The sequence below is a fragment of the Pavona decussata genome, unplaced genomic scaffold, assembly GCF_977016875.1.
Source record: "Pavona decussata unplaced genomic scaffold, jaPavDecu1.1 SCAFFOLD_114, whole genome shotgun sequence".
In the NCBI taxonomy this organism is placed as follows: domain Eukaryota; kingdom Metazoa; phylum Cnidaria; class Anthozoa; order Scleractinia; family Agariciidae; genus Pavona; species Pavona decussata.
In genome coordinates, this window is record NW_028145528.1 from 2,170,792 (window position 1) to 2,276,835 (window position 106,044).

The window sequence follows — 106,044 nt, forward strand, 5'->3', positions numbered from 1 at the left end:
GGATATTTTCGCTGCCAGATGACCAAGATAGAGAGGGGTTCAAATTTGAAAACGTCTGGCAGACGTTTTCAAATTTCGCTGTTGTAACGCACTAAAAATCGCCGGTTGTACTATATTTTGGTTCAACCTTTCGTCTCAGAAACACTATTAATATTTCTTTAAATTAGCGATTGAGAAATTAATTAACACAGTGTTCAAAGTTTAAATTTAGTTAATTTTGGCCAAAAATAATGGTATCTCCCATCGATCTCCCATGATACTGCCCCTTTAATTACAAGACTTGGTTGCTGTTTTTAATCAAATGCGATGTTTAACTGTTTTTTTTTTATTCACCTCTTACTTTTTTTGTACATATTGTAGTAGTCATAAATTACACAGGGCCTGTATTGATACCAGCCTATCCTTTGTCAACTTGTTTCCTTCGGGATGTCAACTCAGAAAATTTAATTGAAGGTGTGTTTATATCACTCAACCATCGGCCGACATTACATGTAACGGCCGACATTGCCAATGGGAACCAATGGGTAGATTGGGCACTAGCAACCAGTCCATCGCGTCGGGTAAGAACGCCTTGTTGATGTCCACTGCCACGAAAACAGGTTCTCTGTTGTCCACTTGAATTGATAAAACTGCGTGATGGTCTTTTGAATTTATATTTTTTACCGTAAGATACTGTCTTCCCAGCTTCCGTCGACATTCGCAATAGTTTATGGCGACTTTGGTCTGAATGGAAAATGGAAGCTCCTGCTGAACGTCCGTTTATCATCCGACATTTCACTTCAATTACTCGAATCGTAGGCCTTTTCACCAGTGCAGGTAAAGCTGAGTTTTGTATCTTACTTGACTTGTTTAAGGAAACTAGAATATGTGTGTATTCTTCATTCTTAACGCTCGTAGAGTAAACTTGAAAGCTCTGTAAGTCAATTCAATGCTGTTATAAAGGTTGAAGATTATAACAGTTGTAACTGGGCTAAGGTTACTTTATTTAATCTATCGTCCGTGGATGAGATTGGTTAGAGCTCTAGCGGTACAAAGGGAAAGATCTCCGCACAGCCCAATGCATGAATTATGTTTTGACATTTTGCAACTCAAGCTTTATTCATGCTCGCCATTTTTGGAAGAGGGTTAGTATAACAGTCGTACATCTATAATTAACGTATGGGGCTAATAATGATGATGATAATGATAATAACAATGATAATAATAATGATAATGATGATGATGATGATGATGATGACTTTTATTACCTTTATTTACTCTCAGTAGTGTATTTAGGTCAAGTGCTAGTAGGGCCGAGCATTAAACTTCAGGAAGAAATAATGTACATGTAAATTGAACATATGAACATGGTTAAAAATCCCAACTGGCAGGAGGCAGACCGGCTGGCTATTTACAAACATGGCCAAGGAGTAATAACTTGGGCTACTGAAAAATTCCAGTCAGTAGTGATAGCAATTTGAAGTGAGGCACCCTAACCATGGCTGTGTAGAAATCTTTTTGTTTCTTTCATTGATGAACCTTCATGGCTATACTTGTAGGTCAGTTTACACTGAGTGATTTCTATACATAGACATCTCTGTGATGCTGATACATTTAACTTAGTTTAAACATACACCTGTGCAACCAATTTTTAACTGGTGTGAAAAAAAAAAAAATTTCCATGCTGTGGATGGGTAGAAGTGAATAGCCAAGCTTCTGCTGAAATATGTTGAGACAAAATAAAATTGATAAGGTGAAGTTGAAAAGGTGGTGACTAGCCAGATATCCCAGTGGAGGTACCCAGGTACATTACTGATAGGGAAGTGTGAATGATTGTGGCCAAGATATTGGACACAAAAGAGGTCCAACCAAGTTCAGTAGACCTACACCTTTCAAAAGCTCTATTTTCACTGGACCCTGATATCCTGCAGCTGCATTGTTTTTTAGGGCTGGGAGCATTGTTCCGTTGTTGTTCTTTTGTGCTCTCGACCAACCATGTAAAATGTTGTAAATGGTGTAGGTCACCTCAATAGATTAACAATGGGATCAAAAACTTCATACCAGAATCGTTCCACCCAAAAGAAGTCTACCAGAATCATTAAAACTCCCAAACAGTTTCAGGTGACTAATTTAAAACCCAAACAGGTCTTCACACCTTTCCATCACTAATATACATGAGTACCCTCCCCCCACTTCCCCTGAGCCAGACATTATTATGTGCAAACAGAGTTGTATAAAACTGGGTTTCTAACATTTCCAACAAGCAAGATGAAAACCTTGGTTAACTTTTAATCGTGGATTAGCGTTAATCATCTCTTGAACAACTGGGTCCTCTACATGTAGTATTAAGAACCGGAACATACTTGGACTAATGAGTTTTTTTTTTTGAGCAATTATACACATGATTATTAATTATATTAATGAAATTTTTTCCAAGCACTATGGTGGACGGGAGTTTATATGGCTGACAGTGATGATAAGAGAATAGCAGCATACCTTATGTAAGTGCATCAAGACTTTAATTATAATATTTTCATTCAGCATCATTAATGTCAAGGTATTATCTTTAAATTATAAAAGTAATTTATATTACATTTGTTACATAATTTTATACATTCAAATCTTTATTCTTTGTCTTGCATAGCTGGCTACATGAAACTGTTCAAAACATCAACATGCTTTTAGTTTATATCCATTTCTGATGTTTAGCAAAAATTCAGATAATAGGTGCTCAATCAAGTACACTTTGAGAAATTATTCTGTTTCATTTTGCATACAAGAAAGCCAGAAAGGCTTAATGCAATTGCACTAATTGAATAGTTTTTATCAGAAAGATAGCATTGACATTGGTTTGCCAATCTTCAGTTATGCTACTTGACATCATACCAGAAGTTGATAATGTAATAACCGATGCACCACAGAGACCTCAAATATGGCTACTTTGATCCGTCTAAGTTTACTATTTAACCATTGCTTTAACAGCCGATTGACTTTGCGGCACCCCAAAAAAATAAGCGAATGAGCTCTGAACTCCCTCAGACGTTTCTCCATTATATTTTCTCCTCTTATTTTGCCTGACATCCCTGCTCACTTGAATCACAATCTCAATCTATTCAAGTCTATTAGCACATCTCTTCAAAAACAAATTTTTGAAGAAGTCTATGGTATACATTGTTTTCACGCTAAAGTTAATGGATATTGAGCTTGGGCTGCCAGTGTATTTAAGTGTAATAGTATTCAGTTCTGTAGAAAAAAGAATTTTCTCTGCACCCTCGATGGTACTGTTTGACCGAGCTACACCTGGAAGTCTAGGATGGGTGATGATCCTGTGGGAAAAAAAAAGGCGAAAGAAAAAAAATTCCCAGGAATTTCTAGAAGTTGTGGTCAAACTACTGCGTGACAGTCACCTAATAAAGTGAAAGTATGTTAAAACCTAACACAATTTTTGGTTTGCTATTTTACAGGATCTGTGGTTTAGCTGTCACATTTTTCGAGATCACTTTCATTTTGGATAAATGCTTTTGTTGCAGGTGATGTAGATACTTAACATGCAGTAAATTACAATCATTTCATCTCTTGCATTCTCAGGAGTACCCAAGCTTAACACAAGGAAGAAAATTCTAGACAAATATTCAAGACTGAACAGTAGTGATACAGTAAAGTTCTACATACTGTAGAAACTTTCATTTTAACAGTCAAAGTTAAGAATGTCATGCATACTGGCTTCCAGGAAGTTTGGATTACCTTGTTCAACATTAGGAAATAATAAACAACACCACAGGGAAGTACTGCCCAACAGATGGATATGCTTTAGAATTTCATCCACAGACTGAGAAGAATGACCTTGTGCAAGATACATGATGTAATAAGTCGCTCCACAGAGAAGCCCTGCTTGGTTGCTTTCAGTTGAATGTTACAGTAAATCCACGTCATGTGTGACTAGTATTTTTGAAATTTGAATGAAGTTTTGAAATTTATGTGTCAGTCTTGAACATTGGCAACAAGATTTTAGAGTTCTCATAGAAATGTCCCTGACGGTATAAAGCTATGAATTTTTCTTTACATCACAGCATTAAGTACACTGTATTTCCAGAATAACAATTTTTTCCCAAGTATTTTGAATCCTTCTTTTTTTTCAGTTACTGTAATGTGTCTTTTTCAGAAAGATTTCCAGAGAAATGATCAACATTCAATTCAAATGCCAGACATCACAAAGAGGAATTTGAATGTTCATTTCATTCTTGGAAATACTGGTCATGCGTGACATGGATTGACTGTAATAAGGACAGCCTTGTAAAACGTTATGGTAGTGGTCAGTACCATTGGTACAATAGCTTTCATTTTTTAAGGTCACGTGGACCTGGAGATTTTATCTCCAAACAAGGTTGGAATCTTGGCGTAAAACAGTTAACATATTGATAGTTAGCTATTTTTAATTACAGTCTATAGCTAGTGGTAGATCCACAACTTTATGTAAGTTGGAATGCTGCGTCCCTTGCACTAGATTTACCAGTTGCAAGTAGATTAAAGGAGCCACTTGAACAGAGTGTTGTTTGGGCTGTCATTCAAGTTTTGAGTCACATATTGCATTGAGCCTTGTACCCATAACAAACTGGTTCATTTGTAACTAAGATGAACCTGATCAACAGTCTAGATCACTTGTGACGTCAATGTCCCATTGATGTTACATGTACAAGTTCAGCCTTAATAGAGGTTATGGGTTGTTGTCCTTAATGAGAGCTGTGGATACAACATACAGGTGTACCTTGATCTAATAGTTTGTTTGTCGTACATTGCAAGAGCAGAGAAATTGTTAACATTCAAGGGAGATAGATTGGAACCTTTAATGAAATTCAGCTTCAGAGAAACACTGCATGTATTATGAATTAGGAAAATAATTGTAAAAATTTAGGAGGCAATTTACACTGTAGTGCTATTGTTGATAAGCACTAACTTGTTTTCGCAAAAGAAAAAGTTAAGCATTGAATATGTAAGCTTCAGCGCTGATCTTATCATTAAGAGTTGACAAGTCACAAATTAAAAAGTTAGTTTTCTCATGGAGTCAGGGACAGTCACTGGCTGTCAACAATGTAGAAAAAAAAAATTAGAGAAAATTTTCATTTTCTTAGGGGTAGAAAACTGAATCTTGATATGGTACCATCTGTGATGAAACACCTCAGTCTTTAACTTGAATCATTTAAGTCAATGTGTACACATACATGTAATATTATGGTTTGTCTTAAAAAAGGTTGTTGGTTAGCATGAACCCTGGAAAGCTCTTTAGATGTTTCCTTTATAAAAGTGTCAAATACATACAATGACATGCATTAAAGAGGGGGTGAATTTGTTCATTACCTTGTGGAAAAATTGGTCATGTTCTCCAATTTGATTGGTCAATAAGAATGGCTCAATACTACTTGCATCAACATTTTTCCATGTGCTTTCAAGACCTTGTTTTTCATGCATTTATTTCTAAGCTTTAAAAACTATATCTTGACACTTTTGTGAGAGTGGCTTCTTGTACTGATTTGAACTTAGCTGTTAATGAGTTATTGTTTTTGTGTACGATATGTTGTCTCAGATGCTATCGTTCTATCTGAGTTTATTCTTTTTGTTTTTCTTTGTTTTACACCACTTTGTGAGTTTGGCAGGGCTTTACGCCAAGGATGAGTCCCTTGCCTCGTAGTTTTTATGAAGTCTTGACTACCCTCCTAAAATTTCACTGAGAGCTAAAATTTTTTCCCTCAGGGAGGAGAGCTGTGCTCACACACTGTGGAAGTACCTGCTGGCTGTGGATAACTGGAAGAAATCATTGTTGTATGCTTGTTTGTCTGTTATGTGTTACCTGCATCCTAAAGAGTATTGGCAAGCCTTAATTGCTGGAGTTTTGTTGGATGTCACTGCATTGATGTACCTCATAAGAACATTCAGAACTAGGAATGAGCGGGAACCCTACAAATACAAGCAGCTAGAAGTCAAGTGAAGGATTCGTTTGTACCTGGATAGGTGATACGCACAAGTTTGTGTTTCAGCTTTAAGGGGAAGTATCACGGAAATTTGCCGTCATTTCAAAACCCAAAAACGTTTGTCTGTCGGCAGAAACAAAGGAATAATTGTCAAGTTTGTTATAAATTATCACCCCAGTGCAATAAAACTGTCGATTAGTGCCTCTGGCCAGAGACAGAGTAGACCGATTTGGATTGAAACTTGAAAAATGTTAGGACACTTTTGTTTCCAAAATGCGCTAGAACAGATCACGAGTTGTTCCTTTCAAGAATTGAGTTGATTTCTCTCCTCTCGTCATTCTAGAATTATTTGGCAGCTGATTGAAGGTCTTATTTTATCATTTTTAACAAAAGATATTAAAAACCCCATGATACTTCCCCTTTAAGGCTACATTTAATAAACAGATTCCATCTTGCCGTGCATCTGTTCAGTAATAGATCACAGATGACGTCAAACAAGTGGCACACCAGGCGCAGCCGAGTGTGTCACTGATGTTCTTACCACATTTTCACGTCTTCTGTGATCTATTACTGAACAGATGCAGAGCAACATGGAATCTTTTTGTTTCATATAATAAAGAACCAAAATTTATTAATGGTGACGTTATCTACGCGTCTGTCCTCCAATAGATCATAAGTAAGAACCAATCAAAATGCGTGTAGAATTCAGCATATTATAATTATAAACATCTACGACTTGCTTATTCTCAGCATATTTTTTTGCTGTTACCAACACACAGCATTTTAAACAAAGGTTATTGGTTTTGTGGCCAGCTTCAAGCTGGTAGAACTGACAAGACTCCAAAATTGTTGCTAAAGCCTCCACTGTCATCTTAATACATGTATAAACTCTCCAAATAATCTGATTTACTGGGCCAAGGTCTTAAAATGGGTTTGAATTTTATTCAGACCAAGTCTGAAAAAGGTTACATGTACCTGAAAATAAAATGTTTTGGTGTGAAATAGGGCCAGGGTTTGGAGAACTGAGTCGTACACTCCCACCAAAAATTCTGAGGATTACCCCCACCATGCATCCCCCTCCTCTCAGGAGTATACACTCGATTGCAAAAACGTTGACACCTAAAAAGCATAAACCGTGAACGATGAGACCCAATGGCTTTATGGGTATAAGTGTTCTAAATTTATTTGCATAATATTCTATTCTCCTGCGACGGTTGATAACCAAAATATGTTGGACGTGGTCATTGATGGCAACTGTCCAAGCTTTCCTTAAAGGGTCAAGTTGGCCAACAAGAGCCAATTTTTAAACACTATCCACAAATCCGTTGGGTCCCATCGTTCATGGTTTATGCTTTTTAGGTGTCAACGTTTTTGCAATCGAGTGTATGTCCAGCACCAAACAATGGAACAGTTTATAGGCTCTTAAAGCGGCACTGTCACGGCGATCTTGCTGTTTTTTGGTCAAAACTGCTCAATTTTTTTTCAAAGAACATGTTTTGTAACGTGAAATTGTTCTTACAAGACTGGGAAGAAAATATTAAGGGGTTTTCTCCTAAAGTATAATGAGTTTTAAGCGACTTGTCTAAAGTACACAAGTAGAACTTGAAAATAGTTGGCCAATTTTTTCAAGTTGCAATTCACTTCCATCCTAGCCATCCGCAGTCAAACATAGTAAATACTACCTGTAGTTTCTTTGAACTTGTAGGGTTATTGTTCACAAAACTCAACCATTATTCCGTTGAAACAATACGTTTTTTGGCTATTCGTAGTGACAGGTTTTTTACCAGGCATAATTAGTTCCTAGTTGTGAAATCTGTACGGTGCAGTCAGGAATATAAATTTTCAACAGCAGATTTTATAGTCTTGTGACATTAAATAACAATGTAGCTATTTTCTTTTTAATAGCATGTTTTACAATAATCCATTGTGTCATTAAGAAGCACACTAATCGCTTTGCTTTTAAATTATGACTAGTCTATTTAGAGTGAATAAGTATAGTACTTCATCGAGAAGTACAAAAAGATCATACAAACTATTTACAAATATCAGATTATTAAATAAATATAATTGTTAACTTATAAATTCATGTAATATATTTATCTTAATTATCATAGGGAGTAGAGCAGGATTAGAATGTTAACCCAGCAGGTTATTAGTCCACTATTTGACGATTTTGTGGAAAGTATAAGAATTTGCAGAGCAATATTAGAATGTGCAAAATGGAGGCAATTGTATGTTGTCATACGTTCTGCTATTAAAAAGATGGCGCCTTCTAATTTGATATTTATGGTTTTCTATTTCTAGGTGTGTGTTACAAATCTATTTTTATTAGTAGTTTAGGCAGAAAATTTAACGAATTACTGAAGTAATGCTTGTACAAAAGAAGCTCGTTGTTGGTCAGCTCTTTACACTTTAGGCGCACGATAAGCACACTGTACACGATTAGCTCTAAACCAAAAAATTGTAAAAAATGTTTTAGTTTCACCTGTTCAAAGGCGTTTTCAGTGTTAGTTTTTAGTTCAAGTTTGAAAGTAAAGTTAAAACTCGAGACGAGGTAAAGAGACAATTTACAGAGATTTCAAGGAGGCTTGCAACAGTTTTTCTGGCCTTTTCCTTGGCCTCGTTTGTGCTTTATTCTAGCTGTTTATCGTAAAATCGCAGCGACCTAAGAAGCTCATTGTACGTTTAAATGATTTTGCTATGATAAAAGACCTTTGGACAGAGTGAGAACGTCATAAGTTTAATTTTTCTTGAGTTGAGAAATGTACTATTGAGCATTTTATATTTGAATGGTCCCACTTTAAGATTTCACCCTCAGAGTCAAAAGTGAGAACAAAACACTGCACCTTCTACAACGTAATATAAACACTCGTTTGTCATTCCGAGAGTTACCACATTGCATCAAAGGAGGCTTGATTATGTAAGGTGAAGGGAGGGTCATGATCTGATAAAGTTTTAGATCATGGATACCATATTGTTTTAAAACATAGCGCGCGTACTTCCCAATCTAATTCCTGTTGGCGTCATCATAGTACATTTCTCAACATACGTACGGCGGTGCGTCTATAACTGAGATGACGTGTGCAAATCAGACAAACTCGGGTTTCCGTCGCTTACCTGGCGCTTAGTGTCTACGAAGTTTCTCCAGAAATGGACGTAAATAGTGAGGAACCACCCAATGTTTTCTTGGAACTGAGTCTTCTCCAACTGTACCGTGCCCAACGTAAACATCGCGATGAATCGAAACCCTAGTTCAAGCTTTTAACTTTGATTTGAACATTTGGGTACTTATAATAAACATTCTGTGGGCTTGGAAACTCGATTGTCTACATTTTCACTGACTTTAAACTAATTCAAAGCAGCAAATTTTCATTGACAATTTCAGATGAAACATTCTCGTTCAGACCAGCCATTAAGAACCTTTGTATTTCTGAACAGACATTGAGAGAATTTTCCGCGGACTACTTTGTTGTCACTGCATGTTATAAAAGAATAGGTGCATGCTTTTAGCTGTGCGTATATGGAGTTATGGGAAGTTTGGAGAGCACTCAGGAAGCTAGAGTTGATCACGGCTACGTCTCAGTCGAGCAACTCTCACGCTTCTCTCGTGCTCTCCAAACCAAGTCAGAACGACTTGGAGGTGGCCGTATAAAACCGTTCTGTGGAAAAGCAGCTCCGTTGTCAGACGTGAGTACTCTATAAAACATCAGCATAGCTCATTCAGGCACAAGTTGTTCTAAGAGCGAATATCCACCGGGGAGCAAATGTACTTCACTGATAACATGTCGCACGATTTTCAAATAGCCCTTGAGTTAATTATTATAAGCTAAATTCGATTTTGAGACGGCAATACGACTTTATATTGACGGCTAGTTGGGAGAAAATATATTCCGTATTGGGCGGAGTCGCGAAGCGACGGAGCCCAATACGGAATATATTTTCTCCCAACGCCGTCAATATAAAGTCGTATTGCCGTCTCAAAATCGAATTTAGTTTTTTATCGCGATACTGACATTTTGTTGGAGAAAGTAAACGGATAAAGTACAAATCGTGCGCTGATTGAAAGAGAAATTCTTACTTCAGTTAAACTGTAGTCATGGTAATATCCGTACGCGAAATGTTTTCTCGGGGCGGGTTATTTGAATTTTTGGCTTTAATTTTTACGTCAAAACAAAGAAAATGCAAAAATTTACAGTCCATAAAGCACCTACCATTGATGAAATAGACGAACTAGTAGGTTTGAACATTTTACCGGTAAATTTTCTTGAAAATTTGTTACCGCCGAGATATAAACAAGAACATGAAAACAGTGATGAATAAACCTCACAACCAGAAGCAAAAATAAAAAAGAGCAACCATACTAGTACCCAAAAACGAAAACAGAGCGCTGTTATCCTAGCTTAGATGCCGTGGAGATTCAGAAATTTGAAAGAGACCAAGCGGCGAAGAATACTGTAAAAATTACCGAGTCTGCCGTTCGGCGCTACGACAAGAAGATCAAATTGACAGACCTGAGCCATGAAAGAGAACGCAACAGAGCTCTTGGAGCAAATTTTTCTAGAGATAAGAGACATCAGGAAAGAAACAGATCCTTTTGCTTTGAAAAAGCCATAATTTATTGGAATTTAAGCTCATTGTTATTTACCGTGGCCGCTTTCACACTCGAGAAAGCCTTTTAAGTAAATTTCTCTTCATCGAATTTTCACTTACCTTCAAGAAAAAAGTTGTATCCGCTGTATCATGGTACATGTTCGCCACAAAAAAATATTATAAGTGGTCCTTGAACAGTGTCAGAAGCTTTGTAAACTCAAATGAAAAGAAATAAACAACACCATCCAACGTCGCATGTTCATTCAAAGAAGTAAAATTTTGATCTGTGCGCGCCGAACCCATTTAAGGTGGCTTACTACAGTTTTCAGTAGATAAAATAAGATATCATTCCATTGCGAAGGAAACAGAAAGGAGGAACTATTTTTGGTGTTGTTTGTTACTACAACAGTGAGAAAAGATGATTTTCATCTCGAAACGATTTTGACAAGCTCTAAAACAACAAAAATAGCAGGCCGATTTCTCGGAGAAGGACTGGAAACTAGATGTTTTGGGCGTTTCCACCTCCAAAACTAGCCGTACGACCCTAGCTCAAAATCTCAGGATTTGAAGAGTATCCATGAATAAACATTTCTGCAAAAGAAAACAAAAACCCGTAACACAGAATTTTCACCACAGAGGAAAATGCCGTAATTTAGCCATATTTTAAATTACTAAAAATCTGTCTTACAGATTTCTACAAAAAACTGCCTGAGGTTAATACTTGGTGAGTTTTGCCAGTTCTTAAAATTTGGGCATGGGTTGTACGACTACTTTTTGAGAATTTGGGGCCTAAATGTCTCTTTTTGCGACCTCAATGAAAGTTGTATCGCGCATGCGCTAATTTCGGGGGAAACCCGCACGCGCAACAGCAGTGAAATCACCGCGAGCCATTCAGGGGACGAGAATGATCATTCTGCGAACTCATGTGAAACCAAGCAAGTGAACTTTGCGAGTGCTGGCTTTGGGTTTGTTTTATGGAGCCCAGAAAGCGGTTGAAACAGCTGCTACCTTAAATTTTACAGTCAATTCATTCAACGTTTCTCAGGAATCGTTTTGTTTATAATTATGTGGAGCACTGCACTAGCTTGATAACTTCGTTCACGGGGCAAAACAATCTTTTTCGAAAGCCTAGACTCCAACATCTGTTAAAGGGAAGCCCAGTTATGCGAACTCTTCGGCCGGGGGAACAACCGTTCACAAGCAGTGCCGTGCTGTCATGCTTACATGACAGTTTTTGAGCCAATCAGAAACCGTCATTTTGAGACGGCAATACGACTTTATATTGACGTCTGAGCGTAATGGGAAGATCCCCCAGGATCGCGATAAACCAGGAGCTCATAATCCGGAGACTCTATATCCCATACTAAGCCTTGGAGTCAACCTTTTCCGGAGTAGATTTATTTTAGAACGGATTATTTCAGGGGACCTTGGAAACTCTAACAGTTTAAATAAGCAATCAAAGGACAACAATAAAGTCCTAAAGTGATTTCAAAGCTGTTTATGTTAGGGAAGTTATGCGATTTGTTGAGACAGGACGATCATGTTGTTTGCAAATACCTCAGAAAATTTACGTCATATCTTTTCGTGGGAAAAGAAGTTCTTGCCCTTGTCATGGGCTGTTGCAAGATGAAATGGCTTTGATAATACTGTTGAACACTTGCTTGGCTTTAAGCGGTGGAAGTACCGAGACTCTGATAAGACTCTAATTACATTTTCAGGTTTCTCTTTACTCGGCTTGGTACAACTGAGAACTGACAACTGACAACCTTTAACTAACTCTAACAAAAAGCTCGAGTGTTCGCAATTAAATACTCTAATTTGAAGACATGTTTGGGTTAACTGTCTGTGAAATATTTCACTAGAAACTCATTTACCACTCAACTACGAAAACGCAAATAAACATACTCAACCACACATTAAATTCACAGGTAGCCAACGAAAATCGTGGAAAGAACGACAGTTCCAAAACAACAGACAAAGGACCAAAATTTACACGGTGGTCCAACCCAAGGTCAGCAAGAACCATGTGCCAAGCGTGTCTCTCTCGTGAGCTATTGTTAACACACCAAATTAATCCATCATTAGACGAAAACACTTTTAATTGTTTTAAAAAAAACTACTTAAACATTTTTGTCGGATAACGTAGACCTTGAATCATAAGATTAACATGACGGTCACAAGTTCTTACGTCAAGCAACTAAAATAACTCAACTCTCTAAAGTACTAAATAATGAAATTCCACTTCATGAAATTATGTCAGGCAGCCTTGACTTCTTGGGTACGATATCATGGTCCACACCGATTCAGGATTCATACAGAAAATTTTCTACTTATTTTATTTGCCTGATAGTGATATACTGAGTGGATAACGATACCCGGCACTCTTTGAAAAGCAATGGTCAGATATGGCCAGCACACGACAACCGAGTGCTGTCGGATCAGCACCAACTAAAATGCGTGAACGGCACGCACTGAAAAGAAAACCAAAGGAAACGACAAAAAGTTGATAATTTTAATTTCATTCGCCATTTATCGTAGCAGTTATCGACGGTGTATTCAATTTGTTTGTGCCTGTTCGATTATATTAAAAACCTAATGAACAAATTGTCAATCCTCCTGATTTGAAGCTATTTAAAAAAGTGTCTCACTCGTGACTTTTCAACACTTATATTCCCTGAAGCCGGAAGAGGCAGTGGTGAAGACATCTTTTGTTGGTAGGCATTTCCCAAACTTGACTCGTGAAGTGGGTAAACTCTCACTAGAAACTCATTTACCACTCAACTCAGAAAACCCAACCACACGTTAAACCCAACCACACGTTAAGTTCACAAGTATCCAATAAAAATCATGAAAAGATCGACAGTTAAAAACAACAGACTAAGGAGCAAAATTAACACGGTGGTCCAAGCCAAGGTCAGCAAGAATTGTCAGAACTTGTGACCGTAATGTTAATCTTATTATATTCAATTTGTACGTTATCCGACAGAAACGTTTTTTACGTCAAGCAATTAAAATAACTCAACTCAGGCTCTAAATCACTAAACAATGAAATTCCAATTCATAAAAATACATCAGTACAGTTTTGACTTCTCGGGTACGATTCACGGTCCACACCGATTCAGGATTCAGTCAGAAAACTTTCTACTTATTTTATTTGCCTGATAGTGATTTACTGATTGGATAACGATACCCGGCACTCTTTGAAAAGCAATGGTCAGATACGTCCAGCACACGGCAACCAAGTGCTGTCGGATCAGCACCAACTAAGATGCATGAACGGCACGCGCTGAAACGAAAACCAAAGGAAACGATAAACAGTTGATAATTTAAATCCCATTCGCCATTTATTTTAGCAGTTATCGACGGTTACAGTATTCAATTTGTTTGTCCCTGTTCGATTATATTAAAAAAGTTCGGAAATTTACATAAAAATCAATGAACAAATTGTCAATCCTCCTGATTTGATGCTATTTAAAAGAGTGCCTCAGTCGTGACTCATCAACACCCAAATGCCATGGAGCCGGAAGAGGCAGAACGACACCCTTTGTTGGCAGGCATTTGTGTCTTCTCCAACATCGCAAAGGCAGCAGGCAAATCTGAAGGATGAAGCGAGAGAATGAGTGTGCTGCTTTCTATTTCAACTTTAACATGTCGTGTTATAAAAGCAAGAGATAAAAGTAAACGTCATTGATACTTAACGTCATGAAGGCTTAAAGGGGTCATGTTTTGGATAGTTTTAAACAGTTATATTTTTATTAGGCCATCCCAATAAAATGTTTCGTTTCCCGTCGCCCGACCGACCCATTTTTTCGCTAACTTAAAAAAAAAAAATTCCAGATTCACTAGTCAAAGAAGCAAATACTTTAATTTACAAGCACACGATCTTGTTTTATTAACAACAATTGGTATGATGTGATGTCCTTGTCTTTAATTAACATCGATACCACGTTTTATTGTAGATAACGAATAACGAACGAAAAGGCCACGTTTTCGTGATGACTTTGTAACCAGGCTTTCGTACTTAGCAGCCCAGCCTTCTCTAAAACCCACACCCCTTTAACTGTCCATTCTTTTTTTTTTTTTTTTTTTTGCCCGACCGACCGACCCACCATCACAAGAGACGGGGCGATGGGAAATGAAACATTTTATAGGGATGGCCTTACAAAACGTTTCTTCATTGTAACGACGGGTTCTATGAGAATCCGAATGGCAACACTCAATTTAAGGCTTTTAAAAACGAATGGACAGGGAACCCGGGGGGGGGGGGGGTACTTGGGTTCAGTTTTGCTGGGTATGTGCCGCTGGCCTCTCAGAGCCCCTGCCCCATTATAGTCTTTTTTGTAGCCAGTTATAGACCCCATCTTAGTCACTTTTGGGAAAATGTAATTTTCGCGATCCTAACTGAGTCACTTTCTATTTATGCATCTACTTCGTTCTGGACCGGTGGTTTTGTGCTATTGTGTAACTTGTTAATATTGAAGTTGTGGTTTCAAGAACGGAATGTAAAGCGAGGTGATTGTTACATTTAATAAACAACAACTTTCTGAATTTTTTAACCGAGACCATTTTGAATCCCTACTTAATAGAATTTTCTTACCCCAAAAATCCGAAAATGTGCGACCCCATTCTAGTAACTCTATTGAAAATTCAACCCCATTATAGTCAATCCATTCGTGAAAATGCGACCCCATCCAGTGGCACATCCCCATTAGCCTCTTATAAGGAAGTACCCCCCCGGGACAGGGAATGACAATTTTTTCTAAAGTTTTCCTAAGCTTGTTATAAATGTTTCCTTCAGTTACCTTTGCGAGCAGTTGTTTTTGAGTGCTCAGGCTCCACCGTCTTGAGTGAGTAATCGTCCTCCAGCACAATCTGTGTAAAAAATATTGAGTGGCAAACATTTATCATTTATTTAGCAGAAACAAGTTATGATTAAATAATTTCATTAAATAGTCACCTAAAATACAAAGAAAACTGACTAAATAGATTTCGATAAATAGCCTACAGGTACCTCGCCTTTTGCAGACATTCTTGCGTAAAGATATTGTGAGAACGTCTGTCCTTGTGGTTTGAAAGTACATGTCTTTGCTGATGCGGCCTTGGCCCTGATGGCATGTGGGAGGCTACGTAGTTGGACTTTAATCCGGAAGTCTTGGTTTCAAGTCACGCTCTGACCACTATATTGGAGTCGTTTCTTGGTAGCCCCAAGTTCAACTCCTCAACCGCGCTTGTAAATAGCCAGCTGGTCTGCCTCCTGCTAGCTGGGATCCTTGTCCGTCTTAACCATGATATGTCGCATTTAAAATATTTGTTTCTCCCTCTCAACATCGTTTCCAGGGCTTTTCCCTTATAAATTAGGCGCCAATCCCGGGGGGGGGGGGGGGGGGGGAATCCCCAAAAAACTGGGTTGGGGTGTCACCAAAAATTCTTCAGTTTATAGTGTCTGCTCGACTTCAGTTCATAAAACCCCTGGAGCCCGGAGCGTGACCAGAGCGCGTGACAGGCCATTGCGGCACGTACACAGTTGCCGTAAACATCATGATGAAGAAGTAGTTTCTTCCAAATAAAAAAAATCGAATTGAGAGTGCAAAAATCTATACCCTATTTATTACCAAAAAGTTGGCGAAACGGATAAAAATCGATACCCTATTTATGACCAAAACGCTGAAAAACCATACTCTTTGGGGCCGCACATATCTATATAGCCCATATAAGGGAGTATCCCCGGGGCGCCAACCTACTAATGCCCTGGGAACGTGGTTGTCTTCCGGTTTGTTTCATTATCCCTGGAAAGCTCCCCATTTGTTTTTTTTTTTTTTGGGGGGGGGGGGGGGGAGGGAAATAATTTTAATTTACTGATATTTTTTATTATTATAACTGGCATAACACACGAGATCAACAAGTACTGTGAAACGTGGAGCCTGGGTTCCAACCGAAGCCCCTTGAAGCACGGATAAAAAATGCTGGTTCTGGATAATTGGATATTACTACTGTGCTTTACGAGTTTCCCTGCCTCCCCGTGAGATTTTAAACAGGGCCGTAGCCAGGCTTACAGGAGACGTTTTCTCTTGGTCTTCCTACCAATTTGTTCTTTTTGTTTAGCTAGTTTACCAGGAATTGGAAGATTGATACTAAAGAAAAAGATCCCCGTGGTTAACGTCGACTGCTTCAAATTAGATGAGTTAAAAGGTCATTCCCTCTGTATATCTGATCAGTTGCCGGGAATGCGTTTGGGAGTTGCTCTAACTCAACGTCGTGTTTCTTGCGGCCTAAGAAGCATTGTTGGAAAACAAACAAAACAAGAGGCCAAATTCAAAATGAAGAGAAGCCGAAATATTTCATGGTATGTATTATTTCCACATGGAGTGACATCCTCATGGGTATCTCAAGTCGACAAAGTTATTGTTCAGGTGGAAGTGATTCTGGGAAGGTTCTTATTATAATTACATATTACTTTAGTAGTCGTTATTATTACTCATTGGCGTCCTCGGGTTAAACGATAGAGCCCTAAAGCCCTTATTGTTGCGTCTTGGAGCTCTAAAACCTTTTTTGGAGAGAAGGCGAGATTTTTCATAGAGTTGCTATACGAGAAGGCTTCACCTAAGGGAGTGTCATATTTCCGTGGGTCGCGTAGGAAGGAAAAAAAGATTCTGATAGTGATCGGCTCATGAAGACCAGCGGTACATGTATATTGGTCGAAACGTCGCGCTCCACATCCATGTGACACAATCGTGAGGCTAACGATTTATTTTGAGTTATCATTCTAAACCACATTGGCTAACATCTTTCATGACATTAGACTCTGATACTAAGAATATGAATACAATAAAATCTGCAATTCCACAGCGACAAACCAATGAGTGGTGCCGGATCACTTGTAGACCTGGATCAGCAAATTATCTCAAATACAAAATATTAACGGCAGACTGATCCCAACGGCGGAGGTGACGAGCTTGATAGAACAAACAACAAAAGCTAGAATAACTGAAATATATTTGTTTTTAAAAAAAAAAAAAAAATTTTTGCCCGATATTTCGGTTTGCAATACAAACCTTCCTCGGGGGCTGAACAAAAAAGCTTTTTTGTTCGGCCCCCGAGGAAGGTTTGTATTGCAAACCGAAATATCGGGCAAAAATTTGTTTTTTTTAAAAAAAACAAATATATTTCAGTTATTCTAGCTTTTGTTGTTTGTTCTATCAAGCTCGTCACCTCCGCCGTTGGGATCAGTCTGCCGTTAATATTTTATACTAAGAATATACCACCACATTGCACAAACTGATTGGTCGTTGCTGAGAGCTAATAAAAGGTCATCAAACTTAGATAATAAACGTCATTCATAAAAGATAGATCACAAAAGTCAATTAATGTCCCCATAAAATTAAATAACAAGACAATCGCGTTCACGATCTTGATTATACTAACGCGGCCTCTGACAAAAAATTAAAAAAAAAATTATTGGTTTGGATAATGACTGCTGCAAGGGTTATACTGTTAAACAGTCCGGCACAGTTATCAAATTTGATAACCGCGTGACAAGGAAAAGCTATAACGGGAAAATGTAGTTACCTGATAGAATTGGTACCTCTTAGGCGTGAAAGTGAATTTAAATCGCACCCCCAAAAATATTTCTGAAACTTTTAAGCGGCTCCTTTCAGAATTTCCGATGAGCAATGTAGTAACTTTTATTATAGGAGTTGCTCCCTCCCCTCCCGTAGCAAAATGCTAGCATAATGGGCAAACGCTTAGTCCCATAGTATCTCAATGCAGTGTTATTTAATGTATCCAAGAAGTCTTACTCCTAGACCAAGGAGACCTAAGAACACAGAAAACCAAGTCCCACTCGATCCAAAAGTTATACTTCCAACCTTAAATCCACACATACTCCTCTCGGCGTAGAAAATAAATTCGTTCACATTGGCGAGTTCACGAAAAGGATGTCCCTCTTTCGGCCAGTCTCCGGAGCCCATATTGTTAATTTTAGACAGCAAATCCTGACACTTCCACGTTACTCGTGAAGCATAAACACATGGTATCAGCAAGAATGTGAAGTTTAGGACAAAAGCGATGACCATGAACACTGCTGGTGCTCTGCTTAACTGTCGAGACAACAAAGAAAAATGTGTTGAGTCGAAAGCAAATAGAGCAAGACAGTTACCGCCAAACAGACACCAATGAGCGATAAACCATGGCTTTAACGCTTGTGAAAATGCACAAAGTTTTGTGTATTGCAGTGACGTCATTAATGTTCCCTTGATCCATGTTACAAATTTCTTGAAAACACACGTCAGCCAAACTGCATAGTGCGCATGTCAATACCGCAAACACACAGCAACACGTCAAAGCCGTCAAGTAGGTGATAGAAATTCCCAATCCGTACATAATGTAAAATTTCATTTTGTGGTATTGAACAACTGATATTCTAAATCCACATCCAACAGTTATGGTAAGCGAACAAAGAATCAACATCATGTTGATCAACAGCCAGTTCCAAGAATTTACCTTAGTTTGCGCAGATGCGAGAGAGAGCAAAGGCAAATGTCGTTGCGCGCGCCATAAGGTGTAGATTAGGAGAATACAAGTCACTGTATCGGAGAACGAAAAGGCTGATAAGTAGCTCTGGGTAAAAATCGCCACAGTTTTCCGTCCATTTGTGACATTTGTCACGGACCGTGTATGTGTCACGCAACCATCCACAAAGGGACCACAAATGCTTAAAATTGAAACTTCTGCGAGTATCGACAAGATGTTCAAGGCGACAAAAATAGCGCAAAGCAGAGCATAGTGCGTTTTCCTTGGGTTCCAAAGCCCTGTGGATTTAGTTATCAACCTGAATAGTTTCCCCGAAACGAAAATGTCGGAGCAACAACTTCCGCTTCGACATGAAGGCTTTGTTTCTTCGACACGTGGATGTGAAATGAGTCCAGATTCCTCGTCACCAGCTGGAATAGCTCACTTTGTATATTTGCGATATTTTCCTTGCCATCAACTGAATACAGTGGCTGGGCTGTGGCCAAATGTGCATTGTAAGCCATTACAACTTCCGGTCCGCTCGTAATCATAAGGAATCTCCAGCTCACCAGCTTATTATCAAAGCAGTTGAGCTTAGCAGTCCACTGGAATCATTTTAAGCATTTTAGGTTATTTTGTTTTGAACCCACAGTCCTACTGAAACATAGCAGATTCGATTGGAAAACGAAAGTCTAATATATATATTTAGCCAAGCCTAAAAGCGGAGCTCCAATTTTTTTCATAGCATTTATAGAAATCTGCTTAGCGTATGAACGTAATAACGTTACCACTTCCTCATCCTTTCTGCAATTATATATATATTTAGTGCATATGCAGCAAAAACTGTTCATCAACAATAACAACAACAATGTAATACAGAGGGCAAAATTACATACTCCTGATAGGTCGAACGGCGAAAATACTCGCTCCAGATTGGCTGAGCAAGCCAGTTCTACATTTCGTTGGTTTCTTTATTTTGTGTCCAAAAACAACGAGTTCTTTCAAGTTCTTTGGAGTTCGACTGTTTAAGCCGAGTCGTTTAATTCCTAAACGTTAAGTTTTCGCCGGTCTTACAAGAAACAGCAAAATATCATTTGCGTCAAAGCTAAAAACTTTTATCGGATTGACATTTGTTTAGCTGAGAAACTGAAATCAGTCATGGCGAACAAGTGCTTTCACCTCGCTACCTCTTCTTACAACGAATGATAACCGAGCATAACAGTGTCCTTTTGATGGGAAGAAGGAGCAGGTCAAATTCAGTGGAAGAAATTACTCCGTAAGTTCCTTCTTTAGATCCACCGTTTTTCTATTTTTATCGATCTATTTTCGTGGATTTTCAAGCAGTAGGAAGCTTCACAGCGCAGGTGAACAATAACCTGACATTAAGTTTTATCGTAGTTTACTCCTGAATTAAACTTATATTCTCTCTTCATTACATGTGTAAAATTTACAACTCAGTCAATATTGCTCCTACTGAAATCCAAATAAACGTCAAGAAAAGGAGAACACGGGGAAATCACTCTTGGTGGCTTAGCACAGATCTTTAGTGTGTTTACAACTGAATGAGAACCGTACGGTGCGAACGAAACTGCCCCGAAACAAAATGTTCAAAAATTAGTTTCTCTACGAATATTTATCCTATCGAAGCGATTGAAGTATATTTGTTGATCAGAAACGCATTAGACTAGTAAACAGCTAGCAAGTTGCCTAAATTGGTAGGAGTTGCGTTCACGTTTACAGAGAAAGAAAAATTCACTGTCGTTTGCTCATGTTCTCCACAAATTCCTTAAATAAGGTCATTTCACGATATTGTTTTGCGGAGGATGGCAAAGAAATGTATCAAAATTTAATTGCGGAGTGATTTTATATTGTTTTTGTTCAAATGTTGTTGCTACCGTCGTCGTTGCTTAACAGGGTTCCCAGACTTATTTGGCGCTCGGATAAAATGTTTGAAAAATCATAACTTTTTAAATAGTCAATATTGCTCCTACTAAAATAATTCTGGACCTTACAAAAATCTTAACACTTTAACGCTTGGTTGTAGAGCGAAATATCAGAGCGTTTTTAAAAAAAACTTGTGCGTGTTTATACAGTCCAAGCGCATGAAGACAGAGCGGCGCAAATGCATTGCATGTACACAGCTCAAAAACAAAATGTTCAAAAAATAATTTTTCTGCGAATATTGGTGGTATCACGGGTAAAATGTGTAAAGCTTGAAGCAAATAACATAAAGAAAAAATATCGATTGTTAACCTGGAAGAAAGCATTTTCGTTTACAAATGATTTGTAAACGACCGTCGAATTACGCGTCATGATAATATTTTTGGTGTACTGAGCAACTGAGCGACCCGGGGAAAATGTTAGGAAATTCAAAACTGTGTCAATTTTGCTTCTATAGCAATAATTCTAGTCTCTATATAAACGGTAACGAATGGAAAATATTGGAAAATAGTCTTTGGCGTTTGGTAGAATTATTTTAGAGCTTTTAAACTTGCGTGCGTTTACAAACACATGAGAGCCGTGTGGTGCCATGAAAACAACACGACCACGAAAAAATATTTTTCAAACCTGATTTATAACTTCTACACAAATTCGATGGTATCGAGAATTTACATCGCCCCGCTTTGTAATTGACGATTGAAGCATCTGTCAGTTAAGCCTTAAACACGTAACATAAAGAAAAATTATCGATCAGTGTTGCCTGGAAGAAAGCATTTTCGTTTACAAATGACCTGTAAACGGCCGTCGAATCACGTAAACATGATATTTTCTGGGAGAGCAAAGTAGCTCCCGGGGAGAAATGTTTGGAAATTCATAACTGTGTCAATTCTTCTCCTATACTATTAGTTGTAGTATCTAAATAAACGTTAACAAATTGAGAATACGGGAAAATAGTCTTTGGCTTTTGGTACAATTATTTCAGAGCTTGAGTGTGTTTACAAACACATGAGAGTCGGCGGAGCGAATGAAAAAAAAAGAAAAGAAAAAACGGTCATGAAACAAAATGTTCAAAAATTAATTTCTATACGAATATCAAAGGTATCGGGAATTTAATAAACGATTAAAGTATCTGTCGAAAGCTTGAAACACGTAACATAATAAATTATCGATTTCTTCCTGGAAGAAATTATTTTAATTTACAAATGATCTGTTTAAACGGCCGTCGGAATTACGTAAACATGGTATTTTTTGTGAGAGCAAGTTATTAAAATAGCTCCCGAGGAAAAATGTTTGGAAATTCAAAACTGTGTCCATTCTGCTCCTAATTATTAATAATTCTAGTCTCTAAATAAACGTTAACAAAAGGAGAATACAGAAGAATACTCTTTGGTGTTTGGTAGAATTATTTAAGAACTTTGAAACTTGCGTGTGTTTACAATCACATGAGAGCTGTGCGGTGCAAATGAAAAACACGGCCACGAAATATATTTTTCAAACATTAACTTCTCGAATATTAGTGATATCGAAAGCGATTTAAGTGTCTTTGTAAAGCTCTTTTAGAGTTCTGAAAGTTGCCATAACTGATCACAAACGGGTGATATAGACAAATGTGAGGCTTCTTTAAACTTACTTTTCCGGCCGGCCCGCTCTAACTTGCTATCTATCGCTCGCTTTCACGTTGATCTTTGCTTAATCGTCCCCGCTTTTCTGATTTCTGTTACTCTCTCTTTCTCTTCTTTCTACGTTTGTCAACCTATCCAACAAAAACGTATAAATTGACTTTGTATTTTGTGTTCTTTATCATTTCTGTTGTAAACGCACCTCGCCATGCAACTTCCCGCCTAACAAACACGGGCGCATTAGCATTGTGGGATTGCGTACGGTCGGACGGACGGTCGTACGGGTGGACGAGTGACGTCATGACCAAACCAAAATTTTTCGCTTTCACGGGTTACCAAATTCTCTTAGGTATGGGGCTCCGCACCGCGCCTCCTGCGCGTGGAGCTCCGCTATAAATATATACGGGTGATGCCGCTGACAGGTGGTCGAAGACTTTAGCGAAACTTGTTAATCATTACGTAGGTAAGGATTGTTAACTTAAGCTTTAATTGTTGAACGACGTATAAGCTCAGCGATCCATAGGATAATTTTTAAGCTGTAATCTCGTGTCGATCTATGCGTTGTCCTTTTGACTTTTAGTACAAGTGCTCTGGTCTGCCAGTGAACGTCTGGTGTTATTTATAATTTCGCACGCACGCATGAGAACGCGTTATGTTATGTTTATCAATCTTGAGGAGATATTTTTACGCGGATAAAACGTGGGAAAAACCTAATGCTAGCACGAGATTTGAAGGCTGGATATTGCTCGGCAAGTTTCAGATCACACAGAAGTTGAATTCGCAAGACATGAAACGTGTTCTGTCCACTGTTGACCTAGGTTTGCGTGACCAAATAATTACTGGCATCTTCTCCGGAAAACGTCCAATTAACCTAAAAAAGGGCAAGACTTTCTGCAATGGATTTAAGCTCAGTAACTACTAAAAATAGTGAGCCGCGGTCTTAGTTTTCGTAGTACGAAAACTAAGACCCCTTCATGGTTATAGCCACTGAAAGCATGTCATCTTGGAAAAATCTGTGCGAAATTCATACTGAAATGAAATGTTTTTGCTTTCGTTTTTCCTCGCCGCAGCGCTGTAATAAGGTAATCTACGTCGTAAGTTTTTTTCTCCCTCCTCCATTTCACAAGTTATTCTTATTCCTTTTGTTTATCTGTGGCATCAAACACCAACCATCTCGTACACGCATGCGCGGCCTCGTCCGGAACGGCCACATGTTTATTGCCTGAGCAAACGGTGGCCCTCCTTCCGTTTAAAATAGTTGATAAATGACGTTCGCCTAAAGTAAATGTAATAAGGTTCTCCTACAAGAATGGAATCATCGAAAAAGAATAAAAGAGGCGACCGAGGCTTCGTTGAACAAGGAGCAAGTACAGCTAAAAAATCCAACATGACGGAATCCGAAAGTGCGATAAAAAGTCTGTGCACCGAGAAAGAACCTACCCTTCTTAAAATCAAAGAGCTGTTAAGGTTATCGTATCCCTCGAGGTATCTCACGTCCAAGCGATGTAGCACGTCCGCTTTAAACTGTAGATACCTAAAACCCCTATATCAAATTAGAGCTTATAGAGTTTCAAACATACCCTGAAGAAGAAAGGCCGTGCCTTTCGAAATATTGGAAAATATACTTCCCTGACCGTGAAATCAGCCTTGCTCTTTTTTTTTTAGATTATTTGCTTTATAGAGTTGGCTATCAAATACCGCGACTCGGTTCTTTAAACCCTGACCCTATTTAAGACCAAAATATGTCATTTTCCAGACCTGTCTGTTAACGATTACATTGAGTGCAATTTTTAAAATCTCATCAAATGCAGTATGCTGCCGATGCTTAATCTCGTACCTTGATCTCAGTCGGTTCGGGAATGTCGAAATGTGGGTACGAGATTAGCCGATGCTTAATCTCGTACCCACTTCGATCTCCCACGGTCAACATTCCCGAACCGACTGAGATCTGGCTACGAGATTGGCCGGTGCTGCAACAAACAGTAGAAAGGCGAGAAAAAACGATGACCTTTCCTTTGGAAAAACTACAGTTTTAGGCCATTTTCTTTTGGGCGATCCAGTTCATACCCATACCGGAATATTATTCATTCCATTAGAACTGATGCATTCATCTCGTAACGCAGTACGACGCAAAGCTAGCGATGCGCACCTAGCTTCCTACCTACCACTGCATGCAAATTAACATAAGGAGAGAGATGTCTGGGTACGAGACAGGGTCAAATCCTCGGTTCCAGGGCCAGGGCGACGGTGCCCCCTTTTGGTACTGTGCATGTGTTCTGCGCATCTTGGAATGATTTGAGAAACTCTTTAAGATATTTTGCGCAGTTTATGGCTCTATGGGTGAAGAAGATATTGTAACCACGGTTTTGTCAGAGATAATTAGCTCAAAGAGTAAGTTTCAGTTGAATAGCCACACTGGTTTTTCATCTACAGTCTCATACAATAACGAACAGAACAAGGGGAAAGTACTGCTCAGTTGATTCATTTCAGTGGTCACAATAGACACAAAGGTTACAACCACCGTGTACAGTATAATAAACAATACCCCAGGAAAACCTTTACAACAGCATTGTAGGATTTCATCTAAGGACTCAAAAAGTGTTCTACGTAAAAGGCACTCGTCAAGCATTTCCCGGCAAAATTTCGCTACGATAAAGCCACATTCATTTTTAATGAAGAGATCTAAACTGCAGAATTCGTTTTGACTCTGCACTCATCAAAATCTACTATTGAAACCCTGTGAGTACATAAAGACAAAAATTGCTACCGTTTCTACTATGCGAATGATCCAGCCAACGACAAAACTCATTTTTTTTTTTAATTTAGAGGAATTTGAGACTAGAAAAGATGAACTCGTTGTTCTCTCGTTTGACTATTTCATGAACTTGAGACCAGAAAAGACTAACCTTATAGTTTGATTTTTTGTTATTTTCATGAAATTAAGAACAGAATGAGATGAACTTATTGCTCGATATTTGGCCATTTTGACGAATTTGAGCCTAGTAAGGAGTGAACTTATTGCTCGATTTTAGACTATTTTCAGGAATTTGAGACGAGACGCGGGAATTTGGGAACTTTCTTTAAAAGTGACAATCTTAGCTGTGTTCTTTGAGCCCTATTCTCCCGTAAATTGAATCAAAAATCATGAAATTTTACATCGTTGTCATTTTGACAACGGCGCCCTCGAGGGCGGAAATGGGGCCACGGATCCGAAGTGTTTCATGCCGTGTGTCATGATCATGACATGCCACCTGCAGGCTAGCAGCATACAAAATATAGGTCTATTTATAAACTGTTTTTAGCTACGTGCGCTCATTAACAAATAGGGATCCACTCTGAAATTCAAATAGATGAAATTGACATATTTGAACTGCCGATGAAAGAGTAAACTAACGCGCTGCTTGGTATAGCATGCAGGTTCCTTCCCTCTCAGAGGCAGTAGAGAGAGAGAAATTTCTGGCACGAGGAAACTCCTCTTTCGTGTCTAGTAGGCAATCTGCACTAACCTCTATTGGTCGCTCGAATGTAATGGATTCTACTTTCTGAGAAATAAGGCTGTACGTAGCTTTATGGACTAGCTTTATGTCGCCTGATTCTTGAAAGTTACCGACAACGGCTATTAAATAATAAATACCATCACCATTCAAGAATCCGCCAACAGAAGCGAAAATTCGAATTTCTTTTTATTTGCCCTAAAAGACCCTTTTGGTGAACTATTTTCAAAAATGATATTCCAAATTTCCAGCGAATTTTTATTTTGGCAAAAATTGGGAAAGTTCGAAATCGTCCTATTCGTGCCCGATGGCCCGACTGATTATGCAAATTCGTAGATTTTCAAAACTCTCGTTCAAGACAAGGAAACGTTTTCTCGAGTTGATGTTTTCACAATCGTTTTCACATCCCTTGCGCTTGCTTCCAAACTATATTTCATCTCGATCTGAAAATTCGTTCCTTTGAAGTTGCCCACGTAAAGAATACAATGTTTGCTATTCCTTAGTTAGAGTGATTTTTGCCATATTGCAGATGACCATATCATCGGGGGTATACGAATATGCTGCTAATAGAAGAACGTTTTTGAACGTGCAATTTTTCTTATTTATCGTGTTGAAATATTTAGTTTAGCCCGTGAAAAGGTCGAGATGTGTGGAATGCTCTTTGACACAATACGCTATTTCAGCACTTCATGTTACTCCTGTTACTTTGCATGCGTCATTACAGTTCTCGGAAGCTTTTAGATAAAAGCCAAGGTCTCTGATTTCATCTTATGCTTTTATGCATGTAAATAACTAGCTTTGAACTTAAGTGCTCCCCATAACAGCATTAAGTTATCAAATGATTCTTTTCAGGTGAAATTTTCGAGTTTATATTGAGACGTTTAAGCGAGATGAAAGAGCCTTCCCACGGAAATAACTTGAAATCAGTGAAATTTATACCGTCTCTCCTATCATGCTACACTACCAAACTACCGTTATTTTTAAGCTAGAAAATGTAAATGCTCCCTTTTAACGCGACCTAAAAGCAGAATTTGCTTAAAATATTACGAATGAAGTCCACCGCAAGAAAAAAACTGACAAAATCGCGCACTGACGTAAATGTAATCATCAGCCGTTTCTCGACTTGCCACATGGATGAAACGCGTCCGTTGTTTTACCTTTGTATACATTTATCACAAGAAAGTAGAATAAAAAAAAGCTTCTTGATGCCCATCTATATAAATATACTTGCCTAACAAGCTTAGTTTTTCTGTGTGTTTGTCGAAAATACTGAAGAAATAGTGCAACATTGTTACTGACTACTTGACTCATTTAATCACAACCGGATAACACGACTGAAAACTAAATATAAGAAATGCTTTTACTTGTCTGCAATCGTTACTCACATTATATCTGGCGATATTGCATCCCAGGGACAAGGCTGAAAATTGTCTGAAATTCCTCATATTAGAGATTCAAAGTTTTGAACGACGCGAATAACTTTCATTGCGTGACAAGTGAAATTCGCGCGAAAAACACAGGAATAAACTTTGTCAATAGTTGCACTGGTGATGACAGTGTGAAAATAATTTTTCAAATTACAACAAGAAGAAATTGAGGCAAGTCAAGGTATTTGATTGCTGGACTGAAACGAAAATCATGTAGTCCATAAAGCTACGTAGAGCCTTATTTCTCAGAAAGTAGATACCATTACATTCGAGCGACTAATAGAGGTTAGTGCAGATTGCCTAGGAACCTATCTCTCTTGTGCGTTCGTGATATTTTAAGCAAATTATGCTTTTAGGTCACGTAAAAAGGGAGCATTTACATATTCTAGCTTAAAAATAACGGTAGTTTGGAAGTGTAGCATGATATGAGAGACAGGGTATTAATTTCACTGATTTCAAGTTATTTCCGTGGGAAGGCTCTTTCATCTCGCTTGAACGTCTCAATATAAACTCGAAAATTTCACCTGAAAAGAACAATTTGATAACTTAATGCAATTATAGGGAGCACTTAAGTTCAAAGCTAGTTATTTACATGTATAAAAGGATGAGATGAAACCAGAGACCTTGGCTTTTATCTAAAAGCTTCCGTGAACTGTATTGACGTATGCAAAGTAACAGGAGTAACATGAAGTGCTGAAATGGCGTATTGTGTCAAAGTGCATTCCACACATCTCGACCTTTTTACGGACCAAACTAAATATTTTACCACGATAAATAAGAAAAAATTGCACGTTCAAAAACGTTCTTCTATTAGCAGCATATTCGTATACCCCCGATGATATGGTCATCTAAAATAGGGCAAAAATCACTCTAACTAAGGAATAGCAAACATTGTATTCATTACGTGGCCAACTTCAAATTAAAGAATTTTCAGGTCGAGATAAAATATAGTTTGGAAGCAAGCACAAGGGATGTAAAAACGATTGTGAAAACATCAACTCGAGAAAACGTTTCCTTGTCTTGAACGAGAGTTTTGAAACTCTACTAATTTGCATAATTTTAATCGGGCCATCGGGCACGAATAGGCCGATATTGAACTTTCCCAATTTTTGCCAAAATAAAAATTCGCAGGAACTTTTGAATATTGTTTTTGAAAATAATTCACCAAAAGGGTCTTTTAGGGCAAATAAAAAGAAATTGGAATTTTCGCTTCTGTCGCCGGATTCTTGAAAGTTACTGACTAACGAGAAACCATCACGGTTTTAAAGAAAGCCTAAAAAATTCCATTCAAGCTTGTTTTTTGTTTTTGTTTTCAGGCTTTCTTTTCGTAACTACTTAGCTTGCAGTGCGTAGGTAACTGCGATGCTCTCTAATTTAATGTAAATAAAATTTTTATTCCTGTTGATTGACGTTTATTAATAACGCGCACAAAAAACAAACCTCCCTTCGAAAAATACGCGTGTTTTTTTAACTCTCGCATTCGAGCTTTGTACCGTCAGACAGGAGCCCATTACCTGCGTGAGGACATGTTTTTGCTTCTGATTTTGGCTGCGTTTCTCTCTCAGATTAACGGACAATTCTGCACTTCAAAAGGTTGGTTTCCTCTCTCGATGCATGGCTAGCTCTTAGTGTTCTTTAAAACACCAAATTAAAGTCTTAATTTAATAACAATATCATTTAGCTAATAATTTAAGAGCGGCTGACTGAGAATATCGAGAACTCGCGGTCAAAACTGAAATTTCGGATTTCCTCATATTTTGTCAGAAGAATGCCTTAAGAGAACTATTTACGAAAATAACAATAAAACTTTCCAAAGGTTTTTCGTTTTCGAGAATTCCGGCATAATGTGAAATGCCGTGATCGCGTCGCAGCCGGCGTTAAATTTTGATGAGATTTGGTGCATTTTCAAATCGCTCGGGAAGGAAGACGGCTTAGCGTATTAAAACGATCTTTTGAGGTTAAGTTAGGCATCCTTCTAAGAATACGGTCTTATGAAAATATTGCTGGAGGATTCTTATTTACATGCAGTTTTCAAAGTCCGAAGAATCCTATTTTCAGCATTTTTGTTGACACTTGAAATTGTGGAAACTTTGCGGACAAAATACCTTTCCTGGTACATCGAAATTTACAATGAAAGTTACACTAATATGCCGGAATTCTCGAAAACGACAAATCTTTGGAACGTTTTATTGTTATTTTCGTAAATAGTTCTCTAAAGGCATTCTTCTGACAAAATATGAGGAATTCCGAAATTTCAGTTTTGACCGCGAGTTCTCGATATTCTCAGTCAGCCGCTCTTAAACACTAGCTAAATTAGATCTGGATTAACAACATTGAGCTAAAATTTTAAAACACCATATTAACGTCTTACCAGTAATGTTAATAACATTGAGCTACACCCAAAAAAAAAAAAAAAGAAAAAAAAAAACCACTAAATTAAAGTCCTACTTGACAATAACATTGAACTTAAATATTTTTACGGCAAACGGCAAACGTGAGATTCGCGTTTATGTTTTCTAAAAAGAAAAGAGAAAGAAATGGGCATATAGATGAGAATAGTGCAAAATAATTCTGGTCTTAGATGCTAACGTAAAACAGTTTACTAACAAACTTTAAGCAGCAAGGGACAGACAGGATAAACATGGTCACGTGGTTATTTCTGCCGTTTGCTGTTTGCCGTAAACGCAATTCTCAATCTCTCTAATGTTAGAAGTTCCCTCGAAATAAAATTTCTCGTAAGAAAAAACAACTTACAATACAATAAAAACATAGGCCATCGTGTTCACGAAAGAGCTACGATCCCCTGAAGTTAATCCATAATTGCTTACGATATTCACTTAGTTTAAAATTGGCAGAAATTAAAGTGCCTTGTGATGCAACGACAGTGAAACTATATCGAGATGTGATTCAAATACATACGAGTTCATTCTACAGTAAACATGGGGAAAAACTTTATAGACTCAAACTGGGGTCCACTTAATATTGGGTCCGCTTAATACAGGTTACAAGCAATCGCTACTGCAATGCGTTCAGAACTCCGATGCACGCTTACTGACTTTTTCTACAAAATATGGGCGTATGTATAACTCCAGTACTTATCACTGTTAAGGACTTTAAACGTGACCTCAAAACTTATTTATTTAAGAGGCTGTCTGCGTTAGAACGGATAAGGCAAATTTCGTCTTTTCACTGATTTCGCTGATTTTTTCTATGAACATCAATCATTATATCCCATTAACAAATATCGCATTTACTGAGCTCAATACACTTTTTTTTCGTTCTTGGCGAGACGGTTTACAAGGTGACCTCAAAACTACCAAATTTACCATTGGGGACTCTACAATTCATCTATACATTGCTGGTGCTGCCAAAACGTCATTCCTTGCTCAAACAGGTTGAATATTTTACCCATTGAAGTTCCATTTGTTAATAACAATTTAATTGTTTAACTTTTGTTTTCTGTGAAATTTTGACTGAGAGTTACAATTTTTTTAAAATACCTCCTCCTAAACTTCAGAATGCCATAACAAAAGGATAGATCTTCTCTAAAATATGGCTAAATGGCCAGAAATATTTACCTAGTGATTATTATTATATTTCTAAAAGAGTTCGGTTCAGAAATGTGTCTATCGGTCTGACTGCTTTATGTTTAGTTTGGATTAAACTCCGTGAATATTAGGGAAATCGCGGAGCTCTGTACTGCACGCAGCGTAAAGTGCCCACAAATTTTATTCCATACATTAGTAGATTGGTGTTACAGTGTAGTGCTTTTGGGTTAAAATAGACTTGACCATTAGTCAGGTCCGCTTTTGTGAAAATAGGCTTTAACTAAATGTAAGTCACGTTTAATGCATTCTGAAGTTTAAGAAGGGGTATCAGCAAAATCGGCAAAAAGCGAAATTTGCCTTATGTGTTCTTACGCGGACAGCCTCTTAAAGCTTCTTTTTGTTGATTTTTTTTGGCGAATTTTTTAATGTTATCCTCTGTAGTTATTGTAAATTTTGACATTATACAGAATTGCAAATATTTAGGTATGATTTTTTGTAACTTAGCTTTTAGAAAAATTGCAAAGCGCTTAGAGACTTGGTGATAAGCTGTAGATAAGTTCTGTTTATTATTATATTGTTCTTTCTCAGATGATTGCCGCCAATTGGAGTTCAAACCCTCGCACACATTTGATGGTAAACGCCTGAAAAACCACGTGATTCGCACCACTGACGTCATGGATGGCGATTTCTGTGAGATGGCATGCTACATGGAGCCCAATTGTGTTAGCTACAACTTGGAAAAAGCGCCGCAAAGTAATGGCAAATATAACTGTGAGCTGAACAATTCAACATTCGAAGGACAAAAGGACAAACTGGAGACAAATTATGCGTATATATACCGTGGAGCAAAGGTACATGATCTACCTGTAAGCATTCTCGAAGAGTTGAGACAATCTGGGTTAAAAGTGTGTCATTTAGGGGGATTTCCATTTCAGAACTTTTCCACTCCCCCAACGACCCCCCCTCCTCCCCCTGTTGTGTGATCTTCGTGATTATGTTTAAACCTAGCAGCATCAATATTGAAAGGGGAAAGGGGCAGGCGGGGGGGGGGGGGGGGTATGGTTGAGGGATAGAATCACGATGAAGTGCAAATGTTTTCAAAAAGACGAGGTAATATAGTGAAAATGCTTATTCAGGAGAGGGTGTCTCAACCTTTTTCAAAAAGGTTGAGACAGGAACTACTTGCAGTTTTAAACCGGTAAAGAAAACACCAACACTCAAGTTTGAAGCAAGCTGCCTATTTCAATGAGGTCGTTCAAATGAGGCAGAAATTAGAGATACGGGAACTCCTCAATGCTAAAAGTCTGATCTAGTTATTCTGTTAATGTTGCCGACTTTTGGTCGTAGTAAAATAGATACTAAACACTCTAAAACAACGACACAACTATTATAATTCGCTGTTTTCTTGTATCCCTTAATTAGTATTATGTAATATTTTCACAGATTTGTATTCGCATTACGTTATTCACAATTAGCTATTATTCGGTTCGATTTAGAGCGGTTTCAATTGAGTGACGAAAGTAATTGCATTTTTGCTTTGGTTTTGCATTACTACGCTCTGTGATTGGTTGATAAAATTCGCGCCACTTTTTCAACCAATAAGATGTAAAACCAAAGCCAATTGTGCCTCGCTCGCCCGTGTTTTCCCGCGCTTGGCGCCGGTTACATGTATTTACTGCAGAAAATTGCGACTTATCGTTGAGATTTACATGAAGTGTATTCTGGCCGGAAGATGCGTAAAGACTTTAATTCTGACTCAAAACACGTGCGGAGATATTCTGAACGATTCTGACAAAATTACAGTCCTTTGAGATAGAACTTTGAATTCTTTATATGGTCCTTTTGAGCCGGATAAGAAATGTCTGAATTGTCGAAGACAAAGCAGAAACAGATCCAAGATGAACTCTCTAAGAAGCGACGTATCCGCGAGGCGAACCGAAGCTACGTCAGCAAAATCCTCCACACAACTGAAGGAGTCTTGGAAACCTCTGATCCATCGTCGATGGAAATTCTTCAATAAACCGTTGCACTGCTAAAAGAGAAATCTGATAGCCTCAAGAATCTTGACAGGCGTATTTTATGACGGGTCTTCCGATTTGGAAAAGGAAATCGAGGAAACGAGCGAATTTACACGTCGTATTACGGATACCGTCCGCAAGGCAGCCGTTTTGGGACTCCTTCAGTTCTGCCGTTCATACGAATGCATCGTTGAACGAAATTGATAAGTTCAATTATTTGCGAAGTTTATTGGAAGATGCAGCTCTAGCTTCAGTATCTGGTCTATCACCGACTGAGTCGAATTATAAAAGTGCCGTGGAAATTCTGACTGAACGATTTGGAAACAAGCAGCTAATTATTAGTTCACACATGGAAGCCCTTCTACAACTGCCAGCTGTAACAGTGATCACTGACATTAAGCGAATAAGAATGATTTATGATAAGGTTGAAGCTAATGTTAGTGGACTGGAGGCTCTTGGTATAGCCTTTGACACGTATGGCAGTTTATTGGTGCCTGTGACGATGAACAAGTTGCCTGAGGAACAGACTCATTATAACTCGATCGGCACTTTGAAGGTGGAATCTGACATCTGGACAAATTACTAAAATAGTTCAAGGAAAAGGTTGAGGTCAGGGAAGAGTGTAGTTTCATGAGCAGACCAAACGAAAGGGGGAGTGAGTCTAAGAAAGCTCGAGGTCAGGGTCTTCCGATTGCTGCCACACTAGTGTCTTCAACTGATGGGCCTAACCAGGGGCCCCCAACATCCTCTTTCTTTCTTTCTTTTCCCTCAGTTGACCGTCCAGTGGCAGTAGATGTGCCTACACGGTTGAGAATTTTGAGAAAGAAAAGAAAGTGCTATGTATTCCTGAGGGCACATCATTTAAGCAGAAACTGTCAGTCAAAGTTGAGATTCAAGGAGTATGGAGGTCGACACCATGTTAGCATTTGCTGCAGAGCAACACCTACTGCGGCCAGTCAGCCAGGCATGCCGCAGACCACATTCTCTGACACCTACTATTCAAGTGATGATCAAGGGGCTAGTCATCAGACATCAACCCTGTACATTGATGCGAAAACGTCAGTATTGTTGCCGACTGCTCAAGCTGAAGTCCCAGGAACAGGTCTTGACAAATCTGTAAAGGCGAGAGTAATTCTAGACAGCTGCCGCCAGAGGTCATACGTGTCATGTAGACTGAAGGAATCCCTTAATCTGGCAGTTATTCTCCCTGAGAAGTTGATGATCAAGACCTTTGGTAATGAGGAGGGCCAGATACAAGAATGTGAAGTGGTGCAGCTTTGCCTGAAGGGAATTAGCAGTGATCTTAATGTCTATCTGACAGCTTACGCAGCACCTGTGATATGTGCACCCTTGCGGAAGCATGCTATTGAAGTTGCCTATCAGTCTTATCCTCATTTGCAGGAACTGAAGCTTGCTGATAATTCTGTAGACATCCTTGACTTTGACATGGATATCTTGGTGGGATCACAGTTATTGGAACCTAGTCACTGGGGAGGTGAGACGAGGACGCTCTGGACCCGTAGCCTTAAATACAAGATTGGGATGGGTGCTGTCAGTTCCTGTGGATCGGCCAAGTAGCCCTCCGTCCATTACAGTCACCTATGTAAGCACCCACACCCTGAGGACAGACACACAGTATGTGAACCTTGATGACCAGTTGTCAAATTTCTGGGAGTTTGAGTCTATTAGAATTAAGCAGAAATGTGACTCTGTTCATGACAAGTTTTTGGAGGGCTTGACCTTCAATGGTGAGAGATATGAAGCGCGGCTACATTGGAAGAGTTCATACCCTATCTTGCGAAGACAACAATGAGCTGAGTTTGAGCAGGCTTGGAGGCACCTTGAGACGACTTAGACAGCAGCCTGAGATTCTCTGTGAGTACGACAACGTGATTAAGGACCAAATGCAGAGGGAAATTGTTGAGGACATCCCACAAATGAATCAGGCCTCTCTGGGAAAAGTCCATTACCTGCCCCATAGTGGTCTATGACACCTCAGCATCAACTGATGGTGTTTCATTGCTGAGTCTTCCGGAGCAGCACCGTCTAGAGGCAAGGAAGCAGCAGCAAGCCAGCACCATCAAGGTGGGAGATGTTGTAATTGTGCATGAAGACAATGTGCGGAGAAGCTTCTGGAGATTGGGCAGAGTCGAAAGGCTGATCACGGGGAGTGCTGGAGTAGTGCGTGGAGATGCAGTGAAGGTCGGAGAACGAAGAAAACCGAGCACGGTCATTTAGAGGCCTGTAAAGAAGCTCTACCCATTGGAGACACATGAGCCTACATCATGCAATCAAGAGGAACTGAGTATTTCCCATCGTTTGCCAAGCCGAAGGGCAGCGGCAAAGGCAGGACAGAACATTTAAGTAGATCCTAGTCGTTTAGGAACTGTTTGGTTTTCAATGGCCAGAGTTGAACTTATTACTTGTTGTGTTGCACTCTGGGCCATTGCGGGGGAGTGTAGGAAATTGCGACTTATCGTTGAGATTTACATGAAGTGTATTCTGGCGCGCGAGCATGCGTAAAGACTTTGATTCTGACTGAAAACACGTGCGGAGATATTCTGAACGATTCTGACAAAATTACAGTCCTTTGAGATAGAACTTTGAATTCTGATTGGTTCAATGCGTTATTTGCACCCGTTGTGATTGGCCAGAGTAATTACTTTGGTTTTGTTTTGTTTTACGACACTCGATTGAAAACCGCTCTATAATCAGCACTAACTTGTAATCTACTTTATATATAGTCACAATTTTTTTAACATTCTTAAACTGCTGATGGATATTGAAGTATCCGAAACATGTCTTCTGAACTCAAACTCTTTGTGTCGTTGTTTTGAGCTAGCCTGTTTAATATCTATTCTTTTTAATATTTTGCAAAGCTTTGTAAATTATAACTGTTGCGGCTGCTAAACGCTAAAATGGCCATTTTTGTGAAAGATTTATAAGCTTGATAGGGTTGGCTGTAATGATATCAACATAGACCACACTATCATTTTAAACTTTGATGAAAAGAAACCAAAACTTTCATAACCGACAATTCACGGTTTGTCCGCAGGAACGACAGTCAGTTCGTTGACATACCCACAGGACGGTATACCAACTCCTGCATGTCCTGTAGACGTTGTTTCGTCTGGTGCTTTGCATCTCACAATCAGTGCGGCCTCCGCTAAGAAAACAGGTCCTTAGTTCTGTCTCGAAACAATTTTTCAAGAAAAAGTTGACTAAATATAATTTTGTAGTACTGAATTTTAGCTGCCCACACTATTTCGTTAATCTCTAAACAAAAATTCGTAAAATAACATATTAACCGATTTGATAGCTGTTCACAGCGAATGCTTTACGTGCAATCGAAAGGGACCAGCTATCAGTAAATCCCTTTGTACCAAGCTTTCTTTTTTCTCCTTGTCTAAGAATGCATGCTTGAAAAACTCTTGCAAGAACAACGCAACCTGTCAAACCGGTTTTACAGACAAGGGATACCGCTGTTTGTGCACTGCTGGATTCACGGGCTGTCATTGCAAGAAAGGTATGATAATAAGCCTTATATACAAACGGCTCAGGTCAAGTTCGGCGTTTGAAGCAGATCGAAAAGTTTGGCTGATTGTATTTGGATCGGCTGAGGAATTCTTCACGCCTTGTGCAGCCGAAAATAATGGCTGTGGACCGATCCGAATCTGAACACACGTTCTCTTCCTCAAGTAGAACGTCATTGGTTCATTGGTAGCAGTCTAGTTCCTTGATAATTCGCTCACATTCAACAAGTTGAACGACTTCGAATCAATCGCGAAGTTGTTCAAGTAACATGAAAATATATTTTCAAGTGACATTTTGATTGACGTGTCGACTATCAACAAAGAATCTCGAAACTACCTTAAGGCCCTCGTGATATTTTTCACTCTGTTCTTTAAATCATCGTTTGTTCAAATGAAATTAGAAAAAAATAGATTGCATTCAACGGCCCCACTAACTACGCCCTAACATTAGTTTGAGATTCCTATAACGTAACGCATTTGGAGATTAACCCTATAACCCATTATATCAAAGGGCAAATTCTCTTATCTTGTCCCCATACTTTTCTGATAAAAGTACCTGGGAGAAGTTATTAAAATATCAAGTAAATTCTCCTTGGGTGATCTTATCCTTAATTCTCATGACCTCAGGGGTTGAATAAGCATTGGTATTACAAGAAGAAAATTGGGGCTGATCACTTTTAGGGATTAAAGGGTTTAAAAAGGGTAATTTACATTTTCATGGGCTAATGTACATATTATAATAACCCAGGGTGTGAATCAGCACCATTAGAAACATCTGTAGCACTGCCACAGACCAATTTCGCCAGCTTAGGCATGGTGTTTGTCAAATTGGGCCAGATTGGTCCGATTAACCAGTACGTTTAAAGTAGCCTTAAGCATGACTAGATCAGAAAGCAATCACTCTAAGAAGGAGTTAAGACTTGCATACATCTTCAAATTATGATTTGGGAATTCGATATGATTTCCTTTATTTAAGAAGCAATCCAGACTCAAAATAGCCTTAATCCACTTGACGTCGAGTTTGTGGGTTAATTTTACTCAATATTCCTTTGATATAAGTAGTTTTTAATGAACTAAAGATTTACGGCGTTTTCTTACAGATATCAACGAGTGTTCTACTAGAAAACACAAATGCAGTGCTCATGCTGTGTGCAATAATACCAGGGGATCATACAACTGTTCTTGTAAACCGGGATATTACGGAAATGGAACGGATTGTGAACCAGGTAAGGTTAAAAGGGTATCTTAAAGGAACGTTTAAGAAAAAAAGGCACATGTCGATTGTGCTTACGGACATGAAAATTGTGCATGGAGACGTGCCTTGCAATAAGGTCGATGCAGTAAAAATGATGTGGCTTCTGGACGCAGCTTTTCATGCAGTGTTTGACACAAAAACCTTTCGATTTTCGTTGGACATGGTTAACTAATTTAGGTCTTGAGGGATAGCTGAGACTTAAAAGGAGTTTAAGCAGCGCACGCGTGCGTAATTTATAAACAACATAGCTAGGAAGGATGGAGGCGTCAGCTGGATGAACCGAATTTCTATCAAAATCGCGTGCACAACACACTGAAGGTGAAAATGCGAAGTAAAATCGCGCGAGCACGAAATAAAACACGCAGCAAACATTTTTTGTCTCAAAAATTTTGCGTCGTGATCTGCCTTGGAATTTGCATTTATTCTGTCTTTCTGGAGATATCACCGTGGTGATCGCCATGACGTCACAACTGGCCTTCAAGAATTTCCTGATGGCAAAGATGTAAACATATCCATACATTGCCTACATTATCAGAAATGCCTTTTTGCAGTTTTTTATCGTGCTTCATCCACTAAAAGGAAAGAAACCCTTGGCGACACTGCCCGTTAAGAGCCCTTGCTGTGTTTAATAGCATGCATTTAACAAAGTGAAAGTTGTATGTTTTGTTTTTTACTTTGTGTTGCAGTTTCGTCATGCAAGGAAATTTATGACAAAAAGTTGTGAGTAACAGTACGCCATCTTAAATACCTTACCAGCGCAAGCATTAATTTAAGACCACGGGGTGACACTAATTGGTATTCTTATCATTAAGAGAAGGAGCTTTGTTCTGATTCGCGTTGCAAAAGTCACATCAATTTGTAAAGATTGGATTTTGAACCATTATATTTTTGTTATGTTTGTGTTTCATATGGGCTTCGTGGCCATCTAAAATTTAGCGGTTGGCTGATTAACTTGTTGGGATCTTTCGATATTTTGAACAGCACTATCAAGCACGGGAATGTCACAAAAAAACTAAATAAAAATTAGTGTTCAAGTCACATTATTTTGATCTCCATTTAAGACATTTGCAATGGGTGCTAACTTATGTCAATAGATTAATTGTTCGTTCAAAGTCGGCTTCCGTTCACTGCAACAAAGGAACTCGTGAATGAGGAAGTTAACAAATGGCAAACGACCCAACGCGCACTATTCAGTTATGGATGAACGCGGGAGGTTGCAGCACGTAAGAAGCGTAAGAGTTGTTCGAGGCTTAGCCGACCCCAGCTTACTTGTGTGCACGCAGAGGAACCAATCAAAGTGCGTTCTTTACGATAGTTATATTATAATTATTAATGATAATAATAATAATAATAATAACAAGTTAAAAGTATATAAAAAAAGAGCTATTAAAAACCTATTCAGATTTCTTTTCGATTAAAAAAAGATAACATTTTTAAGCAACAATGTTTTTGTAAAGTAAAAGAAAAAAAGAACAACTGTCATGAAGTTTTCTTTAAAAAAAATAAATTCGGCATTTTAAAATCGGTCTACTTGATAATAATAATAATAATAATAATAATAAATAAAAATATAAAGATCTTTATTAAAATATTCCAAGAAAAAGTGACATTTACAAGTTAAATGTAGAAAAAAGAACTATTAAAAAACTTATTTACAATTCAGTTGTGATTAAAAAAGAGAGTATTTCGAAGCACAACAGAGCTATTTTCAAGCACAATTTTTTTTGAAAAATAATAATAATAATAATAATAATAATAATAATAATAATAATAATAGATTTAAAAAAAGAATAAAAGTCATTTATATGACCAATCATACGCTAAACTGAGAAAAATTCAGAAACCCCTACTAATCCTAAATGTGAAGAATATTAAACGTTCTAATCCTAAAATCTCGCTAGTTGCTTATTATTATTATTGTTGTTATCATGGCCCAGTTGTTCTTTGTTATTATTATTATTATTATTATTATTATTATTATTATTATTATTATTATTATTATTATTATTATTATTATTTGTTTTCTGTTTATCATGATTGACGTCGAAATATACCTCAGTGGCATCAGAACTCTGGGCCCAGTTGTTCAAAGCCCGATTAAACTAATCCTGGATTAACGTGAACTTTGATTCGAGTTTAATTACTAATCATTTAAGATTCTTCCAAAGATTTTTGTCCCTCAATTTTTGACTCGGGCTTGTCTCTAACATTAGCTTAAAATAAGCTTTCAAAAACCACTGTAATGAGCGAGATGAATACCTCGCTTAACTTTTAATCATGAACTAGCGTTAACCGGCTTTCGAACAATAGGGCCCCGTTGTTTAAAGACTGATTAGCTTACCCTAGGCCTGGGATGTCAACTTTGATAACATACATACAACTTATATACCTTATTCGCCCCATGTGGGCTTTTTAGGATAAAGTTCAAGTTCAATCACTAAGAACAAGTTTAAACACTAATCAATGAAAATTCTTTCAAATGATTTTTGTCCCTCAGTGTTTTTTAAGGCTTTCTTTTCGCAACTGCTTAAGTTGCGTACTAACTGCGAGGATCTTTCTTCTATTTGATCTTTTATCCGCAGTTCAAAATATATGTTTCATATATTTACATTCAGTGTTGACTTAGTTCGTTTCGTTACCTTTAGCTCAAAATTGGTTTTCAAAAGCATTTTAGACGAGCACGATGAAAACCTCGGTCTATTTTTAATTGTGGATTAGAGTTAATAGGCTCTCTAACAACTGACGCGGTTTATAAGCAGCCATTTTCAAGTTATTTGCGACATATGACCATATGTCTTATCTGCTACATCTGTTTTACAGCGGCAATGAGAGCAAAGCCTACAAAATGATAGTGGGGAGTCAAATCATTAGCGTTTACTGCCATATGGTTGATGCTCACTCTGCAAATGGAAGCTGCACAAAGGGTGGATGGACGCTGGTCATGAAGATTGACGGAAAAAAGGTACAGCCAGAGTAGTTAACATCACGACTTTATTTTAATTAGTTTTGTAATATCTGGTTTCTGGTCATGTGATCATACGGAAGCCAAATTATGCGAAGCTCTAATCTGCGGGAACAGTAGATTGTATGCATGTAAGTTATTTCCACGTCATTGTGAGAAAGTAAGACTGGCCTTATGCCTTTAGATTCGCAACGCGCTTCACATAGAAAAAATTACAACCAAAACATGCCTACGGTCGCAAATGCGCCTTTATAACTGCAGTAAATTCCTGGGACACCCAACGACAACATTTAAGTAAAACATTTAAACGTTACCGTTGTCTCCTGTGTTTTAAAGACTTATTTGTGTTAGTTAATACAGTTTGATCTGTTTGGATGCTTCAGGTGAAAATTTAATTTACAGAAAGTTGTACGAAGCCGAATCTGATACAGTCGAACCTGTATATAACGGGACTTGGGGAACTGGCCGCTTAATACAGGTGGCCGCTTAATACAGGATCACTAAAAATACTCACTGGGCGTTGTCTAATGTCAATATTAATGGCGTGCCATAGAAAAACAGTTCATGCAAGGAAACAATAGGACAATCAACAATCTTTCAAGCGACCACTACTTTAAACAAAGTTCAGTGACAACTTGTAACTTAACGGTATAATATACGTAACATTGTGTAAAAGTACTATGCAATAAATTGTCCTCTAATCTTCTACGGTATACAGTGCTCTATTTCTATGACTTAAAGTTCACAACAAAATATCTCATTCACTCATTTCATAGTTGTCAGTTACGCTCAATGTTCAATGTCACATGGCTGCAGAACAAGCTAATTGAAGAGGAATTTCTTGCTTAAGAGAACCATATTCAAAACAAATTTCTTTTAGCGTTCGTGATATGTTACTGTACTTCAGCACATTGAGGACATCTGAAAAGCGTTAAGGTTACTCCAAACCTTCGCGGGTGCCTTCCCGAAAAAAATTCGTACGCGCGTTGTTTTTTAGGAAACCGACACAATCTATATATCGATAAAAAGCTTATTTAATGCAGAATTCGATAAAATTATAAGCTATTTTGGTTATTCCTCTGCTAAGGCGAAGGAAGCCGGTAAACAGTAAAATGACAGAGCGCCATTCCGTCGAATTAATCGGGTATCAAACGTGCATGATCTCTGACGAAATGTAGCTGCACAGTGTTAATCACAAATCATCAATCTCTCAAAGGGTTTGAGCATTTCCCCGTATTCCTATTGGTTTTCTTTTAATATATCTGTCAAGTTCCAGTAAAAAAGAATTTGCAAACGTGTTGTGTTCCGAGGCCGCCAGGAGGGAAGTTTTTGATTTAAAAAAAAATGCCCCCGACACCCTTTTGTTCCTCGTTTTTCAGTTAACTTTTGGGCCAAATTTCACAAAATTCCGTCGATTCTACATACCCTATTAATTCATTTGAAGAGGAGGCATCTTGCAGAAATCGTATTGCGAGTTTTCGCCTTCTAAAGATTTAGAAGCATGTCACGCCTTCTCGGAGAATTATGTCAACACCGGGCTCACACTGTGAGCCGCCAGCCAATAACATAGTAGAGCCCCTGACGTTCACAGGAAGCAAAATGGTGCTTCGCGGGAAAGTTATAGTTTTTCAGTCATGTTTTTCCCAGTCAGCTTCTGCGAGCACGTTTTCGGTATTACCTAGGGGAAAAAACGTTTAACAAAAAAGAAACGAAAAAAAAAGAAGATAAACCGACAAGCAAGCGCCAATGCAGCATCATAGGGAGGCACTAGTGACCGACATGAAAGCTATCGGGTAAGTTTTGTTTGTGTTCAGTAACATTGCAAGTCTTCGAATTGATGAGCGTATTTTGGCCGGCAAGTCTTCGAATTGATGAGCGTATTTTGGTTTATAAACCAAGATGTGCAAGCACACTAGAACCCCCAAAGGCAATCTCCTACACTTAACCAGGCTCGACGATGTAATAAATGAGGTTTAAAGGCATGGTTTTATTTTTTTTATTTGTTGAATATGTTGAGAGATACGACTTTTCAAACCGTTTTGCCGGGTTACACGTTAATGAGTGACGCATAATTTCATACGCGTTCCACATGATAAAAACTTGCTTCCATTTTTCAATTGAAAATGAAGTTCTTATGAACAGTCTTTTATAGAATATTGAAACTACAATATATAAGGTTTTTAAATTTAATGAAAGTACATTTACAGCAATAACAACATAAGAGTTGCACAGTTTCAAGGTGAAATCAGTAAAAAGTACAAGTGCGCAGCGTGAATCGTGAACTTGTAAACAAAACCGGAAACGAAAGTTTATGCGAATATTTTTCAATAAAAGGCAAACGCGCATAATAATATCTCAATGCATCTCATAGCACATTTCAATAGCTTTATTTTGGTGCAAGAACGAGAATTTTACGATGATTTAAACCCGAGCTATAGATTTTTGAACATTTTGCATCTCAAGTATCACGTAACACGCATCATTGAAAGGCAGTTACGCGCACTGGAGATGCAAGAAAAACTAAACGTGAAGCTTCTTTCGATAGTACGTTTTCAAATAGTTTACTAAATAACGTTTTAAAGCATGGTTTTCTTCCGTTCAATAGTTCAAAAGATATGAATTTTCAAACTTTTGGTTACACGTTAATGACTGACGCATAATTTCCATGCGTGCAAGATAATAAAAAACTCGGTTGAATTTTTCAAATGAAAATGAAGTTCAAATCGACACTCTATTATACAAGATTCAAAATAGAATATATAAGGCTTTCAATATCAATTAAACTACATTTATAGCATTAAAAGGGTAGGAGTTTCCCACTTTTCAAGTTGAATCAGTGAACAGAAGAAGTACGCCTGTGTCTTTTCACTTGTAGCATCGCGTTTTTGAGTTCTCTTTCGAGGAGCTCGTGACGAGCTTTCTAAGGAGCCTTCATATATGCAGTCCACGAAACATTGCTCACTGGTCTAGGAAAATTCAAGATACTTAGCACCTTCTGTGCTGCAAAGTGATGAGAAATTGACTTGCCTATTTCCAAAACCACAGCACTCAAACTCGAGTGTAAACAAAAAATTCTAATAAGTTGAAATGAAGCCGTTGCCGCGAAAAGTCCACGCCTTACAGAGATTATGTCACCTTGAAAACTTATTAACTTTTTTACGAAAATACCTTTTTCTCAATGTTCTCGCGCGTGTTTTAAGATTTTAAATAATTTGTTTTTGAAAATGTAAGTTTAAGTTATTAACTTTAATTTGATCGAAAAATAAACATTCCGCAAAAAGTAGCCCCTCAAAGGTTTGGAGTAACCTTGACGATATTAAACGCCCGAGTTTCAGCTTGCAGCAGCTTTGTACATGTTATTTCTTTATAGTGATGCTGGATCGCATTTTAAACACAATAAAATACCGCATAAAATAACATATGGCTTAGTTTTTATTCAAGGGTGGCCGCTTAATACAGGTAAAAATAACAAAAAAAGACAAACATTCTTGGTTTTCACGTGACGTCACCAAATTCTAGAATTCAAAACTGGGAGGCCTACAAAATTTTTACCTCCATTCAAGGAAAGATTACCTAAAAATATGTCTGTTCACAATTTCTTAGCTCGATGTCGTGCTTCCTTTTGAAAATAGAACAGTTTCAATTTCCGAGTTTCCATCGTGCGTGACATCAGGAGGACGGCCGTGACAGTGCTTTTCCGTATCTTAAAAATGACTCTTCGAGTGATTTTCAGCATTCTAAACAATTTAAGTTTGAGGAGAAATATTAATCTAAACATTCGAAAATTCACAAGGGCAAACAAACATCTTTTCTGGCAAAAGTGAACTCCAGATGTTTTTTCCTATTTCCGGCCGCCATGTTTGTGCCCCTCAGAGGGACACAAACATGGCGTCTCCATACTAAGCTCTATAAATTTATGTGGAACATTTTGTCAAATAACTCGAGTACGGAATGCCGCACAGATCTGACACTTGGACAGATGCCTCATTTATTTATCCTCTATACCATGTCAATTTCTTGACTTCATTCATAGAATGGTTTCGATTTTTTTTTCAATGGCGTGACAGTGAAAACCGAGAATAGGACTGCTACAGGGTGGCCGCGGCCGCTTAATAGAGGTGGCCGCCTAATACAGGTAACAAATGCAGCGTTTATATGAGCGAACAATCGGGACTTTGAAATCTGGCCGCTTAATAGAGGGTGGCCGCTTAATACAGGGCCTTTATATACAGGTTCGACTGTATCTCAAAGTTTACGAACTGTTACTGGTTTTAGGAAATTGTTAGTTAACCTTTTTGTTTCGCATTTTTAACGAGATATTTGCCACCCGAAAACTAAAAAAATTTAGTTTACCAGTGTTACAAAATTTTGAGAACTTTCAGATGTTCTTTTAAAATCAAATCCGAATTTCTGTGGTGATTAACTGCCTCCAAATAGATATCCACCTGATATTCTGGTTAATCTTCGGTTGAGAGCGTTTGAGCCCCCCTCCCTTCCACTCTCCAAAAGCCACCCCTTGATAAAATACAAACAAATATAGCGGATCAATTCGTGGGATAATGTATAAAAGTGTTTCAGTGTTTCAGGAAAAGGCGCCCCCTGGGAGGAATTGAAGTCCAAGGGACTAATTAAAACAAATTAAAGCAAAGCATTAAATTCTCGCCTGAAAATACACGGAAATTGCTAAAGAAATGTTACGGACCACATTCCGATTGGCTCTTCAATTTGTGACCACGATTTTCCCCATGCGATCCTGGTTGGGTCAAGCTATTGTTACTTTCTATTGTTTTTGGTTCAAGAACAAAAACATCCTGAATATAGTTGGAGCAAACAGAGAAGCAGTCATATCACCAAAATAGTCATCGTTGTCTTGCCTATAGTTCTTATACTCATTAATAATTCCTGAAGTGAGAACAAAGAAAATCACTACCGTGAAGGAAGTTTGAAACTGTGATCTCAATTAACATAAAATTTTGGTGAGCTTTTTCTTTTAGTTTTGCCAATAATTATTTATGTTTTGAGAAGCTATATCAAACACTCGAAATGGTGTTTCATCCGACTTCCAAACACCTCGAAGTTCGGTTTTCAGAACTCGGATGAAACAATCTTCCTCGTGTTTAATATATTACATAATAACCATGATGCGACAACTACCAATATGACTATGGAAAGTCTTATTTTTGTCCATAGGATGACCATCACGTTATATATAATGGTACTTGAACTGAGTGGAGTGCAATTTGGTTTGAAATCATACATATGATTTCAAAATCGAAGAAGCGCGCAGCGCGAGTTCGATTTTGTTTGGTTATCGTCCGTTGGAAGAAGCCGTAAAGAGGTGAAAGTACTTGGACGCGGCCATGAATGTTTTCAGTTTTTCAACCAAACAAATCCGACCAAGGTTTTAGTTTTTGACACAAGTAATCTCTTGCTGTTTCTTGTAAGAAACGAAAGTTCACCTTTAGGAATTTCCTTTGTAGCTGTAGCACTTGATTTCCAATTTTTTTTGGCACAAACAATCCGGCTTAAAAAGTCAAACTCCAAAGAACCTAAAAGAAGTCGTTGTTGTCGCGGCACAAAATGAAGAAACCAACAAAATGTACAAATGGCGTGCTCAACCAATCAGGAGCAAGTATTTTCGCCGCCCGACCAATTAGGAGTGAGTTATTTTGCCCTCCATGTTATAAAAAAATCACAAGTATGATTTCAGACAAAAACTGCACAACACAAAGTTCAATTACCACTTTGTTACACCCATTTTGAAATCATACAGTTTTTTTTGTAATAAATTAATATTTAATTTATTCACTTCATGCAGGAAACTCGGTTTTTTCTGGAAAAGGGGGAAGTAGTTGGGGGACAGAAATTTCAAAATTTCTCCCAAAGTGACTTTTTTCCCAATATTTTTTTGCAATCTGATTGGCTAGTGCAGGTGAGCCATGAAATTTGATTGATAACTATTATTATTATTATTATCATTATTATTATTATTATTATTATTATTATTATTATTATTATTTCATATTAATTTTGAAGGGCTAAAAAAGGGATGCAATTTTGGAGCAAAAAATGGTGCGATTCGTGAATAAATCGCACCGTTGAGAACCAATCAGATTGCAAAGATCACCAGTGATTTCAAAATGGGTGAAATAAAACGGTTAATCAAGATAAGGCGGGTAAAAATTCTTTAACCTGTTTCACCATTTAGACGGTTGCCAATTCTCGGACTCTCTTGGGATCATCGCTTATGCTCTGTAAAATTCCAATGAACCTTTTCTTCGTGTAGCCTCACTCAGCGCTGAACATGAAAGTATGTTTAGCACTTTTATTAACAGTAATAGCTCTTTCATCAAATTTCTCAAATGAAGTTTAAACTTTCATACACGCTAAACATTTCTAATACATGCGTAAATCTCTGTTTTACTGAGCAGGTCTCCAGCACTACAGAATTTAACGTTCAGTGCACTGATTATCAAACACGCAAAATGATTTCATTAATTTTTTTAGGAATGTACTTCTCGTTATATATGTTTTCAGGAGGTATACAACTACATGATTTGGAAACAAACTAAAATTATCTTAATAACCATACTTGTGTTGCGCAAATTATTCTATAATAATCTGATCTTTTATTTGTAGCAAACCTTTCACTACAATTCCAGCCTTTGGACGAACAAAACGACCTTCAACCTTATTGGAGGGGAGACTGGGCTCGACACACGAGAAACAAAGCTACCAACCTACTGGAACACATCCTTCTCAAAGGTCTGCCTCGGTATGAAGGTCGGCCAGCAAACCAACTTTGTTGTCGTAGACAAGAAGGCCAGCTCGTTGTTCTCGCTGATCGCTGATGGGCAATACCGCAACACATCATTAGGTCGTGACAAGTGGAAGGGCCTTATTAGGAATGCATCTTTGCAAACAGATTGTAACAAGGAAGGCTTCAATGCTGTGTGTGCTGGTTACAAAGAATTCTATTCCAAGGCAAGAATCGGTATCGTTGCTAATCAGGAGTCTAACTGCAATTCCTGTGACTCCAGAATGGGGTTTGGTACCGCAGGTCATTTTGGTGGTAACAACACGTGTGGAAACGAGGCAAAAGCCGGCGAAAATCTTAACCCGGATAACGGGGAAAAGCACATCCCGGCCATGGGATTTGTATTTGTGCAGTAACAAGGGAGTTGTTAATATGCTATGTTTAATGAAAAATGCAGTTGAAAAAAAACAAAAAAACAAAACATAGACACGAATAGTGTGCATGACCTCTGTTGAGGTGAGAACCCATTTAGTGTCATAAGTAGCTTTTTGTTGCCAACAAGGTAGCTTGCAGAGAACATTTCCTTTTCTACTGCCTACTATGGAACTGCTGCGTGGAATTGTTCATTTACGATTGTACCCACTTCACGTACTAGTTGGGTCTCAGTCTTGGGACTAGCTTATATATTTCGCTCATGAAGAAATGCCTAGGCATGTACGCTTCTTCGGCGGCTACCAAATTTGCCACAAATTAAATCTTGAGAGAAGTGATTTATGTTCATTAAAACTTTCTTTTTACTCGCTGTAAATTGTAATATTTATTGTAATATTTGGCCGTCGATAATTGAGTTGCAAATTATTAATCGATTAAGTTGACAATAATGGAGGATAACTGCTTACTACAAGAACTACCGGTGTCCTCTTTTTGTATTACAGCAATACCTAAGGAATGTAGCCCACTTGCTTTCACCTCATGCTCAGCATAGCTTGTCTGATAAAGATATAATTGTTATTTGTCTAACAGTCTTACAAACAAACAACGTTATGAAAACACAATCGGTCTTCATTAGTTCTGTTTTGATAATTGCTTAATTCTGACAAATAAACACTACAATTTTATTCGTTTAGCGCAAAACAACGAGTTTATTATATTCTATACTTTGCCAGGCCTACGTAACGTAACACGGACATAAAGAAGTCGGGAAGGGGGGGGGGGGGGGGGGGGGGAGAGGGTGCCTTAAGTATTATAATCAAAGGGCCACTACGGAACGAACAATCCTTTGATATAATTTATCCGACGTTTTAATAGCGAATGTCAATAAAAGTCAAAGAAAATGTTTATTTTCGCCGATTTGTCTTATTTGGCGAATTCGAAATTATGCACTTTTTTGGTAGTTCGCATGCGAACTACATTGCCAGAGCGTAAGCCAAGCGTTCATAGCTATAGATATGTACATTAGCTATTTTAGAATAAAGATATAGTTATCTTGATTGTCTGATCTTGTATTTGAAAGAGTGAGACACGGATTACGAGGTAACAGTGACGGGATTTGAATAATAATTATTCACATGCACTTTTCGGAGCTAATTTTGCAATGTTTTCAGTGACTGAAAACGTGGGCAAAAATAGCTCCAAAAAGTGCATGTGGTAGTGCCTCAAAATCTCCTACTTTTGGTGCAGTGATTATTCAAACAAAGCTCTTTGTTATACGGGCTTTTTTGTTTGGAACCTTTTAATTTTCCAAAGTCACCACAAACCGAAATTCGACAAAATTACAAATGGCGCAATATTCAGTTGACACTAAATAATAAAACTGTCAACTTGTGGTAAAAAGAACACACCTCTTCCCTAAAATATAGCAAAACAACAGCTTGAAAGCATGGCACGAAGTTCGAGATTTGCATTTAAATCGACTCTGCATCCCTCAGATAAGTTTTTGTACGAATTTTGAGTCGTCTTTTTAGTTTACGAAAATTAGGAAAGCGAGCACAATGTTAAACTCCAGAATGGGTGTGATTTATCGTGACCCTTGCAAGATTTACAACACACTCTAATCGTGTCATGGAACGATTGTAAGCTGAAAAGAAGATTTTTACCTGGGAAAAGACATTTTTGTCCCCAATAAAAAAAAACCTTGGCAAATAGGAAAAGAGACAGACGGATAATAGGGAAAGTAAATTCGACTAATGTCAAATCGAAGTGGGAGAGTTTATATGAATTCTTATAACAGGAGTGTAGTAGCGGAGAGTTCACCATTTAATGGTTGGGGTGTGTTCATTTTTCCTTAACGTGGAAATACTCATTTTAGAAAGAACGTGGAACAAAACGCTGATGGGTTTTTGGGCATTAATGCGTGATGACTGACAATTACCAGGGGCGGGGAAGGGGGTATCAAAACACAAGGTCCTATACTGCTGTGTTTCAAAAGATTCATCTACGCTAGCTCTCGGATCTACAATGATATATAGTGTCCATAAGTCGACGGACTGCCATCGCAAGGCCAAGTATACTAAAAAACGACTGCTTATATCACGTGGGGGTTCGTCAAAATGAAGTCCCTAATTTCGATATTTTAATCAGTAACCGTGAATTGGTATCTTGCTTGTAAAAACACCGTTCTTTTTAACACGTTTTACATTCGTTGAAGCTACATTGAAAGATTCCGGCCCATTTCTCCCCTTGGGATCACGGGAATAAGTCAAGTAAGTCACATAGTAAGATTGCCAGTCATTTAATGGACAAGAATCAGTACAATTCCAAACATCTATTTTCGTTTGTGTTATAAAAACTTTACCAACTTGTTTATTCTGCAGATACTTCCTCTATTTTTTTGTCGCCGCTATTGTTTCACTGGTCAAGTTTTTGAATAAAACTAACCACGTTCAATACTAAAAAAAGAGAAGAACTGGCGGAATCCGTTGCACTATCATCATCATCATTATCATCATCATCATCATTATCGTTATCATCATCATCCTCACAATCATAGAAGTAGAAAGAACGCACTCCTTATTCAGATTGGAGTCGTCGAGATTGTATGGGACATTGAATGAATGGAACCTAGCTCATCCTCTCTTGATGGAACTTGAACGCGTATCTGGCCGCGTATCAGTCTGGCCATTCTGAGAAACACATAATGCACGCGCATTATTAAAGGGAGGGTTCGTCTGTAAAGGAATCTTTCGGTATTCCTAACATTCCCTTAAAACGGTCACAGATTTATGTATGTGGGAAGACTGTGGTGTGTCTAGCTTCCGTTCATGCTAATATATGCGACTGAGAACTGTTTTCTTTGACCTGCGAAAACCAGTTTTCTTCAGGAGAAAAAATATTCAGCAAATACAAATTGTAATTTTCAAAGACACAAATGATTTTTCACATTTAGCGCAAGTTAATGTGGTTCTTCACAATTTCTATTGAACTAAATTTTTCAGAACGATGTAATATCCATCATTTCACGAGCGTGGCAAGAACGTGGGAGCCTCCGAGGGGAATAGAGGAGATTTACAGCAGGCAAGGTCACTAACGACTTAGGGGGCCGTTTGCATGTGTCAGGCTGACCCGATTACCTAAGCGGGCTCACTTGGTTGAACTGACTTGGTTACCAGCACTGGCCATTTATCCGGGTAGGCCTGGGGTCAGTTGAATTAAACGTTTACACTTGCAAGCGAGTTTAATGACCCTCGTTAACCCTGTCTAGACCGCGAGAGGGCGAAGGTATATTCTGCCCGCGACCATTTTGAATTAAACTCAAAACCTTTTTGAATATTTGAGTAATATCTGGAAAATTTGATGTGGTCGATTAGTGTACATTGTGTACATGTTACCATGGCAAATGAATTTTGACAGGCAGCTTTTTCAGGAAAAGCTGTGTTAGCCAGCGGAGGTGGCCCGGCTAGCTGGGAGAGTCTAGTTAGATGTGCCGGCCGGTGCTGGCCAAGTTAGCTGGACTGGTCCATTTTTTTTAATTGTTTGCCAAAAATGTAATTTACAAAATCGTAAGGGGAAACGGCGAGGAAGTCCAACGAAACCATGCATGAGCCTCATGCAACATGAGCTCAAGTACCTGGTGCCAGCCGGTTAGCTTTACTGGCCCGGTTAGCTGGGCTTGCCCTGTTAGCTGCCCTGGCGACTGAGGTTAGCTAGGCTTGCCTGGTTAGCTGTGCTGGTCCGGTTAACTATGTTGGCTCGGTTAGCTGCCCTGGCACCGACGGTTAGCTAGGCTGGCCTGGTTAGCTGCCCTGGCGACTGAGGTTAGCTAGGCTTGCCTGGTTAGCTGTGCTGGTCCGGTTAACTATGTTGGCTCGGTTAGCTGCCCTGGTACCGACGGTTAGCTAGGCTTGCCTGGTTAGCTGCCCTGGCACCGACGGTTAGCTAGGCTGGCCTGGTTAGCTGTGCTGGTCCGGTTACTTCCGCTGCACTCTGCTAATCCCTCTTGTTATGCTGCAGTTAAAGTTGGATCTGACGTTTCCTTAGATCAAACCTCAAATAATGATTATTCGAGTCAAGGTCTCTAAGTAGTAGTTCCTTTACTGCAGTTTATTGTTGTTCATGGTTTCAACAGTCGTTAAAAAATAGCGAAAACTCGAGGGAAACCTTCACTCCTCTAATGCCTCAATTTAGTAAAAGATAGCCATAACTCGAGAAAAATTTTCACTTCTGTTATGTCCCAAATTTATCAAAATAGGCATAAATCGAGAAAAATCTTCACTCCTGTGATGTTTCAAATTCGACAAAATAGACAAAAATCTGGAAAAATGTTCACTCCTGTTGTCTCAAATTGGTCAAAACAGAAACAAATCGAGAAAAATTTTTACTCCAGTTATGTCCCAAATTCGTCAAAATAACCAAAAATCAGGAACAATCTTCGCTCTTGTAATGGTTCAAATTCCTGAAAATAGCAAAAAATCCTCAGTCAATCTCCTGTTATTTCACAAGTTGGTCAAATTAGGAAAATGTCGAGCAAAACCTTTACTCCTGTTATGTCTCAAATTCGTCAAAATAACCAACAATCTTGCAAAATCTTCACTCCTATTATGTCTCAAATTCGTCATAATACAAAAAAATTGAGAGCTATCTTCACTTCTGATATGTCTCAAATTCCTAAAAAGAGCCTAAAATGGAAAAAAAACCTTCACTCCTGTTATGTTCCGAATGCTTCAAAATAGCTAAAAAGAGCGAAAAATATTCACTCCTGTTGTCTTAAATTTGTAAAAATAGAAAGACAATAGTAAAAAATTTTCAGTCCTGTCAACTCATGAATTCGTCAAAAAGCCAAAATCGAGCAAAACCATCTCTCATTTTATATCTCAAATTCCTCACAATACACTAAAATTGAGAAAAATCTTCGCTTCTGTTGTCTCAAATTCGTCAAAAGAGCGTAAAGTCGATAAAAACCTTTCTACGGTTGTGTCAAATTCCTCAGAATACAAAATTTGAGAAAAAATCTTCACTTCTGTTTTGTCTCAAATTCGTCAAAAGAGCAAAACATAATGAAATAGCTTCACTTCTATTATCTCAAATTCGTCAAAAGAGACAAAAATGGAGAAAAATCTTCACTGTCGTTGTCTCAAATTCCTAAAAATAAACAAAAATGGAGGAAAACCTTTCTCTCAAATTGGTGAAAAATGTTCACTTGATATGTCTCAAATGCGTGAAAATAGCCAAAAATGGAGGAAAACCTTCACTTCTATTATGCCTCCAATACGACAAAATAGCCAATTATTATTCTTAGTTGCTCTTAACATAATTCTATTTTAATAAATATTGTGCAGCGCAACTGAATATATCCATATAGAGGTTTGTGCTATACAAATGTAAATTATCATTATTATTATTATTATTATTATTAATTAATAATGCTTTCGAAATACACAGGCAAGTGAAAACTAACGGTATTGAACTCGCTTATATTATTCATTCCTTGAAAATGGCGTCATGACGTCGCCGAAACGTCAGAACCTTATCTCGTTAGTTTTCACTTGCCTGTGTATTATTATTATTATTATTATTTCTGTTATGTCTCAAATTCGTAAAAATTGTAAAAACTCGAGAAAAAAAAGTTAACATCTGGTTTGTCTATATTTCATAAAATAGCCGAAATCATGAAAAATCTTCACTACTTCTGGTCTCAATTTTTAGCAATAGACAAAAAATAAGCAATAACTTTACGGGCAATAAGTTAATTTCTTTCTGGTCTAAAATTCGTGAAAATGGCAGGAAACTGATGTCGTAAAAATGGCCAATAATTTAGTTCTTTGGTAGTCTTCAATTAGTGAAAATAGCCACGCATCAAGCAATAAATTTATTCCTTTTTTCTCTCAAAGTGGTGAAAAAAGCTAAGAAACGAGCAATAGGTTTGTTGCTTTCTCCAATCAAATTAATGACAAACAAATATTTCTTTTGGAAACAAATTTCTTGCGAGGAAACAAAAATTGTTTCGAAATTCTTTAGAAAACTTTCATATCAAAATCAGTTTCAAAAGCAGCGGCCGGATTTAAAGTTGAGTATGGCCTCGCATGTGTTCTGTTGTGTTTTTTTTTTTCTTGCCTTCTGTTCTATATTACTGCATTATTTTGTATATGTCTGGTGTTGTGTTCCGTTTTGTTCATTTCTTCTTTGCAACTACGGGTTCTATGAGAATCCGAATGTCAAAACTCAATTTAAGGCTATTAAAAACGAATGGACAGGGAATAAAAAATTTTCTAAAGTTTTTCTAAGCTTGTTATAACTGTTTCCTTTACCTTTGCGAGAAGTTGTTTCTGAGTGCTCAGGCTCCTCCGTCTTGAGTGAGTAATCGTCCTCTAACACAATCTGTGTAAAAATATCGAATTGCAAACATTTATCATCTATTTAGCAGGAACAAATTATGAATAAACAATTTCATAAAATAGTCACCTAAAATACAAAGAAAACTGACTAAATATATTTTGATAAATAGCCTACAGGTACCTCGCCTATTGCAGACATTCTTGCGCAAAGATATTGTGAGAACGTCTGTCCTAGTGGTTTGAAAGTACATGTCTTTGCTGATGCGGCCTTGGCTGGGTAGTTGGACTTTAATCCGGAAGTCTTGGTTTCAAGTCCTGCTCTGACCACTATATTGGAGTTGTTTCTCGGTAGCCCTAAGTTCAACTCCTCAACCGCGCTTGTAAATATGCAGCTAGTCTGCCTCCTGCCAGTTGGGATCCTTGACCGTCTTAACCATGATATGTCGCATTTAAAATTATTTGTTTCTTCCTCTCAACATCGTTCCCAGGGCTTTTCCCTTATAAATTAGGCGCCAATCCCGGGGGTTGAAGGGGGGGGGGGGGGACTCCCCCAAAAATTGATTAGGGGTGTGACCAAAAATCTTCAGTTCATAGTATCTGATCAACTTCAGTTCAAAAACCCCTGGAGCCCGGCGCGTGATCAGAGCGCGTGACAAGCCATTGCGGCACGTACACAGTTGCGGTAAAAAATAAAGAACGAATTCAAGACTAGAGTGCAAAAATCTATACCCTATTTATTATCAAAATGGTTTCGAAACGGATAAAAATCGATACCCTATAAAGACAAAACGCTGAAAAACCATATCCTTTGGGGCCGCACATACCTATATAGCCCATAGAGGGGAGTATCCCCCGGGGCGCCAACCTGCAAATGCCCTGGGATGGGAATGTGGTTGTCGTCCGGTTTGTTTCATTATCCCTGGAAAGCCCCCTTTTCTGGGGGGAGGGAGGGGGGGGGGAGGGAAATAATTTAGTATATTACCGACATTTTTTATTATTATAACTGGCATAAGACACGAGATCAATATCAACGGGTACTCTGAAACGTGGAGCCTGGGTTCCAACCGAGCACGGATAAAAAATGCTGGTTCTGGATAATTGGATATTACTGCTGTGGTTTACGAGTTTCCCTGCCTCTCCGTGAGATTTTAAACAGGGCCGTAGCCAGGCTTACAGGAGACGTGTTCTCTTGGTCTTCCAACCAATTTGTTATTTTTGTTTAGCTAGTTTGCCAGGAATTGGAAGATTGATACTAAAGAAAAAGATCCCCGTGGTTAACGTCGACTGCTTCAAATTAGATGAGTTAAAAGGTCATTCCCACTGTATATCTCATCAGTTGCCGGGAATGCGTTTGGGAGTTGCTCTAACTCAACGCCGTGTTTCTTGCGGCTTAAGAAGCATTGATGGAAAACAAACAAAACAAGAGGCCAAATTCAAAATGAAGAGAAGCCGAGATATTTCATGGTATGTATTATTTCCACATGGAGTGACATCCTCATGGGTATCTTAAGTCGACAAAGTTATTTTTCAGGTGGAAGGGATTCTGGGAAGGTTCTTATTATAATTACATATTGCTTTAGTAGTCATTGTTATTATTACTCATTGGCGTCCTCGGGTTAAACGATAGAGCCCTAAAGCCCTTATTGTTTCGTCTTGGAGCTCTAAAACCTTTTTGGGAGAGAAGGCGAGATTTTTCATAGAGTTGCTAAACGAGAAGGCTTCACCTAAGGGAGTGTCATATTTCCGTGGGTCGCGTAGGAAGGAAAAAAAGATTCTGATAGTGATCAGCTCATGAAGACCAGCGGTACATGTATATTGGTCGAAACGTCGCCCTCCACATCCATGTGACACAATCGTGAGACTAACGATTTATTTTGAGTTATCATTCTAAACCACCATGGCTAACATCTTTCATGACATTAGACTCTGATACTAAGAATATACCACCACATTGTACAAACTGATTGGTCGTTGCTGAGAGCTAATAAAAGGTCATCAAACTTAGATAAGAAACGTCATTCATAAAAGATAGACCATAAAAGTCAATTAATGTCCCCATAAAATTAAATAACAAGACAATCGCGTTCACGATCTTGCATGATTAAACCAATAAAGCCTCTGACAAAAAATTAAAATAAAATTATTGGTTTGGATACTGACTGTTGCAAGAGTTATACTGCTAAAGTTTATGGTGCACAAGGAAATTAAAGCAATAACGGCAAAAGCTAGCTGATAGAATTGGTACTTCTTAGGCGTGAAAGTGAATTTAAATCGCACCCCCAAAAATATTTCTGAAACCTTTAAGCAGCTCCTTTCAGAATTTCCGTTGAGCAATGTAGTAACTTCTATTATAGGAGTTGCTCCCTCCCCTCCCCTAGCAAAGTGCTAGCATAATGGGCAAACGCCTAGTCCCATAGTGATCTCAATGCAGTGTTATTTAATGTATCCAAGAAATCTTACTCCTAGACCAAGGAGACCTAAGAACACAGAAAACCAAGGCCCACTCGATCCAAAAGTTATACTTCCAATCTTAAATCCACACATACTCCTCTCGGCGTAGAAAATAAATTCGTTCACATTGGCGAGTTCACGAAAAGGATGTCCCTCTTTCCAGTTTCCTGAGCCCATATTGTTTATTTTAGACAGCAAATCCTGACACTTCCACGTTACTCGTGAAGCATAAACACATGGTATCAGGAAGAATGTGAAGTTTAGGACAAAAGCGATGACCATGAACACTGCTGGTGCTCTGCTTAACTGTCGAGACAACAAAGAAAAATGTGACGAGTCGAAAGCAAATAGAGCAAGACAGTTACCACCAAACAGACACCAATGAGCGATAAACCATGGTTTTAACGCTTGTGAAAATGCAGATAACTGTTTGCACAAAGTTTTGTGTATTGCAGTGACGTCATTAATGTTCCCGTGATCCATGCTACAAATTTCTTGAAAACACACGTCAGCCAAACTGCATAGTGCGCATGTCAATACCGCAAACACACAGCAACACGTCAAAGCCGTCAAGTAGGTGATAGAAATTCCCAATCCGTACATAATGTAAAATTTCATTTTGTGGTATTGAACAACTGATATTCTAAATCCACATCCAACAGTTATGGCAAGCGAACAAAGAATCAACATCATGTTGATCAACAGCCAGTTCCAAGAGTTTACCTTAGTTTGCGCAGAAGCAAGAGAGAGCAAAGGCAAATGTCGTTGCGCGCGCCATAAGGTGTAGATTAGGAGAATACAAGTCACTGTATCGGAGAACGAAAAGGCTGATAAGTAGGTCTGGGTAAAAATCGCCACAGTTTTCCGTCCATTTGTGACACTTGTCACGGACCGTGTATGTGTCACGCAACCATCCACAAAGGGACCACAAATGCTTAAAATTGAAACTTCTGCGAGTATCGATAAGATGTTCAAGGCGACAAAAATAGCGCAAAGCAGAGCATAGTGCGTTTTCCTCGGGTTCCAAAGCCCTGTGGATTTAGTTATCAACCTGAATAGTTTCCCCGAAACGAAAATGTCGGAGCAACAACTTCCGCTTCGACATGAAGGCTTTGTTTCTTCGACACGTGGATGTGAAATGAGTCCAGATTCCTCGTCAAAATTTGCGTCTTCTGTCTGATTTCCAACAACCGGCTGGAAGAGCTCACTTTGTATTTTTGCGATATTTTCCTTGCCATCAACTGAGTACAGTGGCTGGGATGTGGCCAAATGTGCATTGTAAGCCATTACAACTTCCGGTCCGCTCGTAATCATAAGGAATAGCTTATTATCAAAGCAGTTGAGCTTAGCAGTCCACTGGAATCATTTTAAGCATTTTAGGTTATTTTGTTTTGAGCCCACAGTCCTACTGAAACATAGCAGATTCGATTGGAAAACGAAAGTCTAATATATACGGGTGATGCCGCTGACAGGTGATCGAAGCCCGGCTTTTGCGAAACTTGTTAATCATTACGTAGGTAAGGATTGTTAACTAGCTTTAATTGTTGAACGACGTATAAGCTCAGCGATCCATAGGATAGTATTTCAGCTGTAATCTCGTGTCGATCTATGCGTTGTCGTTTTGACTTTTAGTACAAGTGCTCTGGTCTGCCAGTGAACGTCTGGTGTTATTTATAATTTCGCACAGCACGCATTAGAACGCGTTTTGTTATGTTTATCAATCTTGAGGAGATATTTTTACGCGGATAAAACGTGGGAAAAACCTAATGCTAGCACGAGATTTGAAGGCTGGATATTGCTCGGCAAGTTTCAGATCACACAGAAGTTGAATTCGCAAGACATGAAACGTGTTCTGTCCACTGTTGACCTAGGTTTGCGTGACCAAATAATTATCAACCGAATAAGCTTTAGCCAAACTGGCATCTTCTCCAGAAAACGTCCAATTAACGTAAAAAAAGGGCAAGACCTTCTGCAATGGATTTAAGCTTAGTAACTACTGAAAATAGTGAGCCGCGGTCTTAGTTTTCGTAGTACGAAAACTAAGACCCCACTGAAAGCATGTCATCTTGGAAAAATCTGTGCGAAATTCATACTGAAATGAAATGTTTTTGCTTTCGTTTTTGCTCGCCGCAGCGCTGTAATAAGGTAATCTACGTCGTAAGTTTTTTTTTCTCCCTCCCCCATTTCACAAGTTATTCTTATTCCTTTTGTTTATCCGTACATCAAACACCAACCATCTCGTACACGCATGCGCGACCTCGTCCGGAACGGCCACATGTTTATTGCCTGAGCAAACGGTGGCCCTCCTTCCGTTTAAAATAGTTGATAAATGACGTTCGCCTAAAGTAAATGTAACAAGGTTCCCCTACAAGAATGGAATCATCGAAAAAGAATAAAAGAGACGACCGAGGCTTCGTTGAACAAGAAGCAAGTACAGCTAAAAAAATCCAACATGACGGAATCCGAGAGTGCGATAAAAAGTCTGTACACCGAGAAAGAACCTACCCTTCTTAAAATCAAAGAGCTGTTAAGGTTATCGTATCCCTCGAGGTATCTCACGTCCAAGCGATGTAGCGCGTCCGCTTTAAACCGTAGATACCTAAACCCCTATATCAAATTAGAGCTTATAGAGTCTCAAACATACCCTGAAGAAGAAAGGCCGTGCCTTTCGAAATATTGGAAAATATACTTCCCTGACCGTGAAATCAGCCTTGTTCTTTTTTTTTTTAGATTATTTGCTTTATAGAGTTGGCTCTCAAATACTGCGACTCGGTTCTTTAAACCCTGACCCTATTGAAAACCAAAATATGCCATTTTCCAGACCTGTCTGTTAACGATTACATTGAGTGCAATTTTTAAAATCTCATCAAATGCAGTATGCTGCCGATGCTTAATCTCGTACCCTGATCTCAGTCGGTTTGGGAATGTCGAAATGTGGGTACGAGATTAGCCGATGCTTAACTCTGTGGGACGTTAAAGAACCCACTCACTGTTCGCAAAGAGTAGGGGACGTAGTTCCCGGTGTTGTGGTCTGGTCTTTGTGCGTATATTCCGTATATCCCGGGTCCGCAGTAATTGGCCTTAGCTGTTGCGGTATCCCTGTCCATATTGGACAAAGCTAAATAAATAAATAAAGAACTCATCTCGTACCCAGATCGATCTCCCACGGTCAACATTTCCGAACCGACTGAGATCTGGCTGCGAGATTAGCCGATGCTGCAACAAACAGTAGAAAGGCGAGAAAAAACGATGACCTTTCCTTTGGAAATACTACAGTTTTTAACCATTTTCTTTTGGGCGATCCAGTTAATACCCATACCGGAATATTATTCATTCCATTAGAACTCATAATGATGCATTCATCTCGTAACGCAGTACGACGCAAAGCTAGCGATGCGCACCTAGCTTCCTACCTACCACTGCATGCAAATTAACACAAGAGAGAGATGTCTGGGTACGAGACAGGGTCAAACCCTCGGCGGTTCCAGGGCCAGGGCGATGGTGCCCCCTTTTGGTACTGTGCATGTGTTCTGCGCATCTTGGAATGATTTGAGAAACTCTTTAAGATATTTTGCGCGGTTTATGGCTCTATGGGTGAAGAAGATATTGTAACCACGGTTTTGTCAGAGATAATTAGCTCAAAGAGTATGTTTCATTTGAATAGCCACACTGGTTTTTCATCTACAGGCTCATACAATAACGAACAGAACAAGGGGAAAGTACTGCTCAGTAGATTCATTTCAGTGGTCACAATCGTACACAAAGGTTACAACCACCATGTACAGTATCATAAACAATACCCCAGGAAAACCCTTCACAACAGCATTGTAGGATTTCATCTAAGGACTCAAAAAGTGTTCTCCGTAAAAGGCACTCGTCAAGCATTTCCCGGCAAAATTTCGCTACGATAAAGCCACATTCATTTTCAATGAAGAGATCTAAACTGCAGAATTCGTTTTGACTCCGCACTCATCAAAATCTACTACTGAAAACCTGTGAGTACATAAAGACAAAAATTGCTACCGTTTCTACTATGCGAATGATCCAGCCAACGACAAAACTCGATTTTTTTTAATTTAGAGGAATTTGAGACTAGAAAAGATGAACTCGTTGTTCTCTTTTTGACTATTTCATGAACTTGAGACCAGAAAAGACTAACCTTATAGTTTGATTTTTTTGTTATTTTCATGAAATTAAGAACAGAATGAGATGAACTTATTGCTCAATATTTGGCCATTTTGACGAATTTGAGCCTAGTAAGGAGTGAACTTATTGCTCGATTTTAGACTATTTTCAGGAATTTGAAACGAGACGCGGGAATTTGGGAACTTTCTTTAAAAGTAACAATCTTAGCTGTGTTCTTTGAGCCCTATTCTCCCGTGAATTGAATCAAAAATCATGAAATTTTACATCGTCATTTTGACAACGGCTCCCTCGAGGGCGGAAATGGGGCCACGGATCCGAAGTGTGTCATGCCGTGTGCCATGATCATGACATGCCACCTGCAGGCTAGCAGCATACAAAATATAGGTCTATTTATAAACTGTTTTTAGCTACGTGCACTCATTAACAAATAGGGATCCACTCTGAAATTCAAATATATGAAATTGATATATTTGAACTGCCGATGTAAGGGTAAACTAACGCGCTGCTTGGTATGGCATGCAGGTTCCTTCTCTCTCAGAAGCAGTAGAGAGAGATAAATTTCTGGCTCGAGGAAACTCCTCTTTCGTGTCTAGTAGGCAATCTGCACTAACCTCTATTGGTCGCTCGAATGTAATGGATCCTACTTTCCGAGAAATAAGGCTGTACGTAGCTTTATGGACTAGCTTTATGTCGCCGGATTCTTGAAAGTTACCGACAACGGCTATTAAATAATAAATACCATTACCATTCAAGAATCCGCCAACAGAAGCGAAAATTCGAATTTCTTTTTATTTGCCCTAAAAGACCCTTTTGGTGAACTATTTTCAAAAATTAAATTCCAAATTTCCAGCGAATTTTTATTTTGGCAAAAATTGGGAAAGTTCGAAATCGTCTGATTATGCAAATTCGTAGAGTTTCAAAACTCTCGTTCAAGACAAGGAAACGTTTTCTCGAGTTGATGTTTTCACAATCGTTTTCACATCCCTTGTGCTTGCTTCCAAACTATATTTCATCTCGATCTGAAAATTCGTTCCTTTGAAGTTGCCCACGTAAAGAATACAATGTTTGCTATTCCTTATATATTTAGTTAGAGTGATTTTTGCCATATTTCAGATGACCATATCATCGGGGGTATACGAATATGCTGCTAATAGAAGAACGTTTTTGAACGTGCAATTTTTCTTATTTATCGTGTTGAAATATTTAGTTTAGCCCGTGAAAAGGTCGAGATGTGTGGAATGCTCTTTGACACAATACGCCATTACAGCACTTCATGTTACTCCTGTTACTTTGCATGCGTCATTACAGTTCTCGGAAGCTTTTAGATAAATGCCAAGGTCTCTGGTTTCATCTCATGCTTTTATACATGTAAATAACTAGCTTTGAACTTAAGTGCTCCCCATAACAGCATTAAGTTATCAAATGATTCTTTTCAGGTGAAATTTTCGAGTTTATATTGAGTCCCACGGAAATAACTTGAAATCAGTGAAATTAATACCGTCTCTCCTATCATGCTACACTACCAAACTACCGTTATGAAATGGCGTATTGTGTCAAAGTGCATTCCACACATCTCGACCTTTTTACGGACCAAACTAAATATTTTACCACGATAAATAAGAAAAAATTGCACGTTCAAAAAGGTTCTTCTATTAGCAGCATATTCGTATACCCCCGATGATATGGTCATCTAAAATAGGACAAAAATCACTCTAACTAAGGAATAGCAAACATTGTATTCATTACGTGGCCAACTTCAAATTAAAGAATTTTCAGATCGAGATAAAATATAGTTTGGAAGCAAGCACAAGGGATGTAAAAACGATTGTGAAAACATCAACTCGAGAAAACGTTTCCTTGTCTTGAACGAAAGTTTTGAAAATCTACTAATTTGCATAATTTTAATCGGGCCATCGGGCACGAATAGGCCGATTTTGAACTTTCCCAATTTTGGCCAAAATAAAAATTCGCTGGAACTTTTGAATATTGTTTTTGAAAATAATTCACCAAAAGGGTCTTTTAGGGCAAATAAAAAGAAATTGGAATTTTCGCTTTTGTCGCCGGATTCTCGAAAGTTACTGACAACGATTCTTAACTAACGAGAAACCATCACGGTTTTAAAGAAAACCTAAAAAATCCCATTCAAGCTTGTTTTTTTTGTTTTCAGGCTTTCTTTTCGTAATTACTTAGCTTGCAGTGCGTAGGTAACTACGATGCTCTCTAATTTAATGTAAATAAAATTTTTATGCCTGTTGATTGACGGTTATTAATAACGCGCACAAAAAAACAAACCTCCCTTCGAAAAATACGCGTGTTTTTTTAACTCTCGCATTCGAGCTTTGTACCGTCAGACAGGGGCCCATCACCTGCGTGAGGACATGTTTTTGCTTGTTCTGATTTTGGCTGCGTTTCTCTCTCAGATTAACGGGCAATTCTGCACTTCAAAAGGTTGGTTTCCTCTCTTGATGCATTACCAACGGTAAAGTCTTAATTAACAATTGTTACGAGACAGATTTTAGAAGTCCAAAGGTTTGGTCCAACTGATTTTATTTCGTGAAGAAAGTTGAGGTTCCTACAGCACAGGCTCAGAAGATCAGGACTACAGCGTGTCTACAGTGTTTCCACAGAATGCGTTCAAAGTCTAACTACAGAGTTCTGCAGTATATCTACAGTGAATCTACAGAGTTTAAAGCAGCTATACTCATGTGAAATGCTAAAGTTAATTGGTTTTTCTAAAGATAAACGTTATTGTTATGCGAAAACTAGGTGTTCGCAGCTGCGATGAGTCGGATCGTGAAAGGAATAAGAAATTAGATAGGGTTTCTTTGTTCGTGCAAAAATTTGGAAAACCTAAGGCCCGGTTCAGACGCCGAACTTTTCATGAGCCGAACCTAATACCTTGAATTGAGTACATGAAAAGTTCGGCGTCTGAATCAGTTGAGAACGGCTGTTTCAATTTGGAACGGCTCAGCCGTTCTTCCCGCCTGGCTCAGCCGGGAATTTCGGCTTTGGAACGGCTTTGATTCAGACGCCGAACTTTTCATGAGTCGAACCTAATGCATAAATTATTATAACGTATTTCAAATAAAAAAATTAAAAATAAAAATAAAAAAGACGCTGACATTTCGATTCGTTTTGCTTCAAGTAAATTAAGTTCGCCTAATTAAGTTCGGCGTCTGAATCAAAAGGCGGGATTTTCGTGATTTGGGCCGACCTTAATTTGAATTAAGTTCGGCTCATGAAAAGTTCGGCGTCTGAACTGGGCCTTAGATGTCTGAAAGGCTGAATTCCAGTCCAGCAATTCAAACCGCTAACCTGAAAGCAATCGAGTTTTACTTAGATCCTGTCGAAACAGATTTTGGTTTAAGGCTAAAAGAAAAGTGAAAATTCAACTGAAAATGATTGAGTTGGCATCAAAGAACCTTGAGGTGTGAAAGTGTGCGAGCGGAGCTAGATTTTAATGAAGTTCACTAAACTAATCATTATGCGAACTCCGGCTCAAAAGGTGTGCTTAAAACAAACGTTCATTAAAGAAAGGCTATATCACTTTCCAATTTCACAGCTGAAAACACCTTCCAAAGGAAATAATAACTTTTTAAAGACAAGTTTCCAGAGGCGGTGTGTTCCCTAATTGAAAAGTTAATTTGCCGAAAATACTAAGAACTCAGTTTCCATGAAGCAAAAATGTAATACAAGAAAGTGAAAAAATATTTAGGCTTGAGCGAAGAATGAAAATAATGGAGTAAAATAAAGCTAAATGTTATCGTACGTCTACACAATATCATTTAGCTAAAATATTTAAACACTAGCTAAATTAAGATCTGGAGTCACAACATTGAGCTAAAATTGTAAAACACCATATTAACGTCTTACCAGTAATGTTAATAACATTGAGCTACAACAAAAAACCCCACTAAATTAAAGTCTTACTTTACAATAACATTGAACTTAAATATTTTTACGGCAAACGTGAGACTCGCCTTTAAAAAAAAAAAAAAAAAAAAAAAATGGGTACGGTATATAGATGAGAATAGTGCAAAATAATTCTGGCCTTAGATGCTAACGTAAAACAGTTTACTAACAAACAATACAATAAAAACATAGGCCATCGTGTTCACGAAAGAGTTACGATCAATCCATAATTGCTTACGATATTCACTTAGTTTAAAATTGGCAGAAATTAAAGTGCCTTGTGATGCAACGACAGTGAAACTATATCGAGATGTGATTCAAATACGTACAAGTTCATTCTACAGTAAACATGGGGAAAAACTTTATAGACTCAAACTGGGGTCCACTTAATATTGGGTCCGTAATACAGGATTAACAAGCAATCGCTACTACAATGCGTTCAGAACTCTGCCGCTCGCTTACTGACTTTTTCTAGAAAATATGGGCGTATATATAACTCCAGTACTTATCACTGTTAAGGACTTTAAACGTGACCTCAAGACTTATTTTAAGAGGCTGTCTGCGTTAGAGCGGATAAGGCAAATTTCGTCTTTTCACCGATTTCGCTGATTTTTTTTATGATCATCAATCATTATATCCCATAAACAAATCACATTTACTGAGCTCAATGCAATTTTTTTTTCGTTCTTGGGGAGACGGTTTACAAGGTGACCTCAAAACTACCAAATTTACCATTGGGGACTCTACAATTTATCTATACATTGCCGGTGCTGCCAAAACGTCATTCCTTGCTCAAACAGCTTGAATATTTTACACATTGAAGTTCCATTTGTCAATAACAATTTAATTGTTTAACTTTTGTTTTCTGTGAAATTTTGACTGAGTTGCAATTTTTTCAAAATACCTCCTAAACTTCAGAATGCAATAACAAAAAGATAGATCTTCTCTAAAATATGGCTAAATGGCCAGAAATATTTACCTAGTGATATGACGGCTTTATGTTTAGTTTCGATTAAAATCCGTAAATATTAGGGAAATCGCGGAGCTCTGTACGGCACGCAGCGTAAAGTGCCCACAAATTTTATTCCATACATTAGTAGATCAAATGAATATTAAAGAAATCGCGGAGCTCTGTACGGCACGCAGCGTAAAGTGCCCACAAATTTTATTCCATACATTAGTAGGTTGGTGTTACAGTGTAGTGCTTTTGAGTTAAAATAGACTTGACCATTAGTCAGGTCCGCTTTTGTGAAAATAGGCTTTAGCTAAATGTACGTCACGTTTAATGCATTCTGAAGTTTAAGAGGAGGTATCAGCAAAATCGGTAAAAGGCGAAATTTGCCTTATGTGTTCTTACGCGGACAGCCTCTTAAAGCTTCTTTTTGTTGATTGTTTTGGAGAATTTTTTAATGTTATTATTTTTATTACTATCCTCTATAATTATCGTAAATTTTGACATTATACAGGATTGCAAATATTTAGGTATGATTTTTTGTAACTTAGCTTTTAGAAAAATTGCAAAGCGCATAGAGACTTGGTGATAAGCTGTAGATAAGTTCTGTTTATTATTATATTGTTCTTTCTCAGATGATTGCCGCCAATTGGAGTTCAAACCCTCGCACACATTTGATGATAAACGCCTGGAAAAACACGTGATTCGCACCACTGACGTCATGGATGGCGATTTCTGTGAGATGGCATGCTACATGGAGCCCAATTGTGTTAGCTACAACTTGAAAAAAGAGCCGCAAAGTAATGGCAAATATAACTGTGAGCTGAACAATTCAACATTCGAAGGACAAAATGGCAAACTGAAGACAAATTATGCGTATATATACCGTGGAGCAAAGGTACATGATCTACCTGTAAGCATTCTCGAAGAGTTGAGACAATCTGGGTTAAAAGTGTGTCATTTAGGGGAATTTTCATTTCAGAACTTTTCCGCTCCCCCAACGACCCCCCCCTCCTCCCCCTGTTGTATGATCTTTGTGATTATGTTTAAACCTAGCAGCATCAATATTGAAAGGGGAAAGGGGCGGGAGGGAGGGGGGGGGTTGGTTGAGTGATAGAATTGCGATGAACTGCAAATGTTTTCAAAAAGACGAGGTAATATAGTGAAAATACTTATTCAGGAGAGGGTGTCTCAACCTTTTTCAAAAAGGTTGAGACAGGAACTACTTGCAGTTTTAAACCGGTAAAGAAAACACCAACACTCCCGTTTGCAGCAAGCTGCCTAATTCAACGAGGTCGTTCAAATGAGGCAGAAATTAGAGATACGGGAACTCCTCAATGCTAAAAGTCTGCTCTAGTTATTCTGTTAATGTTGCCGACTTTTGGTCGAAGTAAAATAGATACTAAACACTCTAAAACAACGACACAACTATTGTAATTCGCTGTTTTGTTGTATCCCTTAATTAGTATTATGTAATATTTTCACAGATTTGTATCCGCATTACGTTATTCACAATTAGCTATTATTCGGTTTGATTTCGAGCGGTTTCAATTGAGTGACGAAAGTAATTGCATTTTTGCTTTGGTTTTGCATTACTACGCTCTGTGATTGGTTGATAAAACTCGCGCTACTTTCTCAACCAATAAGAGGTAAAACCAAAACCAATCGTGCCTCGCTCGCCCGTGTTTTCCCGCGCTTGGCGCTGGTTACATGTATTTACTGCAGGAAATTGCGACTTATCGTTGAGATTTACATGAAGTGTATTCTGGCGCGCGAGTTCTGACTCAAAACAAGATCGGAGATATTCAAAACGATTCTGACAAAATTACAGTCCTTTGAGATAGAACTTTGAATTCTTTATATGGTCCTTTTTCTAAGAAGCGACGTATCCGCGAGGCGAACCGAAGCTACGTCAGCAAAATCCTCCACATAACTGAAGGAATCTTGGAAACCTCAGATCCATCGTCGATGGAAATTCTGCAATCAAATGTTGCACTGCTAAAAGAGAAATCTGATAGCCTCAAGAACCTTGACAGGCGTATTTTATGACGGGTCTTCCGATTTGGAAAAGGAAATCGAGGAAACGAGCGAATTTGCACGTCGTATTACGGATACCGTCTGCAAGGCCGAAAAAATTCTGAAGCCCGAAGGAGCCAAAGCAAAGGAACAGCAACAGGGATCTTCAGATGGGTCCGTTCCATTACTTTCCAGTGCGAAATTGCCCAAACTGTTTACTAAAAGGTACTCTGGTGATCCTAGGGGGTGGCAGTCGTTTTGGGACTCCTTCAGTTCTGCCGTTCATACGAATGCATCGTTGAACGAAGTTAATAAGTTCAATTATCTGCGAAGTTTATTGGAAGGTGCAGCTCTAGCTTCATTATCTGGTCTATCACTGACTGAGTCGAATTATAAAAGTGCCGTGGAAATTCTGACTGAACGATTTGGAAACAAGCAGCTAATTATTAGCTCACACATGGAAGCCCTTCTACAACTGCCAGCTGTAACAGTGATCAATGACATTAAGCGAATAAGAATGATTTATGATAAGGTTGAAGCTAATGTTAGAGGACTGGAGGCTCTTGGTACAGCCTCTGACACGTATGGCAGTTTATTGGTGCCTGTGACGATGAACAAATTGCTTGAGGAACAGAGAGTCATTATAACTCGATCGGCACTTTGAAAGTGGAATCTGGCATCTGGACAAATTGCTAAAATCGTTCAAGGAAAAGGTTAAGTTGAGGCCAGGGAAGAGTGTAGTTTCATGAGCAGACCAAGCGAAAGGGGGAGTGAGTCTAAGAAAGCTCGAGGTCAGGGTCTTCCAACTGCTACCACACTAGTGTCTTCAACTGATGGGCCTAACCAGGGGCCCCCAGCATCCTCTTTCTTTCTTGTCCCTCAGTTGACCGTCCAGTAGCAGTAGATGTGCCTACACGGTTTAGCATTTTGAGAAAGAAAGGAAAGTGATATGTATTCCTGAGGGCACATCATTTAAGCAGAAACTGTCAGTCAAAGTTGAGATGCAAAGAGTATGGAGGTCGACACCATGTTAGCATTTGTGGCAGAGCAACACCTACTGCGGCATGTCAGCCAGGAACGCCGCAGACCACATTCTCTGACACCTACTATTCTCCAAGTCATGATCAAGGGACTAGTCATCAGACATCAACCCTGTACATTGATGCGAAAACGTCAGTATTGTTGCCGACTGCTCAAGCTGAAGTCCCAGAAACAGGTCGTGACAAATCTGTAAAGGCGAGAGTAATTCTAGACAGCTGCCGCCAGAGGTCATACGTGTCATGTAGACTGAAGGAATCCCATAATCTGGCAGTTCTTCTCCCTGAGAAGTTGATGATCAAGACCTTTGGTAATGAGGATGGCCAGATACAAGAATGTGAAGTGGTACAGCTTTGCCTGAAGGGAATTAGCAGTGATCTTAATGTCTATCTGACAGCTTACGCAACACCTATGATATGTGCACCCTTGCGGAAGCATGCTATTGAAGTTGCCTATCAGTCTTATCCTCATTTGCAGGAACTGAAGCTTGCTGATAATTCTGTAGACATCCTTGACTTTGACATGGATATCTTGGTGGGATCACAGTTATTGGAACCTAGTCACTGGGGAGGTGAGACGAGGACGCTCTGGACCCGTAGTTTTAAATACAAGATTGGGATGGGTGCTGTCAGGTCCTGTGGATCGGCCAAGTAGCTCTCCGTCCATTACAGTCAACTATGTAAGCACCCACACCCTGAGGACAGACACAGAGTATGTGAACTTTGATGACCAGTTGTCAAATTTCTGGGAGCTTGAGTCTATTAGAATTAAGCAGAAATGTGACTCTGCTCATGACAAGTTTTTGGAGGGCTTGACCTTCAATGGTGAGAGATATGAAGCGCGGCTACATTGGAAGAGTTCATACCCTATCTTGCGAAGACAACAATGAGCTGAGTTTGAGCAGGCTTGGAGGCACCTTGAGACGACTTAGACAGCAGCCTGAGATTCTCTATGAGTACGACAACGTGATTAAGGACCAAATGCAGAGGGAAATTGTTGAGGACATCCCACAAATGAATCAGGCCTCTCTGGGAAAAGTCCATTACCTGCCCCATAGTGGTCTGTGACACCTCAGCATCAACTGATGGTGTTTCATTGCTGAGTCTTCCGGAGCAGCACCGTCTAGAGGCAAGGAAGCAGCAGCAAGCCAGCACCATCAAGGTGGGAGATGTTGTAATTGTGCATGAAGACAATGTGCGGAGAAGCTTCTGGAGATTGGGCAGAGTCGAAAGGCTGATCACGGGGAGTGCTGGAGTAGTGCGTGGAGTTGCAGTGAAGGTCGGAGAACGAAGCAAACCGAGCACGGTCATTGAGAGGCCTGTACAGAAGCTCTACCCATTGGAGACACATGAGCCTACATCATGCAATCAAGAGGAACTGAGTATTGCCTGATCGTTTGCCAAGCCGAAGGGCAGCGGCAAAGGCAGGACAGAACATTTTTAAAACTAAACAATTCCTAAACGACTAGGATCTACTTAAAAGTAGATCCTAGTCGTTTAGGAATTGTTTAGTTTTCAATTGCCAGAGTTGAACTTATTACTTGTTGTGTTGCACTCTGGGCCATTGCGGGAGAGTGTATCGTTGAGATTTAAATGAAGTGTATTCTGGCGCGCGAGCATGCGTAAAGACTTTGATTCTGACTCAAAACACGTGCGGAGATATTCTGAACGATTCTGACAAAATTACAGTCCTTTGAGATAGAACTTTGAATTCTGATTGGTTCAATGCGTTGTTTGCACCCGTTGTGATTGGCCAGAGTAATTACTTTGGTTTTGTTTTGTTTTACGACACTCGATTGAAAACCGCTCTGTAATCAGCGCTTACTTGCATTGTAATCTACTTTATATATAGTCACAATTTTTTTAACATTCTTAAACTGCTGATGGATACTGAAGTATCTGAAACATGTCTTCTGAACTCAAACTCTTTGTGTCGTTGTTTTGAGCTAGCCTGTTTAATATCTATTCTTTTTAATATTTTGCAAAGCTTTGTAAATTATAACTGTTGCGGCTGCTAAACGCTAAAATGGCCATTTTTGTGAAAGATTTATAAGCTTGATAGAGTTGGCTGTAATGATATCAACATAGACCACACTATCATTTTAAACTTTGATGAAAAGAAACCACAACTTTCATAACCGACAATTCACGGTTTGTCCGCAGGAACGACAGTTAGTTCGTTGACATACCCACAGGTATACCAACTCCTACATGTCCTGTGGACGTTGTTTCGTCTGGTGCTTTGCATCTCACAATCAGTGCGGCCTCCGCTAAGAAAACAGGTCCTTAGTTCTGTCTCGAAACAATTTTTCAAGAAAAGTTGACTAAACATAATTTTGTAGTACCGTGAATTTTAGCTGCCCACACAATTTCGTTAGTCTCTAAACAAAAATTCGTAAAATAACATATTAACCGATTTGATAGCTGTTCTCAGCGAATTCTGTACGTGCAACCGAAAGGGACCAGCTATCAGTATATCCCTTTGTACCAAGCTTTCTTTTTTCTCCTTGTCTAAGAATGCATGTTTGAAAAACTCTTGCAAGAACAACGCAACCTGTCAAACTGGTTTTACAGACAAGGGATATCGCTGTTTGTGCACTGCTGGATTCACGGGCTGTCATTGCAAGAAAGGTATGATAATAAGCCTTATATACAAACGGCTCAGGTCAAGTTCGGCGTTTGAAGCAGATCGAAAAGTTTGGCTGATTGTATTTGGATCGGCTGAGGAATTCTTCACGCCTTGTGCAGCCGAAAATAATGGCTGTGGGCCGACACACGACAGTGAACGTTTCGTTCTCTTCCTCAAGTAGAACGTCATTGGTTCATTGGTAGCAGTCTAGTTCCTTGATAATTCGCTCACATTCAACAAGTTGAACGACTTCGAATGAATCGCGAAGTGTTTCAAGTAACATGAATATATATTTTCAAGTGACGTTTTGATTGGCGTGTCGACTATCAACAAAGAATCTCGAAACTACCTTAAGGCCCTCGTGATATTTATCACTCTGTTTTTTAAATCATCGTTTGTTCAAATGAAATTAGATAAAAATAGATTGCATTCAACGGCCCCACTAACTACGCCCTAACATTAGTTTAAGATTCCCATAACGTAACGCATTTGGAGATTAACCCTATAACCCATAATATCAAAGGGCAAATTCTCTTATCTTGTCCCCATACTTTTCTGAGAAAAGTACCTGGGAGAAGTTTGTAAAATATCAAGTAAATTCTCCTTGGGTGATCTTATCCTTAATTCTCATGACCTCAGGGGTTGAATAAGCATTGGTATTACAAGAAGAAAATTGAGGCTGATCACTTTTAGGGATTAAAGGGTTAAAGGCTAATTTACACTTTCATGGGCTAATGTACATATTACAATAGTGCAGGGTGAGAATCAGCACCATTAGAAACATCTGTAGCACTGCCACAGATCAATTTCGCCAGCTTAGGTATTGTCTTTGTCAAATTAGGCCAGATTGGCCCCATTAATCAGTACGTTTAAAATAGCCTTAAGCTTGACAAGATCAGAAAGCAATCACTCTAAGAAGGCCGGCCCTTGCATACACTACTATCTTCAAATTATGATTTGCGAATTGGATCAGATTTCCTTTATTTAAGAAGCAATCCAGACTCAAAATAGCCTTAATCTACTTGTGGGTTAATTTTACTCAATATTCCTTTGATCTAAGTAGTTTTTAATGAACTAAAGACTTACGGCGTTTTCTTACAGATATCAACGAGTGTTCTACTAGAAAACACAAATGCAGTGCTCATGCTGTGTGCAATAATACCAGCGGATCATACAACTGTTCTTGTAAACCGGGATATTACGGAGATGGAAGGGTTTGTGAACCAGGTAAGGTTAGAAGGGCATCTTAAAAGAATGTTTTAATAAGAAAACGTTACATGACGATTGTGCTTGCGGACATAAAAATTGTGCATGGAGACGTGCCTGGCAATAAGGTGGATGCAGAAATAACAATTTGGCTTCTGGACGCAGCTTTTCATGCAGTGCTTGACACAAAAATCCTTTCGATTTTCGTTGGACATGGTTAACTAATTTAGGTCTTGAGAGATAGCTGAGGCTTAAAAGGAGTTTAAGCTGCGCACGCGTGCGCAATTTATAAACAACATAGCTACGAAGGATGGAGGCGTCAGCTGGATGAACCGAATTTCTATCAAAATCGCGCGCGCAACACACTGAAGGTGAAAATGCGAAGAAAAATCGCGCGAAATGAAGCCCGCAGCAAACATTTTTTGTCTCAAAAATTTTGCGTCGTGTTCTGCTTTGAAATTTGCATTTATTCTGTCTGTCTGTGGAGCTGAGATATCACCGTGGTGATCGCCATGACGTCACAACTGGTCTTCAAGAATTTCCTGATGACAAAGATGTAAACATATCCATACATTGCCTACATTATCAGAAATGCCTTCTTGCAGTTTTTCATCGTGCTTCATCCACTAAAAGGAAAGAAACCCTTGGCGACACTACCCGGTTAAGAGCCCTTGCTGTGTTTAATAGCCTGCATTTAACAAAGTGAAATTTGTATATTTTGTTTTTACTTTGTGTTGCAGTTTCGTCATGCAAGGAAATTTATGACAAAAAGTTGTGAGTAACAGTACGCCATCTTAAATACCTTACCAGCGCAAGCATTAATTTAAGACCACGGGATGACACTTATTGGTATTCTTATCATTTAGAGAAGGAGCTTTGTTCTGGTTCGCTTTGTAAAAGTCACATCAATTTGAAAAGATTGGATTTTGAACCATCATATTTTTGTTATGTTTGTTTTTCATATGGGCTTCGTGGCCATCTAAAATTTAGCAGTTGGCTGATTAACTTGTTGGGATCTTTCGATATTTTGAACAGCACTATCAAGCACGGCAATGTCACAAAAAAACCAAATAAAAATTACTGTTCAAGTCACATTATTTTGATCTCCATTTAAGACATTTGCAATGGGTGCTAACTTATGTCAATAGATTAATTGTACGTTCAAAGTCGGCTTCCGTTCACTGCAACAAAGGAACTCGTGAATGAGGAAGTTAACAAATGGCAAACGACCCAACGCGCACTATTCAGTTATGGATGAACGCGGGAGGTTGCAGCACGTAAGAAGCGTAAGAGTTGTTCGAGGCTTAGCCGACCCCAGCTTACTTGTGTGCACGCAGAGGAACCAATCAAAGTGCGTTCTTTACGATAGTTATATCATAATTATTAATGATAATAATAATAATAATAATAATAACAAGTTAAAAGTATATAAAAAAAGAGCTATTAAAAACCTATTCAGATTTCTTTTCGATTAAAAAAAGATAACATTTTTAAGCAACAATGTTTTTGTAAAGTAAAAGAAAAAAAGAACAACTGTCATGAAGTTTTCTTTAAAAAAAAATAAATTCGGCATTTTAAAATCGGTCTACTTGATAATAATAATAATAATAATAATAATAATAATAATAATAATAATAATAATAATAAATAAAAATATAAAGATCTTTATTAAAATATTCCAAGAAAAAGTGACATTTACAAGTTAAATGTGGAAAAAAGAACTATTAAAAAACTTATTTACAATTCAGTTGTGATTAAAAAAGAGAGTATTTCGAAGCACAACAGAGCTATTTTCAAGCACAATTTTTTTTGAAAAATAATAATAATAATAATAATAGATTTAAAAAAAGAATAAAAGTCATTTATATGACCAATCATACGCTAAACTGAGAAAAATTCAGAAACCCCTACTAATCCTAAATGTGAAGAATATTAAACGTTCTAATCCTAAAATCTCGCTAGTTGCTTATTATTATTATTATTATTGTTATCATGGCCCAGTTGTTCATTGTTATTATCATCATTATTATTATTATTATTATTATTATTATTATTATTATTATTATTATTTGTTTTCTGTTTATCATTATTGACGTCGAAATATACCTCAGTGGCATAAGAACTCTGGGCCCAGTTGTTCAAAGCCCGATTAAACTAATCCTGGATTAACGTGAACTTTGATTCGAGTTTAATTACTAATCATTTAAGATTCTTCCAAAGATTTTTGTCCCTCAATTTTTGACTCGGGCTTGTCTTTAACATTAGCTTAAAATTAGCTTTCAAAAACCACTGTAATGAGCGCTTAACTTTTAATCGTGAACTAGCGTTAATCGGCTTTCGAACAATCGGGCCCCGTTGTTTAAAGACTACTTAGCTTACCCTAGGCCTGGGGTGTCAACTTTGATTACATACATACTTATATACCTTATTCACCTCATGTGGGCTTTTCAAAATAAAGTTCAAGTTCAATCACTAAGAACAAGTTTAAACAATAATCAATGAAAATTCTTTCAGATGATGTTTGTCCCTCAGTGTTTTTTCAGGTTTTCTTTTCGCAACCAGCTTAAGTTGCGTACTAACTGCGAGGTTCTTTCTTCTATTTGATCTTTTATCCGCAGTTCAAAATATATGTTTCATATATTTACATTCAGTGTAAACTTAGTCCGTTTCTTTACCTTCAGCTCAAACCTGGTTTTCAATAGCATTTTAGACGAGCACGATGAAAACCTCGGTCTATTTTTAATTGTGGATTAGAGTTAATTGGCTCTCTAACAACTGACGCGGTTTATAAGCAGCCATTTTCAAGTTATTTGCGACATATGACCATATGTCTTACCTGCTACATCTGTTTTACAGCGGCAATGAGAGCAAAGCCTACAAAATGATAGTGGGGAGTCAAATCGTTAGCGTTTACTGCCATATGATTGATGCTCACTCTGCAAATGGAAACTGCACAAAAGGTGGATGGACGCTGGTCATGAAGATTGACGGAAAAAAGGTACAGCCAGAGTATTTTATATCACGACTTTATTAAATAACTGGTGAAAATATCATTTTATAATTTTCATTATTTTTGTAATATCTGGTTTTCGGTCATGTGATCATACGAAAGCCAAATTATGCGAAGCTGTAATCTGCGGGAACAGTAGATTGTATGCATGTCAGTTATTTCCACGTCATTGAGAGAAAGTGAGACTGGCCTTATACCCTTAGATTCGCAACGCGCTTCACATAGGAAAAAGTAAAACCAAAACATGCCTACGGTCGCAATGCGCTTTTATAACTGCAGTAAATTCCAGGGACACCCAACGACAACATTCAAGTAAAACATTTAAACGTTACCCTTGTCTCCTGTGTTTTAAAGACTTATTTGTGTTAGTTAATACAGTTTGATCTGTTCGGATGCTTCAGGTGAAAATTTAATTTACAGAAAGTTGTACGAAGCCGAATCTGATACAGTCGAACCTGTATATAACGGCCACCCTCGGGACTTGGGGAACTTGCGGCTTAATACAGGTGGCCGCTTAATACAGGATCACTAAAAATACTCACTGGGCGTTGTCTAATGTCAATATTAATGGCGTGCCATAGAAAAACAGTTCATGCAAGGAAACAATAGGACAATCAACAATCTTTCAAGCGACCACTACTTTAAACAAAGTTCAGTGACAACTTGTAACTTAACGGTATAATATACGTAACATTGTGTAAAAGTACTATGCAATAAATTGTCCTCTACTCTTCTACGGTATACAGTGCTCTATTTCTATGACTTACAGTTCACAACAAAATATCTCATTCACTCATTTCATAGTTGTCAGTTACGCTCAATGTTCAATGTCACATGGCTGCAGAACAAGCTAATTGAAGAGGAATTTCTTGCTTAAGAGAACCATATTCAAAACAAATTTCTTTTAGCGTTCGTGATATGTTACTGTACTTCAGCACATTGAGGACATCTGAAAAGCGTTAAGGTTACTCCAAACCTTCGCGGGTGCCTTCCCGAAAAAAATTCGTACGCGCGTTGTTTTTTAGGAAACCGACACAATCTATATATCGATAAAAAGCTTATTTAATGCAGAATTCGATAAAATTATAAGCTATTTTGGTTATTCCTCTGCTAAGGCGAAGGAAGCCGGTAAACAGTAAAATGACAGAGCGCCATTCCGTCGAATTAATCGGGTATCAAACGTGCATGATCTCTGACGAAATGTAGCTGCACAGTGTTAATCACAAATCATCAATCTCTCAAAGGGTGTGAGCATTTCCCCGTATTCCTATTGGTTTTCTTTTAATATATCTGTCAAGTTCCAGTAAAAAAGAATTTGCAAACGTGTTGTGTTCCGAGGCCGCCAGGAGGGAAGTTTTTGATTTAAAAAAAAAAATGCCCCCGACACCCTTTTGTTCCTCGTTTTTCAGTTAACTTTTGGGCCAAATTTCACAAAATTCCGTCGATTCTACATACCCTATTAATTCATTTGAAGAGGAGGCATCTTGCAGAAATCGTATTGCGAGTTTTCGCCTTCTAAAGATTTAGAAGCATGTCACGCCTTCTCGGAGAATTATGTCAACACCGGGCTCACACTGTGAGCCGCCAGCCAATAACATAGTAGAGCCCCTGACGTTCACAGGAAGCAAAATGGTGCTTCGCGGGAAAGTTATAGTTTTTCAGTCATGTTTTTCCCAGTCAGCTTCTGCGAGCACGTTTTCGGTATTACCTAGGGGAAAAAACTTTTAACAAAAAAGAAACGAAAAAAAAAGAAGATAAACCGACAAGCAAGCGCCAATGCAGCATCATAGGGAGGCACTAGTGGCCGACGTGAAAGCTATCGGGTAAGTTTTGTTTGTGTTCAGTAACATTGCAAGTCTTCGAATTGATGAGCGTATTTTGGCCGGCAAGTCTTCGAATTGATGAGCGTATTTTGGTTTATAAACCAAGATGTGCAAGAACACTAGAACCCCCAAAGGCAATCTCCTACACTTAACCAGGCTCGACGATGTAATAAATGAGGTTTAAAAGCATGGTTTTATTTTTTTTATTTGTTGAATATGTTGAGAGAGATACGACTTTTCAAACCGTTTTGCCGGGTTACACGTTAATGAGTGACGCATAATTTCATACGCGTTCCACATGATAAAAACTTGCTTCCATTTTTCAATTGAAAATGAAGTTCTTATGAACAGTCTTTTATAGAATATTGAAACTACAATATATAAGGTTTTTAAATTTAATGAAAGTACATTTACAGCAATAACAACATAAGAGTTGCACAGTTTCAAGGTGAAATCAGTAAAAAGTACAAGTGCGCAGCGTGAATCGTGAACTTGTAAACAAAACCGGAAACGAAAGTTTATGCGAATATTTTTCAATAAAAGGCAAACGCGCATAATAATATCTCAATATATCTCATAGCACATTTCAATAGCTTTATTTTGGTGCAAGAACGAGAATTTTACGATGATTTAAACCCGAGCTATAGATTTTTGAACATTTTGCATCTCAAGTATCACGTAACACGCATCATTGAAAGGCCGTTACGCGCACTGGAGATGCAAGAAAAACTAAACGTGAAGCTTCTTTCGATAGTACGTTTTCAAATAGTTTACTAAATAACGTTTTAAAGCATGGTTTTCTTCCGTTCAATAGTTCAAAAGATATGAATTTTCAATCTTTTGGTTACACGTTAATGACTGACGCATAATTTCCATGCGTGCAAGATAATAAAAAACTCGCTTGAATTTTTCAAATGAAAATGAAGTTCAAATCGACATTCTATTATACAAGATTCAAAATAGAATATATAAGGCTTTCAATATCAATTAAACTACATTTATAGCATTAAAAGGGTAGGAGTTTCCCACTTTTCAAGTTGAATCAGTGAACAGAAGAAGTACGCTTGTGTCTTTTCACTTGTAGCATCGCGTTTTTGAGTTCTCTTTCGAGGAGCTCGTTACGAGCTTTCTCAGGAGCCTTCATATATGCAGTCCACGAAACATTGCTCACTGGTCTAGGAAGATTCAAGATACTTAGCACCTTCTGTGCTGCAAAGTGATGAGAAATTGACTTGCCTATTTCCAAAACCACAGCACTCAAACTCGAGTGTAAACAAAAAATTCTAATAAGTTGAAATGAAGCCGTTGCCGCGAAAAGGTCGCTGGGGAGTCCACGCCTTACAGAGATTATGTCACCTTGAAAACTTATTAACTTTTTTACGAAAATACCTTTTTCTCAATGTTCTCGCGCGTGTTTTAAGATTTTAAATAATTTGTTTTTGAAAATGTAAGTTTAAGTTATTAACTTTAATTTGATCGAAAAATAAACTTTCCGCAAAAAGTAGCCCCTCAAAGGTTTGGAGTAACCTTAACGATATTAAACGCCCGAGTTTCAGCTTGCAGCAGCTTTGTACATGTTATTTCTTTATAGTGATGCTGGATCGCATTTTAAACACAATAAAATACCGCATAAAATAACATATGGCTTAGTTTTTATTCAAGGGTGGCCGCTTAATACAGGTAAAAATAACAAAAAAAGACAAACATTCTTGGTTTTCACGTGACGTCACCAAATTCTAGAATTCAAAACTGGGAGGCCTACAAAATTTTTACCTCCATTCAAGGAAAGATTACCTAAAAATATGTCTGTTCACAATTTCTTAGCTCGATGTCGTGCTTCCTTTTGAAAATAGAACAGTTTCAATTTCCGAGTTTCCATCTTGCGTGACATCAGGAGGACGGCCGTGACAGTGCTTTTCCGTATCTTAAAAATGACTCTTCGGGTGATTTTCAGCATTCTAAACAATTTAAGTTTGAGGAGAAATATTAATCTAAACATTCGAAAATTCACAAGGGCAAACAAACCTCTTTTCTGGCAAAAGTGAACTCCAGATGTTTTTTCGTATTTCCGGCCGCCATGTTTGTGCCCCTCAGAGGGACACAAACATGGCGTCTCCATACTAAGCTCTATAAATTTATGTGGAACATTTTGTCAAATAACTCGAGTACGGAATGCCGCACAGATCTGACACTTGGACAGATGCCTCATTTATTTATCCTCTACACCATGTCAATTTCTTGACTTCATTCATAGAATGGTTTCGATTTTTTTTCAATGGCGTGACAGTGAAAACCGAGAATAGGACTGCTACAGGGTGGCCGCGGCCGCTTAATAGAGGTGGCCGCCTAATACAGGTAACAAATGCAGCGTTTATATGAGCGAACAATCGGGACTTTAAAATCTGGCCGCTTAATAGAGGGTGGCCGCTTAATACAGGGCCTTTATATACAGGTTCGACTGTATCTCAAAGTTTACGAACTGTTACTGGTTTTAGGAAATTGTTAGTTAACCTTTTTTTTTCGCATTTTTAACGAGATATTTGCCACCCGAAAACTAAAAAATTTAGTTTACCTGTGTTACAAAATTTTGAGAACTTTCAGATGTTCTTTAAAATCAAATCCGAATTTCTGTGGTGATTAACTGCCTCCAAATAGATATCCACCTGATATTCTGGTTAATCTTCGGTTGAGAGCGTTTGAGCCCCCCTCCCTTCCACTCTCCAAAAGCCACCCCTTGATAAAATACAAACAAATATAGCGGATCAATTCGTGGGATAATGTATAAAAGTGTTTCAGTGTTTCAGGAAAAGGCGCCCCCTGGGAGGAATTGAAGTCCAAGGGACTAATTAAAACAAATTAAAGCAAAGCATTAAATTCTCGCCTGAAAATACACGGAAATTGCTAAAGAAATGTTACGGACCACATTCCGATTGGCTCTTCAATTTGTGACCAAGATTTTCCCCATGCGATGCTGGTTGGGTCAAGCTATCGTTACTTTCTATTGTTTTTGGATCAAGAACAAAAACATCCTGAATATAGTTGGAGCAAACAGAGAAGCAGTCATATCACCAAAATAGTCATCGTTGTCTTGCCTATAGTTCTTATACTCATTAATAATTCCTGAAGTGAGAACAAAGAAAATCACTACCGTGAAGGAAGTTTGAAACTGTGATCTCAATTAACATAAAATTTTGGTGAGCTTTTTCTTTTAGTTTTGCCAATAATTATTTATGTTTTGAGAAGCTATATCAAACACTCGAAATGGTGTTTCATCCGACTTCCAAACACCTCGAAGTTCGGTTTTCAGAACTCGGATGAAACAATCTTCCTCGTGTTTAATATATTACATAATAACCATGATGCGACAACTACCAATATGACTATGGAAAGTCTTATTTTTGTCCATAGGATGACCATCACGTTATATATAATGGTACTTGAACTGAGTGGAGTGCAATTTGGTTTGAAATCATACATATGATTTCAAAATCGAAGAAGCGCGCAGCGCGAGTTCGATTTTGTTTGGTTATCGTTCGTTGGAAGAAGCCGTAAAGAGGTGAAAGTACTTGGACGCGGCCATGAATGTTTTCAGTTTTTCAACCAAACAAATCCGACCAAGGTTTTAGTTTTTGACACAAGTAATCTCTTGCTGTTTCTTGTAAGAAACGGAAGTTCACCTTTAGGGATTTCCTTTGTAGCTGTAGCACTTGATTTCCAATTTTTTTTGGCACAAACAATCCGGCTTAAAAAGTCAAACTCCAAAGAACCTGAAAGAAGTCGTTGTTGTCGCGGCACAAAATGAAGAAACCAACAAAATGTACAAATGGCGTGCTCAACCAATCAGGAGCAAGTATTTTCGCCGCCCGACCAATTAGGAGTGAGTTTTTTTTGCCCTCCATGTTATAAAAAAATCACAAGTATGATTTCAGACAAAAACTGCACAACACAAAGTTCAATTACCACTTTGTTACACCCATTTTGAAATCATACAGTTTTATTTGTAATAAATTAATATTTAATTTATTCACTTCATGCAGGAAACTCGGTTTTTTCTGGAAAAGGGGGAAGTAGTTGGGGGACAGAAATTTCAAAATTTCTCCCAAAGTGACTTTTTTCCCAATATTTTTTGCGATCTGATTGGCTAGTGCAGGTGAGCCATGAAATTTGATTGATAACTATTATTATTATTATTATCATTATTATTATTATTATTATTATTTCATATTAATTTTGAAGGGCTAAAAAAGGGATGCAATTTTGGAGCAAAAAATGGTGCGATTCGTGAATAAATCGCACCGTTGAGAACCAATCAGATTGCGAAGATCACCAGTGATTTCAAAATGGGTGAAATAAAACGGTTAATCAAGATAAGGCGGGTAAAAATTCTTTTACCTTTTTCACCATTTAGACGGTTGCCAATTCTCGGACTCTCTTGGGATCATCGCTTATGCTCTGTAAAATTCCAATGAACCTTTTCTTCATGTAGCCTCACTCAGCGCTGAACATGAAAGTATGTTTAGCACTTTTATTAACAGTAATAGCTCTTTCATCAAATTTCTTAAATGAAGTTTAAACTTTCATACACGCTAAACATTTCTAATACATGCGTAAATCTCTGTTTTACTGAGCAGGTCTCCAGAACTACAGAATTTAACGTTCAGTGCACTGATTATCAAACACGCAAAATGATTTCATTAATTTTTTTAGGAATGTTCTTCTCGTTATATATGTTTTCAGGAGGTATACAACTACATGATTTGGAAACAAACTAAAATTATCTTAATAACCATACTTGTGTTGCGCAAATTATTCTATAATAATCTGATCTTTTATTTGTAGCAAACCTTTCACTACAATTCCAGCCTTTGGACGAACAAAACGACCTTCAACCTTATCGGAGGGGAGACTGGGCTCGACACACGAGAAACAAAGCTACCAACCTACTGGAACACATCCTTCTCAAAGGTCTGCCTCGGTATGAAGGTCGGCCAGCAAACCAACTTTGTTGTCGTAGACAAGAAGGCCAGCTCGTTGTTCTCGCTGATCGCTGATGGGCAATACCGCAACACATCATTAGGTCGTGACAAGTGGAAGGGCCTTATTAGGAATGCATCTTTGCAAATAGATTGTAACAAGGAAGGCTTCAATGCTGTGTGTGCTGGTTACAAAGAATTCTATTCCAAGGCAAGAATCGGTATCGTTGCTAATCAGGAGTCTAACTGCAATTCCTGTGACTCCAGAATGGGGTTTGGTACCGCAGGTCATTTTGGTGGTAACAACACGTGTGGAAACGAGGCAAAAGCCGGCGAAAATCTTAACCCGGATAACGGGGAAAAGCACATCCCGGCCATGGGATTTGTATTTGTGCAGTAACAAGGGAGTTGTTAATATGCTATGTTTAATGAAAAATGCAGTTGAAAAAAAAAACAAAAAAACAAAACATAGACACGAATAGTGTGCATGACCTCTGTTGAGGTGAGAACCCATTTAGTGTCATAAGTAGCTTTTTGTTGCCAACAAGGTAGCTTGCAGAGAACCTTTCCTTTTCTACTGCCTACTATGGAACTGCTGCGTGGAATTGTTCATTTACGATTGTACCCACTTCACGTACTAGTTGGGTCTCAGTCTTGGGACTAGCTTATATATTTCGCTCATGAAGAAATGCCTAGGCATGTACGCTTCTTCGGCGGCTACCAAATTTGCCACAAATTAAATCTTGAGAGAAGTGATTTATGTTCATTAAAACTTTCTTTTTACTCGCTGTAAATTGTAATATTTATTGTTATATTTCGCCGTCGATAATTGAGTTGTAAATTATTAATCGATTAAGTTGACAATAATGGAGGATAACTGCTTACTACAAGAACTACTGGTGTCCTCTTTTTGTATTACAGCAATACCTAAGGAATGTAGCCCACTTGCTTTTACCTCATGCTCAGTATAGCTTGTCTGATAAAGATATAATTGTTGTTTGTCTAACAGTCTTACAAACAAACAACGTTATGAAAACACAATCGGTCTTCATTAGTTCTGTTTTGATAATTGCTTAATTCTGACAAATAAACACTACAATTTTATTCGTTTAGCGCAAAACAACGAGTTTATTATATTCCATACTTTGCCAGGGTTAAGTAACGTAACACGGACATAAAGAAGTCGGGGAGGGGGGGGGGGGGGAAGAGGGTACCTTAAGTATTATAATCAAAGGGCTACTACGGGACGAACATCCTTTGATATAATTTATCCGACGTTTTAATAGTGAATGTCACTAAAAGTCAAACAAAATGTTCATTTTCGCCGACACGGATTAAATATCGATTTGGCTTATTTTGTGTCTGCGGCATTATGCACTTTTTCGGTAGTTTGCATGCGACCTACATTGCCATAGCCAAGCATTCATAGCTATAGATATGTACATTAGCTATTTTAGAATAAAGATATAGTAATCTTGATTGTCTGATCTTGTATTTGAAAGAGTGAGACACGGATTACGAGGCAACAGTGACAGGATTTGAATAATCATTATTCACATGCACTTTTTGGAGCCAATTTTGCCCATGTTTTCAGTCAGTGACTGAAAACGTGGGCAAAAATAGCTTCAAAAAGTGCATGTGGTAGTGCCTCAAAATCTCCTACTTTTGGTGCAGTGATTATTCAAACATAGCTCTTTGTTATACCGGCTTTATTTTGTTTGGAACCTTTTTAATTTTCCAAAGTCACCACAAAACAAAATTCGACATAATTACAAATGGCGCCATATTGACACTAAATAATAAAACTGCCAACTTGTGGTAAAAAGAACACACCTCTTCCCGAAAATATAGCAAAACAACAGCTTAAAAGCATGACACGAAGTTCAAGATTCGCATTTAAATCGACTCTGCATCCCTCAGATACGTTTTTGTACGAATTTTGAGCCTTCTTTTTAGTTTACGAAAATTAGGAATGGGCGTGATTTATCATGACCCTTGCAAGATTTACAACACACTCTAATCGTGTCATGGAACGCTTGTAAGCTGAAAAGAAGATTTTTACCTGGGAAAAGACATCTTTGTACCCAATAAAAAAAACCTTGGCAAATAGGAAAAGAGACAGACGGTTAAGAGGGAAAATAAATTCAACTAATGTCAAATCGAAGTGGAAGAGTTTGTATGGATTCTTATAACAGGAGCACATCCCGGCCATGGGATTTGTATTTGTGCAGTAACAAGGGAGTTGTTAATATGCTATGTTTAATGAAAAATGCAGTTGAAAAAACAAAACAAAACATAGACACGCATAGTGTGCATGACCTCTGTTGAGGTGAGAACCCATTTAGTGTCATAAATAGCTTTTTTTTGCCAACAAGGTAGCTTGCAGAGAACATTTTCTTTTCTACTGCCTACTATGGAACTGCTGCGTGGAATTGTTCATTTACGATTGTACCCAAGTAAGCTGAAAAGAAGATTTTTACCTGGGAAAAGACATTTTTGTACCCAATAAAAAAAAACCTTGGCAAATAGGAAAAGAGACAGACGGTTAAGAGGGAAAATAAATTCAACTAATGTCAAATCGAAGTGGGAGAGTTTGTATGGATTCTTATAACAGGAGTGTAGCAGCGTAGAGTTCACCATTTGAAGGGTGGGGTGTGTTCATTTTTCCTTAACGTGGAAATATTCATTTTAGAAAGAACGTGGAACAAAACGCTGATGTGTTTTTGGACATTGATGCGTGATGACTGACAATTACCATAAAATGGGGGCGGGGGAGGGGGAGGGGAGATCAAAACACAAGGTCCTATACTGCTGTGTTTCAAAAGATTCATCTACGCTCCCGGATCTACAATGATATATAGTGTCCATAAGTCGACTGACTGCCATCGCAAGGCCAAGTATACTAAAAAACGACTGATTATATCACGTGGGGGTTCGTGAAAATGAAGTCCCTAATTTCGATATTTTAATTAGTAACCGTGAATTGGTGTCTTGCTTGCAAAAACACCTTTCTTTTTAACACGTTTTACATTTTGAAGCTACATTGAAAGATTCCGGCCCATTTCCCCCCTTGGAATCACGAGAATAAGTCAAGTAAGTCACATTGTAAGATTGCCAGTCATTTAATGGACAGGAATCAGTACAACTCCAAACATCTATTTTCGTTTGTGTTATAAAAATTTTACCAACTTGTCCATTCTGCAGATACTTCCTCTATTTTTTTGTCGCCGCCATTGTTTCACTGGTCAAGTTTTTGAATAAAACTAACCACGTTCAATACTAAAAAAAGAGAAGAACTGGCGGAACCCGTTGAACTATCATCATCATCATCATCATAGTCATCATCCTCACAATCATAGAAATAGAAAGAACGCACTCCTTATTCAGATTGGAGCCGCCGAGATTGTATGGGACAATGAATGAATGGAACCTAGCTCATCCTCTCTCGGTGGAACTTGTAACGCGTATCTGGCCGCAGAAGACAGTCGGGCCATTCTGAGAAGTACATAATGCACGCTCATTATTAAAGGGAGGCTTCGTCTGTAAAGGAATCTTTCGGTATTCCTAACATTCCCTTAAAACGGTCACAGATTTATGTATGTGGGAAGAATGTGGTTTGCCTAGCTTCCGTTCATGCTAATATATGCGACTGACTGTCGCATATAGCTCAGTTGATTGAGCATCGGACTACCGTGCGGGAAGTCGTGGGTTCAAACCTCGACCTCTTAACTGAGGAGAAAGTGCTGCCTTTGTAATGACATCTGCAAATGGTTAGACTTTCTAGTCTTCTCGGATAAGGACGATAAACCGTAGGCCCCGTCTCACAACACTTCAATGTTCATTACTCTGTGGGACGTCAAAGAACCCAGAGACTAATCGCAAAGAGTAGGGCATGGAGTTCCCGGTGTGCTGGTCTGGTCTTTGTGCTGTTCCATGATTTCATGGGTTGGGTGGGTAGGATGAGGTCGGTAATGGACATATGCTGATGTAAACCGCATTTGAATATATATATGAATAAAAAATGCGGTATATAAATGCATTACCATTAGAACTGTTTTCTTTGATCTACGAAAACCACTTTTCTTCGGAAGAAAAAATATTCAGCAAATACAAATTGTAATTTTCAAAGACACAAATGATTTTTCACATTTAACGCAAGTTAATGTGGTTCTTAGCCGTTTCTATCGAACTAAATTTTTCAGAACGATGTAATATCCATCATTTCACGAGCGTGGCAAGAACGTGGGAGCCTCCGAGGGGAATAGAGGAGATTTACAGCAGGCAAGGTCACTCACGACTTAGGGGGCCGTTTGCATGAATTGGGCTGGCCCGATTACCTAAGCGGGCTCGCTTGGTTGAACTGACTTGGTTAGCAGCACTGGCCATTTATCCGGGTAGGCCTATGGTCAGTTAAATTAAACGTTTACACCTGCAAGCGAGTTCAATGACCCTCGTTGCCCCTGTCTAGACCGAGAGAGGACGGAGGTGTATTCTGCCCGCGACCACTTTGAATTAAACTCAATACCTTTTTGAATATTTGAGTAAACACCTTGAAACTTCAGGACCTTTTCGGAACTTTATCTGGAAAATTTGATGTGGTCGATTAGTGTACATTGTGTACATGTTACCATGGCAAATGAATTTTGACAGGCAGCTTTTTCAGGAAAAGCTGTGTTAGCCAGCGAAGGTGGCCCGGTTAGCTGGGAGCGTCTAGTTAGATGTGCTGGCGGGTACTGGCCAGGTTAGCTGAACTGGTCAATTTTTTTAAAATTGTTTGCCAAAAATGTAATTTACAAAATCGTAAGGGGAAACGGCGAGGAACTCCAACGAAACCACGCATGAGCCTCATGCAACGAGCTCAAGTACCTGGAGCCAGCCGGTTAGCTGTGCTGGCCCGGTTAGCTGGGCTGGCCCTGTTAGCTGCCCTGGCGCCTGAGGTTAGCTAGGCTTGCCTGGTTAGCTGTGCTGGCCCGGTTAGCTGGCCTGGCCCTGTTAGCTGCCCTGGCGCAGGCGGCTCGCTAGGCTGGCCCGGTTAGCTGTGCTTGTCCGGTTACTTCCGCTGCATTCTGCTAAGGTCCCTCTTGTTATGCTGCAGTTAAAGTTGGATCTGACGTTTCCGTAGATGAAACCTCAAATAATGATTATTCGAGTCAAGGTCTCTAAGAAGTAATTCATTTACTGCAGTTTATTGTTGTTCATGGTTTCAACAATCGTTAAAAAATAGCGAAAACTCGAAAGAGACCTTCACTCCTCTAATGCCTCAATTTAGTAAAAGATAGCCATAACTCGAGAAAAATGTTCACTTCTGTTATGTCCCAAATTCATCAAAATAGGCATAAGTCGAGAAAAATTTTCACTCCTGTGATGCTTCAAATTCGACAAAATTGACAAAAATCGGGAAAAATGTTCACTCCTGTTATGTCTCAAATTGGTCAAGACAGAAACAAATCGAGAAAAATCTTTACTCCGGTTATGTCCCAAATTCGTCAAAATAACAAAAAACTCAGGAACAATCTTCGCTCTTGTAATGGTTCAAATTCCTGAAAATAGCCAAAAATCTTTAGTTAATCTCCTGTTATTTCACAAATTGGTCAAATTAGCCAAACATCGAGCAAAACCTTCACTCCTGTTATGTCTCAATTTCGTCAAAATAACCAACAATCTTGCAAAATCTTTACTTCTATTATGTCTCAAATTCGTCATAATACAAAAAATTGAGAGCTATCTTCACTTCTGATATGTCTCAAATTCCTAAAAAGAGCCTAAAATGGAAAAAACAAATCTTCACTCCTGTTATGTCTCGAATTCTTAAAATAGCCAAAAATACTGAAAAACCTTCACCCTGTTATGTCCCAAATGCTTCAAAATAGCTAAAAAGAGCGAAAAATGTTCACTCCTGTTGTCTTAAATTTGTAAAAAATAGAAAAAATAGCCAAATATCTTCACTCCTGTTAACTCACGAATTCATCAAAACGCCAAAATCGAGTAAAACCACCTCTCATTTTATATCTCAAATTCCTCAAAATATACAAAAATTGAGAAAAATCTTCACTCCTGTGATGTTTCAGATTTCGTCAAAATAGCCAAAAATCGAGAAAAATGTCCACTCGATATGTCTCAAATGCGTGAAAATAGCCAAAAATGGAGGAAAACCTTCACTTCTCTTATGCCTCCAACACGTGAAAATAGCCAATTATTATTCTTAGTTGCTCTTAACATAATTCTATTTTAATAATATTGTGAAGGGCAACTGAATATATCCATATAGAGGTTTGCGCTATACAAATGTAAATTATTATTATTATCATTACATTATTATTATTATTATTATCATTATTATTATTATTATTATTATTATTATTATTATTATTGTTGTTGTTTCTGTTATGTCTCATATTCGTAAAAATTGTAAAAACTGGAGAAAAAAAGTTTCGTCTTTATTTCATAAAATAGCCAATCATCATGAAAATCTTCACTACTTTTAGGTCCCCAATTCGTCGAAATAGCTAAAAGTCGAGCAAAAAAATTACATCCTGTCAGGTCTCAAAATCGTCAAAACAGCGAAAACTCGAGAAAAATTCGAACCCTGTATATATCAATCTCGTCAAAATTGCCATAAAGCGAAAAATAACTTCATTTTCTTTTGGTCTCAAATTCCAAGAAATAGACAAAAAAATAGGCAATAAATTTACGGCAATAAGTTAATTCCTTTCTGGTCTAAAATTCGTGAAAATGGCGGGAAACCGAGAAATGAGTTCATTTTACTCTGGTTTCAATGTCGTGAAAATGGCCAATAACTTAGCTATCAGTCCACACTTTAGTAGTCTTCAATTGGTGAAAATAGCCACGAATCGAGCAATAAATGTTTTCCTTTTTTCTCTTAACGTGGTGAAAAAAAAAACTAAGAAACGAAAAAATAGGTTTGCTGCTTTCTCCTCTCATATTCGTGAAAAGGAAATATTTCTTTTGGAAACAGATTTCTCGCGAGGAAACAAAAACTGTGTCGAAATCCTTTAGAAACTGATTTCATATCAAAATCATTTTCAAAAGCAACGGCCGGGTTTAACATTAAGTATGGCTTCGCATGTGTTCTGTTCTGTTTTCTTTTCTTGCCTTGTGTTGTTTATTACTGTATTGTATTGTATTTTATTTGTCTGGTGTTGTGTCGGCGCTTTGTTCAGTAGCTATGTTTTCTTTGTGTTTAGTAGGTTTGTTTTGTTTTATTGTTCTTGTCTTTTGATCAATTGTATTGTCCTTGTCCAGTGTCGTGTCGTGTCGTGTCGTGTTAATTTTGGCTGAAGGGTGATTGGATGGAACGGTAATTGTATTCCGTATTGAATTGTAGTGTGTAAAGAAAAAAAACAATGGGTTTAATGAAGAACAAAAGAGGAGGGTTCATTCTGTATACTGTGCGCTTAGTTTACTGATTCCGCCCAAACCATCCGGGTGGTGTTGCACTTATATAGGCAAATAACAATAGCTTGATGGCAAACCAATCAGAAGCGAATGGCGTCATCACGTTTTAACCAACAGCATCAATGCAATAGAATAATTAAATCAAAGAACTGGACATAATTAAAATGGATTAACATAAGTGACTAAACACTTGGAAAGAGAATGCAGACAAAACAGCAATAATTTCGTAAATATTCGCGTTTGTTAAACTCCGTCGCAAGATAAAAATAGAAAAGACCCGCGTGGGATATTTATTTATAGTTCGATTCCCGCACGAATCTTAAAGGATCGTATACTGATGATTTCCTTAACTCTATAAAACTCAAGTGGTACTGGCTAACGCGCGACAATATATAGTCTCACATACGTTACTATCGGCTGAAGTAAAGCAATAACTTAATTTCTTCATTCCAAATTATATTAATGTAGCAAAACGTTACCTCCTTTTATGTCTGGACGCGGAAAAACAAAATGAAAGTCTTGTTCGGAGAAAGCGAATAACGACTGAAACTTGCCCAAGATTCAATCTTCTTACCTAACACCGGTTTCGGTTCTTGAGCTTAAAAATTGTGCGACTAAGCACTTGGAAAGAGAATGTAGGCAGAACAGAAAAGAAGAGATTCGCGTGAGATATTTATGGCATAAAGTTTTAAGTTCGATTCCCGCACCAATCTCAAAGGATCGTATGCTGATGATTTCTTTAACGCTATAAAACTTTAGTGGTACTGGCTAGCGCGCGACAACTTCTGGTCTCACATCTGTTACAATCGGCAAAAGAATATCAATAAGTTCATTTCTTCGTTTAAAATAATGTAGCGGCAATAAGTTAATTCCTTTCTGGTCTAAAATTCGTGAAAATGGCGGGAAATCGAGAAATGAGCCATAAATTTGTAAAAATAGAAAGACAATAGCCAAAAATCTTCAGTCCTGTCAACTCATGAATTCGTCAAAAAGCCAAGATCGAGCAAAACCATCTCTAATTTTATATCTCAAATTCCTCACAATACACTAAAATTGAGAAAAATTTTCACTTCTGTTGTCTCAAATTCGTCAAAAGAAAGCGTAACGTCGATAAAAACCTTTCTACGGTTGTCTCAAATTCCTCAGAATACAAAATTTGAGAAAAAACCTTCACTTCTGTGTTGTCTCAAATTCGTCAAAAGAGCAAAGCATAATGAAATAGCTTCACTTCTATTATCTCAAATTCGTCAAAAGAGAAAAAAATAGAGAAAAATTGTCACTCTCGTTGTCTCAAATTCCTCAAAATAAACAAAAATGGAGGAAAACCTTTACTCTTTTTGGGTCCCAAATTGGTCAAAATAACCATAAATCGCGAAAAATCTTTACCACTTTGACGTTTCAAATTCGTCAAAATAGCCCAAAATTGGGTGAAATCCTCACTCCTGTTGTCTCAAATTCATGAAAATAGAGAAAGATCTTATAGATCAGAGCGTTACTTCCTGTGATAGTAAGAATAGTAAAAACTCGAGAAAAAAGTTAACTCCTGTTATGTCTAATGTTTTTGAAAAAGATAAAAAAAATCGTGGAAAATCTTTCACTACTGTTAGGTATCAAATTCGTCAAAATAGCCAAATATTGAGCAATACCTTAACTCCTGTTCTGTAAACATTCGTCTAAAAAGCAAAAAATCTCGAAAACCCTTCAAACCCGTTATATATGAATATAGTTCAAAGCGAGAATAATTCTAAATCGTCTGTTTCAAATTCGTCAAAATAACCAAGAATTGAGGAAAAACTTTACCCATGTTTTGTCTCAAATTCCTGAAAATACACAAAAATTGAGAAAAATCTTCACTCCTGTTATGTATCAATTTAGTCAAAATAGCCAAAAATTGAGAAAAATCTTGAATCCTGTTATGTATCAATTTCGTCACAATAAGCAAATATCGAGCAATACTTAACTTTATAACCTTACCTGTGTTGTATTACACAGTCGTTAAAAATAGCGAAAACTCGAGGAAAACGTTCACTCCTCTAATGCCTCAATTTAGTAAAAGATAGTCAAAACTCGAGAAAAATCGTCACTTCTGTTATGTCCCAAATTCATCAAAACAGGCATAAATCGAGAAAAAGCTTCACCCTGTGATCTTTCAAATTCGTCAAAATAGCCAAAAATCGGGAAAAATGTTCACTCGATATGTCTCAAATGCTTGAACATAGCCAAAAATCGAGGAAAACCTTCACTTCTCTCATGCCTCCAATACGTCAAAATAGCCAATTATTATTCTTAGTTGCTCTTAACATAATTCTATTTAATAATATTGTGAAGCGCAACTGATGATATCCATATAGAGGTTTATGCCATACAAATGTAAATTATTATTATTATTATTATTATTATTATTATTATTATTATTATTATTATTATTATTATTATTATTTCTGTTATGTTTCAAGTTCGTAAAAATTGTAAAAACTCGAGAAAAAAAAGTTAACACTTGGTTTGTCTATATTTCATAAAATAGCTAAAAATCATGAAAAATCTTCACTACTTCTGGTCTCAATTTTTAGCAATAGACAAAAAATAAGCAATAACTTTACGGGCAAGAAGTTAATTCCTTTCTGGTCTAAAATTCGTGAAATTGGCGGGAAACCGAGAAATGAGTCAATTTTAATCTGGTTTCAATGTCGTTAAAGTGGCCAATAATTTAGTTCTGTGGTAGTCTTCAATTAGTGAAAATAGCCACACATCGAGCAATAAATTTATTCCTTTATTCTCTCAAATTGGTGAAAAAAGCTAAGAAACGAGTAATAGGTTTGTTGCTTTCTCCAGTCAAATTGGTGAAAAAGAAATATTTCTTTTGGAAACAAATTTCTCGCGAGGAAACAAAAATTGTTTCGAAATTCTTTAGAAAAATTTCATATCAAAGTCATTTTCAAAAGCAGCGGCCGGATTTAAAGTTGAGTATGGCTTCGCATGTGTTCTGTTGTGTTATCTTTTCTTGCCTTGTGTTGTATATCACTGCATTGTTTTGTATATGTCGGTGTTGTGTTCCGTTTTGTTCAGTACTCTATGTCTTCTTTGTTTTGTGCTTGTTGCTTTGTGTTTAGTAGGTTTGTTTTGTTTTATTGTTCTTGTCTTTTGACCTAATGTGTTGTCCTTGTATCGTGTTGTGTTGTATTATGTTTGGCTGAAGAGTGATTGGATGGAAAGGTAATTATATTCCGTATTGAATTGTAGTGTGTTTGGAAAATTAATGACTTTATTGAATAACAAAAGAGGAGGGTTCGTTCTGTATACTGTGCGCTTAGTTTACTGATTCCGCCCAAACCGTCCGGGTGGTGTTGCACTTATATAAGCAAATAACAATAGTTTGATGACAAACCAATCAGAAGCGACTGTCGTCATCACGTTTTAACCAACAGGATAAAAGCAATAGAATAATGAACGCAAAGAACTGGACATAATTAAAATGGATTAACATAAGTGACAAAACACTTGGAAAGAGAATGCAGACAAAACAGCAATAATGTCGTAATTATTCGCGTTTGGTAAACGCTGCCGCAAGATAAGAATAGAAAAGACTCGCGTGAGATATTTATGGCATAAAGTTTTAAGTTCGATTCCCGCACGAATTTTTAAGGATCGTATGCTGATGATTTCTTTAACTCTATAAAACTTTAGTGGTACTGGCTAACGCGCGACAATTTCTAGTCCCACATCCGTTACTATCGGCTAAAGTAGAGCAATAAATTCATTTCTTCATTCCAAATTATGTAGCAAAACGTTACCTCCTTTTATGTCCGGACGCGGAAAAACAAAATAAAAGTCTTGTTAGGAGAAAGCGAATAACGACTGAAACTTACCCAAGATTCAATCTTCTTATCTAACACTGGTTTCAGTTCTTGAGCTTAAAAGTTGCGAACATGTCGAAAAGTGTTCGTACTCTAACCGCTTGTAATCTAACAGAAAAATCTGTGGAGGCATTTTGAAGATATCTAGATTTATGCAAAGTAGGAAGTTTTTCATTCATTTGGGTTTTAATTTAACTGTTTTCAAACATAAATATCTTAAAATTGGAGACACCCGTGAAGCTCAATATACATTTGAATGGTTTTGCGATCAAGAAAAACCTCTTAACTGAAAAGACAAAGTGTCAAGTTATATTTTGCCAGAGATATTGGTGAAAAATGCGGCAACAGAAAAAATCACCCCGTAAAAATGAATTCATTATTTACTTGGAAACGCTCTTACAGATTTATTTCTAATTTCGCCTACAAGTTGTCTAGATTGATTACTTTAAATCTCTAAAGTTTCTTCATAAAGTGTGTGAGTATATTTCGAGATAATCGAATAATGTTTTAAAAGAAAGGCTTTGCGGTACCGTTGCTATGGTAATAGTTGTTGCTTGGAAACCGATAAGAAAACTCTGAACTGTGATGATATGTTGAAATGATGATGTAGTATGAAGGAGATCGACTTTTATCTTCTATGCGAGATTGTAATTTCAAATCTTTCACCCTAAGTCCAGAAAAACTGCTGCGAGCCTCCTTAAATTAGCCAAAAATCTTGAAAAGTCCTAACTCCTGTTATGTCTCAAATTGGCCAAAATAGAAACAAATCGAGAAAAATCTTCACTCCGGTTATGTCCCATATTCGTCAAAATAGCCAAAAATCGAGAACAATCTTCACTCCTGTAATGGTTCATATTCGTGAAAAAAGCCAAAAATTTTCAGAAATCTTCACTCCTGTTATCTCTCAAATTCGTCAAAGTCCACAAAAATTGAGAGATATCTTTACTTCGGATATGTCTCAAATTCCTCAAAAGTGATTAAAATCGAAAAAAAACCTTCACTCCTGTTATGTCTCAAATTCGTCAAAGTACACAAAAATTGAGAGATATCTTCACTTCGGATATGTTTCAAATTCTCCAAAAGTGTCTAAAGTCGAAAAAATCTTCACTCTTCATTTTAAACGCGACTACAGCAGCTATGGCAAGCGAGCAGATAAATATCACGTTTATCAACAGCCACTCGCGAGAGGTCACTCTTGCTTGTGCAGCCTCGAGAGAAAGCGAAGGTATATGTTGTTGCACGCGCCAAAGAGTGTAAATTAAAAGAACGTAAGTCAATGTATCCGAGAGCGCGTTCCATGCATCAAACGCCAGGGTAATGTCATAGATCTTGGTGAGCGTCGAGTCATTGCTTGTTCCTTTTGTAAAATTTGTCACGCTCTTTGAATGTGTCACGCAACGTTCCACAAACGGGCCACAAATGTATGGGATCAAAATTTCTGCCAACAGCGCTAAAAAATTCAAAACAGTAAAAAAGGTACACAGCAAAGCATAGTGCTTTTTCCGCGGATTTCATAGCCCTGTAGCTTTGGTGATGAGCCTAAATATTTTACCTGAAGCTAAGATGTTGAAACAACGACTTCCGCCTTCATGAGAAGACTGAGTTTCTTTGCTTCGTAAATCTGAAATGAGACCAGATTCTTCATCAGTAGTTGCGTCTTCCGTTAATTTTCTGCGACTTTGTCGGTGGAGGAACGCTTGTTCTGCATTGTTCTCATCGATCACTGAGTACAGCGGTCGAGACGCTGCCATACATGACACTCGGCCTTGAATCACAGTTCACTTCAATAGCTTCTGGATCATTGACTTTTATGTCGAGGAATCCTGGCTGTTTCTTTCTTACTCCCTGCTGATCAGGCATGAGCTGTGAGAATTATAACAGCTCTCTTTATAAAAGTCAACCGAGCTGACTTCCCGTACTGTTCTGAAGTCACGCTCAGTCATTGAAATGCGTCAGTTAAAAAGTGAAATTCTGCTGAACGGTACCCTTCATGCAACGCGGCCTAGTCAATCCCCAAAAGGGGGGGGGGGGGGGGGTTGTAATCTCCCAGGACGGAAAAGGAGGGAGCTTTCCTGTAAATCGACCACCTAAAAGACTCGCCATATTTTCTCTGTAACAGAAGAAAGTTGTTACCCCCCAAAATGTAATACAAACCGCCAAAAATGTTATAACAACGCGAAAAATAATGAAAAATTGACGCAAAATGTAATAACTGTAATAAGGTCTTTCAACGCGTAATATAATGACACAAAATGTTATAGCAGCGGTTGAAGGTGGTCGCGAAGCGAACAAACAAGTCATAATCTGAGCAAGAATTAAAGGTATTTTCCAGTGTTTTGGCTTCGAATGAGAATAGAGATCGATCATTGGCGATTACTTTGGAAACCATGGCACTGAAGAAACGTTCAATCGAGAGTGTGTTCAGCTAAAACTGGTGTTACTGAATCACTTCGGTCTAAGAGTAGGTACTTTGATGTCAAAGGTCTCTGGAGCAAAACGAAATCTTCACTGAGTTGACGTTTTCTTCCGTTTAATAAAAGCCTTCTCCATATGTACTTGATGGTAGCCCAATTTTCTTTTTCTAAAAGCAAGGTTACCAAACCAAGTCAGTGCCAGGCCCCTGGCTTTCAACACAAGATGAGTTGTATGTCCAGAATTCACATTAGACGTACAAATCTTGCGACGACTTGTCCGTCCAAATGATTTGTCCGAAAATGTGTGGAAGTGAAAAGGTGTGTGAAAACGGCCTATAAAATGGCCGCCATTTATGAAAAAGGCCTATAAGAAACTTTACAAATTATATTAAATATCTTTTATTAAAACATGGTGCGTGTGCTTCCCTATCTAACCTATTGGCGTCATCATGGTACATTTCTCAACATGCGCACAGCCGTGCGTCCATAAAATGACGTGTGAAACTTGCAGACAAACTGTGGTTTCCGTCGCTTACTTTTAGTTTGTTCAAACTTATTCAAAGAAGCAAATTTTCATTGACAATTTCAGACGAAACTTTCTCGTTCAGACCATACCATTGTGGCGTGTTTGTAAACAGCTGATAAGAACCTTTCGGTACAGCGCATTGAGAGAATTTTGTAATCAATCACAAATAAAACCTGTTTTCTGCGTACCACGTTTCGATACTTTGTTGTCACTATGTTATAAAAGAATTGGTTCATGCTTTTAGCTGTGCGTATATAGAGTTATGGATGCACTTGGGAAAAGCTAGAGTTGCCGGCTCTCAGCGTAACTCTAACGCTTCTCTCGTACTCTACAACTTCCCGCGTGGATCCATAACTCTATATACGCACGCTAAGCATGAACTAATTCTTAAAAAAGAGTCGTTTTCTCTTTGATTGTTTTTTACCTCGCGATGTCATAGCAACACAGAGGTTTTGCTCCGGGTTTTTTTTTTTTTTTGGGGGGGGGGGGGGGTGCAACATCAGCATATTCCCGTCGTTCATTCCGTGAACTTTCGTGTGTTGGCCACGGAATCATCATATTAACTCGTGACCATTATGTAGTGAATGATCTCATACAATGACAGAGAAGGACATGGCCGTTTTTATACTTTCGGACGCATCATCCGTCAGGACGAACTTAGGCAAACATTTGTTGTTCAAACTATCTTTCGTGGTGCGTCTTGAACGACGCACAACGGAAGGTAGTTCGTCCAAACGCAGCATGTGTCTTGTGCCCGTCTTTATACTAGAGACGAGTAACCAGATGAACATCTAATGTTTGCCCAAGTTCGTGCAGACGGATAAGACGTCCTCTAGTATAAAAACTGCCAATGCTGTGAAAAGGAAAAGGCGGTGTGGTCTGGTAGAAGGAACCAAAACAGCCTGTTCCATTTATTAGCCCAGAAATGGAAAATTGGCCAATTGTAAACAACTAGTCTCCAGTTGTTCAAAGAACGGATAACTTTATTCAGTGGTTAATCGCTATCCAGCGGATAAAATGTATTAGTTGGAGTACATTTTATCCGCTGAATAGCGACTTATCCTCTGGATGTTATCTGCTCTTTAAACAACTGGAAAATACACTGAAGTAATGTATGCTTTGCAATAAACCGATGACAACAAGAAATAAAACAAACGTTGGCGTTTTCATCTGTTCAAGGAGTTTATTCCAGTCGTTAGCGTTTTTTCTCAGAAATGCCAGTTTGGATTAAAAAGTCTTAGATTACAAACTACTAGTTCTTGTTAACTATCTATAAACTTAAAATCTCACACTGATTCTAAATGAAGATGTAAAACAATCGCAAAACGGCCACAAACAGAGCCAAACAAAGTTCACACACTTTGAACCGTCTACGAAAACTGTTAACCACAAAGGTTGTTTGAAAAATAGTCCTTCCGCTCACCAATTACGGGAGAGAAAAAACGAGAGTCGTGTTCTGCTCGTCGCAATTTTTAACTGTAATGTCTCCTAGGTTAAAAAAAATTAAGGCTGGTCGGGAAACCAGTGTTTAAAGAAATCAAAGCGCTCAACGTTTGCTCGATACCAAGAAAACAAATGAAAATGCTATCTTCAAACTTGAAACTCGGCGATGGAAATCCTCTTTTTCCACAAAACAATTGGTGAGTGAAGTTTGTTTAATCGATAACGATTTACCAATGCAAAGACGAGTAAAAACGATAAAACCGACAATTGGGCGTCATGATGACACCGAAACGTCGCTTTTGTTAGTCTTTGCCTCTCTTTACAAATAGTTTTGGAGGGAAAAAAAAACTTTCACTGTGGTCACTGACGAATCTCCTTGTTATTTGTCTGTAAAAGACGAAACACTAAGATAACTCTGGACAACAAAACGGATTTAGTCCAATAAATTCATCAAGTTTATTGTATTAAAAGTAGTCATGCATAACTACGATGACATTTGTCAGTGACCAACAGAAACTTAAATGTAATGGAGTTAATCTGCAACTTTCCCCCTTCAAAGAAAACTACAACTCTCCAGTCGTTTCTTCCCGTGAGATAAATTGTCCCGGGCGAACAAAAAACAAAAGTTCTTCCTGCACATTTCATCTCATAACCCAGTTGACCTGACAAGCACCCGACTTCACTAAAACTCAGTCCTTCCAACCCTTTGGAATGGTAGAAGGGTGATCTACATAAACTGGACAGCCTTATTGTCATCCTCGAGCCACAATAATTTACCACAGGTGCAAGTTTGTGAACATCAAACATTGCTACATAACATCCCACAAAGGAGACTAATATGGCCTGGCATTTTGAGAGGTCGGTTGTGTTTTTGTGATACACTGTATCAATAAAGCCTCGTTATAAACTGCAAACTAAACTCAAAGAGATTAAGATACGTGTTTTGGGTGACTGAAGTTCGAAAAATATGTCGCTCGATATATCCATCAATGCGAGCTTTATTCCACAAAGGGAAAATTCTAGAGACAATTTGCACACTTTCGGAAGTTTTATAAATTATATGACATTCCTAAAAACACGGATCTGTTAGCCTCAAATAGTACCACAAAAAGGCAATACAATATAACCCCATCGTGCGACTAGTCGAGAATAAAAATGCATCAACTCTTCCAAACTAAATAAAGATTCAAATGCGTGTATGGGCAGCAAAGAGACGCTGTTACGCTGATACTGCAGGAACTGAAGAAATATTTGTGCTCGACTTTTGTATCTGAAACGATGGCTTGTTCAGCGTTCTGTAAAATTTAGTTCAACAGTCCCCCGTATGGGAGTTTAACAAACGGTTTTGCAACACATGGTTGGAAAAAAACTTACAGTTATAACACACAATGGTGCAGCGACCCGCTACACGTCGTAAAACCTACAGTTCCACAGATTAAATCCTAAATCGCGAAATTAATTACAAAGGCTTTGTGCGATAGTTGTTGCATATTTCTTGGTTGGTAATTTCGACAAACGTTGAGAAAAAGGTAATTAATTAATTAATTTAAACTCGGTAATTTCCAGTGCTCTGACCACGCAAAACAAAATATACTGAACACTATTTGTAAAATGTGACTTAATTTCCCCGATCTCTCGGTTGTAATGAAAGGCTTAGCTTTACAAAGCGGACAATTTTTGCTTGGTCATGTTACTTTGTTGACATTGTGGAAAATAATTCAAACATTTTTTACAGGATAACCAAGACTGCAATAAAATATACAACACGCAACTCCACTAAAACAGAACTAAAATAGTAAGTCAAGATGCGTTCTTACCACTGACAACAAACGTAAGATTTCAGCTACAACTCGTTATTAATCCTTAGCCACCAACGATTTTGCAGACGGTATGACTGTATGCACATTTTTACACGTAACTGTACATGCATGATTACACGTTGCTTCTGTTTGCCTGTTGGCTCAACACGAAGTGTCTTTTTGAGTCACGCAGAAATCTCCTTCGAAACTGTTAATTGAGCTGTCACGCAACACTGTCAATGAACTTAAGCGACAGGCCACAGTTTTTCAAAGAGCGGAAAACTTTATCCAGTGGATAAAATATATTGGTTGGAGTACATTTTATCCGCTGGATAGAGTTATCCGCTCTTTGAACAACCGGGGCCAGGACGGGAGGGAAAAGCGGACGGAAAAGTGTCCAGCGTGACAGTTACCTTTTTTCTGTATTTTGACGCGATTTTGCGTTAAAATCGCCGACCTCTGGTTGTTTACGTTACCAACACACGGCCAGTGGAAGACAATTTAAACAGCAGATTGTTTGAAAATGAGTTCGGCATTAGCTGTCACGCTGGTTGCCGTTCTCTTTCCGCTTCCGCAGTCCTGTTACGTAAGCTCTTGGTCACGACGCAGATAACGACCGAGCAGGGACTGGGTAGTAACCAGCTGGTGGTGAAATGATACGTTTGTCTGGTACGGTTCAATTAACATTAACACTGTAAAAATAGTGACTACATATAATGCTGGAGTAGTCCTGCTAGCAAACTGGCTTCCAGGGAGGTCACGAGACAAGCGGGTCGTCAGTTGGCGGAGTAAAATAGGCGAATTTACCTTCTATTGTCCCAAGCAACTGCCTGAGTGGCCCCCAAAATGCCTGTGCACAGCTAACGAAACACTCAAACAGCATGCAAGTGACGCGCTTAAGCTGCAAGTTTTCGAAAGTCAACTTGAATTGAATTGCAAAAGGATGAAAATATTGCATGCATACGGCATTTTGTTTTAACCCTTTAACCCCTAATATCATAGAGCAAATTCTCCTATCTTGTCCCCATACTTTTCTTATAAAAGTGCTGGGGAGAAGTTATTAAAATATCAAGAAAATTCACCTTGGGTGATGATATCTTTAATTCTCATGACCTCAGGGATTGAATAAGCACTAATATTACAAGGAGAAATTTGATGCTGATCACTATTAGGGCTTAAAGGGTTAAGTTGTTATTTCAGCTTTGAGATGAGTATACAGAGACATGTACGCGTACTTAAATATCATGAATTACTACTCATAACTTACAATGACGCAAGGTACATTGTATTAACAAATAAAGCAGCTTTCAACTGAACGTGAAAAATTAAAAAAAAAAAAAACAACAACAACAAAAACAACAGTATGGTTTTGTGAGCTTGGCAATGGGCTCAAAACAATTGAAGTACAGATGATGTTTTTTTAAGACAATTGGTTGTTATTGTGCCAAACGCCAAAACAGTCACGGTCTGTTTTCACGTTCTTTGCTGAGCCTCGAACTTCTATCATTGCTTTTCTTCAAATTCCCAACTTTGTGGCTTTTATGCGGATTGAAAAAATCAATCAGAAAAAACAAAACAAATCAAAATAAAAGCAATCACTGTTTGCTCACATGTTCCCATGGTAACCAGTATGACTTTCACACATTCAAGCCCATCTTGGTTTCCTCACGTGCATCTATGATTCTGGTCCAAAATCCCATTCCCCCGCCCCTCTCTCTCTCTCTTACCCTCCCGGCCCCTACATGTATATGAAGCAAAGGGCATCTGCTGTTTTACAACATTCACCGTGCATGGTTCTGCGCAAGTCGTAAAGTTGTGCATTGGCGGACGTTTAGTTCCTAGTATACGAAGCTAAAGTCTGTATGGCAAAATCTCATGTTTACTCCCTTCATTGCCAAAGGAAATGGAAATAGGAGGCAATTGAATGGAGGACTGTTTTGAGATCTCTATTTCTCTATAACGGTATCACACTGGTAACATGTACATTGTAAAATGTGAGCATTGCATTGAACGGCCGTTCATTCCGAAATCCTTTAATTTAAACCCAATTCTTACAGGCAGGAAAATCATACTGGAAGTTGAGGCGTACCCATCCGGTATTAAAACACTCATGTAAACACACCCTTACATTCAAGTCCTAAAAATGTTTCTGTGATTGGACGGGTATTGTATGATTCAGACTGGTTTTAGTGATGCTCAAATTGAAAGCTGCTCTACCAAAGGTGATTACTAGCACAAACATAATATTAAACAAGATAAAAACCACTTCCTTCCAGGGGCCAGATACACGAAGGTCTCCTAAATTAAAACGTATCCAAGTATTCTTTCGTAACACTGGACTATTATTGGAATAACAATTAGCTACTGTCAGGAAACAATACTTATAGCATAGAGTCATCTTAACTCAGGAAAGATCCGTGAATCTGGCACAGGAAACCAATTGTTGAAAAATCTAGGTTGTAAAGGCAGCTCAGTCTCTAAACACATTCCTATTTTTAAAAACGAATGAGAAAAAGAACGCCCCCCAATTTGGCCCGACAGGTGTACCAGATTGAATACAAAACAAGTCTTGTGACTTGATTCCTAAAAATTGGCTTGCATCAAGTCAGCCTTTTTACACATCTTTGTTACAAATTTACACTGAATAGGCGAGAGCTTTATGCAACACACTACCTTGGATGACGGGCGCCTGGCATATAGCCATACACTGGAACACCATTGCTGAAGCTGAGTGCTTCAAATTCTACTAGCAGTGACTGGTGATCAGATGGGAAGTGAGGGTGCGGCCAGCCAATGATCTTGTTTTCCTTGATGTACTGGTGACTGACTGAACCAAGCACTCCAACAGGAACAAGCAGGTCAGACGTGAAATAAATATAATCGATCACTCCAGTGAACGAGTAAGTGAGGTTACTGTACTGCATCTGTTCCTCGGAGTACGCGCGTTGGAGTTTAAAACAGTGTGTTAAGTCACCACACTTCTCGCCATTCTTGCCGTTGCTGAGACGCGAGAGGAATCCCTCATACTTCATGTCTAGGAAGTCGCCATGGTCGCTCCGCACTCTACCGTTTTCTAGGAATTCCACCACACCTGAGTCTGGTAGTGAGTTAAGATCCCCACAGCACACCAGTGGAATGGATTTACTTGGTGGTGTGCCATTTTTACCTTGAACGAAGAATGGATTAAGGCAAGTTGGGTCAAGGCAATCTAAGATGAAACTAAGGTAAGGTACGCAAATTTTATTTCGGCTAGATAAGGGCGTTAATTTCAAGAGAAACTGTTGCGCTGCGTCCGTGCCAAATGGAAACAAACGTTTGGTTTTATCAACAGAGTTGATAAGATAATTTTGCCACCACAGATTCGAGTGCTGACGTTTCAAGCGTTAGCCCTTCGTCAGAGTGAATCCACTTTCGGTTGGGTAACCCTTTCAGCTCAATGGCTGATGTTCAGAGGAGCCGCCCGCCGGCATCTACAATTGTAACTATTCAATCACAACACAATCAAAATGAAAATTATATATCCATTGTCCACTGAGAAAACTACACCAAATTTACTAAAAATAAGTTTCACATTGACTAACTTACAGTAATTACTACTTAAACGTACAAAAGACGTTTTTCGCTAGCCGAGAGAACGTTTGAACATTATCAGCGTTGCGTACATTGTATGTTCAAAGGAAGAGCATGGTATAATTTGGCAACACTAAAAATGAAAGAACTTTTGCCAAAATTGCGTCTGACCCGCGGAAGAGATATTCTAGAGTTACAGTTATGTCTTTTACTAAAAATAACAGTGTAAATGTAGTGAAGTATGATAGCGAATAGCCAGGAACTAATGAATGAAGACAGAAAAACTAGTTTGGCCTTATGAAAGGAACGCCTGCGTAAATTGGAGACCAGCCCAAACATTCCATTGCCTCGGATGAGCGAGCGCAACGTGCAATTAGACGGGCAGATCTGTTTTGGACTGACGCGCTGCAATCTGTCCTGGTCTTGTTGTTGTACTCTATGCGACTCTATGCGACATCACAGTAATCAAAAAATGGGAAAATAATCGTATTACTGTATATCCAAGTACCAACGCTTCTCTTGTCAGCACCTCCTTATACGGCCTAATACATGTATTTTAACTCTATTAGCTACCTTCCTACAAACACAATCCACGTGAGCTTTCCAGGTCAGAAAATTGACAAACACAACGCCTTGGCATTTAAAAGATTGGGCACTTGAGATAACAGCAATGCCTGAGCTATCACTCAATGTACTTTAATAAAACAAGCTGTTTGGACACGAGGGATACCGCATTGTTTATAAAATGGTGAAAACATGATAAAACTGAGTCACAATTTGGCGATCGTTGCGTCCGTAGCCTGCGAGAGCACACGCCTTTTCGGGCTTTCGTTGCTGTTTTGGTGTTTTGGCTTCCTTTTTAACGACGCACAAACCAGCGGTACATGTAAAAGAAACCACCACGGCAATGTTTTTGAAGTGAACTGAAGGCCGCATGCATCAATTCAGGTGCATTGTACCTTTACCAAAAAGCCGTGGGAAAAAAAATGTTCACGTTTTATACATCACAGTTTTATAATCATCCTCTCTTGTTATAATTTAATTGTAACTTCAACGCTAAAAGCCATGATCTAATTGAGCAAACCAGACAGCTGGGACGAGTAGATAGACACTACCCAAAAAGGTGAATCACTTTGGTCTACTCTTCAACTGTAAATAGTTGGATACAATACAAAATACAGCACATGGAGCACAGAACATTGCTGGAAACAAAGACAGAATTTCTGTCCAGCCCTTACGCTACTCTTAGTTTTTGTTAGATCTAATTTTGTAAACTGTAAGCAAGAATTTCTGGGGTGAACACATGGTGACATTGACAACTTGCCCTTGATGGTGTGCTACATGTATGTGTCCTAATAACCTATCTTACCTCCTTGAACCATGAATCCTGGATTGATTTCCTGCATGATGTTCATCAGTTCATGCATGAGCATCACGGTTTGAATCAACTTGACGTCTTTGAATTCAGGATCCCAGTGGATGTGGACATTGGACACTAGTACCTGCTGCCGTGGCATGTTCATGTCATTGCTGTAGTTAAGATAGCCATCTTTGAGCTCCAGCAGTGCTGCAATACCGATGTTATCTTTTGTCATGACCCGGTTGAGCATGTCGTCAGCACCAGAGGCATTTGCCATTGCTAGTTGATTGAACTCAATCAGATACTCTTTCACGAAGGTGAATCTTGAAGTGAAAAAAAAAAATTCAGTGGTGAGCTTTACACTACTGGTATTGAAGCACACACATAACAAAGCACAAAATTAACCAGACATAACTAAGAAAGTTGAAAGTGAATATATGAAAATTCATACGTTTGCGCTAAAGGAGAAAGGATGAATAAGTGAAAGATCATCGCAGTTATATACATAACTTAAGCAGTTGCGTACATTGTATATGATGATCATTCACTTATTCGTTCTTTTTTCCACAATTCAAATGTACGAATTTCCATATATTCACTTTCATCTCATCACCTCTACGGGTGTATCACTAATTCACAAAATAATGACCAGCTCCCAGTTGGCTTGATACAGTGTAGCTCAGTTGGTAGAGCACTGCACTGGTATCGCAGAGGTCATGGGTTCGCATCCCGTTTCAGCCTGAATTTTTTTTCAGGCTTTCTTTTCGCAAGAAAGAAGCACACGACTGTATGATCCTCCTTCACATTATCAATGAATCAAATGTATTACATACTTGGATGTCCTATAGAATATTGCACAGCCATCTACATATTTGCGATCTTCTTCTGTCATTGTTCTCGCCCTTGACTTTGGACTAAAAATTCCATCATAGCCATGTTGCTGGAGCTCAGGAAGAAAAAAGTTAAAGAACTGGTCTGTTTCAATTTCCTAAAAAAAATGCAAGACACATGATGCATTACAATGTATACTGAAAAAGTAAGTAAAATTAATAATTATTTCCAAGTATAACAAAACTTGACATCGAGAAACTCTCCATGCATTTTAACAAACCTTATAATCCTTCTTGCATTCTACGTAAC

General features: G+C 38.3%; 4 protein-coding genes and 1 long non-coding RNA gene across 6 annotated transcripts in view; 3 read left to right on the top strand and 2 right to left on the bottom strand.

The window, feature by feature from the left end:
- The first annotated feature begins 544 nt into the window (after positions 1–544).
- Positions 545–8,226, top strand: LOC146470146 (transmembrane protein 72-like). The gene is made up of 4 exons (XM_085122221.1): positions 545–816; positions 2,417–2,480; positions 3,444–3,509; positions 5,728–8,226. The coding sequence occupies exons 1-4, from the start codon at positions 735–737 to the stop codon at positions 5,960–5,962; spliced, it is 447 nt and encodes a 148-aa protein (XP_084978347.1). The 5' UTR covers positions 545–734; the 3' UTR covers positions 5,963–8,226.
- Positions 8,227–13,848: 5,622 nt separating this feature from the next.
- On the bottom strand, positions 13,849–54,606 carry LOC146470147 (uncharacterized). Of its 2 annotated transcripts, none has more exons than XR_014867070.1 (3): positions 54,549–54,606; positions 15,338–15,407; positions 13,849–14,131 (listed from the first exon to the last, which is right to left on the bottom strand). It is a non-coding gene; the product is annotated as an uncharacterized LOC146470147 (long non-coding RNA). The 2 variants fall into 2 exon arrangements; XR_014867069.1 differs by lacking the exon at positions 54,549–54,606 and adding an exon at positions 15,547–15,696.
- Positions 29,025–48,084, top strand: LOC146470148 (uncharacterized). Its single transcript, XM_085122289.1, has 7 exons — positions 29,025–29,117; positions 31,661–31,923; positions 36,502–36,616; positions 37,724–37,849; positions 38,565–38,598; positions 40,699–40,840; positions 47,480–48,084. Exons 1-7 carry the CDS (start codon positions 29,051–29,053, stop codon positions 48,011–48,013), a joined length of 1,281 nt encoding a protein of 426 aa, XP_084978415.1. The 5' UTR covers positions 29,025–29,050; the 3' UTR covers positions 48,014–48,084.
- An 8,701-nt stretch (positions 54,607–63,307) lies between the features above and the next one.
- LOC146470149 (uncharacterized) lies at positions 63,308–82,989 on the top strand. Its single transcript, XM_085122288.1, has 7 exons — positions 63,308–63,412; positions 66,464–66,726; positions 71,398–71,512; positions 72,612–72,737; positions 73,457–73,490; positions 75,573–75,714; positions 82,389–82,989. The coding sequence occupies exons 1-7, from the start codon at positions 63,343–63,345 to the stop codon at positions 82,920–82,922; spliced, it is 1,284 nt and encodes a 427-aa protein (XP_084978414.1). The 5' UTR covers positions 63,308–63,342; the 3' UTR covers positions 82,923–82,989.
- Positions 82,990–97,889: 14,900 nt separating this feature from the next.
- The window catches only part of LOC146470150 (CCR4-NOT transcription complex subunit 6-like), a 15,334-nt gene continuing 7,179 nt past the window's right edge, over positions 97,890–106,044 (bottom strand). Inside the window, exons 4-6 of the mRNA XM_085122274.1 lie at positions 105,738–105,892; positions 104,914–105,227; positions 97,890–103,140 (exon numbers count right to left, since the gene is read on the bottom strand). Of these exons, the coding sequence (XP_084978400.1) occupies positions 102,644–103,140; positions 104,914–105,227; positions 105,738–105,892 (966 nt within the window). The 3' untranslated portion in view covers positions 97,890–102,643. The remainder of the gene's footprint in view (positions 103,141–104,913; positions 105,228–105,737; positions 105,893–106,044) is intronic.

Coding starts and splice junctions, on each gene's coding strand:
- LOC146470148 (XM_085122289.1), top strand. CDS start 29,051: ATGTTTTTGCTTCTGATTTTGGCTGCGTTTCTCTCTCAGATTAACGGA. Junction 36,617..37,723: donor GGGCTGTCATTGCAAGAAAG/GTATGATAATAA, acceptor GTTTTCTTACAG/ATATCAACGAGTGTTCTACT. Junction 37,850..38,564: donor TGGAACGGATTGTGAACCAG/GTAAGGTTAAAA, acceptor TTTGTGTTGCAG/TTTCGTCATGCAAGGAAATT.
- LOC146470149 (XM_085122288.1), top strand. CDS start 63,343: ATGTTTTTGCTTGTTCTGATTTTGGCTGCGTTTCTCTCTCAGATTAAC. Junction 72,738..73,456: donor TGGAAGGGTTTGTGAACCAG/GTAAGGTTAGAA, acceptor TTTGTGTTGCAG/TTTCGTCATGCAAGGAAATT. Junction 73,491..75,572: donor GAAATTTATGACAAAAAGTT/GTGAGTAACAGT, acceptor TCTGTTTTACAG/CGGCAATGAGAGCAAAGCCT.
- LOC146470146 (XM_085122221.1), top strand. CDS start 735: ATGGAAGCTCCTGCTGAACGTCCGTTTATCATCCGACATTTCACTTCA. Junction 817..2,416: donor AGGCCTTTTCACCAGTGCAG/GTAAAGCTGAGT, acceptor ATTTTTTCCAAG/CACTATGGTGGACGGGAGTT. Junction 3,510..5,727: donor GATAAATGCTTTTGTTGCAG/GTGATGTAGATA, acceptor TTTTTCCCTCAG/GGAGGAGAGCTGTGCTCACA.